The sequence below is a fragment of the Tympanuchus pallidicinctus genome, unplaced genomic scaffold (genome assembly GCF_026119805.1).
Source record: "Tympanuchus pallidicinctus isolate F22 unplaced genomic scaffold, pur_lepc_1.0 scaffold1, whole genome shotgun sequence".
Lineage (NCBI taxonomy): Eukaryota > Metazoa > Chordata > Aves > Galliformes > Phasianidae > Tympanuchus > Tympanuchus pallidicinctus.
In genome coordinates, this window is record NW_026294618.1 from 69,860,844 (window position 1) to 69,964,942 (window position 104,099).

The 104,099-nt window shown below is 45.7% G+C and overlaps 3 protein-coding genes and 3 long non-coding RNA genes across 11 annotated transcripts; 5 read left to right on the plus strand and 1 right to left on the minus strand.

Annotated features, from left to right (window-relative positions):
* Positions 1–3,205: 3,205 nt before the first annotated feature.
* Positions 3,206–21,544, minus strand: URB2 (URB2 ribosome biogenesis homolog). Of its 2 annotated transcripts, XM_052684445.1 has the most exons (9): positions 21,269–21,542; positions 20,275–20,451; positions 15,013–18,388; positions 13,775–13,935; positions 10,622–10,732; positions 9,453–9,695; positions 8,709–8,799; positions 7,199–7,338; positions 3,206–3,819 (listed from the first exon to the last, which is right to left on the minus strand). In XM_052684445.1, exons 1-9 carry the CDS (start codon positions 21,392–21,394, stop codon positions 3,622–3,624), a joined length of 4,623 nt encoding a protein of 1,540 aa, XP_052540405.1. In that variant the 5' UTR covers positions 21,395–21,542; the 3' UTR covers positions 3,206–3,621. The 2 variants fall into 2 exon arrangements, with proteins under 2 accessions (XP_052540405.1, XP_052540413.1); XM_052684453.1 differs by lacking the exons at positions 3,206–3,819; positions 7,199–7,338; positions 8,709–8,799; positions 9,453–9,695; positions 10,622–10,732 and adding an exon at positions 10,749–12,517 and having other exon boundaries at positions 21,269–21,544.
* A 192-nt stretch (positions 21,545–21,736) lies between these two features.
* On the plus strand, positions 21,737–39,799 carry TAF5L (TATA-box binding protein associated factor 5 like). Its single transcript, XM_052684505.1, has 5 exons — positions 21,737–21,853; positions 24,978–25,122; positions 29,748–29,852; positions 31,538–32,262; positions 37,805–39,799. Exons 2-5 carry the CDS (start codon positions 24,981–24,983, stop codon positions 38,600–38,602), a joined length of 1,770 nt encoding a protein of 589 aa, XP_052540465.1. The 5' UTR covers positions 21,737–21,853; positions 24,978–24,980; the 3' UTR covers positions 38,603–39,799.
* Positions 39,800–45,953: 6,154 nt separating this feature from the next.
* Positions 45,954–72,697, plus strand: ABCB10 (ATP binding cassette subfamily B member 10). Its single transcript, XM_052684492.1, has 13 exons — positions 45,954–46,311; positions 56,699–56,899; positions 57,234–57,436; positions 59,213–59,347; positions 60,988–61,134; positions 61,856–61,991; positions 64,560–64,655; positions 68,897–69,106; positions 69,404–69,483; positions 70,752–70,932; positions 71,157–71,200; positions 71,700–71,734; positions 72,092–72,697. The coding sequence occupies exons 1-13, from the start codon at positions 45,969–45,971 to the stop codon at positions 72,381–72,383; spliced, it is 2,103 nt and encodes a 700-aa protein (XP_052540452.1). The 5' UTR covers positions 45,954–45,968; the 3' UTR covers positions 72,384–72,697.
* A 3,107-nt stretch (positions 72,698–75,804) lies between these two features.
* Positions 75,805–78,715, plus strand: LOC128081432 (uncharacterized). The gene is made up of 2 exons (XR_008207184.1): positions 75,805–76,939; positions 77,920–78,715. It is a non-coding gene; the product is annotated as an uncharacterized LOC128081432 (long non-coding RNA).
* Positions 78,716–79,401: 686 nt separating this feature from the next.
* Positions 79,402–87,703, plus strand: LOC128081421 (uncharacterized). 5 transcript variants are annotated; one of them, XR_008207183.1, is made up of 3 exons: positions 79,402–79,836; positions 85,316–86,725; positions 86,912–87,703. It is a non-coding gene; the product is annotated as an uncharacterized LOC128081421 (long non-coding RNA). The 5 variants fall into 5 exon arrangements; XR_008207182.1 differs by lacking the exon at positions 79,402–79,836 and adding an exon at positions 80,816–81,433; XR_008207180.1 differs by lacking the exon at positions 79,402–79,836 and adding an exon at positions 82,409–83,031.
* Positions 87,704–99,559: 11,856 nt separating this feature from the next.
* LOC128081442 (uncharacterized) lies at positions 99,560–100,737 on the plus strand. The gene is made up of 2 exons (XR_008207189.1): positions 99,560–99,665; positions 99,766–100,737. It is a non-coding gene; the product is annotated as an uncharacterized LOC128081442 (long non-coding RNA).
* The last annotated feature ends 3,362 nt before the right edge of the window (positions 100,738–104,099 follow it).

Below are 104,099 nucleotides of genomic sequence, written 5' to 3' on the forward strand. Positions count from 1 at the left end.
CCCTTGCCTTCACCCTTGGATTAGAAGTTACCTACAAAAGACAATGTGTATTTTGACATCTTCTCTCCTTACTGTCTTTAGAAATAGGTAGACAAAGTCAGCATCCTTCTTCAAGAATAAAGGGATGGAAGTTTAAGCACTTGGGGTGCTTAATTTATTCTTCCAAATTCTCATGAAGAACTGTTGAAGGGTTTGCTCGAGGGCTCTCCTAGACTAAAAGCTCTGAAACGGTCACAAGGACATGCTCTCTTTCACAAATTTTCCAGGCTTTAAAACTGCCAGCACTCCTCATCCTCCGTACTTTAAAAAGTGAATATAAAATCAGTGTTACTCCTTAGCAAGTCAGGTTTCACTTCTATTCACAGCTGATGAATCTTACAGTGTAGATACATTAACACAAGCATCTTTCTTTTCTGAAGTGTTAACCATTTGCAGAACAAATCACTAATTATCCTGCAGTGGTAAAACAGGCAATAAGCAATACAATGGCACACTTATGTTTACTATTGAAAAAAGAAAATCAAGCAGTTGTTTTGCTGAAAATCATTTTTTTTTAAAATGCCATGGTTGCAAATACTGCTTAACACAAAAATGCAGTTCTCCATCCGAACGGTTAGAATCTATTTCAAGCAAAAAAGCAATTACTGTACCTCAAGGCAAGAGCCCTTATAATCAGTCCAACACAAAAGACTGTACAGCCCCAGTATAGCAATTACCACTGCAGGCATCCAGTGGTTCAATAATAATGACATGAGAATCGCTCAAAGTAGTCCTTTACTTGCACTATTACGTTTTAGCCAAAAAGGAAGCTTTGGGAGGAGCCCTCTGTTTGCCAAACCACAGAGTCATGTTAAGGAGATAAATAAATCAAAGTTACTGATCCGTTTCAAACTCAAAGGAAAGTGCTCAGGACATTGTCTCCTCTCGAAAGGTAAGAAAGAAGTCATTTTTTTCTGAACCAGCAGAATAATTTCTGCCCTCCTGCACCATTTTTTGTCATTTCTATCCTACATAGCAAGATAAATTAAGCATCAAGCACTACCCTCTGATAAGCAGAAAAATCTGCTGATTTTCACAGCAGCTACATAAAAACATGGGATACATAAAACCAGCATAATCTTTGACAGTCATAGCTGTTTTTCTTGTCCGTTGTGTCTCTTATTTCACATTTGAGTTAGTTTTGGCATAGCAGAACCATGCTCAAGTACAGATGACAAACCCAGGCCAAAATGACCGCCACCACAACCAAGGCACACACTGTGCATGTGGCACAGCCACTGGGACCTGATGTACCAGCCTGCCTACAGGAAGGATTCCTGTTAGCAAAGCAGCACTGAGAGAAGCCCTTGGAAAAGATGCACTGCATCAACAGTTAGAAATCTGTCCACGGTAACTGCAAAGACCATGCAATTAATGCTTGGCTGGAAGGAAGGATGATATCCAGTCCTTTAGTTTGCTTCTTGCAAGTCCTCCAGCTGCCTGGTGCTCAGAGCTAGCAGTCTAGAAGAAAGATGACTTTGAAACTATAGGATTTCCTGTGGTATCTTTGTATCTCTGCAGGATGGCTCCATCGTGTGACAAAAGAGGAACACTGCACCCCAACGGCAGCGTACTGTGCAACAAAGCCTGCTTTCTCAGCACGTGGTCCTATGCCAATTATTTAATTTATGCCAGCTAAAAAACCCAGAGCAGCTCTTGGACAAAGAGATGGGATTGGCAAATGAAATACTGTCTTATTTTTAACCCCTTTGTAACTCCTACACTGCAATACTGCTTTGTGTTTGAGAATTTTGATGGTCAGGCTGGAGACGGAAGAAGACTGTGGGATAAGCTGTGATCACATAGCACACTTGAAATAAAGGTTTAATTGTGGCAGGGTTTTCATTTTGCATTCATTCAAGCCCTGTGTCCTTTTGATAGCAAGACTGCTATTTTCGTCACCAGTGCCCACATAAGGCAGTTACACATTTTCATTTCCAAGCCAAGATAGAATTTAGAATAAATGAAGAGTTAATATTGCTGAAATAAAACTGATAACAAGTAGTTTACCTCCTGTACAGTGATGAGTAAGATGTTATTTACTCTGTGGTCTGCACTCAGGAGCTTTTAAGTTGCATGCGTGGCTTGCAACCATATGGCTACATCAAGGGAGCCCTGACACTTGCAAACCAGAGCTGCTACCTCACTTCCTTCCTCCCCCGCTTGAAACATAGTTCTCCTTTTTTTCACCACTCTTTCCAGATCCTCTCCCACTGTCCATAACCACCCCCTTTTTACTAGCAGCCCTCCTCCCTCAGAGCCCGTTCAGCTCAGCCCAGCTCAAACACATTTCCCTTCTGAAACCACTTTACTGTCCCACAGCCCCAGGAGTTTAATGCAGCAGTAACCGCCCTTCCAACTCCTTCAGCTGCCCCTCAGCCCTGCTCACGTTCTCCATTTTCACCACACAGACCCTCCTGTGCCAGCTAAATGTCATCCTCTGCACCAGAGACAGTGCTCCTTGCATTCCCAGTAAGAAGCCTGGAGAGAAAGCCTTGAATGCTTGCAAGCACCATTCAATAACATCCAAAACAGCAGCACGTTACCAACACTTCTAAACAAAAATGGGAAGCCCAACACCAGAGGAGCTGCTATGAAGAACATTACCAGCCTAGCCAAGTACATTCCATTCCTCCCCTGTCCACCCTATAATCTAAGGGAGATTATCATTTCTGAGTAATGAGTTCTTGCTGTATACATATGTGAAGCCTGTTTTAAGAAAAAGTTCAGATTTTAGTCTGCACCATTTTCAACGTAATAAAATTCTGTAGTTTGGCTAATGAAATTTATTTGATAAATCTTCCTACAAGCTCGATTATGATTAATTTACCACAGCTTATTAGCGTCAGCTGAATTGCAATAAGGGCTTGCTTTTATCATTGAGTGAAAGCAAAGCAACAGGGCTCAGCTTAGACCAAAGAGGTCTCAGATAGGTCTTGATATGTAGTTTGTCACAAGATAATAATGCACAGTGAGGGCCACCACAGCTCAGATAGCTGTTAACTGCTTTATGATAGTAAATTGACCAAAGCCCTAAGTTGTCAGTCTTTCTGATTATCAAGAGGATCACAAGGTGATCCTGATGGGAAGGAATCTCAGTAGGTCAGACAAGGCTGCTCAGGGCTGGACTCAATGCAAAACCAACCAAGTAAGAAGATACAGTAAAGAATTTTGAAAACATGTATTTCTACAGTATTTCAACAGCTATATAGCATTCACACAGTTCTTCAGTAAAAAAAATGTAAAGTTACAGCATATAAAAATATGTATTCTAACTGCTTTAATTCTGCTTACCATATTTGTCAATTATAGCCCTCGTGGGCTTTTACACCAAACTATTGCTTCCACAGAAAAGTTACATGATGTGTCAAAGCCTGAAACCTGAGATCTGCAGCCAGTCTGCAGCATTCTCCCAGCACGTTCACATGGGGCCTGCACAGGTGCAGCAGTTCTGCTACTCATGCAGAGTGGGGCTATTTTCCCTCCCCATGCCCCCTTACAAACGTTGGTCACAAAAAACAGGATTTTCTGCACATTGCAAGATCACTTCATAACTGATTATGCGGCACTGGACAGAATTTATCATGCGGTGAACTTTTCCTCCCCCTGTTTTTTTGCTTTGTGGTAGTGGTTGTAATCATTGTACAGATCCTTAAAGACCTCCCTTACACCTGCTGGCAGCGACGCATTTAAGAATTTGATGTCCTGATCAATGCAAAGGTCAAGGATGTGATATATCCCCTCTGTGAGATGTTTCTTCACAGCCGGGTGCAAAGTTACCTACAAGAGGAAAAAAATGCATGAGACTTAAGGACAAAAAGGCAAGAAAACACCCTTCCCATTGTGGGTGTACATTAAGTGCTGACAACATCTTATTCAATGCATCTGACCATCTGGAATAGTCCATTAAATACAATCTGAAGGGTCATCTTATTCAATATTTTCCTGATTTTTGCAAATATGTTTTGCAGAACAAGCATGCCCTTTGCAGTAAAATGCATACCACTGCTACTATATGCATTGCTGCAGCGGCAAAGACATCGATCATCTCTGGAATCATATGAAAACTCCTCAGCAGAAAAAGTGTGATGAGAAAACCCTAAAATATTTGCTCTGGATTACATATTTCAATAGGTTCTGTACATCTTATTGGCTGTATGCTAGTATATTCCAGTATCAAACAAGCACCAACTTGAGGCTACTCTATGATTCATGTTGGGTAGCCATAACTTACCAACTGGATATACTCTAGCAATTTGTATCTGAGGATTTCAAGATATAAGCTTTAATAAAAGGAGTCCTCCAAAAGCTCGTGACACATGAATTTCCTTGATCTAATATTGGAAATCAAACCTCATCATGCAGGAAGCTGAAGGGAGAACTGGAAATACAAGCAAGGATTCAGTGCCCTGCTTTTGACATTCCTTCTGCTTAACGCCACAGCCAGCAGAACAACGCACTACGAAGAGGACAACTCCAGAGCCCTCTGGTGCTTCAGGCAAACTGGAATTTGTCCTGTGCTCACAAATCACTTGCTAAATGCCTCGCTGCCTTCTGCAGTGCTGGCCTCTGGCATAACCACATTATTTTTGCCACAGAATTGTATCTTATCTTTGCTGAATCCTAAAATTAGCTTTATGCCTCCAGACCTAAGCCTGTGCACTCCAGGCCTAATGAAAATTACATAAAGGCTGTCATTAAAATTCAGACTTCTTTCTTCCTGAGGCAACTAATAAACTTTCCACTAATGAAGTGCACTCCTAATCACTGTGACAGGATCCTGCTCTTTCTGCCCTAAACACAAAACAGCTAATACATTTTATTAGAGCTGCCAACATAGCTGGGAAAAAACATACAGTGGGCATTAAAGCACATATGTCTTTCTTTTGATCTATGACCCTGAAGAGTTTGCACATCCAAAAGTTTGACAGCTGATCTACTAGGAGGTTTGTAAAGGATGTTACTTCAGTGTATGATAAAGAGAAATAACAGAACAGTTGTGCACTGCAGCTCCCAGTGAATGCATTGGATTTATCTTTTCCTTCCTAGAGCTGAGGAGGACAGGGAAACCCACAGATACTGGCACTGTAGATGAGACGTGCCTCTTGGGACAAGCAGGTACCCCAGAGTTTACATCCTTCACATCATCAGGCTGTACCCCTGGCTTATTTGGACCATTCTTGCTTTGCAGTGCAGTTTCCTATAAACACCCTCCAATGACGCTGTGGGAAGCAGAAGCAAAGATTTAAACAGATGCCACTACTAACTGGCAGTTAATTACGCTTGTAAGTGTTTTATGGTCTATATAGTTAGCACAAGCAATTTGTCAAGCATTACAGAGCACCTGATGTGAGACATTAAGAGCGTGAAGAGGCTTTTCACTGTTGCTGACTCAAGCAAGAGTTTATACACAAAAAGGGAAAAGCATGGTCAACAGTGTGTAAGTGGCTATTGATGCCAACCACTCTAGCAAGGAAACATTTTAGGTTATAGCAAAACAATTCACTAGGGTATTTATTTCCTAGTATAAAGGAAGCACTGAGGGAACTACTACACAACTATATTGGGAAAAAGTGTTTGGGCCAGTAGCTATTGTAGTTTTAGCTTGCACATTTTTAAAAGGGTTCAAGTCAGTGTGCAGATACCCACATAAGAACTTAAATTTAATATGTTTTTCTCATTTACCTTTCATAGACCACTCAAGGTCTTCAGACATAGGCTAAAAGCCACTCAAATAGACTTTGATGAGATAAACAGTTAAAGTATTTTTTTCTCTCCCTCTGCAGAGCAACATAAAATATATCTATGCATTTCTTCTAGACTAGCATGCTGAGTCCTCCCTTTCCTCTGATATCCATCAATTCTCACCTGTTTAATGGTGAAACAAATCATCACCTACTTGTTCTGTCAGAGACTGAAAAGACTCCTTTGTCACAGCTTCCTGTAGTTCACTACACAAATTCACTTTTCCACATCCATAGGTTCCATGCATATATTCCAATCTGCAGCTTCAACTATCATCCACCACTTCTCAATCATCAGTGAAAGGATTTACACAAAACTTTCCTAGAAGTCTCACAAGACTGTACTCAAGCTTCTAACTTGAAAGGTCATTTGATAGTTCAAGCTAGGCTTCACTCTGAGTAAAGGCTCTACATCCAGTGGTGAACAAAATTCAGTGAAGCTCAGAGCTAGTTCAATAGAACAAAACTAGTCTCAATTCATCCCTAGTTTCTTCACAGAGTGTCTTAGGTTGGAAGGGAATTTAAAGATTATCTGGTTCCAGTCCCCCCAAATCTTCTAATAGATCAGGCTGTCCAGGACCCAATACAATCTAACCTTGAATGCCCCCAGGAATGGGGCATCCACAGCTTCTCTGGGCAGCCTGTGCCCATGCCTCAGCACCCTATAAGTGAAAAATTTACCCCAACATCTAATCTAAACCTCCCCTTTTATTTAAAGCCATTCTCCCTTCTCCTACGACTACCCACCCACATAAAAAGTTGGTTGCCCTCCTGTTTATAAGCTCCCCGTTGAGGGACTGTGCACAAAAACAGCATCTCTTGTGCAGGTCCTCTGACCATAAATTTTTTTATGGCAAAACTGGCTTTCAAAAGAATGTGAGGTTCAGATGAGGCATCAGGTTTTAGAGGAGGTTCAGATCAGCTACTGGGAAAAAGTTCTTTATCATGGTAGGGGGAGGGGGGTAAAACACTGGAACAGCTTTCCTAACGAAATGGTTGATGCCCCATGCCTGTCAGTGTTCAAATGGCATTTGGATAATGCCCTTAGTAATATGCTTTGTTTTTTTTATGAGTCCTGAAGTGGTCATAGCATCAGATAGTCTTCTTACCACAGAAAAAAATGTAATAAAATTAATCTGTGTATTTTTCTCCATGTCCAGACTAGAGCCACAAATAATTAGCAGGTACTGACAATGCATGCAGCATTCAAATCCTGGTGAAATTCATTACGTTGGAGAGAATAGCAATCTGAATGTAGGTCTTGTGAGAAGCTAGACCCCACCCTTTTATAAAGCTGTTAGGAGTTGAGTAAGAAAGATTCTCAGGAACTCTTGCTCAAAATAAGTCTGGATCAGAACTGCTTCGGTACAAGGCATATGCCAATACCATGGCACTTTCAAAACAGAACATATTACCTTCTGCAATTCTGTCACATACTGAGCCACAATGAAAGCAGAAAACAAAGTGAATTCCTCTGTTTTTGCAGCAATGTGACTATACATCCGTTCCACAAGGTGTGCACATTTCAGTATAACTTCAAATTCATCTGTGTTGCCTGAAAAAGAAAGCAAGTTGCAATCTGTTATTCAAGTGTAAAAAATGCCTTTAAAAAAACAAACTCACGCACAAAGCCAACGCCAGCTTATTCATTTTATCTTTTTTTGAAAAGCCACAGCTCAGAGGTCCCCCCACATCCGCACAACACACCACATACATCTCTTACAATGGCAGATTTGTAAGAGCACACTAATCCTAGATCCACACACAGTGCAATATAAGAGGTATCTGTCAGATATGCCGAAGAGTTGAAAGCAGCAGCTATCGTCCCTGCCATGATTCAAACCCAGTGAACACCAGGGAAAATAAGGAGATTAGGAAGCGATATTCTCTACCTGGTAGAAAATCAGAAGACATCTCTTAGAAATAGCACAGTAAGAAAGCTCTCTGATGACATTTATTAGGTGAAATATAAGAGCAGAAGCCACAGCACTGGAGATATTAAAGTGAGACTGGAGAGATCACCTGAGAGTTCACTCTTTCAGTAGGCAATGAATGAGAAGAACCAATACAAACAAGGAAGAAGGGAAATCTACACATCATGCATATATATGAGTATTAACATACAGACACAAATAGTTGTGGGCAACACACATCAGCTGAGATAAAACCGAACATGGAACAACTTATAGGGCATCAGTAGAGAGCTGTGACATGGTAAGTTGCCAGCCATCGAGTCAGTTTGCTTCAAAGCATTACCATGATTAATGACAGGGTATTTGTGTTCTGGCCAGCACAAAAATACAGGACTGTGAACATCCTTCACTAAGTTACTTTGACACTCATGCTTTATGGTCAATGTGAATTCTTCAACAGTTTCCAGTAAAGTGTCTATATTTTACTTAATTTTAAGATACTCAGCCCCAGTAACTTGAATGTCTTGGCTGCACGCTTAACATAAACCACTAAATATTCAGGTCCATAGTAAACAGTTTCAGCCTCAAGAAGCTACATTCAGCAGGACCAGTTCAGGACTCTTATTCAAGTGTGCTAGTATGTATCAGCTGAGTTCACAGCCGCCTTCCTATAAAGTGTTTGTATCACTTAATAGGAAGAGCAGAAATTGGGTAAAGCAAGTCTTATTGCATGCTGATCACCTGCCAGACAGCAAGGAACACCTTATTCCCCCAAAAGTACTGCCTGGATGCAGCTTCACAGGAGCTCCGTTTATCTTTACGTGTGCAGTGCACTATAAAACTAATCCTCAAATTTACGTCCAGGACAGACAGGGCTAATGGTTTCAATGCCATGAGTAGGTGTAGAGGACTTTTCATCTGTTGCCAGCCTGCCCTGTCCTGCATCTCCTCTCGCAGCATATACACAATTATAGTGCACATATACAGTATGAAAGTAGAAGAGATATGACACCTCTGTCCCCTCTCTGACGTCCTTCAACCATGACAGAAGCAACCAGACGATGAAAACTGTTCAGAAACGATGGTGCAGCTTTCAACATCACCTGCAAAGACATGAAGTAAAAACACCTGTGATTATGTGGTAAAGCGTGTGGCAAGGACAGATATGTATAGCATTCCATAGTAAGAGGGAAATTAACTCCTGAGAAGGAAACTATGTGGCTTATACAGATATCAGGAGCAAAGACTATCTTCACATTCTTCATCAGTAGACTCCAGCAGATGAGAATCCTAGAGCAGGTCTACACTCATGAGCATATTCAAATATAAATAATGAGCAAACATCACATTAGAGTTACTCCATCTCCCGTAAAGCAACATTTGAATTTGTACTCCCATGCGTAGGGAATTTGCACTTGCTGGTGGAGAAGCTGTGTAGTCATACTCAGAGAATGCAGGGTTCAGGAACACTAAAAAGAGTCTGGATAGGCAGTTTTTACCACAGGCTTTTAGCAAAGGCACATCACCTTGCTGGAAAAGCAGTCTGCTGCTGACAGCTCACAAAGCAAGCATAAGACAGCAGAGTAGTAATTGAAGTGATGTGATTTTGAGGTTCTTAGATGAAAAGTGGTACAAAGCACTTTCACTCAAGCAGGACAAATAATATCAAGACAACTCTTCAAAGTTTCTGATCATCAGCTTCTGTCTTAGTTCTTTCTGCTTTTTCCTTCCTTCTCCCACCACTTCAGAGATATACCTTTGGGTGACACTGCACAATAGAAAACAGCACTTCATGGACTCCCAGAAAGACATTCTCATAGTCCTCTATCTTCAGATGATCCAGAGGGGCTGTTAGGAGGATGCTGAATGCCAACGCCACATGGTGCGGATTCAAGAGAACTCTTTCTCCTTGCCTTAGTAGAGCTGCTGCAGTCTTTAGAATAGGTACAACTATGTTGGAAGTCAATGACTGGTCCTGACAGGCCTCTTTGGTTTGCAGCTACACAAGAAACAGAGAAAGTATGTGTCAGCCACCTTTCATAAGCATTCAAAAAACAGAGAACCACAGTACTTTGACTTGAGTCATTAGAACTAAACTGGTGCAAGCTAGATTGCAGAGAGACTCCTTCACTTTCAGCAATTTCGCTGTAACTGCATCCTGAACAGAGGATGCATGTGATACCTTTCAGGTGAGCACTGCTATAATGTGGAATTGTAACTATTTCCCAGCCTCCTTATAAAGTGGACTACTCTACACTACAGTAGCCAGCATTTCTTTACACTTCCTCACATGAGTGCGTTGATCCAGTTCTCTCTTCTGCAAGCATGCAGAGGAAGCGCAGAAATTGCAAGTTCTGTTTCCCAGCACTGTAGAGCCAGCATCTGACAAATAGTGGTCCAGATAGAGACACATAATCACCATAGAAGAAAAAATACCTATATAACTAGGTTTGGATGCTGCACAGTCAAGGACATAAAGCCTGAATTTTATTACTGTCAGTTAAGTTTCCTATTCTAAAATCAGTGAATTTTTTAATATAAGCATATTCATTCTTTTGTCTGTTTGTTTTGCTGCTGTTAGCTTTTTCTGTGACATACAGCTGATGGTTTCCTCCTCCTTTATACAGGAAGGAGGAGGACAGGAGATCCAGAGTCTCTCTCTGCAGCCTAACAAGCATCTTCCAAGCTCCAGATTACACACTGCAGTCCCAGGAAAATTATTAAACATAAGAAGTGGATGACTTACACACAGGAGGAGGTTTACCAGACAGCAGTGAGAAAAGATTTACACAAGACAGTACCAGCGAATGTGGTATGAATACCTTTTTGTTCCAGTATTCCTTTGTGCATGTTACAGATGCAATTACTAGGGACTCCAACAAATAAAAGGGATAGGTAATGAAGTTACAATAAATAGATACTTACGGCTAAAGCTGTGATTATCTGTGGGCTGGCAAACCAGAAAGCTTTCTCTTTGTCTCCACTTAATGGGCAGCTCAGCAACAATTTGATTAGCGTAATAGCTGACAATACTTCCTGCAGAAAGCAGATTGACAATCAGTCATGGTACAAGGTGCACTGGTTCCTTTCAAGCACAAAAGAGCTCTTTCAAGGGCTGTGACAGTTTTGAGCATCACCAGAGCCTTGACACATGAAAGTCCTTCCACCAGCACAGCCCTCTGGAAATAGCAAAATAATTACCAGCTCAATGAAATTCAGTGTGCTGAGCAGCACAAGCCCAAATGTACAGCCTACTACATTCAGAATCAACTTACTGTATGAAAAGGTTGAAGTGATTTTTAAGAAAGGAAAGTCTTTCTTAGCAGCCACTACATAGCAGAAGGAAGCCAGAGGAGTATAGGGACAATAGTATACTAAGATATACCAAGAATGCTGCATTTCACAGCAAGACTTTTATTTGTGTAAAAAAAAGAAATCTGGTTTTGACAAACTGAATAAAGAAACACACTACAAACCAAAATGGTCTTATCACTGTATATCAACCTTGGAGCACTTACATATGTATTCCAGTGCTTATATGCACTCAGGTGGGTAGACTCACATGCATATACAGGAATTCCAGATGTACTTTCAAACAGCCATCAAGAATTGAAGTGGCATATTCATGTCTACTTCTGAGAAAAAAGACAATCAGATAACTCCTAAGTTTAATTCAAGTCTTCCTCTCAAATCACTGAGCTTTCTATGGAGGGTGCAGCTGGCTTTTTAGCCTGAAGTATTCCATGTGTTACCACTGCTGCTTAAGCTTTTGTGGAGAAAGGCACAGTAAAAAGCTACTGAGTAGTATTTTTTGAGTAGTAATATTACTATTACAAAGTAAAAGTCATTTTAGAGACAAATACCAAAGGCATGAGTGCAGCCTTTGTTTTATTTAAAACTACTATCATTTCAAAAAATAATGTCTTTAAACCTGTTAAGGAGAATCACAGACAAGCAGTAGTTAACCTCACGGACTGCTAAATGCCTGTTCTAGAAGAGCTCTAATCAGCAAGTAAAAGAAAAGATTCAGCATGGCAGAAATCTTCAGCATCACAACGTGATTTCTGTTGACAATACATGGAATTAAGGCTACTGAGTCGTTAAAGTGGAACCACACTTAGCAAGGAAAAAAAATAACAAGTAGGGATTCTACAGGTACACTGATCAGAAGAGTCAGTCCAAGGAGAGTGTGCCCTCTCTGATAAATGACAAGGGAGAATTTGTTACAACAGACAAGGAGAAGGCTGAGGGACTCAATGAGTTCTTTGCCTCTGTCACTTCTGGCAGTCAGGCCACCCAAATTTCTTGTGTCCCTGAACTTCTAGGCAGCAGCTGGAGGAGAAAAATCCTTCCTAATGTAAGCAAAGAGCAAGTTCAAGACCACCTGTTGAGGCTGAACGTGAACAAGTCCATATGAGTCTGGATGACATGTATCCCAAAGTCCTGAAGGAGTTGGCAGATCTGGACACCAAATCACTCTCCGTCATATTTGGGAATCACGGTTGCCAGGTGAAGTCCCCAGTGACTGGAAAAAAGGAAATAACACTCCCATTTTTAAGAAAGGGAGAAAAGAAGACCCAGGAAACTACTGGCTGGTGAACCTCATGTCTGTGTCTGGGAAAATCATGGAGCAGATCCTCCTAGAAGAGAGATAATGGCATACACAAGATGAAGAGGTGATCCAAGACAGCCAGCACAGCTTCACAAAGGGAGATCATACCTGATCAATCTAGTAGTCTCCTTTAATGAAATTATGGTAGTAGCAGACAAAGGAAGGGCACCTGATATCATCTGCCTTTGACGTCATCCCGCACCTTCTCTCTAAATTGTAGAGATATAGATTTGAAGGCTGTACCACTCAGTGGATAAAGATTGGATTGTTGCAGCCAGAAGATTGTGGTCAACAACTCTATGTTTAGCTGGAGGCCAGTCACAAGTGGTGCCCTGCATAAGTCCATCTTGGGACAAGTGTTCTTCAACACACAAGTGTTCTTTATCAATGATAGAGACAGTGGGATTGAGTGTACTCTCGACACCAAGCTGAGTGGTGCAGTTGACACAACAGAACTCCAGAGGGACCTGGACAAACCTGAGAAGCAGGCCTATGTGAATCTAATGAGATTCAACAGGGTGAAGTGCAAGGTATTGCACTTGGGTTGAAGCAATCCCAGATACGTGTACAGACTGGGAAAAGAATTCATAGACAGCAGCCCTGCAGAGAAGAACTTGGTGGATGGAAAGTTTGTCATAAGCCAACAGTGTGCAGTCCAGAAAAGCAACAGTATCCTGGGCTGCATCCAGAGTGGCCAGAAGAGAGAGGGAGGGGATTATCCCCTTCTACTCTGCCCTCATGAGGCCCCATCAGGAGTACAGGGCCCCGGATACAAGAAACATATGAGTTGTAGGAAGGTTCAGAGAAGGGCCATGAAGATTATCAGAGGGCTGGAACACCCCTCCTATGTAGAAAGGTTGAGAAAGCTGAGCTTGTTCAGTTTAGAGAAAAGAAGGCTCTGGGGAGACCACATTGCAATCTTCCAGTACTTCAGGGGAGCTTATAAACAGGAGAAACACCAACTTTTTACATGGACGGATAATGACAGGACAAGGGGAATGGTTTTAAACTAAAAGAGATTTAGGTAAGATGATAGGGAGGAAATGTGAAGTACTAGAACAGGATGCCCAGAGAAGTTGTGGATGCCCCATCCCTAGAGGCATTCAAGGCCAGGTTGGATGGGGCTTTGGGCAGCCTGAGCTGGTGGGTGGCAGCCCTGCCCATGAAGTGGGTTGGAACTAGAAGATCTTTAAAGACCCTTCCAATCCAAAGTATTCTATAGTTCTATGAAAATGGTCAGAAAGTTTTTCCAGTAAGTTTCCATGAACACTCCACCTCTCTCAGTTCACATCCATAACATACCTCAACGCAGTTACCAAATTCTTTAACCACACAAATTAATTTGACCAAACCATAAAGCAGAAAGAGGAAAAAATATTTAAGCAGATGCCATCCAGTTAACTCATTTTTTCAAGTTATAGAAAACTGAAGAAAGAACTTGACAATAAACTGAGCTCATTCCTTACTTTAGCCTTCTGTTGCCAAGTGTTCCTCATTTCAAGTCCCTGCAGCAAAAGCCTCATTATGGCATAAAATTCTTCAGCAGAGCAGTTTCCCAGTAGCTGTAAAACCACCTCTGTCAGCTCCACCTCTATACTTTGAATCACCTGAATTGTGATCACAGGACCTGCACATTGAACAAGCAAGTTTCAGTTTCTAAGACAGAGACTTCCACAGGGAGAAACAAGGTGAATCAAAACTTCAAACAGCAATGTGGGTACTTTTTCAACCCATTTATAATGGGCCCCAAGTATTCCCTTTATCCCCACCACCACCACTATTGCAATGAATTGCTGTTCTCAAGTATTCACTACCCTAGAGTTTACAGAGCAGTCACCATACTGATAAAAAGCTCTCAGAAACATGGAAATGCTACAATAAAGCTTGTGCAGAAGCCAAGAAAATGGGCTACACAAGCTGTCAGGCTGTACTACAAGTGTTGGGCAAAGAGCCATCATAAGTCAAGGGCGTTAAGCTGCGAAAGCTCAGATCTCTACTGATCACCAGTCATACTCTTCACTTGCTCAATTATTACTACATAGACAGTCCTGAGTTTACATCTTAGACTACTGTGAAGGCTTGCTTCTCAGTTCCACAAGCATCCACTGGATTTGTGTCAATGACAAAAAAAGTCTTCCTTAACAGGAATCTATATTTCAATTTATGTAATACCTTATCTATTCATTAAAAAAATGAGAGAAAAAAAGCTTTTTACAGTGATTAATCATCTCCTCAGGTTAAAGCACTTCAGCAATCTAACACTAGGAAAGCTAGGCACAGATTGAGGAGAAGTCAGCAAAAAAGTTATAATGATAGACAAGACATCTCCTGATAGTTCCTAGTCCTAACATGAAATCCCCGCCCTCACAGTGCCCTGCATTCAACTCCACAACATTTTCAAATAAGCTATACTCCCTTTCGGTGCAATATGCAATAAAGAACTAAAAGATGAATAAGCCATAGGTGTTTACAATTTCCACAAGATCCTTATCAGATCAGATGGCTGTTGTGGGCCAGGTTCTACAACATGGCCTTCCTGATAATTTTTCTATTAGGCATTTTTAAAAAAGGATAGCCTACTGCTTTAACTCACGTAAACAGGTACAGAATTTTTTTAAAAGCTGTGTATTTTACACAAGCAGCTTTAAACTTGCTTCTGCCATGCAAAATTAGAGAGGGAAGCAAAGAAAGGGAGATTTCATACCAGTGAGAAGCTTTTGGATAGCAAAAACAACAGTGACTGCATTTTCTTTTCCAGGATACAGCTCTGGCACTGAGCAGAAGACTGCTAAAAACCGCAAGGCAGACTGAAGGAACTGCAGATGACCTCCTGCAGAGGGCAGCTCTCTCAGTATCTGAGAGTAAAACTTTTGGTACAGTTTAACACGAGATTGCTCCAAAAATGCACAGGACTCCTCAGGATTCTTTTGCCAGCCCTTTCTGACAGCGTGGCTCAAATCTGCCTTGAGAAGAGTCATGACAGATGGTATGAACGCTACAGGCAAATGGTGGTTTGGGGTGTTACTCTGAAGACCATGCTCAATAGCTTTCCCCATCTGCTGAACTACTGGCTCCAACAAAGCAGACAGTATGTCTGTAGACTGCAGCTTCTTTTCTGGTTGCTGCTGAAGATAGAGCGTGAGGACGTGACACAGTGTGGTGAATGACAAGAGCAGTAATTGCTCAGCTGCGGGATTCCAGTTTTTCCTGCATTTGCTTTTCACTGCACCGACATCTGGCTTGCAGCTTGAGAGGAAAGAGACAAACTTTTCCAAGTTAAGCCTCACACTTTGCCTTCTTTCAACAATCATCTGAAGAAAGTGTTCCAAAGAGGCTTGGACTTCCTGGAGATATTCTGTCCAAACAGGAACAGTCAAAGTATCAGTAAAGGATTTGCTAGCTGTAAGTTGGGACGTTAAGATGGCCTCAAGAATATCACTGGCATGAAAAACTTTAAAAACAGAGCTGGCATTCCTGCCAGCTTGCAGACATCTGAGGAGATGGAAGCAAGTACTTAAAAACTTCAGTGATAACAGCTTGCTGCAGGAGGCACTAGTCCTGGTATTTGCTATCAGGGACAGCAACAATAAAAAACACCGGATACAGTCAGAGGGAAGAAGACTGTCTAATTTCAGAAGAGAAGTAATTTCCAGCAAAGTCAGACAGCCTTCTACTTGACTTTCCTTCAGGATGACAGGAGAACTATTTTTTGCTAACAGTAATATACACTGGGCAACCTTCTCCAGAGTTTTCCAAGATAAACTGGGCTCATCTTTCGGTTGTTTGTTTTCTGATAGTGCGTCAGTCGTTTTGCAAGGACCCAGGATTTCTTCATGCCAAGAGATATCATTTGCAGACAGCTGCAGAAGCGGCAGATCTACCGAATCCCGAGCAGCAGAGGGCAGCACCTTCGCGAACTGATGAATAAGGCTGGTCAGAAAAGCACAATGTAGAACCTTCATCTCAGGGAGAAAGGAACTGCGCATCAAACTGAGACAGATCTTTCCAATGCTGATGGGAGGCTCCTGGTCTGTGGCAGTTTCCTGTGATCTGGTCAATACTAACGTCTCCAAAAGCACATCTGCAATGTCCTGTACATTTTTCAGGGAAATATATGGCAACAGGATAGTCAGGTTAGAGATGACGAGGTGACAGTGTGCTGTGGGGTAGGTGAGATCATTTATTGTGCAGATATCTCCATCCCATGGTTCAGATTCTCCTCTGCTCATGCTAGCTCTCCCAGACCCTATGATGAAAGCTGCAGCTTGCTGCAGGGCCTGTACGTCAGCCTGAGTCTGCATTAGAATCATTTTCATTTTCTGAAGTGCAAGCAGTTCTAAGCAGTATTTACTAGTGGAGGTAAAACTACTTGCAAGTTCCATGACTCTCTCCCAACATTGCTCCTCCATACCAGGAATGAAAGTCGAAATGTCCCAGGGCTTTGCAGCAGAGGCAGTAGTAGCACCACCAGTTTCAGCTGATGGAGACACATATTTACAGCAGCTAATTTTAAACAAAGTGTCTACCTCAATCCAAGTGTAAACAAGGAGGAGAGCAGAGTCACTGGCCTTTCTTAGCCAAAGGTCTGACTTTTCTTCCTCTCTCCTAGGAGCCTTCAGCAGCTCTATCAGTGGACAAATTACTTCTTGTTGCATCTTGGCCAGCAGATTCTGCATACGAAGAACCACAGGGGAAGGAGTGACATCATCTAAACTCCTCATGTTGAACAGAAAAGCGTGCAGCACTGAGCTCAATGACATCAGTTTCAAGGCCATGTCAACAGACCTTTCAACTGCAGGAATAAGGAGCTGGCATTTCTCCACTAAGAGACACACAATGTCCAGAATCTGGTTGGGTGGCAGCTCAAGGAGGCACTCGCGAAGTTTCACTGTCAATCCAGCAGACAAGACAGGCAGCCTCAGCTCATCAACAGCTGGCCAGCAAATGACTGTCAGAACCTTCTCAAAAAGCCGTGGGAACTGCCGCAGCTTGGAGTATGTCTGAAACATGGTGTTGATCAGAGCCTCCTGGGGCTTCTTTGCACGTTGCTCAGACACCTTTGCATCAACCCAAGCAGAGGCCACTAAATCAAGCAGGTCGGGCTCTATTATAAGGTGGTTTAATGACAGTAAAACTTTGAGGCACCTGAACCAAGCTGGGATGGAAGCCTGGGAGTGACTCAACAACATCTGCGCCAGCTTGCAGTAAAACCCAAACTGTACCTCCTTGTGCCGTATGCGGTCACTGGCAATGTTATAGATATCATTGTTAAGCACCAAGTTCAGAAGCTGTTCCAAAGCAAGGAGCTCTGTGCTCCAGTCTGCAGGGGAAAGCGTGTCCTGTCCCACGCTCTGCTGTAGGCCAGAGAGCCTGAGACAGTCAAAAAGCCTGGTAAGCATGTGGAAACACACAAGGTGGTTTTCTGCCTTGCAGTATGAGTCCAGAAAGAGTTTATATAGCAGGGACACTGCACTAGCCACAACTGGTCCATGAATGGCAGGTTCACAAAAGCCACTCCTCAACTTGGTCTGCACAGTGTTTACTGGAAGCAAGAGATTTTTCAAAGCTCCTTTCTTCTTCTCCTGAGGTTCCCGTTCTGGCAGCAACTCCTCTTTGTAGGAGGAGAAGAGCTCAGGCTGGAATAATCCAGCCTGCAACAATGTCTCTACTTGATTTCGGATTTCCCTGCTCAAATACTGACGCACGTGGTTGTCATCTGACTGTGTCCAGCTCCGTGTGGTCAGTAAGTGCCTCAGTAGCAGACATGGCTGGAACAAGTGGCTTGTCACCTGCCCAAACACACGGTTTGGGTTGGTTTGCTGCCTCTGGATCAGGAGGTACTGTACAAAGGTAAGGTGGAGGATGCTGAACAACTGGGAGCCAACAGCATCTTCCGAAGCCAGCTGCTGACATGCCAGCTCAGAGAGCTTGCTGAGGAGGTCAACTAAGAGCTCACTCTTTGCTGTGTAAATGATGGAGAGTGAAGGAGTAGAAAGGATGCCGCTGGAGCAACTCAGCACCGAGCCAAGGTTTTGCTGGTTTTTTTGAGAGCAGGCCTCCGATAATCTTTCATTTATGACCTGAATGTTCAAAGAAAAAGAAAAAAAAAACAATCAATTTTGTACACAAAGACAAAGCTCATCATAATAAACCAACAACTTCTTCTGTGAGCTCTGGAAGCAAGAAAAAAGGAACAGGGACTTGCCAACAGCTGCTGCTGGGCCTCTCATAGAGGTCTCAGACTAGAAGCTCATCTGGCCAGAACTGTGAGCTTTGTTTGCAACACAGGAACCCCTCATTTAGTACAGATGTTACCAGAAACAGTATACACTATGCTATACACTATTTCATCCTAATAGTAATCCTGCAGAAAGAGAGGGGAGAGAAAATTTCCTCTCTTCTTGCTAAGTCCCCCAAATCATGTTCCAAACAAACAAACAAAAAAGCATACATAACACACTTCCTTTGGTTCAAGAAGTCTACCACAAGCAAAAATGTCTATGACTAAATACCATCATTGCATTGCAATAGAAGCCAAAGCTTCCAGTGCTAATACCTGGAAACTAAAGCAGTGTCTTCTCTTTTCTTTAAGAGGTATGCAGTTCCAAATAACTTTACTTAAGTTTACTTAAACAAGTTTAACTTGAACTTCCATTTCCCTTTCTTTTCTTAAACTTTGTGTTGATCTCCCCGTTTTCTCCTTTGTTCCCCTTTATATCTGCTCACTTTTGTGACCTCCAAATAGTTTTAATAGCATTCTGGCCTACAGTTCTTAACCAATCTTCAGTCAGACATCTTCACACTCAGTACACGGTTAAATCAGTACACTTTCTCCACTCCCCCTCTCATTCAAACAATTTTCTGTACTTCACAACTCAATTCCAGCAGGTAACGACTGCTTTCCCATGCTTCCTTCCAACTAGTGTACAACTGAAGAGGTCATTTTTTCAGCCACTTTGACTGTCTCCAACAGCTGTCCATGAGTTCTATCATTTTTGTAATCAGGATGCTGAAATAATAAGTTAGACTTTCTGGTTCAGTTCTGAACTTAGTTAAATTGTAACTGAAGTCTCCTCCATAGATTTCCATCTGAGGCTAAAATAACAAAGTGATTAAGTTCAATAATGATTTGATGCCACCACTAATTTGGTTTAATGCAATTCACAGTGAGCAAACTAAAAATTAATTTGGGAAAACTGTGAGACAAACAGCACGGCACAATAATCTGCATCCAGATTCACATATCTAGCAGGCAAGGTTCCTCCAGTGAAGAGAAACTGGGGAGAACTGGGCCAGAAACACAACACAGGTGAGACAGACACCAAAGAATGCTGGTTAAAGCTCCTGCAGGCATACATAGATCTCCCAGAGATGCACAGACAGGGACATGACAGCACTGCAAGCTGGTCTACTGGGGTGAGAGAGGGCCCTAAGCTCCCAGTGGAAGGGGAAATCGTAAGGACAACTCATTCAGATTCATCATGAAAAGCTGCAAGATCTGAGACTGGGTCCGCTGAACAGCACAGAGCAGTGCATGAGTACTCATGCCAATTGCACAGAGGAGCCCCTCATTTAGGGGAAAATCACTCCTAAGACTCCTAGGCAAAATGGTAATATAAACATTAAATAACATACAAGAAAACCAAACACAAACAAACCTTTACTTACCTGAATTAAATACTTAATTCAGTTCCCACTCAGACAGTTTGAAGACGTGAAAGACAGAGAAGCAGATTAACTTGGAGGTTATTATTAGAATCCCCTGCCTTTTTCAGTCTTAGTTCCACACAAATACAAACCATATTGCAGAACAGAAATAGAAGAGTTTTTAATAAAGGTCCTAAAAAACATCAGGTTAATTATTATTTATTTCATGTAACACTCTATCCCGTGAGGAAAGGTCACATATTGTAGAAGACAGGCATTGCTATTCAGTACATTACAAAATACCCATCATTTTCATTACCTGTGCAATTGAAAAGCTGAGAGTGATCGTCTTCCCACTCTTCAAAAGATTCTGTAGCCTTCTACTATGGATAACATTGTCTAGATATGCCCAAAGCTTCTCAACAACTTCATCCTCCAATTCAAGTTTCTTATTGTAGTATGAAACCAATGTATGGCTTACCCAATCAAGTAATACCTGTTAACAAATGGAGAAAAAAAAAATCACAAATGTGAAAATATGACAAAACTAGTATCTAATCACAATTACAGCATTCAGTCCCTGAGAAGAGCTCTATATCCAAGCAGAAAGAGTTTGAATGGGCAGAAAAGTCTATTTTTGAAGGTTTCAGACATCACCTAAATCCTAGGACATTTAATTCTAAATCCAGTGCTGGCCCTGTGCTCACGGGACAGTTAACACTCTGAAGTCCTTTCATCAGCTTCTTCAACTGAGACAACAATGCTAACAGGTGACACTAAGGAACAAAGGTAATCTTTTAAATCACAGACTTGCAAAGACAGATAATACATGGGGTAACTTTGATATCCTCTTCCTGGCAGGTTTAAATTTACTACATCAAAACTGAAGCCTAGGAATTTGGATCTACAAATTGGAAGAGGCTGAAGACTACTGACTTAAAATGCTGATTTCAAAATGTGGTGTAGGGCTACACCATAATTTATAAGGAATCGAAATAAAAAGAATTCAAGCTGCTCTCAGGTGGTGCAAAGCGCAGTTCCCACCGAGCTTCTGCGCTGGAGGGGCAGCATGAGGCAGCCCTCACACAGGGAAACCAGAACTTCAGCCCAAGGGGAAAAAAAATTAAGGAGAGGGCAAGTCTCTGCACATGGGACACGTAGAGCTCAAGAGCACTCTAAGCAGCGAGCTCTGGGTTTAGTGACTCATACAACCACAGAATCACCGAAGTTGTAAAGACCTTCAAGATCAGCTCCGTCCCCATCACCGCTGGGGACGCTGATTCTGCCCGCTTTTGCTACCAAACCACGCTTACTTGCTCCTTGTTGGGGAGAAAGCACTGGTGGGAAACCCACGCGAAGCGAGCGAGCTTCAGCTTGTCCTCCCATGGGGTCCTGGCGCTCTTCAGCTTCAGGTGAACCCCGGAGTAGATGGCCGCCATGAGGACACCTCACGGGCCCCGAGGCTGAACGGAGAAGAAACACGGCCGGGCGAAACGTCCGGCGGAGATAAGAGCCCCCCAACCTCCGCCCGGCACTCGCCACACCGCACGCCGCTGGCCGGCGGACCCACGCCGCTTCCGGCCCTCCAGGCCCCTCTAGCCGAGCGCCGAGCGCGGGGAGGCGGCACGGGGCGGTCGGCTCCCATTGGCGGCCGGAGGGCGCCTGCGCGCGGGCCTCTCCGGCCCCGCTCGCCCCCGCCCCGCCGCGGCGTGTGTCAGGCAGCCATGGAGAGGCCGCCGCCGGCCGCCGGCCCGCAGGCAACCCCGGCCGCTGCGCCCGCGGCGCACAGCGGAGGCGGCAGCGGCGGCGCCCCCGCCCAGTGCGGCTGGGCGCACTGACAGCGCTCCCGGCCCCGCCGGCCGGCTCCCGCCTCCCGCCGCCTCCGCCTGCGATGCTCAGTAAGTGGCGGCCCGCGCCGCGCCGGGGGGGGGGAGCGAGCGAGAGAGCGGGCGGGCGGGCCGGGAGCGGAGCGGAGCGGCGCCGCCCGGCGGCGGGAGCGAGCGTGGGGAGGCCGCCTCGTGGCGGAGGCCCCGCAGGCCCCGGGGAGGCCGCGGGGTGACCCTCGGGCGCGGACGGGGCTGCGGCGGGAGAGCGCCGGGGGCCGGCACAAGAGGAGGGGCGGGCGCCAGGGGTGAGTGTGGGGACTGGGGATCGTGCCGTGGGGGCGGGGAGGGGAGTGAAAGCAGCTCTGTGGGGCTGGCGGTGTGAGCCCGCGGGCAGGGAGGGAGCCGGACCTGCACCCCGCGCGGGGGGCGCGCTTCGCATCCCGGCTGTCTGCTTTCTGCCCGCAGCGCTCTGCCCACGGCCACCTGGGGCCGCGGTTTTCCTACCCCAAGAGGGCCTTTATCTTGTTTCTTTTGAAACTTTTGTGAATCTTGGATGAGTTGAATACTTCAGAGTTTGTGGGAGGTGTTTTGGATCCTTGGTGCCTCATCCCCGGGCAGGACGGAGGGCAGAGCAGCAGCAGTCCTCCAGCTTCTCCCCGTCCATGCTGTGATACTAAAGGGCTGCGGAATCTGCCTAAACCTGCACCTGGGTGGGAGGAAGTGAATTCTCCCGACCCAGTGCTCAACACACAGCCAACTTCCAGCTCTTCTAAGAAAGAGGAACCTACGATGTATTCTCTGGGTTTCTGTGTTCTGGTTCCTCAAAGAGCGGCAGCTCAGTGTCTCTTTTGCGTCCTCGCACTGGTGACTGTGCAAAAGAGGCTGCACTGTAGCTGTGTAGGCTCCTGAGGTGATGGTTCTCTTTCCTTGTGTATTTTGCTTATCAGTCAAAATAATTAATGGCACTAGTATTTATCATTCTTGGGGTGTTTGGGTGGAGCAAGGCAGCTGAGACTAATGAAAGAGTGCTCCAGGCTTCCTGCAGGCACAGAAGCAACATAGGGTTGATGTGTGCATGTCCTGAAGATCCTCGTCAGCTCTGAGAGCCAGGCGAGGACATGATGCGAAGGTCCAGGGGGGACAAATGTGTCCTTTTTGCCCTTCAGTTCTGCATCATTGACCTGTTGTGAATGTGCTCAATTTGAGCCCAGCTCAAGGCATTTTGGCAGCCCTTTCTTACGTTTGTTTTATGATAAACCCTGTTTTTTAGGGCTTGGAGAAGAATATTTATAGGAATGTTGTTTTTCTTTTCTTGCATTGTCAATCCATTTTTCACTATCAAACTTTCCCTGCTTGTGGCATTGCTTTTTCTGGTGCTAAGGGTGAGGGATGATGGCAAAGTAAGAGGCCTGAGCTTGGTGCCCAAAGGGGTTTCCTGGGGAAGACTTCTGTCCTGCTGCACTGTCACTTGAAAGTAAGAAAGACCCAGTCTTTGTTGAACTGAGGAGCCTCACCAGGCAGAGCAGTGGGGGAGGATCATCTCCCTCAACTTGCATCCCAGGATCCCATTGGCCTTCTTGGCCATAAGGGCTCTCTGCTGGCTCATGGCCAACCTGCTGTCCACCGGCAGATCCTTCCCTGCAGAGCAGATCTCCAGCAGCTCAGCCCCTAACTATGCTGATGAGTGTGATTATTCCTCTTGAGGTGCAAGACTTTGCACTTGCCCTTGTTTAACCTCATCAGGTTCTTCCCTTCCCATATCTCCAACCTGTCTGGATCTCATTGAACGGCAGTACAGCATTCTGGTGCGTCAGCCACTCCTCCCAGCTTCATATCATCAGTGGACTTGCTGAGGGTGCATTTGTAGCAACGTAAATCAAGGTGATTTATTTAATTGAAGTTTTAAAAGGAAATTTGTTTTTGACACGGAATAAGTTGTAGTTGATTTTAATAGATCTATCTGAGAATGCTTTCAAAACTTACAGGTGTCAGTGCCCCTTCCCCACCATCAGCCGTTACTTCATCTTTGAGAGCAAATGGAAATCCCTTTAAAGTTTTCTCCCTGTCATTAGGGCTTGCAGTTCCACTTTGTGTTTGAAGTGACTTATGCTAAAACCTTGCATCTCTGTCTACTTGGGACTTCTCAGATAGCTCATTGCTCTGACAGCTGGGATAAGCACAGACGTGTGTGGATACTGAGAAGGCTGGGCTATGGCCTGCTTTTTGAGTTGGCATTTTGTTAGGAGCACAGTTCTTGGAACAGGGAAGAAAGGTCGTATGTGCCTGACTCTCTGCAAAGCTGCGTTTCATCAGATTTAGCTGCTCCGTGGCTATTGTCTAAAGGCAGCTGGTAACTACTCAGATAGAAGTGAGCTGTTCCATTCCCCTTCTTGAGGCTTTTGTGAAAAGCCAGAGGTTGAAAGTGAGCATCAGTCTCCTTTTGGGTTCGAGATACAACCAGGTAGTGCTTGTGAGGATGGCTTTCAAAATTTACTTAGGGGAAACTTCGGAGGATCTTTTTTTAATTTGTGTGGTAAGTCTACGTGGATGGGGGCAGGTGTAAAAGGCTTTGGCTTTTTCTTTTTTTCTTTTTTCTTTTTTTTTTTTTTTCTGGGAACGTACCTGACTGAGGCACCAGAACGCTGGGCCTGACCTGTAAATTCAGGCTATAAGCTGTTGCTTCTTTGATTCCCCAAATAAGTGAAACAAGTAGGCTATTTAAAGCATGACTATTCTGAAATTCCCACCTTTTTATATTAATTTCTTATTCGCCTGGCTCTTCTGGTGTCATTTTGTTGGTTGTTTAAGCAGAAGAATCAGCACACAGCTGAAGTTACTGTAAAAAGCAAGGAGGAGAAACTTTTCCTTTTTGTGAGTTACTTTAACAAAATCAAATACTTTGACTGATCACTGCAGCTTCAGTGTGCACTCCTCAACGGTATTGTGGATTTCCTAGTGAAATCAGTAGAATTAAGCAGCAAAATATCTTCAGGGAGCTGATTCAAAGCATGAAGGTTATGCCTTGGTACTGTGACAGGTGCCCACAAGCTTTATTTCATGCTTCAGTAATGGAGCTGTTTAACTTCAGCAATGAAAATGCCATTTGTTCCCTATCACTTGCAGTACAGCTATGGTGCGTGTTGGTCTCAGCAGATGCCTCCCCAGTAGCAGTCCATCATCTTTCTTTTCTTTCCAGGTCATGAAACGCGTACGCACAGAACAGATTCAGATGGCAGTGTCCTGCTACCTCAAGCGCCGTCAGTATGTGGACTCAGAAGGTCCCCTAAAACAAGGGCTGAGGCTGTGTCAGACTGCTGAAGAGATGGCAGCTAATCTCACAGGTAATCCTGCTATTTTCTGTGAGTGCTTCTTGCCAGCACGCATGATCGTGCATCTTGGTAAAGCTAAATGAATTCACCTGTATGTATGGAGAGCTTCCCTTTTGAAGGAAATTTGCCAGTATGAAGCTGGAGTGAGTTAAGTGATTTCAGAGAATGAAACTATAGTTAGAAGCATAAAAAATTGAGATGCATGGGCTGTGGAGCATTGGGCTTGGATAGTGGTAAATACATGCACTGTATCTTAGAAAACATGAAGTGTGGTGAGCAGTGGTACTTTGATACCAAAATTAGAAGAGCCTGCAGAAGGGATTAAGTAGGAGTAGGAAAATCTATTGTACCTTTGTGCTCCAGGAGGGCTATGTCATGTAAAATGGAAGTGATACAGGCTGGTTTTTTCTCTCTGGCCTTGTCGTATTTCAAATTGTGACAGCTCCTATGTGTCACTTGGGGGGGGGGGTGTGTGGAGAGGGGAAAGAAACTCTTCAGTTGATGAGGCACAGAAATAAACTGTGTCCTTTTTCTTAAAGGCTTTTGGATTCTGTTATGCTATTTGCTGTTCCCAGTCTTTTCTGTGACCAGGCAGACTATTTGTGTTTTTATCTTTTTTTAATGTTATCTTTTTTTGTGTTAAAATAAACTGGCTAGTATTTGTGCAGGTACAAATGTTGAAAAGATGCAAGTGATATGGAGGTTGTAAACACTTTATTTACATTTAAAAGTAATGAAAAACACAAGGTTGAACTTGGGGTTGAACAAGGGTGAAAGCACAAGTAGAAGAGTGGGTCTTTTTTAGTTGATCTGTTTAGGATGTAATGGTATTCCCAGCTGAGAGTGGCAAGGGTATAATTTACTTGTGATACAGCTTAATTCGACAAAACATTGGTTGTTGTATAACTCTGTGCTTGTACCTGGGTAAAGATGAATGCCAAAATGGCTCTTTCCACCTCTCGACTATTTTGCTGTATTTATTTTAGTCCTAAGATGAGCGATGTATGGGTAAATGTGTAGGCTGACTCTTGTAGCAGCCTGAAGGAAATTGGGTAATGCTTTGTTATTAAAATGGACTTGCACCTTCTCAGTATTTTTCATTTCCTTGCTGTTTTTAAAGTTGGCAGATGCTTGCTGTAACTCTCTGAAGTAATACTGGAAGGATGGGGAAGAAATGAAACCAAAGTGCGATGCAAATTGGTTTGGGTTGGTTTTGATGAGATGTTTTAGGGAAAAGAAGAGTAGAAAGGTCGGTTGGGATGGGATTAGAAGTTGGAACTAATTGATACTGGGAGGGTGCAGAGTATCTGAAGGACAAACAGAGCTGAATTGGACTGCAAGTCCTTGCATTCCCACATGGCATCATGCAAAAAGACCTCAGTAAAGCATGACTGTGATTGATCTTTTTTTTGTCTCTTTACTAATCTTCCACCAAATATTATTACTAAGTTTCTTATTAGTTTGTATCTTCTTGCCAGCGCAAGGGTTTTGTGGCTAATGATTCAGAACTTAGTCATCAATTTTCGTTAGAACTGAAAATGGTCTGCTGTCGTGTATTCTGCTGCTTACTATTTCTCCATGTCAAACATGCTGGTAGTAAGCTATCAGTGAATATGCTGCAGTTCTGCAAATGACTGTTGAAAGAGAAAATCCTAGCATGTATTTATCCTGACAAAACAAGCTCAAAATACTTCTGCTACAGTCATTTTAGTTTTGTAAGCTGAATAAAAGCTGGCCAGGTTCTGAAGCTAACACAGCTTTATTTCAGAGAAAGCAATAAAATATTTTTTTCTGGAGATGATTTTGTTTTGTCCTTAACAAAACTCACCTTACTTTTTCTGTTCAACTCTTTCCTTTGTTTGCATTGTAAATTAGCTGGTCTCTAGAAATGGGAGAGTTGCCTACTGCTGTCTTCAATTCTGATTTCTCCTTTCTGAGTGAAGTGTCCACTGGTTTTGGTTTTAAATAGTTTTGTTTCTCTGTTTTGCCTTGACGTTTCTTTTTGTCATCCTCCAGAGCCTCTTCAGCCTTTCTCCATACTTGCTATAGTTACACAGTTCTGGTTTTTGCACTAAAATACAGCTCAGAGCTTCCTTTTGACTGTTTCATATTTCTTAATAAACTAGAAGAGTGTTTGAGGGATAGAAAAAACAACTGAAGAACAGGTTTCTCCAATATTGTCCACAGTATCCTATCAATACTTAAGACTGTCAGAATTAATGTAAAATTGTACTTAATTGCACTTTCATCGAAGGAGAACCAGCTGCTATGAAACGGCCCTGCATTTGTTCCTTCTTAGCAGAAAACAGGAGACCAGAAGGGTGCTGTTGGTGTCCCTGAAACAGGAATGGGTTCCTTGGAATTTGCTGGCGGGTTGCTGAACTGGCTGCAATTACAGGAAGTGAAGGCAGGGAGCAGATGTTTCCAATAGCTGCACTTACGGCCACTAGGGAAAGTGGAGAAGAAAATAGTGTAGATCTCTTAATGTGTTTTTCTTCCACCGGGAGAAAAAAATACCTGAATATCTGCTTTTTTGTTTTGGGAGCTGTTGAGCTCTTGATGCCTTTTAGCAGTGTTAACTGGGCAAGAGTCTGGGGAAGGAAAAAGATTAGAACTTGCTGTCACTGGCTGCTAGGTTAGGGCTTGTTTGCTGTGTGCTTGGTAGGATCAAGCTCTAGCATCTTTATTGAGTGAAGTGCAGAGCCTGATGGTCATCCAGTCAGCCTGCTCTAGAATAGGCAGCTGAAGATCAGTTTCTCCTCTCTAAAGCAGGAAGGGCATCTTAATTTTGGAATTATGTCACTTACAGAAAGAAAGTTAAGTAGGTGACATGGAGGGAGCGCTTGATTAAGCTGAGGACAGACACTGTGCTTTGTGGCACAAGCTGGATGGAAAGTCATGCCCCTTCCTGCTGAAACAAGGCCACTGAAGCTCTGCAGAGCTGACTCTTATGCAGTGCCACAGATTTACATTTGAAAAAAAGGCCCTATTTCTATTTTTCTGGTGTCCTTTGCTTTTGCCACAAGTGGCATGGGTGACACTGAAAACTGTTGCTGATTGTTTCTGAATTGTTAAGTGTGAGTTTATTTCCTCATGATTAATATTGATTATATTAAATTATGAGCCTAAGTAGAAGGTATTTTTTAATTTAGGCTTTAATACCAATAAGTAGTGTTACATAAATGTTTTGCTTTGTTTTTGAAGTTGTTTTCTTTATAAACTGATGCTCTGAGTTTTGATGCAAAGCTCTAAGCCTGGAATTCTTATCAACATGGAGCCTGTGAAGCAACCAGGCTGTAGAAAGTACAGTCAGTGTATGTGTATCTTTTAACAGCTTGTATTTGTTTGTTTTGAGACTGACTTGCTAGAAGATAGGCTATTGGTACTGGAGTCTTTAGTTGTGTTTCCCATGGGGAGAAGACAAGCATTGCTTAACTCTCTGTTGCTGAAGATGAATTCAGCTTTCCCTGCAGTAAATGCATCTTCTGTATTTCTCTAAGAGACAGGGATACAGAGTGAGGGGAGGAATAGTGACAGGCTGTGTGCATACCATGAGCTGATCTCTTTCTAATTAGATGCACTGAGATGAGCTGCAGGCTGGCCTCTCTCTTGAGGACGTGGAAATGTGATGATGTTGTTTATAGATTTCCAAGGCTATCTGTGCCTCTGCGTGAGCCAAATGCTTGAACAAAAAAAGTGATCGATCAAGGACAGGAAGGAAAAGAGACAGGAATGAAAGGGACCGGGAGGTGGAAAGGCCAAAAGAAGTTGAAAGGGAAAATAATAAGTATTATGGAGGGCAAAACAGTTATGAATGTTTATTTAAAAAAAAAATTAAGAGGAAAACAAAGCTCTTTGACTTGTCCTGCTCTTGCAAGAACAGAAGAATTAAATACATCAGTTAAAATTTAGGAATGCAGATTTTGTTTCTAATTACCAGTATTTTTATTTGCCCAGGTTATATAGGCGAATGTCTATAAACCTGCACAAAGCCTCAAGGCAGATTCTAGGGCATTAGCAGAAGAGGAAGGGTTTTGTGCCAGAGAAATAAGTCAGTTCCTTTCTAGATGGAAGAGAACCACGTTTATAAGAGCTGATGCTGATTCCAAAATCAGTTTAATACCCTCTGAGATGACCTTGATGCTCTGTGGTAGGGTTACTGCAGGCCTCGTGTCTTGAAGGGTGCTGGCTTTAGCAGATGGAAAGACTTTGTTTTGGAGAAAGTTAGAAATTGCTTTCCTCTTTCTGAGTGCAAAGTTGTAAAACCATCCAGTGTCTTGTAAACCTCTAAAGGGATCTGTGACAACATTACACTGTTGCTTCTGAACTCAACGTATCTGAAAGCTTAAAAATGTATTTGGGGTGGTGGAGAGCAAGCAGAAGAGTTGCTAAGCTTTTTTTAAATTAAAAAAAATCGGTTTAGTTTTTCATTCATGATCTGTCTCAGTTGTGTAACTCTTTAGATTAGATTTAATAAATGCCTTGTTTTGGTGCTTAAGACAGTGTCCACCCTGGACAGTATGAAGTAAAAAATGTCACCCCGGTGGCTGGATTACCTTGGATCTTATGAGAAGTTTTATTTCCAGGCACACATGCAAAACTCCTTAAATCTTAATTTTATTTATTTTACTTCACAGTCCAATCTGAATCTGGTTGTGCCAACGTTGTGTCTGCAGCTCCCTGCCTGCCGGAGCCACAGCAATATGAAGTACAATTTGGACGACTACGCAATTTTCTCACAGGTAAATATCAGGAAGCGAGGAAGAGGAAGCCAGCTGGATCTGTGCCATTTCAACAAATAAATGACAGTGTAGCAAAATTCAAGATCATGACATACAGTGTGGTTAATTAGTACAGGAATGGGAGAGGCGTGGTGTGGACTAGAGAAAGTCTTAGGACTTCAAGTCATGTTTCTGTCTGAATCTTTTGATTCCAAGCTATGAGATTTCAGTTACTACAACTGAATAAATATATATATATTTTTTTTTTTTTTTTTTTTTTTTTTTTTTTTTTACCTGATGGCTGAGTAGCTTTGTCTATTAGCTGTCTGTTGAACTTATCTTGTTAATATAGATTTGACCTCTATATCTGTAGATCTTCTGAAAAGCATTGTATGTATACAAGGCAAAAAGGAAGATGGCAATGCTTTATATGAATGGCAGATAGCTTAGTAGATTACTGCACTAATTTCTGTCCCCTAGCCTAGGAATTTTGAATTTTGTTCATAACTGATTTCTTTTTCAATTGTCAAGGCTACTGAGAGATAATTTATATCCTTTCATTTACTTGTACGGACTTAGAAACTTCAAATACATGATGGGAAAAATATTTTTATGCTATAGTGGGGTGCATAGGGCATCCATAATTCCAGGTATTCCTGCAATGGTTCATATTTCTCCTAGAGTCCCAAAGGTGGGGAGATTTAAAAGAAAAAAACATCAACAACAACAAAAAGCCAAAAAATGGATAAGGACTTTTATAACAGTGCCTTGAAGATGGAGGTTGCCACTCTCCCCACTTTGTGACATATCTACGTTTCTCCAGTGAGCCTTGATCCCAGTGTGCAGTGTTGGTAGTGATTGAAGGGGAAGTTAGAAAGGGTGGTACACAGTGGGAGATGCATTTGGGCCTCCAGTAAGTCACTGTTGTGCCCTGTGTGGGATTATGATACCCGGTGGCAGTGCTCTGCTCTTCACAGCTCCCTGCAGCTGGTGAGAGGGACACAGCTCCAAGAAGCTGCTGCACAGATCAGTCTCTGCAAGGTACAGCATAGCCTAATCGGGAGCTGTTTGCACAGTGCACATGGAATTACTGCTGGGATTTGCCTTGTCAGGGTGAGAGACAGAAAGCATGCACACGAGCTGGCACAGAAATGGAACAAGCCCAGAATATTGCAGTACATTCTGACAACTGTAGCTTGGGATAAATCAAATCAGTTCCACCCAAAGCATCATGTACAAGTTTTATTGAAGCTAGGGGGAAATAAAAAAAGCCATCTAAGTTCAGGCCAACACAAACTACATAAATATTTTTGACTGAAACTGTATTAAATGTTATTTTAAATGTAACAAGTAAATTTTAAAGTTTATCTCAATGGACAATGTATGTATTTTCTGAAATACAGAGTGAAAAAATCTGACTGTCATGTAGCAAGGTAGTATTTTAATAACTGACCACTCCTAAAAGGAGTTTTGAAATCTGCCTTTTTTTTTTCTGATAATATACTTCATCAACTTGAAATCTCTACTTAAATCTTCAGTAGATGCTCTGTATCCCCTTTAAGTGGCTGAAAAGGTCCACTTAAATGCCAGAAACGAACAGAGTCCTATTCCTGAGGCTTTTTGCAGTAACTGTCCTTGCTCTGCTTTGTTCCGATTAGAAAGTGGATTGAGAAATTGTTCAAAGTTTGTTGCTCTTTTCTCTGTAGATTCAGATTCTCAGCACAGCCATGAAGTGATGCCTCTTCTGTATCCCCTCTTCGTCTACCTCCATCTGAACATGGTCCAGAATGGCCTAAAAAGCACAGTGGACAGTTTTTACAGCCGCTTCCATGGCATGTTCTTGCAGAATGCCAGCCAGAAGGATATCATTGAGCAGTTACAGACTACCATGACTATTCAAGATATCCTGTCCAACTTGAAGCTCCGGGCTTTTCTGGACAACAAGTACGTCATCCGCCTTCAAGAGGACAGCTACAACTACCTTCTTCGCTACCTCCAAAGTGACAACAACAACGCCCTGTGCAAAGTCCTGACCTTGCACATCCACCTGGATGTGCAGCCCTCCAAGAGGACCGACTACCAGCTCTACGCCAGTGGGAGCTCCTCGCGGAATGAGAGCAACGGGCTGGAGCCCAGCGAGGTACCAGCTTCCATCTTGCAGAATGAGGCAGCGCTGGAATTACTGCAGGACAGCATTAAACGCGTCAAGGATGGGCCCCCTTCCTTAACAACCATCTGCTTCTATGCCTTCTATAACACAGAGCAATTGCTGAACACGGCAGAGATTTCACCAAATAGCAAGCTGCTTGCTGCTGGGTTTGATAATTCATGCGTTAAGCTGTGGAGCCTGCGTTCCAAGAAGTTAAAATCTGAGCCCCATCTTGTTGATGTGTCCCGCATCCGCCTGGCTTGTGATATCCTGGATGAGGAGGTTTGAATACCTCTTTTTTTTTTTTTTTTTTTCCCCTCCTCAATACCCTTTCTATTGAGGTATATTCGGGCTTGATGTTGAGTATCTAATAGTGTTATAGGAAACTGTGAGTCTCTTTGCCTCCTGTCTGCCTTGACTCACTTCCTCTTACAGCCTCCTTTTATCCCTTTTCTTTCTTGCCTTGCTTGTAAAATGCTGCACTGAGGTGTAATGACAGTGTGCTCAGGTCACAGTTCATGAGTCCTAGGTGCAGATCTCCCTCTTCTTATTGTCCTTGAAGAGATCACAGTACAGAGGCAGCCCGGTACAGACAGGTCACTGGAGAACTCTCTTTGCTGTGTAGCACGGAGCCTTCTTCTGTGGGTGGGAAGATGAAACAAGGAAATACGGAAAGTAAAAACACATTGTAGTGAAAACTAGAAGTGGTTCAAAATGCAATCAGAAAAGTGGTGAAAGGGAGGCAGAATTGGGAAGAGTAAAGTAAAAAAAAGAACCAGAGAAAGTTGGTCTGAGGCCTCAGATGTGAAAAGTATGTTTAAGTGAAAAACTTAAAAAGTAAAGAGTCACTCTAGCAAGAGGTGAGGAGTTGAAAAATTATACAGCAAGTCTGCATTAAAGAATCAGTAGTGTAGGAGCTTCAGATAATTCTGACTTGTGCTGGAGTGCTAAAGATGAGGACTGGGATATCTGTGCCTTTGCATGCCAGGCTAGATAACGTCTTCCAGTTTTTTTTCTTTTTCTTTTAACTTCTAGTCACACCCTCCCTCCCCTCTCACCACAACTGCCCGTGTAGCATCTTATATCTGGTTAGAGATCAGTTTGTAACTCTTCCTTTGTTTAATCACTCCTCTTGAAGGGGGGGCGGGGAGGGGGAAGCATTCAACTGTTCTTCTGTTGTGCATTTAGCAGAAGCATCCTTTTTTCTTTTCCCCCGCTGTTTTATTTTCTACTCATAAAAAAATACCTGGTGGCAAGGTTCTGTTTATTTTTAAAGAGTGCATAGTTTGGTATATGATGAGGTATATGAGTCAAGATTGCTTTGTTAGTTAGCTTGAGATCTAGAGGCAGGTGTCCAAGTGAAACAGCACAGCAGTGTGTTCACCACTTCTCTGGTTAAGCCCTTCTGCTGAGTGAGCAGGTCACACTAACCCAGGGTGGAGCTGTGGGTTTGTTGTCATGATAAGCTGCAGAAGTTCCTAGGACATTTGGCTATGGATTGCCTTTCAGGAAAAATAAATGAAAATAACCTGTGACGAGGAAAATTTATCTGGTAAATTAGCAGATCACCTTCTTTGACTCCAGGCTTTAGACAAGTGGGATATTGCCAAGCTGTCAGGAGTATATGTTAGCTTTTTGTTGGCATGTATTTGCTTTTTTTTTTTACATATATTATGAAACGGCCACAGAAGCTTAATTACAAACAAATGGCATTGTTTGTTTTAAGATCTTGTGTATCCTGCAGTATTTATGCACAGTCTAAAAAACTGGTCAAAGACCAGCACAAATTAAAGTCATCATTGCCCTGAATCATTTCATCACTGACAAAACAAATAGTGACCTGATCTGGAGTTCAGAGTTGAGGGCAAACAGCCTGAGCAGATCACTGGTTCCATATCTTTGAATGCCAATGGAAGCCTAAGGACTGCAAAGGAAACAAATGCCTGTGTCAGAGAGCAGCAAGTGCATGCCCACAGAAGTACTCACAGGATTAAAGGTAGAAACAGACCACTATCCACATGTGTGCCACTGAGGTGGAAAGCACAGATATCAAGCCAACTTGAATGAGAATACCCTTGCTGGGCTGCAGTCACCAGCATGTAGCTCAGTGAGTGGAAGCTGTGTTTCAGACTGTCATGGCAGTCTGATCAGCAACAGTTCATAGCAATAAATCTGATGGAAACTTTGGCAACAGAAAAGGCTGAAGTGCACTGACATTACTGCATCGAGTTCTGTAACCTGTATAGGATGTGACACTTGGCTGGTTTTTGTAGGGTTTCTTCATTTTGTTCTGTTTGATTTCTGTATAGAGTAATTGGACTGGGATGCACTGCTGTATTTAAGCAGTGCTCAAAATAATCAGCCTTCAGCTTGGTTTCTGGTCTGCTGCAAGCACATTAGTCATGCAGTTTAAGAAGTTATAGAGGTCTGGGGCTGTGATAGCTTCAGTGGATCTCTTTCAGGATGGCACTGAAGTGACACTACTGGTTTATTAACTCCTTTTGCGTGTGTATATGTGTGAAGTTGTGATTTGGCAGAAGAGATCAATAGTTTTTCCAAGTCTCTTACTGACACAAAGGCTTTAAAGTCAGTTTTCTATTAGCTGTAGTTTTAGTGAATTTTGCTCAGTGTGATGCCCGAATACACTTTGCCAGTGTTAGCTTGGTTCTTGGAAACAGGGGAGGCTCAGCATTTAGGGATAAAGAAATTCCATTTTATTTATAGTGTTGTTTCACAGATGCCACTCCGTAGTCCCTGTATAAAATGCAATTTTGCAGCAGTGCGAATGGCCTTACTGTTTGCCATGCTCATCACTGGTGCTACATCAATCATCAGCAGAAAATTATGCTCTTTATTCCAAATAGCCATAAGAGTGACAAACCTTTAAATTCTGTGAAGGCTAAGACTTGACCCTGTTTGACTCTGCTTTTAAGACAGTGAGTGGCAGCGGTCCTTGAGATGGCAGTGAGCAGGGATGGCACTGACACCTTGATGGGTGGCAGGCAGAGGAGGCAGTGCGGGAAGAAGCAGTAAAAATGTCCTGCAAGGAGAGCCTTGGTGTCTACCTCCTTGAGTTCCCCTGCTAGAGATCCCTACTGCAGGCAGATGAGAGATCTTCCATCCTGACAGGATGAGAGAGAAGAATGATACTCAGAGAAACTTGATAGTGCTTAGAGTCAAAGGAAGTCTTTCTGGGGTGGCGGAGGACGGCTTTTTGTTCTGTTTGGTTTTTTGAGGGTCAGACATTCCCTTGATGCTTATACTGCACAGAGGGCTAGGTAAGGTTTGCTGCTCACAAGGTTAAATGCAGTGAAACATTTGCATTTTCTGAATTCAGATGACTGTCCTGTCAAACTCATTTATTGACTTAAGCAATAACTGAAATGTTGGGCAGTCTTATCTACAAGTGTCTCATTTGAAAGGTGTGCAATATAATAAAACATGCCAACACATTAACAAACTGAAAAGAACAAAACAAAGTAGTTTTGGGGTGTCTTGTACTAGCTCAGGATGATTTCTTACTCACTATTGATGAGCAGTTATTTTGTTGTTGTTTTTTTTTTAATGTTCAGTAGTGTCAGTTTTCCAGTTCTGTCCCATTACTGTAAATATTTTGATAGTTATTCTTTTGAAAATGGAGAGTGCAAATAATAAAAGGTAGCTTTTACTGTATCTGTAGGGTATTGTTTAAATTAGATGTAAATAGCTTGTAAATTTAGCCCTCTCTGGCTAGCAGGCTAACTTGCAGGGAGGAAAAGGAAGAATGTAGTGACTCAGAAGCATTACAGGTATCCCATTTTCAGTGAACTGTAACAGAAATGTGCAGTTGTTTCACTGAGTATCAAACAGAAGAGAAAGATAATAATTGCTACCTGTGCTCATACAGAAGTGTGGTTTTTGAATTCTTAGGCAGGCATTTTCAAATCAGCTGCAGCTTTAGTGAAAGAGAAGAAGAGCATGTGCTTGTAATAGCAAAAGTGTACGCTCTTGCAGGTAGCTGAAGTAGCTCTGTATGAATTTGAAAGCATAGAATTAAGTACCTGGACTTGCAGAATTTACCAAAACTGTAATGCAGTATAGGGCACTTGAGCAGACTTCTGTTGGAAATTTGTTAGGGATCTTTTGGTCATAATTAAATAGGATAAAACAGTGTAGGTATCAGCATTGTAGGCCGTTACCATATTAAAAGAGATGCTGTGGATTCCAGCAAGCAGTGCTCTGTCTGAAGTAGAAAAAGCAATTTGAATACGAACAGAGCTTTGCCTGCTAGAGCCTGTAATTTCTTTGTGCCTCACCTTCCATGAGAGATGGGGTTGGCTCCCAGCCACATCATAAAACTCCCATGGGCGCCGACTACTCTGAAGAGAATTAGCATTATTAAACATTGCTTGCCACCTACCACTGAGCACAAAGCCGGGATGGAGGAAGACAGCAAGCCAGCAGTTACAGCGTGCTCACTTTTGTGAGTGGGATTTGAAACTGTTGGATGAGAAGGGCTTTGAGGGCTGTAGGTAAATGCTGCCAAACTGTGGTTCCTGAGGTCCTGCAGCCCTGAGAGGTGACTGTGAGAGCTGAGAGCCGCTTGCTGTGCGCTGGCTTCTGCTGGTCAGCAACAGCCCTGGGGAGCTGAGTTTCCTCTCAGGGCAGGAAGTGCTTGTTCTGCAGGAAACAGAAACCGGTGTGCAGTGATAAAAGTACATGAGGCTGCTCACAAACAAAGGGGCATCGTGTTGAATTGCACATGCAGACTTGTCCATAGGCAAGCGTTACTGAGAAAGCATCTGCAAGAGCATCCCAAGGAAGGATGGTCTCAAGCAGATGCATCCCAAGCCGTGGTTCTCTTCTTGTGCTCTCACTGAGGTGAGAGTGCAACTTGCTGGACAAGGACACTGTTTGGAGTTGAAATTTGTTGCAGCCTGTGCAGTCTGTAGCCTTTAGTTATTGAGGCGCTGCTTGAGAAGACTCCCATAGATGGCCTCTGTTGAGAAGGAGTAAAATGCTCAAATTCCTTTAGCACAGCTCATTGAGGTTTTTAAAATGTAAAAGCCTTTAATTGTTGATGATCTGCTGTGGTGCTTGAATTGGAGAACTGCAGGATAAAAAGGTTTCCACTGCAATCCTTTTTGTGATTACTTATCTTCTCCTACCCCAAAATAGATTATTTGGCCTAAATAAGATGCATTTGCTGGTCTTGAAAGGTGGGGGTGTAAAGCATCCTGATGGTGCTGGCACAGGGAAATAGATACTATGATCTCTGCTGGATCTCTGCTAAAGTGTGGGGCTGAGAAGGAATGTCCAGTACACAGCTTGTCACATTGGCCTTGTCCTTCTGCCTCCTGCCTTTTCTTTAAGACATCTGGCTTCTTTTTCTCTACTGAGAGTTTTACTTCCAAGAATGACCACACCAAAAGAGCAGATGCCAAGATCTGTTTTAACATCTAGCCAAAATTTTAGCAGGGAGTGGAGAGGGAATTAGCAGATGTTTTTAACAAGTATTTTAAAGCAACAGGCATTTGGGAAGCTTTCCTAAAATGCTTATTTTTTCTGTATTTTTCATATGATTCTGGGTTAACTGCCTTCTAGAGCAGGCGTGAGGCTATGCAAAGTAGGGGTGAAACCTCTTACATAAGTCTGATCTCAGCAGCTCTTTTAGCACTGATTCCAAATGCACTAGCAGCATTTGTGTCTTGGGGTTGCGCAGAATGTGCCACATCTGAAATAAATTCTTCTGTGTCAATGCCAGCTTATTTTCCTGTATGTGCTGAACAGATAAACACGCTTTTCTCTGTTTGTTGTTGTTTTTTTTTTTCCTCTTCCCGACCAGGAGGAAGAGGATGACAGCGCAGGCACAGAAATGAAAATCCTGAGAGGACACTGTGGGCCTGTGTATAGCACCAGGTTCCTTTCCGACAGCTCAGGACTTTTGTCTTGTTCTGAGGACATGTCCATCAGATACTGGGACCTCGGAAGTTTCACAAACACTGTGTTGTACCAAGGACATGCCTACCCTGTCTGGGATTTGGACATCAGTCCCTGCAGCCTGTACTTTGCCAGCGCCTCCCATGATCGCACCGCAAGGCTCTGGTCGTTTGATCGGACGTACCCTCTGCGAATATATGCAGGCCATTTACTGGATGTAGACTGTGTCAAGTTCCACCCCAATTCCAACTACTTAGCGACAGGCTCCACAGACAAGACTGTGCGCTTATGGAGCACTCAGCAAGGCAACTCGGTGCGCCTGTTCACCGGGCATCGTGGCCCCGTGCTGGCACTTGCATTTTCTCCCAATGGTAAGTACCTGGCCTCGGCGGGTGAAGACCAGCGGCTAAAGCTGTGGGACTTGGCTTCAGGAACTCTCTACAAAGAACTGAGGGGGCACACGGACAACATAACCAGCCTTACTTTTAGCCCTGACAGTAGTTTAATTGCTTCGGCCTCGATGGACAATTCTGTCCGGGTGTGGGACATCCGTAACACGTACTGCAATGCCCCTGCCGATGGGTCTTCCAGTGAACTGGTTGGTGTATATACCGGACAAATGAATAATGTGCTGAGCATACAGTTTATGGCCTGTAATCTTCTTCTAGTGACTGGAATTGCACAAGAAAATCAGGAACATTAATTTTCTTCTTTTCCTTAGGGAAGTGGGTGGGGGTGTTGAATGCCAGAGTCCATTACAAGTTGAGATTACTGACTGTGAAACACTTTTCTGCCTCTGTCCCCTTGAAAGGCGCGTTCAGAGCGATGCAAATGCTTTAAAATTTCATGCCCATAAAAAGGCCTGTGCTGTTAAATGGAGTAAAGAAAAAGGAGGAGTGATGAAAATACACGTGTGTTCTAATCCTGTATTTGTAGGAGAGGAAAAGGGGAAACCAAAAGTGTGATCCAGACAAGTGAAACTGCCAGCCAGATAAGCTGCTGACCTGCACTTAAATGTCCTGCGTTGATTGATGGGCACATCTTATCTACTGCTAACTGAGGCTTGAGCGTGTGGAGAACTACTGGCCCAGTGTGTTTTGTTTTCTTTTCTTGGTATTGCAGAGTACCAGCATTTTAAGACCCTTATATTAAAAGAACATTATGTATTTTCTACACTCATTGCGGTCCCAAATATTACAGCTCCTTATTGCACTTCTGCAATATTTTGGACTAGCTATGCAGAAAATACCTTCTTTTTAATAAGAGGATCAAAGTCTGACCTTAGTAGAGGCCTGTCTCTGCATTGTTGTTTGAGTTTGATTCCTGGTACTAGCTGTGATATTTGTATTTATGTTCCATGATGAGGGATCTTTCTGAATCTGGTTGCACTGTGTTTTGAGGATGGGAGAACAGTGAGGGCCGTGGCTTAAAGGGTAATACAAGACTTGCTTTGGCTGGAGGAGGGCACGATGGAACTGAAGAGGCTATGTTTGGACTCCTAATTGAAGCAAGACATGTCAGTCTACCACTGCACCTCACAGAAATATTTCCGTAAAAGGAAGTTGGCAATCTAGGAAGAAGGGGACGGGGAGAGAGACATACACACAAAGTGACGTGAGGAAAAAATAGTATTACTAAATTATTGTGCATACGCAGAGGCAGCTTTGCCAGTGTTGGATTTTTCTCCAAATGTTGCAATATCAGTTTCATGAACACTTTGTGAAATAAATCATCAGCATTTAAAACAAGGATCTGCAGAAAAAGCACGTTCTAATTTGTCACTTAGAGAGATTAAATATTTCTGCTTTCTGGAAAGAGTTATTTTGTATTTTGTTTTCTATTAAAAGCATTTAGTTTAAAAAAAAATAAAATAAAATTGGTTTGGTCCCTTTCTGGGAAACTTGCTCTAACTTGCATGGGAAGGAGATGGCAGGAGCATGCTTCTACACTGCTTGAGCCAGGGTCTGCTTGGCACTTGGGGTTTGAATATGGTGGCTTGGTGGCTTGGAGTTCACTGTATTGATACCTTCCTGTTTGCTTTCCACAGAGGTGACCCAGTAGGTCATGGCACAGCATACTGATTTTGTAGGCCGGCTGAAGCGTGAGCGAAGGACTGAGGTACTGCTTAAGGTGCACGCTGTGCACTGGAAGGTCTCACTGTATAGGACTGCATTTTTGGTTCTTGGCTTAATGTTCTGAAATTCCTCTTTAGAGCAGAGGCACATTCCTAATGTCTTCCAGACAGATTGTCAGAATTAAATGATAATTCCCTTTTGGCTTCCCTCAGGCTTTTCTGGACCTGTGTGAGAGAATTCTTTCAAGAACGTCAAAGCAGAGTAAGAGTTGAGATGACAGGACAGCTCGCAACTGCTTTCTTTTCTCCATACCTACTTAGATTGGTAAATGACCATAACCTTCTATCAGAAATATGTTTGACCTTTCTGAGATGAGTAACTGTGTGCTGCAGCTCTGCTCGAAGAGGACCAGAAACAGTTGTGTGTACCACGAGTTGAATGGCATTGCTAATCTTCTAGTTGTGAATCAAGTATGAAGTAGCTCGAGGATCCCAGTCCAGGATCAGGCATTTTGAAAATACAGCTCATGTGCTGTGCAATACAGGTCTTTTAGAAGGGTTTCTTTCAGATTTACTGAGCTGCTCACCAGATGAAATGCATTCTATTCTTGAACCTGCAGAAATCTCAGTAGTGGTTTTGAGCGTTTTTGATAGATTCTGTAGATTCCAGTCCAAACATCTCATTATTAAATGTGTCTTAGGGAAGTGTCAGAGTGCTTGCTGCAATGCTTGCGTGCATACCTAAAAAGCATGAGGCTCATCAGTCTTTACTGGAATTCATTTGCTGTTTGTTGCCGTGTATCCTGGGTTGAGTTTTAAAGCAGTTGGACTGGAGTCCTGAAGTAGGTTGAACAGCAACCAAAAAAAAAAAAAAAAAAAAGCAGGTGAGATGGGCAGTGACCAAAACAAAGCTTCATTTTAACATCTTCTCTAATGGAATTGGGCTTTTGATCAGTTATTCTAAGTATTTTCCCTACAAAAGAGATATGTAGGTAAAGATGCTTAGAAAGATAATCATTGTATATGCAAAAAAAAGCAAAACTGTCTTTCTAAGGTGTTAATAAAATGATACCACTAACAAGGTGCTTCAAAACCATCAACTTTGGGGTACTGTGTGGATAGTGTTTGTTTTGGTGCTCACAAAATGCAAATCTTTGAGGCTAGAAAGCCAGGAAAAAATCTAGACTGTAAGAAATGTTTGCAACTGATTGACAGCATGAATTTCAGAGCAGAACTGGAAGGAAAGTATGAGTGGAAGGAAGAAATACTGGTTAAGTCTGGCAGAATTTGGATAGTAATTTGTTAGCTGTGTATTTCAAGTGCATTTGCAGAGACCCCTTCCTTATTCCATTTTAAATATACGGTAGAGCACTTTAAGACACTTATTTGAGCACTTAACTGTGCTAGCTTGTTAAATAGCAGGGACTGCTGCTGCTTGTGAGCCTGTGTAAGTTTTGTGCCACTCCATTTGTGGCCTGGATGGTGCATGAGGCGCTGTGCAGTATCAGATGGTGGCTCAATTTATTTCCCTGTTTGTTTTTTTTTTACCTCTGATTGATGTTTTCATTCTATTCACTAGCCCTTTGAACTAATAAAGGCTATTGACAGTGGTGTCAGGTAGTCCAGGCCACAATAAATATAGACAAAGCTGAGGTACAAGTCCATGCTTAGTCACTGCTGATGAAGGAAAAGGGTATTTGCTCTGGTAAACGAAGTGCTGTGCCCATTCACAGCTCTGTTAGAGTTGCCCTTCCCATTTTTAACAGTTGCATCTCCTGATTAGCATGCTGGCACGCCGTTCAGAAGTTTTAGCCTCCCTAACAGAGAAATTCATTGCATTTCTCCCCATTCAGCTTCCTTTGTTAATAAGCTGTCTGATAAATGCCTTTTGAGTCTAAGAACATTTTGCCAAAATGATATTTCTATTAACAGATCCTCTGGGTTTGCCAAGAAAAATGAGAGAGGGCTTCAAGCGATTCTGCTAACCTTGTTTTAACTGCTTCTGACTTAGTCCTCCAGGCTCAGTATGTTCTACAGCTAAATCCTGAAATGGCTTTCCTTGTGAGTGGTGTCGAGTTGTTTGCAGTGAGCCAGCCTCTAAAACTGTACTATTACAGGACACTGATGTGACAGTTAAATTAACAGCCTGAATGTCCCTAGCCAAAGACTATCCCATCATGCTGCACGTTAGCTATGATTTATATTATTTTTTTTTAAGTACTGGGTAGGAGCCAAGACTGACTGAAATAACTCAACAATGCGCACCACGCTGCATTTAAGCTGAGAGTTAGACAAGGAAGACTTTCGTTTTCAGCAGCCCTGCTTTCTTGTCTGGTTTAGATCTTCATGGTTCAGTTTGAAGTAAAATTGTCTTTATCTTTGTGTGGGTTTGTAATCTTCTATGAAGTCATTGAGCCTCCATTTATAAGAAGTCTGGTGACAAAACTCCTTTTAGCATGTACAGCTGGGACATCAACTAAGAACAGGGCTTTATGATGCTTGGTGCTGCATAAGCATGTTGGTTACAATGGTTCCCAAGAGCAGAACTCAGCGGGGTGAATGTAGTAGCTCACATTGTCAGTGTGCTTCAGGATTAAATTGGAGAGAAAACAACAAGAAGAAAACAAGAATGGGCTAATTCACACTGTCTTTCAAATAGGCAATACTTTTTCACAGTGCTGTGATGTTTTTGGAATTACTATCAAGGTTTTGCATGTATGAGCAGGGAGACCCAGGCTTTCTTTTCTCTGTGCCCTTTATCTGCTGTAGATCTCAAATTTTATGGGAAGCTGGTCTCTGAGAAACTGCTTTGTGGAGGAGAGCCCAGCATGTCACTACCGACCTCAGCTGGCCTCTTCCCCAGGACTCAACAAGGCCATGGGCAGCACTTTTCTGATGGAAGGGAGGAACCCTGAATTCCTCTATCCCTGTCAAAGGAGAGGAGAGTATACAAGTGTCACTACAGCTCTCAAGAATGGGAAGGAAGGTTCAAACTATGTGAGTTGCAGGGAACAAAACTTGCACCATCATGGTGTCCATTCCTGTTTCTTTACCATCGCTTCTTGTCCCCACCTAGCAGTGGTGCTTCTGTGCCCACTGCACATCATGCAGTGCCAACTCCAGCAGCTTTGGTGTGTAGCAGGGCTGGTCAGGCAGCTTGCTGAAATAATCAAGCCTTGTTCTTTCTTATACATTTGATTAAAGCAATACAGTGTATTTTGTCTTCTTCCAATGGCTTAAAATTGTTTAACACGGATGGGCAGTAACATGCCTGGTTTACAGTTGAGAGAAGCCTTTGATTTGTGGCATTCTTTGGGGTATTCAGGGGATATTCTTAGCCCTCCAAACTTAATTTGGAAGGCTTTACTTCAGACTCTTCCTTTTTTTCTTTGTCACTTTAGCAAGTTGCCTAGACAAGAGCCATAGTGCTTGCTATTTCTGCTCAGTGGCACAGCACTGCTCTCACTGATGCATCCAGAGGTTGGGGTCAACATGTGTCCCAGCAAATTCCTGTAAGTGATGGGTAGAGGGGAAGTAGATAAAAGGCAGCTGATCTTCTAAGCTTCTGAGGAACCAGAGACCAAAGGTTGTTCTTCCTCCTACTGCTCCACCACCACTGTGTGCAGAGGGTGGATTGTTCACCCAAACATGCACCATATCCACAGTCACAGCCTCTGATATCTGCCTTGGGCCAGCCCCAGACCTAGCTTTGGAATAGTCAGTGTTGCTCTGTAGTTAATGGAGAGGGAGCCATGGTACAAGTAAGTGCAGAAACTGAAACTGGAGTCACACCGTAAGAAACTCAGTCAAAAACTGGTGCTGATTGCATGCGGAGAGTGGCCGTTTGTCCAGCATCCAGGAAAGCACAGCTGAAGCCACATGATGATAATTTGTTCCTTAGAACTTACACAAATCCTTCCTGAGCTGCACATAGTTCAGAAGTAGAAATCAACCATCTCAAACTATTAGCTTGGACATCTTGAGATCTGGAGTTGAGTGCACCCAACTTTGTGGTACTTAGGGTTTAAACATCATAACTTCAGTTCCTTGCTGGCATTGAACCAAGGCATATTTGCACAGCTTTTGCTCTTTTTTCTTTTTTTTTTTTTTTTTGTATTGATGAGTAGCTTAGCTGGAGATTTATGTGGTGGACTGCTGTTGCTTTTGCCACTCTTGCTGAAGGTAATAGCAGGGGAATCTGTATGTGATAAACTGGAAAAGAATAACCAAGATTTTAGGCTCTCTTTCCCTCTGTCAATTCCACTCCGCTTGCAAAAGTAAATGTGACTGCTTAGGATGACTGAGTAACCATCTGTGAGCTTGGGGATTGTTGTGCTGTTTTTGTTTTGTTTTGCTTTTGTTAAACACTGTTTCTAGAACTGAAGCCTAAGAAGACTCAAACATAGATGCAGTATAGCTTTAAACTTCCTGTCACCGTTGTCCATCAGCTCTACTTGGTGTGGGTGGCAGAGTGTGCTTTTTTTCAGTTTGATGCTCACTTAGCTGTAACTGATAATTACTTCTCCAAAGTCTCTCGAGAAAGCATCCCAAGTGCTCCAACAGCCTTCATGCTGCAGCTAGCACACAGACGAAGAGAATCCACATATTCGAAGCCCTGCTTCTGTCTACATTGGGAGCAAGCGCATGGTGTTTACCTGCAACAGTATAACAAGAGATCACCTCCCCGTCACCACTGTCTCCTATTTTCCCACCCTAGAGCCCCATGGGGCTGTAAGAAAAGCCCTGGCCCCATATTTCCTCTCTGGCCTGCTGGTGGCCACAGCCTGCCGCACACTTCGCTGGTCAGGTGGCTGTGGTGGGTTCCATCATGCTAACAAGAGCGTGTTATTTAACAGAGCCTTTCCCCCACTGCTATAAGGTGATGTACATTGTTTCACTTTTTGCCCAGGAAGCCCAGTTTTCTCCTCAAGACAAGGGCGTCAGCTGTGCCTTCTCATCATCCAAGGCAATGTGCACAGGGGAGAAGAATTAGAAAGGCCTGGTTCCACTCCAAACTGGTGATTAGGGCAGTTAGGTCAATATTTCCCGCTCACGGAGGCAGCGGGGTTCTGTACAGCAGCAGAATCACAGAATTGCTCAGGTTGTTAAAGATGTTCATGAAACACGAAAGATCATCACTACACAGGCCCCAGGCCGCCCCGGGGGCAGGCAGCACAGCACACGACTGGGGAGCAGGGCAGAATTGCGGCCCGCCTCGGAGAGGTCGGCCGCTGCCCCGCCCCGTCCCGCCCGCCTCTCCTCTCCTCGGGATCGATTAGTCGTGCCTTTCTGTGCGAAGAGACCGCGAGCGCTAGAAACGTCACCCGGGCGCCTGTTGAGAAAAAACGGCGTGAAAAAGCGCCTGTCGCGCCGCGCAGCGCAGGCTCCGGGCCGGGCCCGGACGGGAGCTCTCCCGGGGTCCATCTCCCCGCAGCGGTGCGTGCTGATCGGCGGTACCACGCGGTGCGGCGTCCATAAGCAAAAACAGTAATAAAATAACGATATTGAAGGCTTCGTTGTATGGGTCCCGTAGCTTCCAGTACGGGCATGGGACGCCTGTCCATAGGGATGTTCTAGCGAAGAGGGGCAGCCCTCCTGCCCCGGGCCGCCGTGCCCGAGGTGGGTCCTGGGCGAGCGGAGCAGAACCACTTTCCTTCTTATCCTCTGGCCGCTCTCTCAGGCGGGACCCCGCCGCAGGGCAAGGCAAGGCAAGGCAAGGCAAGGCAAGGCAGGCTCGGCCGCCATTTCACCCGGCCCCAGCTCCCTCCCAGAGCCGGGCGGCGGCAGAAGCTGCTGGCGAAAGGAGGACGCGCCCGCAGCCTTATCGGTGCGCCGCACGCAGTCCGCTGCCCGGGCGGCCGCGGGGCCCTGGGTGTCGGTTCATGGGCGGCGGCAGCGGCAGCTCTGAGGCGCCTCCTCCTGCCGCACAGCCGCGCGGCGCGGACCGGCCGCAGCAGCAGCTCCGCTGCCGCTTGGGCTTCTCCGCGCCGGCCGCATGGCGGGCTACGCGCCGCGCCTGCCCTGGCTGCTGCCGCTGCTGCACCGTGCGGTGCCGCCCCCCTGGGCGCGGGCCGCCTGCGGGCCCGCCGGGCTCCGCTCCTCGCCGCGTCCTTCGGCCGGCAGGTGCGGGGCGCTGCCCCGACCGCCGCCGCCGCCGCCGCGCTGCCGCCTCCTCTTCCAGCCCGGGGCGGCGGGCAGCGCCTCGCGCGCCTTGAGCGTCGCCGCCGGCCCCGAGCCGACACCGCCGCCGGCGCCGCGGGGAGCCGCCGCCGGGCCGCCGCGCTTCGAGGCCAGGAGGCTGCTGGCCCTGGCGCGTCCCGAGCGCTGGAGACTGACAGGTACCGGCCGCGGCTCTCCCGCCCCGAGCCACGGGGCTTCGGCGGAGCGGGGAGGGGGCGGCGGGGCGCGTTGCTGAGCGCAGTCCGGAGCGGGGGCAGCTCCGTGTCCGCGAGCAGCCCGAGATCGGGTGCAGCGACCCGCCCGGAGCGCCGTGGGGAGGCCTTGCTGGGAGCGCCGGGTGCGTGTGAAAAGCTACGGACGGGCTCCCACCCCGCCCTGAGCTTCTGCCTTGTTCTGGAGGGAGGGAAAGCAGAAGTTGGGGAAGTTAGGGAACTCGGCTGGTGCTGGTTCCCGCCTTTGTGCGTGTGCTGGGCTGGCTACTAAAGCAGTTTGCAGTAAACTCGGGTCTGAGACTGCACGGAATTAGGCAGAAAATGGGAATCATGAGGATCGTGTTTTTGTTTGTTTGTTTATTCAATCTTATACATCAGAGTTGTGCCAACCGAGAATTTGTTGCCAAAAACTTTAAAGAAAAAAAAAAAGCTCCTTAAACAATTTGTTTATTTATGTTTAGTTTCCTTAGGATGAAGTAAAGCACCGTGGTCTCTAATACACGCCACTGACAGAGGGCTAGCTGATACAAAGTAGTCTTGATATCGCTTCTCCTGAGGTTAATAGGATTAGTTGCTGCTTAGAAAGGAACATGTCAAATCGTTGTTTGTTTGCTTCCTTTTTCTTGAAACCACCTGAATTGGCAGGCAGCAGGTGTGCTCCTGTCAGCCTCGGGCCTGCAGGACTTGGCACAGACTTCATTTGTGGGTAGATCCCGTCCCTGACTGCAACCCTCCTTGGGGTGTGAGGGAGGGGAGGTGGGGTGGGCAGGCTTGGGTGAGGAGGAGGTGGTGTTGAGAAATGTAAAATACTTCTGTGCAAGTTCTTATTCACAGTTGGATGATCGCAGGACTTTATGCGTTATCATCACGTGACCAAAATAGTTTGGATCCAAATTAAGTTCTGTTAAAAAAGTATTTCTGTGCCATGAACTCCTGCTTTATGCAGCTGTTTGGTGCTTGCAGAGTAAAAGCAGGGAAAGATGAATGGGAAAGGCAGAGGAGAGGGGATAAAGTTGTTGTAATGTTGAATAGAGCTTCAGTCTTACTTGGATTGCTTTCTGCACCGGGTTGTGGGTTACATTTGAAAGCCCCTTGTCTTCCAAGTTTCTATTGAAATTCCTGAAATTGCAGTTGTTTTAAGGAAGGATTTGGTGATCTGGAGGCTGCTATCTAACCAAGATCTTAATTTACATTTAAGTACGGTAGTTTGCAATTATATTATAAAATAGTCCTAAGTACCCTTCACCTTCTGATGTTTTTAAGTAAATTGACTACACAGTCACTAAAAATCAGCTATGTGCAATTTTCTCTTTAAAGATAACAAACTGGTATGTTTGTTTGTGTTTGGTTTTTGTTCTTAATTTTTTTTTTAATTAACTTGATTGCAAATCATGAGAATGGAGAAAAAGCATGCAAATGTAATGATTACTTCTTAACATTGGTCTTAGTTCTGAGAGACAAGTGAATTTATGCAAAATTTTTCATCCTCACTGGCGCTCTGCTTAAGGCAAAACTTATATTAAGTTGTAATTAAATGAGAGGATGGAAAAGCTAACAAGGAAGAGACCTTCGGTTATTATAGAGTGCAGGAATAAAAAATGCAGGTAGACATGCCCTTGTAGGTGATTGTAAGGAAATCACCCTGACCTTGTATCTGAATATGTTTAAATGCTTTCTGTTGTTTCTTTTGCATCTGAAAATCTAGCCCTTACAAACTCAGCATCTGTATGACCTCCATTCTGGAGGAAAGAGGAAGGTTCAAAGTATCACTGTATGAAGCAATGAACTTAGAGGGAACCATTTGATTTCATCTTCAAGCACACTTAACCAGTAAACGCAGTGGGTTCTCTGAAGAGGCTTACTGGTGAGGTTTTGTTCTGCAAGCTAGCTTAGCTTTCCCAGATCTTTGGGGTTTTATATGGGTTTTATAGCTGGCAACATGGGTGTATGGCAGTACCCTATGGAGTGATGTACCTTTTTTGTTACGCCATGTAGCGGGGGTTGTGATGTTTTGAGAATTGTAATTGTGTACTGAAATTCACAATCACTGATGATGGAGTAGTTGATGTCAGGGGAGGCTGAAGAAGCTGAGGATAGATAATGGTCTGTGGGTTTGAATGGCTTGTGCAAGTCATCGTTCATAGAACAGGATATCCCGAGCTGGAAGAAGCCCACAAGGAACATGGAGCCCAGCTCCTGGCTGCTCACAGCACCACCCCAAATCCAAACCCTATGTCTGAGAGCCGTGTCCAAACACAGCTTGTGTAATGTGCTCTTTCATCTTCAGTTACTCCTAGAGCCAGGTACAGCTTCAACAGGACATGTGTGTTTCGTAGTTCTTAGTGCTAAAAAGATGAGCAAATGTTACAGTGGAAATTCACTCTGGTAGTGACCACGTTCTTGTGCAGTGGAACTGTGAGGATTTAAATTCTGTAATACCTCTGAGATTTTAACAAAGCGGGAGAGAATCATTTTAGGAATTCTTTGACAGATGTTGTACAGCCAAGTCAGGTAAACTGGAGTCTTCAATTAAATTTAATTCCCAAGGAATAGGATATAGCCACCACTGAAGTTATTAGATCCCACTATGTGTGGGAGGCCACAAAAATGCCTTTTCAAAATGATCCTTTTTATTTCTTCCCGCTTCCTTGTTTCTCTCTGTGAGAATCTGTCCATTGCGCTTCATCCAAACCACACTCCAAGTAAACAATGGTTCTATTCAATTGCAGGGTAAGCAAAAGCAGCTTTGAAACGTTTAATCCGACAGCAAAGTGTGTCCTTTTCCTGTACAACTCTTACTGCAGGCTGAGTAGAGTAGAGAAAGAAATATTGGTTTGTACTCAGGTCTTCTCTAAGGATGTGCAAGAAATGTTATTCCATCAGTTTTAGTTTAGAACTTTGGGCAACCTTTGCAACAGCATTTTTCCTGTGTTTAGGATTGCCATGAAATTACAAGAATGCTGCCTTGTTCGTCATGCCGTTCTTCTGTACTTTGAAGTCGTGCCAGGTGATGCACTTTCTTGAATCAGAAATCTTTGGGTTGCTGAAGATTTTTCTTTTATAATTTTAATAAGGAATAATTCTCTATAAAAAACAATTCTTATAGAAAGCCAATTTAAGGAAGAAAATCAAGATCAAAGTATTGTACCCAAGACTGACTGAAGTTTTTGGGTGTGTTCATTGAAAAGCAGTTCAGAAACCATCTTAATAATTTACTAGTTCCTTTGGTTGGAGTAGTAAAGAACTTTTTTCTTTGTCCTTTTTTTTTTTTTTTAATGTATAGGGTACACACAGAAATGTAGAATGCATCAGTTTTAAGCATTACTACTGGAAGATCATGCTTTTGGTTCTTTATACTTGTACAAGCTGACATTTTTAATGTCAGGTACTTGAAATGGGAGTGAGTATTTTTGATAACATCAGTTATTCTAGGAGATGAAACCAGGCAAATAATGTTTATTTAGCTTGTAGTAATGCTTACCTGGCTTAATTTTGAAACCTGCTCTTCCAGGCTTTGCTGTTTGAATTGTAACACCAGTAGGCAATCCACATGGTTTTAAATAAATAGTTTTCCCTCTCCATTTAAAAATTAACTAAAAGGCAGATGTGGCTGAAAAAGATCAGTTTTCATGCACTCACTAAAACCTTGACACTGAGTCAAATTAATTCTAAAATGTGCATAATGGGAGGGAAGCTGATGGAAGCCAAGGACTGCAGGCACCAGGATGCCCTTCTCTTCAGAACTTGGATTGAGCCCCGCTCTCATAAATCGTGTTGTTTCTGTGCTGTCGCTCAGTAGCTGGGGTGTTTCTGAGCAACATTTATGTGGACTTGAGAAGTGAACCTGTGTCCACTCTTTTCTGTTAGTGCAACTCAGCTGTCACCTTGATCTTTCTGAAGACAATGCTGGTGGTTTTACAACTGTATCTACTGTGTGTATGACATGTACATGGTTAACTTAGTGGTTGTTTTTCCTTGTGCATTGAGCCTGCTGTTGAAAGAAATCAAACAGGTAAAATACCCCCCTCTCACAGAATCACAGGGATGGAAGGGACCTGAAGAGATCATCGAGTTTAACCCTCCTGCTAAAGCAGGCTGAACAGACCCAGTTCACTCAGCCTTTCCTCGTAGGGGAGATGCTCCAGGCCCTTTATCATCTTTGTGGCCCTGTGCTGGGCTCCTTCTAGGAGATCCCTGTCTTTTTTGAACCGGGGAGCCCAGAAGTGGACACAGTGCTCTGGATGTGGCCTTAGGAGGGCAGAGCAGAGGGGGAGGATCACCTCCCTCGACCTGCTGTCCGTGCTCTTCATAATGCACCCCAAAATCCCATTGGCCTTCTGGGCCACCAGGACGCACTGCTGGCTCATGGCCAATCTGTTGTCCAACCTGTTGTCTCCGACCAACTTTTCTTCTAATTTTGTTGTTAAGCAGCCTTGTAGCTTTATCGCTAAGTAAATAAATGGTTGGGGGCTGGTTGGTTGCATTTCATATTTTAAACTGGTGGTGAACTGTCAGAGAAGTTATTTTGTGAAGATGTTGCAGTAACGGCAACTGTTGACCAATGTGATCACCAGGTGGCTTAGAATTTGATTTCCCTGGAGAATGTTTTCACTGCCACATCTGTTTAAGTAAATAATGACTATCGAAGGAAAACTGCTATAGTGGTCTGACATAAAGACTGAGTCGGTGATTAGGAGCAAGTTGAATGCTTGCATTTTATGTGTTGGGGAAAAAAAAAAAGAAAGGTACTGTACTTCTGCAGCAAACCTGGAGTTATTTGATTATTTTTCAACATTTGATGTTTGGTGTTGGCTGATTTTTATGTCTGAGGGAAATCAATATCATGAGAAAATATAGTGGAAACTTGAAATACTTTGTCATTGGAAGGAAGTCTGGTTTTCAAAAATTGATGAAACACTCTGAGTCCGTGATTGGTGGTTTATGCTATTTGTTTACCATGCAGTGGTAAATGCACAGAATTTAGTAATGCTTTCTGCCTTTTTGGTATAAGGTCTGTATCTCTGCTTATCCATAACTGCAGACTGGTCGATTGTCCTGAATAATCCAGGGGGAAAAATTTTGAGGATTCAGGCCTGGGTATATGAGGCATCCTTTCGTAGTGAGTCTGGATAGAAGAACAAACCTTTCCTATCCCCCACCCCACCCCCAGGCAAACTGCAATTTATGTTTGGTTGTTGAGTTCCAAAGGTTTTCCCACAGTGGCAGAAAGATGTGAAAGAGAATGTTTTCTCTGAGTTCTTAAACAGGCCAGCTTGTGACAGGCTCTTTTTGAGCATCGGAAAAGGACCAGCATGTAGTCCTGTTTGTGTTGATAATAACCAACTGTGAAACAGAGATTCTGTAATTCTTGAGAGAAAGCAAATGTACCTCCTTGCAGTCAGATTGAGCCCAGCTTCCATTGTTGCTGCCAGGCAGGTGTTTTGCACAGCGCTGCACAGGCGTTCAATCAGTCTGTATGCCTTGCTGCCTCTTCCTCCTTTCCTCCCATGCAAAGCAGCAGTCTCCCTTGCTCCTCCTTTGTACAGACTTCCTCAAACCACTCTGTGTGGAAGGTCGCTTCCCTCTGTAAATATCTCCTCTGGAAAACCCTCTGCAGCCCACCCTGCAGAGGCTTCTTCTTGTCCTGGTTGCTGCATAGCGAAGGACTCCTGGTAGGTCAGTCTTTGGTCATTGGAGCCTCAGTGAGGAGCTACTGAGGATAACTTCTGTGAATCCTGAACACCTCATGGTTCAAAAAGCAGCCATTCTTCAAGATTGTAAACTTCCCTAAGTTGCATCATGGAAATGTTCTGAGCACGAGGGATGCCACCAGCTGATGCCCTGGGGTTCAGTTTGTTGCTGCTGTCTCACCGTGCCTCCAGATCTTGGACTCCCATCTTGTTCTTGAGATGCTACCTCAAAGGTTTCACCTGTCTCTTGTTTAATTCTGTCCCACTGCAGTTTTCTCTGACGACTTCTCCATACTGTTGTATGACCCTGGTCAGTCAAATGAGTATGCCAGCTTTTTCATGAGCTGTCTTTGAGATATTTAAAGTTGTGCGATGCTATTGTTGTACCAAAGAAAAAAAAACAAAACAGCTTTTTGTCATTTGGAAACCTGAATTGCTCTTTGGTGCCTTGAAAATAAAAATACAAAAGAAACAAAAAACCACACAGATGCAATAACAGCATGAAACTGTCTATAGAATCTTCCTATTAAAAAAAAAAAAAAAAAAGCAAACTCTAAAAAGCCATGTTAATCACAAAGGGTGTAAGATTCAGTATACTGACTGCCCCTGCAAGTTAACACACCTCCACAAGAAGAGCTAGCAGCTTTCCAGAATGCCCCAGGGATGCAGCTTGCGGCAGTGCTGTCAGGAACACGCTTGTTTTTGTGAGAATAGTATTACACTCCTAAAAGTAATCTAAGGAGATGTCCTCTAAAAGTTGTTCTTGCACATGTAATGATGCATTGCATGATAATACATGATACGTGATGATAGACGCAGCCCTGATGTCATGTATGAATTTAACATGAAAAGAAAAACGCTCCAGTCATACCTAAACCTAGAACTACGCACAAAATCTTTGAGTGCACACCAGAAGAAAATTCCATCTTGAAATAGTTCTTTGCAGAACAGCCTCTTGGTGGTGTTGATAACAGCCATTCAGCATTCCTGTATAATTCACAACAAACTCCTTGTGGGCCAGGACTTGCCAAACAGCAATGGACTTCACTTAAGCAACAAACATGGAATTTATCAGCATGCCTTTGTCCTATAAAATAATAATTGTGTGGCCTTATCCCTGTGCATGTGCATCGCAGTAGGCTGTCACTCCAAATGAGCCTGTGGAAGTTTCTTAAGAAGTAAGCGTGTATTTTACTTAAGCTGCTCAGATAATTGATAAAGGACAAGTGTTCTCAGCTAGCGGTACAAGGCTGCTTCTCACAAACCCAGAGCTCTGATCTGCCAGCCCCAGTGTTCAGATGAAAGCAGGAAGATATGAGAAAGATCCTGGGAGGTAACACCTATAGCCTTTCTGAATGGGAAGTGCTAGCTACTGCGTTCAGTTGCTGTATGCTGCCAATCATCATCGTTACCTCATTTTTCTGTCCTTCATCTCTGATCAGTTTGAATGGTCTTAATTCATCTGAGGTCAAATCTTCATGTATTTGCGCTAAAATTTCTTGTAAGCCTTGAGGGGGAAGGGCTAGTTCTTTATACACTTCTGCATAGTGCATGGGGAGAGCAAAATTAGAAATTTCCATGGTGCTCGTGGTGGTGTTCTTGCCCATGCAAGAACTGTTATTGTAACCCTTTAGAGTCACCTCATTCCTGTTCTCAAGAGAAGCCTCTGATAACTCTGCCTGGTTATTTCTTGTCAGCATGTCCTTTAGCACTTGCTAGCCAATCCTCTATGCCAAGAGTGAGTCTGCTATGAAATGTAGTTGCAGACCCACAGTTAGAAAGCAAGCCCACCCTAGCTTTACTAGAGAGCATGCTGATCTCTATAGCTATTGAAGCAGTGGTCTGGGCTTCTGTGTAGGCAAACAAGCAGAACATTGCTGAGGATTTCTAGCAGGGCTCTCTGCTGCTGCTGGAGTGGGGTTGCCTCGTCTTTGCTTATGTGGTCTGTCTGGTGTAGCCTTGGTTTTGTAACATCCATTGATTTGCTTTGTGTTTCATTTTCATCTTATAGCCTGCAAAACTGGTTTACTCTAATAGATATATGTATATATCTTCCAAAATGCACTCTTTTATTTGACGTAATCTGGGTAACAGAGCAGGCTGTGTCAAATGAATGCTATAAAGTTTACCCTGACCTTTTTTTTTTGTCAGTGACAACACTCAGTGGCACCAAAGTGTTTTCCTATCTGCTTGCTGAGCACCTTGTGCTGCTCCTTTTAGCCACTTATCACAGTGACAGCTCTTCTTTGTGCGTGGAGATAGGAATGGTTGCTGAGTCCTCTTTCTTTAATTAATCAACAGCAGCTCAGCAGCTTGACATCTGTGCTATTTTGTAGTTGTTCTGCTGTTAGAATCAAAGTGAGAGTTTCAGTTGTGGAGCCTCCTTTTGCTTGTGATTTGTGATTAAATTACTGTAGGCGTGTATACTGCTTAAGGGGGAAAATTAGCAGTCTGATTGATATGAGCCTTTATTTTCAGAACTGCATTGTTTGTGTGTATTATTATCACCCACTGACTGATTTCTAAGTAGCTTAGTAGCCTGAAGTTTGCATTACATACTGGCATTGATTTTTAGTCCAGCTAAGGCTGTTGGAGGTAATTACGGTGAAATCCATACTAGTTTAAATGAGGAAGAGAGACTGGTAAATCCAAGACAGGAAAGCTGGACCACTGTACAGAGAGACGGGACTTTTAGCTGTACACTCCCCTTACTTTGCTGAATGTTTGCATTATATAGTTGTCCAGTTCCATCCATAACTGAGAAGGAGACAGCACTAATGGATGCCAAGCTGCAACACTGTGCTGTGCCCACAAAAGCAATGCTTTTGACTATCTCCTGCTGTCTCACAGACCAGCTTTTCCTGATAGGAGATGACCTAGATTTGTTGGATTTTCCCTGCTGCTTCACTGCCTGAATACACCTCTGCAGCCAGCCTGTTAATGAGGTCACTTGCTTGTATGAAGTTCTAGCTACTAAATAATATGCTTGTTAAATCTGGTTGTGCCATGGGTTACCTAGGTTTGCAGTAGGAAATCATGTGCTTTCTACTCTGTAAATTTTCTGTAGCTTCAAATGAAAGCGCTGAGTCCTTCAATGTTCTTGGTAGCCTGAGTGTAAAACAGCTGAATGACCACATGCAGCTCGTGAATAAGGACTCCGTATAATGGGTTGGACACGGTGGCCAAGCTCATTTGGGCAGTGTGCAGAACCCTACCAGGATGTCAGTTAGCGTGTGGAGAAGCACTTGCTTCAGGTGGTGCTGGATATGCTGGATATGCATTTCTTCACACCTGGAATTCTTCATTAGAAATGCACAGCTGTATTTTTGCTTCAAGTAAAACCGAAGCGAAGCTTTCCATATATGTGTGTGGAGGTGATAAAGGACATCGCATCATCTGTGGCAGATGTTGGGTGTTCTGCTCTACAGCACTGCACAGCTGCTCTCACATCATAATAAAAGTGATACAAGAAGCTCAGGATAATTGAAGGAAAACTCAGATGACTCCAGGATTTGCAATAAAGTTCCTTCTTGCCTTGGAAGACATTATCTGCAAGTAGTTTTATGGTAACCGTATGAATGGTTGCTTTCAGTGTGGAGCTGTCTGCTTGAAAATTATGCTGTATAAATGGCATTGTTTGTTGTGGTTCAGTGGTTTTCATATCAGGTTTGTTCAGTTTTTGAACAAGAGGATATTTTTCGAGCTCTCAGCCCTTCAGGCTTGGCTTGCCTTCTCAGGATCAAGTTGCATCCTTGACTCAGGAAATTTATTTGCAGGGGAAAGTTCATAAGGCTCGGTCTTGGTCCAGTGCTGTGTGAAACAGCTTCAAACAGAGCTACCAAAGTGATCTTGCAACAGGAATTCAAGCATTGATAATAGTCATTGCTCCTCAGCAAGCAGACTTCTATTTGTACTTATGCTATTTTACTTTCAGACCAGCAATAGTGAAGAGTTAAACAAAACTAACATATATAATTTTTGCCCATCAAGAGTAAATCATATATGTATTATCTTTTTCTTGCAGGTAGAATTGCTTGTTTTAGATGGTTCTCAAATCAGATCTTTAATTCAGTCCATTTCTATTTCAGAAACCGACAGTTTGAAGTGTTAGTATGGTAACAAACATGAATAATGAAAAACAAACCAAACTAGAGTGAGGGATTGCCAAGCTCCATCCCCCCTGCTACAGGCAGGGCTACCAATCTCCATATCTAATACTAGACCAGGCTGCCCAGGGCCCCATCCAACCTGGGCACCCTTGAACACCTCCAGGGACGGGGCATCCACAGCCTCTCTGGGCAGCCTGTTCCAGCACCTCACCACTCTCTCTGTAAAGAATTTCCCCCCGACATCCAACTTAAATGTTCCCTCCTTCAATTTAAAACCATTTCCTCTTGTCCTGATATTATCTACCCTTTCAAAGAGTTGACTCCTCTCCTGTAATTTTAATGGGTACCTTGCCTAAATTAATTTACACAGGGACTTAAAATATCTCATTCAGCACATGACATAAAAGAATGTTATTTAGTGCTCATGCTCACAAGCTTAATGGAAATTTTAAGTGAAATATTATTTCATATATACTATTAATGATCTTGCAAATTCAGACTTTGTTTCCTTGCCTTCTCCTTGTTAATTTGCAGCTGCCGTTGGCTTTCTGACAGTTTCCAGCGTTATTACCATGTCAGCCCCTTTCTTTCTGGGGAAAGTGATTGATGTCATTTACACAAATCCCAGCAACGACTTCACTGACAGCCTATCCAGCCTGTGTGCCTTGCTGAGTGGAATCTTTCTATGCGGTGCTGCTGCTAATGCTACTCGTGTCTACCTCATGCAGACTGCAGGTAAAAACAAAAAAGTGGACCTGAGAGTCACCTTTTTTTTTTTTCACGGTCAGGATATCTGGTAATCTGAAATAAAGTCTTGGCATTGACTAAGAAAACCTCTAGGAATCAGTAGCTTTCCTTTCCAGATCAAAGGTAAATTAGTAATGCAAAGACAAGCATGCTGAATAATTGTTCATTTTTATTTACTGTAGTGTGATATTTCAGAGCTTATGTGACATAGTAAAACTCTGTAATGTGACTCGTTATGTGCTGTTGAGCGCCGTGATGTTTTGCACTGTAGGTGTGTGTAAAGTATTGTAAGCCATGCTTGACTGCCTTCTGTTTCTGACAGGGCAAAGAATTGTGAAACGTTTGAGGACAGCCATGTTCTCCTCTATTCTGAAGCAAGAAACTGCTTTCTTTGACAAGACCAGAACGGGAGAGCTGATAAACCGCTTATCTTCAGATACAGCACTCTTGGGCCGTTCCTTGACTGAAAACCTTTCTGATGGGCTCCGAGCAGGAGCTCAGGCATCTGTGGGGGTTGGAATGATGGTATGGCAGTCTGTTTCTTGCTTGTTGCTTCCTGTAGCTTCATAATTTTTCATTTCAGAGAATGTAGTTCAGACCAGAAAGTATGTGTCCTTTTGGATTCAAGTGTATTTTACTGGTTATTAACAGCTACAGTATCCTTTATGCACTGGTTGCAATAGATGATGTGTCCGTGGACACTTGATGTTTATTTATTATTTATGTTTTTAATTTATGTTATTTATTTACTTGTTTATTTGTTTGTTTATTACAAGCCATAATAAGGAAAATTAAGATTTGAGAGAAACTGCTCTTGTTTCCCTGGTTTATCAAATGAAATATAGTAGGCAAATAATTTAACTCTATTCTTACTGAATGTAATAAAACTGGTGATAGTGTCCCATTGATTGTTGGTAGAATAAGATGTGGTGGGCCTGATGTAAAAGTCATTAAAGTTCTTTGACTCAGGACAAAGCCTAGGTGAGCAAAGACAGCAAACACTGAACTTAGAGTTGCTGCTCAAGATTTTTACAGGTGTTAGTATTTTTGTTCATAAGGACTATGGAAACACAGGATAGAGTCCTAGAACCATCTAGCTTGGAAAAGACCTTCAAGAGCACTAAGTCCAACCATCAACCTTGTAATTATTAAACCGTGACACTTAGTGCTGTTTTGGGTAGGAATATGTGAGTGAAGGCTTTGGTGCAGTGCATCAGTTAATATTTCCCATTGGTGAGTTAATTTACAAAAAGTCTGACTTCCCTTGGTGGTTTTCATGAATTTTGTTACACTTATTCAAGAGAAGATTCACTGGTGGCAATTACCTTAAATGAAAGATAAAAGTATGGTAAATTCAAGGATTGGGGAAAAAAAAAATCTTCCATGACTGATTTTATTAGAAACTGGTAACAGTTCCCACTATGAAGCTTTCAAGTTTTAATACTTCATCACTGATAACAATTACAGCTTTCTGTCTATAAGCAAAGAGCCTAAGGTTTATTCTGCAGCAGATTAATTGGAATAACCTTATATAAGACATCTTGCCCAAAAATGCTGCCATTATGCAGTTTTAAAAGGTAGACTATCAAAAGACTCTATAGAGACTATTGCAGAATAATTATAAAATGCGTCAATTAAATCAGTTTTTAAATTTTTTTGAGATTTTTCTGTTTTAACTACAGAAATCAAAATGAAGTGAAAACATATAAGATCTAATTTTAAGAAGTAGTATAATAATAATTACCTATGAGTACTAATGATGATGCTATTATGAGTGATACATTTTTCAACACTATATTGTTCTAGGCTGTGACCGTTCTTGAGTGCCAAAGAGTGCAGGTGATTCCATCTGCTCCTCAGATACCCAGAAATACCATATGATATTTCTCTACTCAAAGTTTCTGTATCACACTGTTTATTCAACAGCTGTGACAGCACTTTAGATATTGTGATAGCGTATGTCCTTCAGCATCCCCAGGTAGGCCTGTTGACTGCCAGCTTAAAACACATGGCTAAGTTCACGCAGCAAACCAGTGAGAAAGCTGGAAATGAAATGCAGACTTCTCGACTTATAGTCCTTTGTTGTAACCATGGAACACATTCCCCAAATACTGTCTAGAAGAAATAAAACATCAGAAATGAAAGCATGGCAGCACTAAATTGCAATCTTACTAATTTCAGAAAACTCTGGCAAGGGAAGTTACAATTCAGTATTGCAGTTTTTTTGCAATATTTGCAGTTGTTATTTGCAGTTATTTTCCATTTGAACATAAACCCCTGACACATTCCTTTTTCTTCTAGTTTTTTGTGTCTCCTGGCCTTGCTGCTTTTGTTCTGAGCGTTGTGCCACCCTTGGCTATCGTGGCTGTGATTTATGGAAGATACTTGCGAAAACTTACTAAAATGACCCAAGATTCTCTTGCAGAAGCAACACAGGTAATCTTGCAGCAGACCCTTCTAATTAACTTCAAAGTTACTCTGATGTATTTAGATTACTATTTCTGAAGTTACAGATCTTCTGAAGATAATAGTACTGTTCATTGCCCTAAGCCTTGCTATGCCTTTAGTGTCGCACCTGGACACTACAAAATACAAGTTTTGGTAACACTTATCCATACAATTCAAAAACAACAGTGCTTTGGAAAAGGTTGTCCATACAACGTGTCCTGGACGTACCAGGCCTTGAGAATTAGGAAATGTGCATTGTGGAAAGGATGATGGTAAGCTACAGCTATGAAGGAGTATTAAAGAAAAAAAAAATCTATGAAAAAAGCAATCTGTGTAATTTAGAACCTGGACTTGAAAAACACTTTTCTCAGACCGTGATTATGAATTGTAAGCCATTAGAAGATTAGAAGCACCTGTATATATATCTTCTTTCTTTCTTTTTTTTTTTTAAGAAAACTTAGCGAGTTGACCTCTGAAAGGAATCATTGACTTGTTTCCGTCTTAATGTTTGAGGCTAGAATTTTTTCTACATACGTAAGTTTCTGGGCATCTCAGTATGTACTTAGATCTTTGAGAGGAAAATAGAAGTAATTTTTGTTTCCAAGGAGGATGTTGTAAAAAAGACTTAGTTGTGTTTGCTGAGAGCAATGAAATATTGAAAAGCGCTGGGAGATAAATAGTGATAAGACAATCATTTCCTCTCAGACTAAGGGAAATGTCATTAAAATGCATAGAAATATAATTAGGAAAGGTTGGCTAAGATAGGCATTGTTACCAGCTGTCATAAACTTGGGATATCCTATGTAGGAATTCTGTAAATTGTCTATGCCCAGGAAGGATTAGACATCTTCTGTGTACCTCTCTCATCCTGTATCCAAAGGAAGTTCGTAGTGTGAAAACGAGGTGTGGGAGTTCACTCAGACGAGTAATTTTAGTGTTTCACTCATATTTCCAGATCGAATGCGGTATGGAAAAGACAATTATTGTGTTTTTATCTCCTACTTCTTCACCCAAAAGGGGTCTTGTTTTTTTGTAAGGGTATCACAATGTCTGCTAACAGCTTAGTCTAACTAATTGGAGTTTAGATCATTTTACAATTTTTATTTTGCTCTTCAGAAGTTAAAATACTGAGCTAGAATGGGACACTGGCAGTTGGTCTAAATTAATTCCTGGTGCTGCTTTGTTTAAAGGAGTGGAATTGTTTCACAAAATAACTGCAATATTTCTGTCACATGATACTATAGAGAGCAATATTCTTTATTTTTCCCTTCCCTATGGTGCTATTGCAAGTTACTGTGAATAGCAATTTTCAGATGTTCATTGTTCACATTAAATCAAGATTTTTTGAAACCCTATTTTTATCCTGTTAATTCTCTGTTTGCACTGAAGTCAAGGTAGTCTTGAAGTTCTGTTTTAAAACTGCCTGGGCATGCAAAATAAAATTAGCATAATAAAATTAAAAAAAAAAAAAAGTCAGGAGAAAGACATGAAAAATTTTCAGTGGTATTCAAAGGAATGTACTTGGAGATGAGCATGGTAATATTGGTTTGACTTTCAAATGGTCCATAATAGGAACATTCAAAATGGTGTGACTGTGTGCATTTGTTTTCTTCTTTGCTTTAATCTAGTTAGCTGAAGAGCGTATCGGAAACATAAGAACAGTTCGAGCTTTTGGGCAAGAAATGGCTGAAATGGAGAAATACACGAATAAAGTTGATTATGTGCTACAGTTGGCTAAAAAAGAGGCGCTAGCTCGGGCAGGCTTCTTTGGAGCAGTAAGTAAGCTTTGATGAAAGGAAACCAACCGTGCTATTCCAAGTGTCAATTATTTTGAAATTCATGAGGATACTTGCAGATTTGCAAATAAATGAATTGAGGGTAAAGTGAACCAACATTAAACTGTGGGAAGATTGGACTTTAATCAGTCTAAATTTCTGTGAAACTGCACCTCAAGATGAATTGGTATGATAAAGTCTGTTTAAGCCTCTCTTTCTGTCTCACACCTTCCTTTGTACTATCCATTTAAGCCCATCCCTCCTGTTCAGGGAACTAAACTAGTGGAAATCTTCCCCACATTTGGTGTTTTACATGCTTGGCTTCCTGATGCGACGAGCAGCCATGCGAAGGAAGGATGGACTGGAGTGGGATTGTGTTTGTCCGTAACAGTTTGCACTGAATTGGTTTACCAGCTAAAACTGCAACCTAATCACAGCCTATCAACCCTTCTTGAATTATGCCTATGTTTGTCATTCCATTTTAGGGAATGAGGATTAAAAAAAAAAAGGGGGGGGGGGATTACTTGCTCTTCATACGCTTATTGGATGGCACAGTGCAGGGTCACTGGATGTCTGTACGGCTATTGGCTTAGCTTGGTTTTGCTCAGATTTAACTCAGTCCTCTAAAGTTGTAGATAACTTTCAGTGGAAGGAAAATTCTGAAACAATATTTCCTGTCTGTGACAAGTCTGATTTTCCTTCATTTCTTTTTTTTTCTTAGACTGGCCTTTCTGGAAACTTACTTGTCCTCTCAGTCTTATACAAAGGAGGATTACTGATGGGCAGTGCTTATATGACAGTTGGTGAACTCTCTTCATTCCTAATGTATGCCTTCTGGGTTGGAATAAGCATAGGAGGTATGGAATAAGGAATTAGATTTTATTCACTTGGAAGCATTACAGTCAGTATAGAGGTGTGAAGGAAGAAGTTTAGAAGATCCGGCTTTCTTAAAAAGTCTCCAAATGGTCTTCCTAAGAAATCATACTTTTTTTTCCTCTTTTTCTGAAGAGTTAATTAAAAAAATAATGTATTACTTACTATAAACTTTGTATACTTGAATACTGAGATTATTATTTTTTTCAATGTGGACATGTGACAGATAAGTATTGCTCCAATATTCTTTAGATCTAAATTAAAATACTTGGCATGTTATGCAAAGAAATAGTCTTATGGGCTTGGGTTGTTTTGTTGTTGTTTTTTTTTATTTTTTTAAAACACGTGTTTCTGTCTTTAAATGTAGTCAAGTTAGAAAGTCATGTAGAATTTAGTAGTAAATCAGTATAAAGAGTGTCTTGAGCTGGAAGATTAAATAAAATGCCAGCCGAACAGAACACTCTGGTGCTAACCTTTTGTTTTCCCTTGCTTGACTTCTTGAAGCTCAGACTCAGTAATCTACAGGCCCAGAAACAAACTGTTCATCTTTTTGGGAGAGCAGTCTTCACTGCTGTGTACAGGCAAAAATGAAGATAAGGTACTTAGAAGCTTGATTACTGGTTGGAAGGTTCTTTAAAAATGAGTCTGTTGCTTCTGATAGATTGGCAAGGCAATGCAGCTCATCTGTACTCTTTAAAACAAAGTCTGATACTGTGGAAAGTACAAAGATGTGCCTGAGGACAAAATTCACAGGCCTGCTTCCTCAGCTATCAGAGTCCCAGTGGAACTCATTCCAACCACCAACAGTCTGTCTTCTCTGAATCATTTACACTTGGTCAGTAGAGCCCCTGAGCTTCAGAAACATGGGAAAAAATAATATTAAATAAATGAAAAATAATATTAGAAAGACTGAAAACACATTGTTGAGTCCTATTTCCAATAAAATTATCTTTTAAAATTCTGCTTAAGATTATAGAGGACTATAGTTCTGCACAGAGCTCGTTCTCATGGGGACTCAAAAGTAAAGGTGTATTGCCACAAGGTGCCTGCCTTCCTTGACACCTAAAACCATAGAGGTCTGCTGAACACTTTGCACAGTATATGTTGTCATCAGTGTATACAGGAGTTCAGGCAGTGAGCTGTGAAGCTCATTGTGTAATCTGGAACACTGCCTCTATTTGTTTGCTGTGAGTGTTCTGTTTACAGAAGTTTGCTGCCAGTGTCTTCCACCAAAAATTGAAGAGAGGTTGGGAAAATTAAAAACATGTTCTCATTAGTACTTGCTGTCCATATTGTACAGGCTGGTTTATGAATGGTTATGGATTTGCAAATGTGTGTGTCCCAGTTTCAAGAGGCTGTGTGGGAGTGACACCTTCAGCTTCATGCAGGGCAGTAAGCTACAGAGGGTTTGTTTTTTCTGCCAAGCAGACAGCTTCTTACTGTGGTTTGTGCCTTTACTGCCAGCTTTCAGACAGTCTCCTGCAACAACATGATGAAAAGCCCTATCTACACTTTGTGCTGGGCTTGTTGCTCTGCAAGAATATATCAGTAAGCTTATTTTAGGATACCTTGGGTTTTCTGCCCTCCTGAGATCATTCTTAACATTATATGTGTTTTTAGGCTAACTTTCTTTATTCTGTATGAATTTATTCTGTTGGTCTTCAGGGAATCTGAAATTGTTAACTCTATTTTGAAATACATACAAAAAAATCAACAAGTAAAACATTTTATAGTTACATAAAGTAAGTATAAAATATATACTATCATACTCAGATATACACTTCTCTTTACTAAGATATATACTTATCATACTCAGTTTTGGTTCCAGGTTTGTTTGTCTGCTTCTTTCAACTGGAAAACCTTCCAGTCAAGCTGGTTCCAGTATGGTTCACATAGCTGTGAAGAGCTGTGACCCACTAGTACTTGCATGCTTTGTCCCTAGGTTTTTCTTTGCCCAGTAACTTTTGAAGCATGCAGACTTGGGAGACACATTGCTTTACGTTTTCAGTTCTCTGCATAGGCACAGTCAGCTCAGCCTTTAGTTTTGTGCCCTCCCTCTCCTGTGGCTGACTCAGCAAGCAGAGAATCATAGAATCGTTTGGCATGGAAGGAACCTTTAGGGTCATCCAGTAAAACTGTCTGACAGTGAAGGGCATTCAGAGTGTTCTGTTATGCTGAAAAATGTTGAAAATGTAGCTGCTTGTATGCAAAGCTGTTTCTCTAAAGTTTAATGCTAAAAGGTAAATGGAAAAGACGTGCTTTGATTTTGAAGATACACAAGCTTAGTGTGTAAAAACACTTGTGTTATTTTCAGATTTATTTTATTTTATTTTTTATTTTATTTTTTTTAGATATAAAAGTGGCAAAAAAGAGTCATTGGTAGCTCTCTGCTGAGACTAAATAGGACTCAAACCAGCAGGTCTGATAGTGTGTTGGAGTTAAAGTTCCCCTGCATGTATCTGATGCTTTGATGCTGGTGCAGTGCAAAGTTGATGCCTACTAATGTCTTCCATCTGATGTAGATGCATAACGCTGTTCTTCTTTTTGCTTAGGTCTAAGTTCCTTTTATTCTGAATTAATGAAAGGATTAGGTGCTGGTGGACGTCTGTGGGAACTGATTGAGAGGAAGCCCCAACTTCCATTTAATGGTGGGTCCTTGTTTCGTTATTGTTCATAGATTGATTTTCTCTACACTTCAGAAGTAGGTTGGTACTGCTTACATGTATCTTTTTCAGAAAGCATCTTTTTCAGAAAGAACTTAGATATAGTGCTAACTTTTCAGCCTTCTCCCAACTCTGAACCAGAAATTTCCTTGAACCAGAAATTTTAGATGCTCAAATTTTTTGTTTTGCTTTTTCCTTTTTTTTTTTTTTTTTTCTTCTTAATTAATTCAGGATATTCCTTTAAATATTGTAACTTTGGAAGTGATTTGACTGAAGACATGCTCATTTCTAGCTCCTTGCTTTGATGTCAGCACCACTTTCTCTTGCATTGTGTTTACAGTTAAGAGTAGAAGGGAGAAAAAGTAGAGGGAGGAGCTCTGTATGAGATGGCTGTATTTCATGTTTACACTGAAAGACTTACCATGTACCTCTCTAATGTTTATGAAATCAAGCAGTCTGAAAAAAGAAGCTTTCAAAACCAGGTGTTTTACCTTAAGAATATCTCAAGTTTCTGCAGACAATTCACATTGGTCTAGTGAAATATGGTTCTTTGATAAGGCATCAATTTGAAATCTAAGGTGCAAGCACAAACAGTTTGAGGCGTTTCAGCAGCATGTGTCAAATTTCGTTTTCAGCTCTTGTGATATAAGAGTGGGGCTGAGATATGACAGGAATGAAAGGAAGGAAAAGGTGGAGCAGAAGTGGAGAATCTTTAGGAGTACATAGGATGTGTAGGTACAGCAGGTGTGGCTTTTGGAATGATTTCCACCCTTTTCCTCCCAGTAGCACTGCCCATTTCGAAGGGGCAGGAAGCATTCTGGTATACAGCTTACCTAATTCGCCATGGGTAAGGGAGTTATGGGCCTCTGTGTGTGAGCAGTCTCCTAAACTGGCATGTGTGGTGTTGGCCCTGGTTACAGGCATGTGATATTTTTGATGTTGCTGTAGTGTTTTAAGCTACTGGACAGTGGGGAGAGGAGGGGAAAGGGTTTGAAAGGGAGGTAATGTCTTTGATGAATCAAGTTTGACATTGATGGAAGTGTGAGGAAAACCAGGCAGTTTTTGTGGCAATTCAGTCATTCGCATATGATTTTTCTCGTGGGCTGCTTTAAGCCTAAAGATAGATCTGCTGTGTCTGAAAGCACATCTATTTTATCAGGAGTTTTACAGAAAAAGTTGCTCGCCTTTGAGAGCCGTTAGCTTTTATAAAGGGTACCTTGGTCACGTAGTTGTCAGATCCCTGAAAGAAGATACGCAAACACAATCTATAAATCTGCCTTTTGACCTTGTAACTAAAAATTTTGTCAGCAACTCAATTTGCAGTTGTAGTGTTTGGAAGCCAGACAGTGCCCTCCAGTGTTGAATATATTTTGGATAAAATCAGCATTTGCCTTTCTTAAAGTAGTTCAGTGAGTTGCTTATAGAAGATACTTGGTGTGAATTGCTATTTCTTTTTTTCATCAACTGTATCCCATTAATCAAAAGTCAAATATAAGTTTTGACCAGCTCTGCATGCTGTTAGTAAATGCAATGGGGCAGAATTCAAGAGAGCTGTCTACTTACCCTCCGACCTTTATATGGTTCTCTAGTTAATGAGCTTTGTAAGGGTTACTTTAAGAAGACTAGAAAAGAGCATTCAACAGACATAATAGATTTATTTTTTTTGAGTGAGCTGTGGCATAGAGAATGGAGTTTTATTTTTGAATCGGTTGATTCTGAGGGTTATTTTTTAAATACTCCGCTTAAATTTATTTAGTTATTTATTTATTTGCTCCTGTCTCCTACTGCTGGAATTACCAGGGTTTTTAATCTGGCTAATACTAAGGCACAGTCTGGCTTTTTGTCTCATTTCTCTTTACAGCTGCAAACATGTCTGTAGGACACTTTTCAATATGTATAGACTCTATGTAGACAGGGAAAAGTAATACTGTTTCCAATGGATGGAGATAGGCACTTAGAATCGAAGCCATCTGTCCAAAAGGTAACCACCAGCTGGCTGATGAAGGGAGAGCTGCATGCTTTTGTCTTAATCAGTGAAGTTAGCATAAACTTTACACCATGAGGAACAATCTAGAGCTCACTGCAGTGTGCTGTGTCCTTTGTAGATCCGGTGCGACTGCAGATTTAATCATCATTTGGATGTGATTTATTGTATTTTATTTTTATTTGGATAATTTCAGCAGATGACTACTTTATGGTTGGCATCAGAACAGCATAAGCAGTAGTATTGGCTTTCCCACTGAAAATACTGAGTTGTTTAGTTATACTAATAGTGACATACAGAAAATGATACTTACTGTGTAGGCCAAAAATAAATTGGACGAAGTCTCAGTCATCCACATTGCATAGGCTTACAGAAAGTTTCTTTTAAGTGTTCTTTCATTGTAAACTAATGAAGAAAGCAGACCTTTGTCTCAGTAAACAGTTATTTATGGTGACAACACATATGTCAAGAACTAATGATGATGGGGGTTTTTTTCACCACCTTTTGTGATCCAAACACAAAATGAGCACAACCCTGCACATAGCTTTTAGATATTTTTACAAGCAGTATGTAGAGGAAGAACTTGTGGTAGCAGACTTTGTGTACTGAAGCAGATTTCGGTATTTCAGGTAATGTTATAGACTATGCAATGACTGGAACTGACAATAAAGATAAGCAATTACTTGTTAATTTGATATATTAAGAATTGTACTGCTAGCATACAGTTTCTCTTCCCAAATAGGCATTTACAGGCTGTTGTGCTTTACCTAACAAGTTATGTGTGTGTGTCCATAGATTAAAGTCAAGGAAGGAGCCTGAAATACCATGCTCTTACCTCTACAATTTCTGTGCTACTCCCATTAAAGTGTAAAGCCTGGAGAAGAGGAGGAAAACTGGGAAAAAGAGAAGCAAAATCAGTAGTTTGTTCTATGAACAGCAGAGCTAGTGAATATTGATTGGTGTCTTTGTTCCTTCTCCCAGTTACCTGTTTATCAGGGACGCGTGTTGCCATGTGCTGTAGCTGGGGTTACATCTAAAAAGAATGAATGGTCTGGAGTCACATGGCTTTAGCTGAACGCTACTTGAGTCTGTGGTGCTGTCCATGTTCACAAAACTGGTCAGAAGCTCTTGAGACTATTTGTTGAGAACACTGCACCACTGTCAAATTAGTGTACTTTGTGTGGACATACCTTCATAGAATCATGGAATGACTTGGGTTGGAAGGGACCTGAAGGATCATCAAACTCCAGCCCCCCTGCTGCATGCAGGCCGCCAACCTCCCCATTTAATACCAGACAAGGCTGCCCAGGGCCCCATCCAACCTGGCCTTGAACACCTCCAGAGATGAAGCACCCATAGCTTCTCTGGGTGTTCCAGCACCTCACCACTCTCTTGTTGGGATATAGCAGGGCCTGAAGTAATGATATGTCTTTGTCTTGTCTACTTATAAGCTTTTTCTAGTACTGATATTAAGATAATTATTTGTAACAAATGCTGTGCTCCAGAAAGAAGTTCCTTTAATTTTGACAGTCGTTCATTCATAGTGGCTAGCTGTGGTATTTCACAGTTTGAAACCTTACTTTCTATGGTCTGTTGCCTATGTATTATGCCTTTGATTGATCTTTGAATGCATCCTTCTCCTGAATTTGTTATATTTTCCACTTTTTAAAGTCTTTAAAATGGCCATTTGTTCACAAATCTATTAGCTTTTTCTTAAAAGCTAATGATTTAAATGGCAGTTCTAAGTGATCTACTGTCCTCCAAAGGGAAGGCTGTTTCAGGTGACTTTTGTGGCACAGTGAAAGGGCAATAGTGATTTGCAGCATTTATCTTTTTGCATCGGATCTATAGCAAGAGGACTTTGGCCTTCAGTACTGTGTCATTTTATTTAATTGCTCCAAACTGATAAAATATAAATTGCTTATAATATGTTTAAAAATTCAGATAATCACTTTAGATATAAATACCAGAAGTTGTTACATATTATCCCAGTTGCTATAGTAGCCTAAAGCTTCACTGTTGGTGAGCAAGCTGAAATTGCAGTGAGGAGCGAGCAGTGTACCATACTGACTTAATCATGGCTGAAACATAACCTCTGTCGTCTAATGTTGTGGCTTCCAGCTATCCCTAGGCTTCGTGTGCAGAGATATAACTTCTATTGACTGTCTATAAAGTAGGTTCTGGGAGGTTTGAGCTGGTTTTAACATCTGTTCATATGTTTCTGTTTTATTTCCTCATATAGAGGGAATCACATTAGGCAAAGACACATTCAGAGGTGCTTTAGAATTCAAGGACGTTGAGTTTGCTTATCCAACACGTCCAGAAACATCCATTTTCAAAGATTTCAGCCTCTCCATTCCAGCTGGCTCTGTGATGGCTCTGGTTGGCTCGAGTGGCACAGGGAAATCAACTATTGTATCCCTTCTACTGAGACTGTATGATCCTATCGCAGGTATGTTTTGCACGTTGTTCTGATTTGACAAGTGATGCTTTGTGTCTCTGATACGCCTTATAAACATCTGAGGGTTCCTGCACTGAGGTCCTGATGGGATCATCTCATCGGTGCAAGTGTGCTTCCCTTTGGGCTGTGTGATCGGCGTGTGGTGGTGCCTGCATCGCTTTGCGTCTCTGATCTGCTCTGACAGCATCCTGGGATGTGTGCATCCAGGGGTCCTTGTTCTCAGCTGTTTATTTTGCCTCTTCAGTGCAAGTCAGAACACCCCTGACTTTGCTGTTTCTTTACTTTAAGGTACTATCACTGTTGATGGCTTTGACATTCGTCAGTTAAATCCACTATGGTTCAGGACAAAGATTGGAACAGTGAGTCAGGTAAGGAAGAAAAAAATTCCTAAGTGAATGTAATAGTTTTCTCTAAGCAACTTGCTGGGCCTCACTTCTCTTCTTTGTAGAACTGCGTAATCTTACTTCTCAGTAAAGTTCCTCCATCTCACCTTAACTGCTGATGTGAATGTTTTTCTCTTAGGATGAGCATTCGGAGCTAGCCCCGTTATTCTGTAGTCTGTTCTTACAGAATTACAGTGATACAGTGTGTTTGCTTAAAAGAAAAGTTTGCACATGCAGCCTGGGAAACACTGTTGCAAGTCACATAGATACCAGTACCTCCATGTTTATTGTGATCTGTTGAAGAAAGTAACACAAAGTGTAACAACGTGACCTATTAATGGCAGTTGCCCAGTCACATTTTGCACAGCCATAAGCAAAATGACTTGTGTTCCGTGTTGTTTCCTGGCAAGCACAATTCCATTAGGAAATCATGAAAATACAGCTCTGTTGGTGCTTAGTCATGGAGTGCCCCGTTCCTAGCAACTCCCTCACTTGGGAAGTATGGGGTGATGTTCAGTAACAATCTTAACTGGTCAAACAGATTGTTTTTAAGACTCCTTGCCTTGTCTCTGCAAATGATTCACAGTGCACTTAACTGTTAGATTGATGTTCTGATTAAAAGCCAAAAAGCTTCTGCACAAAAATGAATTTCCTCTGGGCATGCTAGCATCTCTCTGTTTGAATGTATTTCATTTTATCTAGGCTTGTGTTACTAGCACAAGATCTCATTCTAGAGCACGTTTCTTCTTTATGTTCTAGGAAGAGCAGACTTCCCTTCTATTAACACATTTTCCCATTGCACACCATTTGTCCTATCTGACTGTGCTCTGCTCTACTTTAAGCTTTGCACAAAATACTGTTAAAATTTGTAGAGCTAATTAAGAGTAGGTTCATTGTTATTTCAAATGGTGATGCATTAAAGTGTGAAGGGAGGTTCTCTGATGTTTGAATGAATAGTTTCTTCTGAACTCTTATTTAAATACTAGGAATTGAGGCTTATGTTTTATCAGTTAGAAAACAACCTATTTTTGAATGGATTTTGACTGCTCTTTTTGATATTAGGAAAATTTGGATTGCTCTGTGTTTTTTCTTTATATCTATTTCAACTAACTTTAGCATGAATATTCTTTTATAGGGATATGCAATGGATTAGTGCTGGGTCTTATAATTAGAATTCATGTTTTTTGAAATCCAGATGATACGTGCTTGTAATTACAGATGTAACATGTTAGTTATGTTTCTGAATTTGTCAGGAACCAATTCTGTTCTCCTGCTCTATTGCTGAAAATATTGCCTATGGTGCAGAAGATCCATCTACCGTGACTGCAGAGGAGATTCAGAAAGTTGCTGAAATAGCAAATGCTGCTCATTTTATCAGAGATTTTCCAAAAGGGTTTGACACTGTAGTTGGAGAAAAAGGCATTCTACTTTCAGGTACATTTGTTATTTGATTTTAAAATCACGATGCTTCGGAGCGAAGCCAAAATTGTGTTGTTGTTGTTACTCAGCCTTTTTCTCCAAGACATAGCCCAACATCAGTATTAACATCACTTCCATTCCCCTCCTGATGCACGTGCCTAATTCAGCTCAGCCCAAGCCTCTAGTTAAAAGGACTTCATGTCTGTTCTCCTCTTTCAACTTACTGACTTTTTCCCCAGGTGGACAGAAGCAGCGAATTGCAATTGCTCGAGCTCTGCTCAAGGTAAGACTGCACCTGTTAATTAAGAAGTTGCACAGTGTTTGTGAACTCTCATTTATTACATCTGTGGTTGAAATACTGATAGATCTGGTAGATTTTTCTTATTTTTTGTTTCTGGACAGTAAATTAGCAGGCAAACTCCAAGCAGCGGTGAGCTGACACACCATGAAAGATCCCTGTGACAGTAGTAAATAGGAAATTGAACTTCTGACTGCAGCGTTGCCAAGTATACGTTAAAAGTCTTCTCCCACAGCACTGCCGCTAGGTTGTGTCTTTGAAATAGTCCCCAGTTAGTAGTGTTCTCTTTCTTTAGCTTGCAGAATTGGAGATGAAAGTGCTGTTTCCATTTTGCTATCTCGACCTGTGGACTTGCTAAATGTAGTTTTAGAGTGGCACCCTGATCTTTTGAAGAAATAATTGCTGTGCTGTACTAACACTGTATTTTTTATATATTCAGGTCTTGTCCCATTGTAATTGTAACCGATTTTACTTTCTTCTTTAGAATCCCAAAATTCTTCTCTTAGATGAAGCAACAAGGTAAGAAAAAGTAAACAGAAACTTGTGATCTATCTGTAGAACAGAGATTTGGGCGGTGTTCTTTCTTTAGCTGCATGCCCTTGAACAATCTACCTAGCCTCTTATTTTTCTCTGCCCACAAGAAACTGAAATTCCAGAATGCATAAATTGACAGGGAGATCTGTGCTGAAAGCTTTGCTTATGCAAAGTGGAAGGATAGCTGGAATGCTGAATTAATTTTTCCCCAAACTAGCTCTGTAATGTGCAACGTAGCTTTGAAGCAGGTGTTTCAAAAGCTAACCTGCTGTTAAAATAACATATTCCCCTTTCTCTCTACCCCCTTTCCCTCCGCCCCTTCTGCTCTTCATTTCTTTATAGTGCTTTGGATGCTGAAAATGAGTACCTAGTGCAGGAAGCCCTGGACCGGCTGATGGAAGGGAGGACAGTTCTAATCATTGCCCACCGTCTGTCTACCATTCAGAATGCTGATTTTGTGGCCGTCCTCGGTCAGGGCAAAATTCTCGAATGTGGAAAACATGAGGAACTCCTTGCAAATCCAAATGGACTTTTCAGGAAACTAATGCAGAAACAAGCTTTTCTCCAGAACAGCGATACTTTTGCACTAGACATACAATCCAGAGAAAATAATCTATTAAAAGAAAACGTATGAGGGAATGTACGAACGATGGAAGCTTACAAACTATGAAGAATGTAACTTATGTTCCAGTAATGTAAAGTAAATGTTATATTTTTCCAAAATGTACAAAGTATCCTTTTGAAACTTAAATGTGTTTAAACTTTGTATTGAAAGCTTTTTGATAATTATTGTCACTTTTAAAATGTGTGTCGCATTCAGAGAGTGTCAGAGGACAGATGTTTGTGCTTTGTGTCACATGAACCGAGGCCGTTTAGAGCCATGCTTGCTGTAATGCACTGTATGACAATGTGCTATGTTCTCAAGTAAATTCGGTATTTTAAGGGGAATCAAGTGGCAGTCCGATCATTTTCACTTCATTGTCTCTTCCCTTTTCAAGAAACTTTTACGTTTGTGTTTGTTGCTCATCTTAAAAGGCTGGAATTCCAAAAGTGCACGCTTCACTTACCATTTGCTCTGAGATAAGAGAACTTGATTAGGCTCACCATCTACAGTTAACAGAGAGCTACAAATGAAAACTTGTCTATAGTGCATGGGAACAGATGTTGGAGGAAAGCCACTGAAAATAAAAACAACTAACTGACTTTACAAATAAGGACAAACAAAGTATAATTTTTGCAGTGTGTTTTTTCAGCGCAGGAAAAATCTAAGGTTTGCATGCATTTTCTTCCCTTTTCTACTTTCCCTGCTTTAGTTTTGCTTCTATTACAAGATGACATCCAAAAGAAGATGTTTTTACAAATGTGAGTTGTCCCTTTAAGGCACATACACATACATATTAAAGTCTGGTTTATGAAATTTTAGTGTCTTAAAATTACATGTCTTAAAATTTCATAGAAATCTCAGATTTTGCCTAATCACCTCGTGTCACTTGCTCAAGGACAATTATTAAAATATGTTGTGGTAGCATGACATTAATTTACACAACTGCAGGAAGTACGTTTGGCAGTGAAGAGCAGGCTTCACGTTTCTAATTTAAGAACCTCTTTAGTAGAATCTCTCCATGCTTTCTGAAGATACAAAGCACCACAAGAAACGTTTACAAAGCCAAAAGTTTCACAGTGTCTCATCAGAGCTCCCTGTGCTAGGAAATCTGATTGCTGCTGGAAAGCCTTATTGGAAATAGGTGAGGTATCTAACACTGGGTAAGCTTAACATCCTTCTCTAATGTGCCTCTAAAAGCACATTATGGAACACGGTGAAAACACTGAAAAGATCCCTGCGCTACCGAATGAAAATAAGATATCTTCTGCTATAGTCTTAGGAGAAGAAGAGATTTTGTTAAAGATACAACAAAAACACCACTGACCCAATGTTCAATTTCAGTGTTGGCAATTACCCCCTTGATAGTGTATCTAGAGAAGCTTGAACTTTAATCTTTATTCCTAATCTCTCTTTATGTGAGTGCAATCAGCCTTTTGGTTTGTGAGTTTAAACCATGTGATCACGAGAGTTAATTGCAGCTGAATTGAATCACTGTTCTATGTCTGTTGATCATGAATTGTTCTGGAAGGCATTGCAGTCTACCAAAAAGGGAGAAGAGCTCTAGTTCACAGCAAGTTGAATCTATGTTTCAAGAGCTACAGTGAATAGCAGACTGTACTCAAAATGTTCTTTGCACCAAACAAGCCAAGACAGCTTTGCTGGACAACTTCAGTTTTGTAGTTTACGCATTTACACTGCATGTGACCCAGCCTCACTATGCATGTGGAATGCTGTATGTAAGCAGTAGATGTAGTCTACCTTGACTTCAGCTAGGCTTTTCACAGAATCACAGAATTGTAGGGGTTGGAAGGGACCTCCAGAGATCATCGAGTCCAACCCCCCTGCCAAAGCAGGTTCCCTACAGCAGGTCGCACAGGTAGGCGTCCAGGTGAGACTTGAACATCTCCAGAGAAGGAGACTCCACCACCTCCCTGGGCAGCCTGTTCCAGTGCTCCGTCACCCTCACTGTGAAGAAGTTCTTGCGCACTTCGTGTGGAACTTCCTGTGCTGCAGCTTATGTTCGTTTCCCCTTGTCCTGTCTCCACTCACCACTGAAAAGAGACTGGCCTCACCACTATGGCCCCCACACCTCAGATATTTATAGACCTGGATCAGATCCCCTCTCAGTCTTCTTTTCTCAAGGCTAAACAGACCCAGTTCACTCAGCCTTTCTTTATAGGGGAGATGCTCCAGGCCCTTCACCATCTTTGTGGCCCTCCACTGGACTCTTTCCAAGAGATCTCTGTCTTTTCTGGGGAGCCCAGAACTGGACACAATACTCCAGATGAGGCCTTACCACGGCAGAGTAGAAGGGGAGGATCACCTCCCTCGACCTACTGGCCACACTGTTTTTAATGCACCCCAGAATGCCATTGGCCTTTTTAGCCACGATGACATCCTGATAATAAAGCTGAGAGTGTGGGATAGATGAGTGGATAGTGAGGTGGGTTGAGAAGTGGCTGACTGGCTGAGCTCAGAGGGTGGTGATCTTTGATGCAATCTGGTTGGAGATCTGTGTCTAGCAGTGTCCCCCAAGGGTCACTGCTGAGTCTGATCTTGTTCAGTATCTTCGTTGACAACCTTGATAAGGGGGTAGTGATAGTGTCCACCCTCAGTAAGCACGCTGATGGTACAAAGCTGGGAGGAGTGGCTGACACACCTGAAGGCTGTGCTGCCATTCAGCAAGACCTGGAAAGGCTGGAGAGCTGGGCAGTAAGAAACCAGGTGAGGTTAACGAAAGCAAGTATAGAGTCTTGCACCTGGGAAGGAATAACTACATGTATCAGTACAGGCTGTGGGATGAGCTGCTGGAGAGGAGCTCTGCAGAGAAGGACCTGGGTGTCCGGGTGGACAACAGGTTGGTCATGAGCCGGCAGGGTGCTCTGGTGGCCAAGGCCAATGGGATCCTAGGATGCATTAAAAGGAATGTGACCAGCAGGTCAAGGGAGGTGATCCTCCCCCTCTACTCTGTCCTAGTCAGGCCTCACCTGGAGTACTGCTTACAAGAAAAATGCGTAATGCTGCTTAAAAGAAAAGTGCGAATGGAGCCTGGCAAACACTTGCAAATCATATAGATAAGAGTACCTCCATGTTTATTATGGTCTGTTGAAGAAAGTAACACAAAATGTAACAATGTGAATCCCAGGATGCCATTGGCCCTCTTGGCCACCAGAGCGCCCTGCTGGCTCATGACCAAGCTGTCGTCCACCAGGACACCCAGGTCCCTCTCTGCAGAGCTCCTCTCCAGCAGCTTATCCCCCAACCTGTACTGGTGCATGCAATTATTCCTCCCCAGATGCAAGACTCTACACTTGCTTTCATTAAACCTCATCCATTTTTTTTCTGCCCAGCTCTCCAGCCTGTCCAGGTCCTGCTGAATGGCAGTACAGCCTTCAGGTGTGTCAGTCAATCCTCCCAACTTTGTATCATTAGCAAACTTGCTGAGGGTGGCCACTATCCCCTCATCAAGGTCATTGATGAAGATGTTGGACAAGACCGGACCCAGCACCAACCACTGAGGAACACTACTGGTTACAGTGGCCCATGACAATTCCTCTTTACTCAGTGCAGCCCAGGCGAACCAGAAGGTAGGACACTCGCACTGTACACCACGTTCAGTGCAGCTGGTACCCTCAGGTCTAGGCTGCCTTTCTCTGCAGTGGTCCATTTGCCTGGCTTGCATGCCAAGCAAGAGATTCCCTGAAGGGGAAACTTTTCATCCCAGCTGCCAAGAGTTGTTTCTGCTACTGATACATCTTATTTTGGAATCCCCATTTGGTATCCTCCTTTAGCCCTGTTTCACACCACTGTTACAATGAGAAAAAATGTAGCCAAGGACAGAAGGAAATGGGTTCAGCAAACATTCAGCGCAGTGCGAAGCACTGAGGTGAGCATTTCCAACCATGGTGTGTAAATAAATGATAAAATACAAGCAAATCTTAAACACAAGGACGACTTGAGTTTACAAATAAATGGTATCCTTCACCCATCAGGCATCAGCTTTTTCATCCTTATCTCTCTGTAACAAGGTTTCTGAGCTCAGAAGGGATTTTCCATGTAGGGGCAGATATGTGAGGTGTCAATGTGAGAACTTATTAAAAATATACACATTTTTTTAATTGCGTTTGTGAACATCTAATACTCTGGAAGAAACACCTGATGTTTATGTGACTGTTAAAAGAAACACTGAAACTGAAGAAATGAATTCCCCGCTCCCAGCCAGGCTGCCAGGTGAGGTGAGAACACAGCTGAGGCGGTTCTGCCCTGAGAGAACGGACGGCAACGCCTGCGAGCTGCCTGTGACCTTCAGGTGACCCCGGCCGTGGCCTTCAGGTGACCCCGGCTCGGTCACCTTCAGCTGGAAAGAGCGGGAAGGATGAGGTGAGGAAAAAAAGCGGCGGGAAGAGAAAACGGCGGGAAGAGAGAGAGGCGTTCTGAGCTCCTATTGGCTGACGGGCGGCAGGGAAACCTATATAAGGCGCATGGGCGGGAAGGTGAGCGACAGGTATTTACCTCAGAGCACGAGAAGAAGCGGAGCGCTGCGAGGGAAGGACAGCAGGCGGAATCCAAGCAGCGCCGAGACAGAGGTGCGGAGCGGCGGGGTGGAGCAGACGGGCAGCCGGGAGAGATTGAGGCGGGCGTCGGGCAGGATGTGCTGGGAACGACGGATGACTGAACAGTCGAAGAGGGGCAACGAGGGGGAAGAGCAGAGCCAGGGGTTGCGGGGATTGTGGGGTTCCGGCCGGAGCGCGGCTCCGACGGCGCGAGGGTGGGGGGGGAGTCCGGCCGGAGCGCGGCACCGGGGGTGGAGGGGGTCCGGCCGGAGCGCGGCTCCAACGGCGCCGGGGGGTGGGGGAGGAGAGGGGGGTCCGGCCGGAGCGCGGCTCCGACGGCGCCGGGGGTTGGGGGAGGAGAGGGGGGTCCGGCCGGAGCGAGGCTCCGACGGCGCGGGGGTTGGAGGGGGTCCGGCCGGAGCGAGGCTCCGACGGCGCCGGGGGTTGGAGGGGGTCCGGCCGGAGCGCGGCTCCGACGGCGTCGGGGGTGGAGGGCGGAGCCTGGCTGGAGCACTGCCTTGGTGGGAGATGCTACGAGACGGCAGCAAGCAGACTTAATAAAGAATTTTTTCTCGATTGGGTCATGTCCTTCAGGAAGTTTGTATCTTTTTATCACAATGCGTTGGTTGGAATGGGGCGGTAACATGAGTGAGACACTAAGGATAAAAAGGAGGAAGCCCTAGAGTACTGTTGCACTGTTCAGATAAGCGTATGTGATGTGAAAACTATGATAGGAAGGAAAGGTAGGTTGCTCTGAGATCCCAGGCTAACAAGTGATTCTGTATCCTACCTTGACAATGTTCATGGCCTCTAAGTGCTTGCCTCTGGCAATCACCAACTTGAGGATGCACGCCTCAGCAGGATGAGGGCCCGTTTCCTCATTTGCCTACAATTGACCTCGCAGTGGCATAATATGCTCAAATTAACCAGCAGTCACCCCTTCTGCTCAAAGTAATTTTTGCTGGATTGGGCTGGGGAGGAGGGAATGTAATTCAAATACAGCCCTGCCTCAGGTTTCAGGATGTGCTGCCGATGATGGAAGAAGCGGTGTGGAGAACCGGGAGGCAGGAGCGAAGATGAAGAGGCAGCAGAAGCCTGCAGATGCGGGGGGGAAGGAGAGAGGCACCCTGGGCAAAGCATCTCCCTGCTAGCAGGGGCATAGTCGAATTGGAGTTGAGCGTTGCCGGCACCTTGGGTGACCTGGCCGGCTTTGTGCTGGGCGACCTCCCTGTAAGCAGGGCTCCGGTCTTTGCTGTAGCTGTAGTTGGCCTTTTGCAACCTTGCTCCTTTGGCTGCCTGGGGAGCGTGGCCCCCTGTACGGAGGGCGAGAGCCACCTCTCCGCACCCGAGTGGGAAATGGAGCTCGCTGGACCCCAGGGCCACTCTGTAAGCAGGGTAGTGCCTTTCCCTGCCCCTCCTCCTCCTCCGGCCCCGCAGTGCTGTTGCCTGCTGGTGGCCTGTCAATGTGCCGGCCCTGTACTCGGGGTGTGTGTCACGGCGTTTGGCCTTTGTCCTTTCTTGAGTAGCCCCTTGGCACGTTGAGGTCTGTGGCCTCCATGCAGCCCGGGATGGGTCCCAGGCTCTTGTCTGTTGCTCGTAGGTGTGGGTTTATTCCCAGGGATTGGCTGTGCTGCGTTGTCCTTCCCTTCTGGAAAGTTGCATCTGTGTGTGTGTTGCCCTTCCTTTCCTTGTTTGTGTTTGTGGAGTGACTGAGCACCTGTGCTTTCCCTTTAGGCCTCCTCAAAGATTGCTGCAGCTTAGCTGTGACTTCCCAGGGGGGAATGGAGGACTTTGGTGCATGCCGCATGAGGGGTGTTCCCTCACCTCAGTCCTGCGAGCGCAGCGGATGTCCTGTGTGTCCTGTCTCCTTTTTGCTTAGTAGAGATCTGCGCCACATGGTAGCTGTGTGGCCAAGGCCACCCTGTATCCAGGGCTTGGGCCTGTCCTTGTGTGGCCGCCTGTTCTGCTGGCGGCGTGACAGCCCTGAACTCGGGGTGCATGTCACAAGCCCTCTGTCCCCCGAGCAGCCCGTCCCCTGTACCCCCCCTGTAATCAGGGCTGGGGAGGCTGCAGCGCTGCAGCCGGCTGCTTTAGCCATCCAGCTGGCGGGAGTGACCCCTCCCTGTCCCGTCAGAGGGTGCAGGTTGAGGTGCTGACTGTGTGTTGGGTGACCTCCTCGCTCGGTGGGTTGAGGTTGCTCTCTGGGCTCCCAAAGATGTGCTGATGTTGTGCTGCCGGGCGGGCCAGCCTGTAGCTCAGGCGTTGGCGGGAGCCACGTGCTCCGTGGGGCTTCTTGGAGATAGATGGTGAGGCGTGGGGCGCCGGCCTGTAGGCAGGGCCGTGCGTGCCCCCTGTGCTTGGTGAGCTGTGTTCTGAGAGACAGACCCCCTGTACTCAGGCGGGAATGTGGCCCCGGCCTTTCAGAGGCACGGGGCTGCGAGATGTGGGGCTGGGCTTGCACCCTCCCTGGATTTGGGGCTGGCATCTGACCGCGGCCTTTGGCCGTGCCGCCCCGCTGCCTGGCGGCTCAGAGTTGCTCCTGCTGCTGGGGGGGAAACCGAGCTCTGTGGCTCCAGGGGTGTTGTCGGCCCGCCTGTAATCAGGGTCTGGGCGTGCGAGCCTCTATGCTCTGCTGGCAGCCCGTGTGGGGTGACCGCCCTGTTAGCGGGCTGCGGGTCAAATCGCCCCCGACTGGGAGAGAAGGAGCCTCCCGCGGCCTTAGGGATGGGGGCTGCCCTGTAACTCAGGGAGCAGCTGTGCCCCGCAGTCCCAGGCCCTTTGCCATGGAGACAGTGGCGGGGGGTCCCCTGTAAGCAGGGAAGCAGACTCCTTCGCCACTGCTTTTAGTGTGCCCAGCTCCATTTGCCCAGTCTGCCCGCCTCTGCGATCCCCTGCAACGCTGGCTGGAGCCTGCGCCGTGCGCCTCTGAGGTGAGAAAAGCTGCTCTGCGTAGACTTTGCTGCAATGGACGGGGAGGAGGGGGGCATGCAGGATCTTCCTCGGTGGCTGCACGGCTGTGTGCCGCATTCCTTTGGGACGCTGGGCTTCCCGCCTCCTTCAGGTGGAGGCTTAGCTGCTGCTGCTGCGGTCTAATGGTGTCGTGCCTCGTGTTTCAGGATGTGCTGCCGATGATGGAAGAAGCGGTGTGGAGAACCGGGAGGCAGGAGCGAAGAAGATGAAGAGGAAGCAGAAGCCTGCAGATGCGGGGGGGAAGGAGAGAGGCACCCTGGGCAAAGCATCTCCCTGCTAGCAGGGGCATAGTCGAATTGGAGTTGAGCGTTGCCGGCACCTTGGGTGACCTGGCCGGCTTTGTGCTGGGCGACCTCCCTGTAAGCAGGGCTCCGGTCTTTGCTGTAGCTGTAGTTGGCCTTTTGCAACCTTGCTCCTTTGGCTGCCTGGGGAGCGTGGCCCCCTGTACGGAGGGCGAGAGCCACCTCTCCGCACCCGAGTGGGAAATGGAGCTCGCTGGACCCCAGGGCCACCCTGTAAGCAGGGTAGTGCCTTTCCCTGCCCCTCCTCCTCCTCCGGCCCCGCAGTGCTGTTGCCTGCTGGTGGCCTGTCAATGTGCCGGCCCTGTACTTGTACTTCTGTCAAATGGCGTGGAGCCCTCTGTCCCCCGAGCGGCCTACTGCCCCTATGCTCCCTGTAATCAGGGCTGGGGAGGCTGCAGCGCTGCAGCCGGCTGCTTTAGCCATCCAGCTGGTGGGAGTGACCCCTCCCTGTCCCATCAGAGGGTGCAGGTTGAGGTGCTGACTGTGTGTGGGGTGACCTCCTCGCTCGGTGGGTTGAGGTTGCTCTCTGGGCTCCCAAAGATGTGCTGATGTTGTGCTGCCGGGCGGGCCAGCCTGTAGCTCAGGCGTTGGCGGGAGCCACGTGCTCCGTGGGGCTTCTTGGAGATAGATGGTGAGGCGTGGGGCGCCGGCCTGTAGGCAGGGCCGTGCGTGCCCCCTGTGCTTGGTGAGCTGTGTTCTGAGAGACAGACCCCCTGTACTCAGGCGGGAATGTGGCCCCGGCCTTTCAGAGGCACGGGGCTGCGAGATGTGGGGCTGGGCTTGCACCCTCCCTGGATTTGGGGCTGGCATCTGACCGCGGCCTTTGGCCGTGTCGCCCCGCTGCCTGGCGGCTCAGAGTTGCTCCTGCTGCTGGGGGGGAAACCGAGCTCTGTGGCTCCAGGGGTGTTGTCGGCCCGCCTGTAATCAGGGTCTGGGCGTGCGAGCCTCTATGCTCTGCTGGCAGCCCGTGTGGGGTGACCGCCCTGTTAGCGGGCTGCGGGTCAAATCGCCCCCGACTGGGAGAGAAGGAGCCTCCCGCGGCCTTAGGGATGGGGGCTGCCCTGTAACTCAGGGAGCGGCTGTGCCCCGCAGTCCCAGGCCCTTTGCCATGGAGACAGTGGCGGGGGGTCCCCTGTAAGCAGGGAAGCAGACTCCTTCGCCACTGCTTTTAGTGTGCCCAGCTCCATTTGCCCAGTCTGCCCGCCTCTGCGATCCCCTGCAACGCTGGCTGGAGCCTGCGCCGTGCGCCTCTGAGGTGAGAAAAGCTGCTCTGCGTAGACTTTGCTGCAATGGACGGGGAGGAGGGGGGCATGCAGGATCTTCCTCGGTGGCTGCACGGCTGTGTGCCGCATTCCTTTGGGACGCTGGGCTTCCCGCCTCCTTCAGGTGGAGGCTTAGCTGCTGCTGCTGCGGTCTAATGGTGTCGTGCCTCGTGTTTCAGGATGTGCTGCCGATGATGGAAGAAGCGGTGTGGAGAACCGGGAGGCAGGAGCGAAGAAGATGAAGAGGAAGCAGAAGCCTGCAGATGCGGGGGGGAAGGAGAGAGGCACCCTGGGCAAAGCATCTCCCTGCTAGCAGGGGCATAGTCGAATTGGAGTTGAGCGTTGCCGGCACCTTGGGTGACCTGGCCGGCTTTGTGCTGGGCGACCTCCCTGTAAGCAGGGCTCCGGTCTTTGCTGTAGCTGTAGTTGGCCTTTTGCAACCTTGCTCCTTTGGCTGCCTGGGGAGCGTGGCCCCCTGTACGGAGGGCGAGAGCCACCTCTCCGGACCCGAGTGGGAAATGGAGCTCGCTGGACCCCAGGGCCACCCTGTAAGCAGGGTAGTGCCTTTCCCTGCCCCTCCTCCTCCTCCGGCCCCTCAGTGCTGTTGCCTGCTGGTGGCCTGTCAATGTGCCAGCCCTGTACTTGTACTTCTGTCAAATGGCGTGGAGCCCTCTGTCCCCCGAGCGGCCTACTGCCCCTATGCTCCCTGTAATCAGGGCTGGGGAGGCTGCAGCGCTGCAGCCGGCTGCTTTAGCCATCCAGCTGGTGGGAGTGACCCCTCCCTGTCCCATCAGAGGGTGCAGGTTGAGGTGCTGACTGTGTGTGGGGTGACCTCCTCGCTCGGTGGGTTGAGGTTGCTCTCTGGGCTCCCAAAGATGTGCTGATGTTGTGCTGCCGGGCGGGCCAGCCTGTAGCTCAGGCGTTGGCGGGAGCCACGTGCTCCGTGGGGCTTCTTGGAGATAGATGGTGAGGCGTGGGGCGCCGGCCTGTAGGCAGGGCCGTGCGTGCCCCCTGTGCTTGGTGAGCTGTGTTCTGAGAGACAGACCCCCTGTACTCAGGCGGGAATGTGGCCCCGGCCTTTCAGAGGCACGGGGCTGCGAGATGTGGGGCTGGGCTTGCACCCTCCCTGGATTTGGGGCTGGCATCTGACCGCGGCCTTTGGCCGTGTCGCCCCGCTGCCTGGCGGCTCAGAGTTGCTCCTGCTGCTGGGGGGGAAACCGAGCTCTGTGGCTCCAGGGGTGTTGTCGGCCCGCCTGTAATCAGGGTCTGGGCGTGCGAGCCTCTATGCTCTGCTGGCAGCCCGTGTGGGGTGACCGCCCTGTTAGCGGGCTGCGGGTCAAATCGCCCCCGACTGGGAGAGAAGGAGCCTCCCGCGGCCTTAGGGATGGGGGCTGCCCTGTAACTCAGGGAGCAGCTGTGCCCCGCAGTCCCAGGCCCTTTGCCATGGAGACAGTGGCGGGGGGGTCCCCTGTAAGCAGGGAAGCAGACTCCTTCGCCACTGCTTTTAGTGTGCCCAGCTCCATTTGCCCAGTCTGCCCGCCTCTGCGATCCCCTGCAACGCTGGCTGGAGCCTGCGCCGTGCGCCTCTGAGGTGAGAAAAGCTGCTCTGCGTAGACTTTGCTGCAATGGACGGGGAGGAGGGGGGCATGCAGGATCTTCCTCGGTGGCTGCACGGCTGTGTGCCGCATTCCTTTGGGACGCTGGGCTTCCCGCCTCCTTCAGGTGGAGGCTTAGCTGCTGCTGCTGCGGTCTAATGGTGTCGTGCCTCGTGTTTCAGGATGTGCTGCCGATGATGGAAGAAGCGGTGTGGAGAACCGGGAGGCAGGAGCGAAGAAGATGAAGAGGAAGCAGAAGCCTGCAGATGCGGGGGGGAAGGAGAGAGGCACCCTGGGCAAAGCATCTCCCTGCTAGCAGGGGCATAGTCAAATTGGAGTTGAGCGTTGCCGGCACCTTGGGTGACCTGGCCGGCTTTGTGCTGGGCGACCTCCCTGTAAGCAGGGCTCCGGTCTTTGCTGTAGCTGTAGTTGGCCTTTTGCAACCTTGCTCCTTTGGCTGCCTGGGGAGCGTGGCCCCCTGTACGGAGGGCGAGAGCCACCTCTCCGCACCCGAGTGGGAAATGGAGCTCGCTGGACCCCAGGGCCACCCTGTAAGCAGGGTAGTGCCTTTCCCTGCCCCTCCTCCTCCTCCGGCCCCGCAGTGCTGTTGCCTGCTGGTGGCCTGTCAATGTGCCGGCCCTGTACTCGGGGTGTGTGTCACGGCGTTTGGCCTTTGTCCTTTCTTGAGTAGCCCCTTGGCACGTTGAGATCTGTGGCCTCCGTGCAGCCCGGGATGGGTCCCAGGCTCTTGTCTGTTGCTCGTAGGTGTGGGTTTATTCCCAGGGATTGGCTGTGCTGCGTTGTCCTTCCCTTCTGGAAAGTTGCATCTGTGTGTGTGTTGCCCTTCCTTTCCTTGTTTGTGTTTGTGGAGTGACTGAGCACCTGTGCTTTCCCTTTAGGCCTCCTCAAAGATTGCTGCAGCTTAGCTGTGACTTCCCAGGGGGGAATGGAGGACTTTGGTGCATGCCGCATGAGGGGTGTTCCCTCACCTCAGTCCTGCGAGCGCAGCGGATGTCCTGTGTGTCCTGTCTCCTTTTTGCTTAGTAGAGATCTGCGCCACATGGTAGCTGTGTGGCCAAGGCCACCCTGTATCCAGGGCTTGGGCCTGTCCTTGTGTGGCCGCCTGTTCTGCTGGCGGCGTGACAGCCCTGTACTCGGGGTGCATGTCACAAGCCCTCTGTCCCCCGAGCAGCCCGTCCCCTGTACCCCCCCTGTAATCAGGGCTGGGGAGGCTGCAGCGCTGCAGCCGGCTGCTTTAGCCATCCAGCTGGCGGGAGTGACCCCTCCCTGTCCCGTCAGAGGGTGCAGGTTGAGGTGCTGACTGTGTGTGGGGTGACCTCCCCGCTCGGTGGGTTGAGGTTGCTCTCTGGGCTCCCAAAGATGTGCTGATGTTGTGCTGCCGGGCGGGCCAGCCTGTAGCTCAGGCGTTGGCGGGAGCCACGTGCTCCGTGGGGCTTCTTGGAGATAGATGGTGAGGCGTGGGGCGCCGGCCTGTAGGCAGGGCCGTGCGTGCCCCCTGTGCTTGGTGAGCTGTGTTCTGAGAGACAGACCCCCTGTACTCAGGCGGGAATGTGGCCCCGGCCTTTCAGAGGCACGGGGCTGCGAGATGTGGGGCTGGGCTTGCACCCTCCCTGGATTTGGGGCTGGCATCTGACCGCGGCCTTTGGCCGTGTCGCCCCGCTGCCTGGCGGCTCAGAGTTGCTCCTGCTGCTGGGGGGGAAACCGAGCTCTGTGGCTCCAGGGGTGTTGTCGGCCCGCCTGTAATCAGGGTCTGGGCGTGCGAGCCTCTATGCTCTGCTGGCAGCCCGTGTGGGGTGACCGCCCTGTTAGCGGGCTGCGGGTCAAATCGCCCCCGACTGGGAGAGAAGGAGCCTCCCGCGGCCTTAGGGATGGGGGCTGCCCTGTAACTCAGGGAGCGGCTGTGCCCCGCAGTCCCAGGCCCTTTGCCATGGAGACAGTGGCGGGGGGTCCCTGTAAGCAGGGAAGCAGACTCCTTCGCCACTGCTTTTAGTGTGCCCAGCTCCATTTGCCCAGTCTGCCCGCCTCTGCGATCCCCTGCAACGCTGGCTGGAGCCTGCGCCGTGCGCCTCTGAGGTGAGAAAAGCTGCTCTGTGTAGACTTTGCTGCAATGGACGGGGAGGAGGGGCGCATGCAGGATCTTCCTCGGTGGCTGCACGGCTGTGTGCCGCATTCCTTTGGGACGCTGGGCTTCCCGCCTCCTTCAGGTGGAGGCTTAGCTGCTGCTGCTGCGGTCTAATGGTGTCGTGCCTCGTGTTTCAGGATGTGCTGCCGATGATGGAAGAAGCGGTGTGGAGAACCGGGAGGCAGGAGCGAAGAAGATGAAGAGGAAGCAGAAGCCTGCAGATGCGGGGGGGAAGGAGAGAGGCACCCTGGGCAAAGCATCTCCCTGCTAGCAGGGGCATAGTCGAATTGGAGTTGAGCGTTGCCGGCACCTTGGGTGACCTGGCCGGCTTTGTGCTGGGCGACCTCCCTGTAAGCAGGGCTCCGGTCTTTGCTGTAGCTGTAGTTGGCCTTTTGCAACCTTGCTCCTTTGGCTGCCTGGGGAGCGTGGCCCCCTGTACGGAGGGCGAGAGCCACCTCTCCGGACCCGAGTGGGAAATGGAGCTCGCTGGACCCCAGGGCCACCCTGTAAGCAGGGTAGTGCCTTTCCCTGCCCCTCCTCCTCCTCCGGCCCCTCAGTGCTGTTGCCTGCTGGTGGCCTGTCAATGTGCCAGCCCTGTACTTGTACTTCTGTCAAATGGCGTGGAGCCCTCTGTCCCCCGAGCGGCCTACTGCCCCTATGCTCCCTGTAATCAGGGCTGGGGAGGCTGCAGCGCTGCAGCCGGCTGCTTTAGCCATCCAGCTGGTGGGAGTGACCCCTCCCTGTCCCATCAGAGGGTGCAGGTTGAGGTGCTGACTGTGTGTGGGGTGACCTCCTCGCTCGGTGGGTTGAGGTTGCTCTCTGGGCTCCCAAAGATGTGCTGATGTTGTGCTGCCGGGCGGGCCAGCCTGTAGCTCAGGCGTTGGCGGGAGCCACGTGCTCCGTGGGGCTTCTTGGAGATAGATGGTGAGGCGTGGGGCGCCGGCCTGTAGGCAGGGCCGTGCGTGCCCCCTGTGCTTGGTGAGCTGTGTTCTGAGAGACAGACCCCCTGTACTCAGGCGGGAATGTGGCCCCGGCCTTTCAGAGGCACGGGGCTGCGAGATGTGGGGCTGGGCTTGCACCCTCCCTGGATTTGGGGCTGGCATCTGACCGCGGCCTTTGGCCGTGTCGCCCCGCTGCCTGGCGGCTCAGAGTTGCTCCTGCTGCTGGGGGGGAAACCGAGCTCTGTGGCTCCAGGGGTGTTGTCGGCCCGCCTGTAATCAGGGTCTGGGCGTGCGAGCCTCTATGCTCTGCTGGCAGCCCGTGTGGGGTGACCGCCCTGTTAGCGGGCTGCGGGTCAAATCGCCCCCGACTGGGAGAGAAGGAGCCTCCCGCGGCCTTAGGGATGGGGGCTGCCCTGTAACTCAGGGAGCGGCTGTGCCCCGCAGTCCCAGGCCCTTTGCCATGGAGACAGTGGCGGGGGGTCCCTGTAAGCAGGGAAGCAGACTCCTTCGCCACTGCTTTTAGCGTGCCCAGCTCCATTTGCCCAGTCTGCCCGCCTCTGCGATCCCCTGCAACGCTGGCTGGAGCCTGCGCCGTGCGCCTCTGAGGTGAGAAAAGCTGCTCTGTGTAGACTTTGCTGCAATGGACGGGGAGGAGGGGGGCATGCAGGATCTTCCTCGGTGGCTGCACGGCTGTGTGCCGCATTCCTTTGGGACGCTGGGCTTCCCGCCTCCTTCAGGTGGAGGCTTAGCTGCTGCTGCTGCGGTCTAATGGTGTCGTGCCTCGTGTTTCAGGATGTGCTGCCGATGATGGAAGAAGCGGTGTGGAGAACCGGGAGGCAGGAGCGAAGAAGATGAAGAGGAAGCAGAAGCCTGCAGATGCGGGGGGGAAGGAGAGAGGCACCCTGGGCAAAGCATCTCCCTGCTAGCAGGGGCATAGTCGAATTGGAGTTGAGCGTTGCCGGCACCTTGGGTGACCTGGCCGGCTTTGTGCTGGGCGACCTCCCTGTAAGCAGGGCTCCGGTCTTTGCTGTAGCTGTAGTTGGCCTTTTGCAACCTTGCTCCTTTGGCTGCCTGGGGAGCGTGGCCCCCTGTACGGAGGGCGAGAGCCACCTCTCCGCACCCGAGTGGGAAATGGAGCTCGCTGGACCCCAGGGCCACCCTGTAAGCAGGGTAGTGCCTTTCCCTGCCCCTCCTCCTCCTCCGGCCCCGCAGTGCTGTTGCCTGCTGGTGGCCTGTCAATGTGCCGGCCCTGTACTCGGGGTGTGTGTCACGGCGTTTGGCCTTTGTCCTTTCTTGAGTAGCCCCTTGGCACGTTGAGATCTGTGGCCTCCGTGCAGCCCGGGATGGGTCCCAGGCTCTTGTCTGTTGCTCGTAGGTGTGGGTTTATTCCCAGGGATTGGCTGTGCTGCGTTGTCCTTCCCTTCTGGAAAGTTGCATCTGTGTGTGTGTTGCCCTTCCTTTCCTTGTTTGTGTTTGTGGAGTGACTGAGCACCTGTGCTTTCCCTTTAGGCCTCCTCAAAGATTGCTGCAGCTTAGCTGTGACTTCCCAGGGGGGAATGGAGGACTTTGGTGCATGCCGCATGAGGGGTGTTCCCTCACCTCAGTCCTGCGAGCGCAGCGGATGTCCTGTGTGTCCTGTCTCCTTTTTGCTTAGTAGAGATCTGCGCCACATGGTAGCTGTGTGGCCAAGGCCACCCTGTATCCAGGGCTTGGGCCTGTCCTTGTGTGGCCGCCTGTTCTGCTGGCGGCGTGACAGCCCTGTACTCGGGGTGCATGTCACAAGCCCTCTGTCCCCCGTGCAGCCCGTCCCCTGTACCCCCCCTGTAATCAGGGCTGGGGAGGCTGCAGCGCTGCAGCCGGCTGCTTTAGCCATCCAGCTGGCGGGAGTGACCCCTCCCTGTCCCGTCAGAGGGTGCAGGTTGAGGTGCTGACTGTGTGTTGGGTGACCTCCTCGCTCGGTGGGTTGAGGTTGCTCTCTGGGCTCCCAAAGATGTGCTGATGTTGTGCTGCCGGGCGGGCCAGCCTGTAGCTCAGGCGTTGGCGGGAGCCACGTGCTCCGTGGGGCTTCTTGGTGATAGATGGTGAGGCGTGGGGCGCCGGCCTGTAGGCAGGGCCGTGCGTGCCCCCTGTGCTTGGTGAGCTGTGTTCTGAGAGACAGACCCCCTGTACTCAGGCGGGAATGTGGCCCCGGCCTTTCAGAGGCACGGGGCTGCGAGATGTGGGGCTGGGCTTGCACCCTCCCTGGATTTGGGGCTGGCATCTGACCGCGGCCTTTGGCCGTGTCGCCCCGCTGCCTGGCGGCTCAGAGTTGCTCCTGCTGCTGGGGGGGAAACCGAGCTCTGTGGCTCCAGGGGTGTTGTCGGCCCGCCTGTAATCAGGGTCTGGGCGTGCGAGCCTCTATGCTCTGCTGGCAGCCCGTGTGGGGTGACCGCCCTGTTAGCGGGCTGCGGGTCAAATCGCCCCCGACTGGGAGAGAAGGAGCCTCCCGCGGCCTTAGGGATGGGGGCTGCCCTGTAACTCAGGGAGCGGCTGTGCCCCGCAGTCCCAGGCCCTTTGCCATGGAGACAGTGGCGGGGGGTCCCTGTAAGCAGGGAAGCAGACTCCTTCGCCACTGCTTTTAGTGTGCCCAGCTCCATTTGCCCAGTCTGCCCGCCTCTGCGATCCCCTGCAACGCTGGCTGGAGCCTGCGCCGTGCGCCTCTGAGGTGAGAAAAGCTGCTCTGCGTAGACTTTGCTGCAATGGACGGGGAGGAGGGGGGCATGCAGGATCTTCCTCGGTGGCTGCACGGCTGTGTGCCGCATTCCTTTGGGACGCTGGGCTTCCCGCCTCCTTCAGGTGGAGGCTTAGCTGCTGCTGCTGCGGTCTAATGGTGTCGTGCCTCGTGTTTCAGGATGTGCTGCCAAAGATGGAAGAAGCGGTGTGGAGAACTAGGAGGCAGGAGTAGGCAAGAAGCGGATGCTTTTTACTGTCTTATTTCATGTGATTCTTTTGTGTTTAGTACCGGTTGCTTACCTATGTATGTATCTATTACTTCATTTCTTCTTATTGCCTCCATTTTCTCTTATGAATAAATTTTTTGTGCTTGTTCAAGTAGTTTCTTGTTCTCATCTTTGAATCTTTTAAGCAATCACCGGCGTTGTCGTCGTCTTTATTTGAGGTACCGACCCTATCCAACAAGATCTCTAATTGGAGTGTTTAGCTCACCTCTCTCATCTGTGGTTAAAGGGTGAACTGAGTTCTATAGCCTTCTTCAGTTCAATCTCTGCCTCATTAGGATGTTGGGGCAGGGGCTTCCTTTGGTGCTTTCTGATTCCGCCCCATCCTGCAAGTGCTGCTGTGCTATTGACTATAGAAGGGCAGATCTTGGCTCCCCTCTTCCAGGCACTCGCATGCTCACCTACTTTTTCAGGCTTTGACCTGGCAAATCCCCTGCTGGCCTATATTGAATTGTAGGGTTCAATTAAGTAGCATGAAGCCATTTGTTTCTTACTGGTTTAATTGTGTTTACCGTTGGTTTCTTTCATCCACCCCAATGGGAAATCCTTCAAGCAGAACTGGGTGTTTTGCTGTCCTTTATTTGAGGTGTAGTGCTGACTGATATAGCAGAGCTCTTCCCTTAATCTTACCTATGTCCAGTGTCAAGCCAGCTCAGTGCTTTTGCATATAGATGCACGTCATAACAATACAGTGGTGGCAAATAGGGAAGGGCCATGCATGTGGTTACATCCTGTAACAGAATCATAGAATGGCTTGGGTTGGGAGGGACCTCAAGGATCATCAAGTTCCAACCCCTTGCTACTGGCAGGGCCACCAACCTCCAGATCTGGTACTAGACCAGGCTGCCCAGGGCCCCATCCAACCTGGCCTTGAACAACTTCAGGGATGGGGCATCCACAACCTCTGGGCAGCTGTGTCAGCACCTCACTACTCTCTCTGTGAAGAACTTCCCCCCAGCAGCTAGTCTAAACCTTCCCTCTTGAGCCTAAAACCATTCCCCCTTGTCCTATCACTTTTCTGTAAGGTCTGCACAACTCCAGAAAATAGAATCAGAATTGCTCATCTTGAAGGAAAAGACCTTCAAGATCGTGAAGTCCAACCGCAATCTAACCATACTACCCTAACAATGCACTGCTGAATGTGATTATAATGTTTTTATGTGTCTCAAGAAATTGAATAACTGGATAGAGATTAAATGCCACAAATTAATGTTCTTCTCTAGACAGGATGATTTCAGCGTGGCCGCTGAGCCAGCAGCTGTCTGCTCATAGGGCCTAATGGCGTGTGCTGTTACTCGTTGGGCTGTGTACTGATGGTTCCCTTGTGTGTCTGAGAGCAGTGTAAGGGAATAAATCAAGGGTCACTCTTGTGGAAACGGAGCACAGCTCTGAATAATGACGAAGGGCAGGACAAGGGAGCATAAGCTTGTTGGAAATCGCTCCACTGATTGTTTTGCTGCTTAAATAGACTAAGGTTCCTCTTAAGACTTGTGCAGTGTTTCTAAGTAACAACAGACATTGGAGTGAGTGCAATCTTCTGTTGAACAAGGTGTGTTCATAGTTTTTCCTGAAATCCTTTAAGGCAGCTGCCTTGCAGCCGCCACCAAGCAAATCTTCAGAAAGCGTTTTTTTATTTTGCTTTTCACATTCACTGGAGATATTCATCAATCTATTTTTCTCGTAATACAAAGTCATCTGTCAGCATGTAATGGTGACTGCTTTGTTGATCTGAACTTCAGCTTTGTAGTTTACACGCCTACAGTGCATGCGACACAGCCTCACCACACGTGTGGAATGCTGTGTACCTGTCACGGGGTTATCCCTAGATATAAGTCTGTGACAGGGGGGCACAGGCCCCAGGAAAAAAGAGAAAAAAAGAAGGGGTACTAATGGTCTGCCATGACCTAGCCGGCCCCGGGCTCCAGGGAGAAGGGAAAGGGCAGAGAGCGAGCAGATAGTTTTAACAAAAAGAAAATACAGTGGCAACAATCTGAGGAGGAATTCCAATTTACTGAATTTAACTAAATCAAACAAAATGAGAGACAAGAGTATCCAAAATGTGATTCAAACCACAATAGCGCAAGGGAAGCACCTGCTTTTCTCCGTGGCAAGCTGAGATGGCTGAGCCGGGGCCAGAGGGAGAGAGGCAGATGCTCAAGTCCTGTCCAGTGCTCCACACCACGTCCTCTTCCCACCAGGTCCTCTGGGGATGCTGTCCCCTCCCATCAGGATACTCAAGGTGCTCATAAAAGGCAGTAAACGGTACCAGAACATTAACTCGTTAACTCCCATTGGTCCACGTGAGGTTCTGATGTGGAATACTGACAACAAAAATCACAAAACCACAACAATAACCTATCCTCTGTGTATGAGGACATGCCTGTCCTCGTGGGAGGGATATAGGAGTGTTGTCAGGGTCTGCGGGGATGCGGTGAGGAAAGCTAAAGCCTACCTGGAGTTGAATCTGGCAAAGGAGATAAAGTGTAATAAGGATTTTTTAAGTAAATCAACAGTAAAAGGAAGATTGGGGATAATGTGGGTCCCCTGCAGAACGAGGGGAATGTCCTGGTAACGGGGAAGGTGGAGAAGCTGAATGCTTTCTTTGCTTTGGTCTCCACTTCAAAGACTCCCACTTGGGACTTCAGGACCCTGGAGCAAAGAGAAAGAATCTGGGAAATGGAAAGCTTCCCTCTGGTTGAGGAGGGAATGGTCTGGGAGCATCTGGGTGGGATCAAATCCACGGGCCCTCATGGGATGCATGCACGTGTGCTGAGGGAGCTGGTAGATGTGAGGGCTGGATCACTTTGTGACCTCTATCATCTTTGACAGGTTTTGGAGAAGAGGAGAGGTGCTTGAAGACTGGAGGATAGCCAGTGTCACACTGGTCTTCAAAAAGGGCAAGAAGGAGGATCTGGGAAACTGCAGGCCAATCAGTCTCACCTCTGTCTCTAGAAAGGTGATGGAGCACCTTGTCCTGGCGGACAACAGGTTGGCCGTGAGCCGGCAGGGTGTCCTGGTGGCCAAGAAGGCCAGTGGGATCCTGGGATGCATTAAGAGGAATGTGGCCAGCAGGCCAAGGGAGGTGATCCCATGAGGGAGAGCCCCCTATGCTCTGCCCTGGTCAGGCCTCACCTGCAGTAATGTGTGCTGTTCTGGGCTCCCAGGTGCAGAAAGGACCAGCATCTCCCAGGAAGAGTACAATGGAGGGGCATAAAGATGGTAAAGGGCCTGGAGCACCTCTCTTATAAGGGAAGGTTGAATGATCTGGGACTCAGAGGGGATCTTATCAATGTTTTTTGATCGCCGAGGTTTGCTGCTTCGGAGCTGCCCCAGGCAGAGCTGAGGCGGCTGATCGCGGGGCGCACAGCGGACTCGCACGGTCCTCCCTCATCCAGGGACTCCCGCGGCATCGGAGCAGCCCCGCACCTCTCGCGAGAGCGGCTCACGTGGCGGAGGCGCTGCCAGGGTAGCGGCTCTCCGTCCCCGCCTGCCTCCCCCGCCTCTAATGAGAGCGTTGAAGAGCTCTCCTCCACACAAACGAGGACGAGGAGTTTTGTCATTGTGAAGATGGTGGTAGGCGTGGTTGCACCCGTCAATGACCTGGTAAAAGAGCGAGGGCAGATCCAGCGCTGTCAGCAACGGGGCGGAGCTGTTTAGTCACACCTTGGTAAAGCTACTCTGATTGTGCTAGTGGGTCTGCTGCATTGCCATGGCTGCGTCCCGGCGGAAGGCTGCTGCCAGGAGACATGTGGAGACCCAGACAGAGGTCCTCTGCACGTGTAAGAGGAAGGCTGCAGCCAAGAAGAGTGTGGAGACCCAGACTGAGGTCCCAGAACAGCACACTAGCATTCAGGTTGCTGGCTGCAACGAGTGCCAGAGTCTGGCCCTTGAAGTGCCAGGCGATAGAGGTAGCACCTGTGTGAGGTGTGACCACGTAAATGACCTTCTCAGTCTGGTGGCCTGCCTGAGGGAAGAGGTGGAGAGGTTGAGGACCATCAGGGACTGTGAAAAGGAAATTGGCTGGTGGTGCCAGGCCCTATCGGCACCGAGGTCCCGGCATGCACCTGAGGCTCCCAATGGAGCATGTCGCCCCTGGTCGCCTTGCAAACAGGTGACAGAGAGGAATCAGCAGACAGACTGTGCTCCTCTTACAGTGAGCCCTCAGTCCTCTCCTACCCCTCGCAATACTAATGAAGAACTAGGGGGTGTGGGACTGGGTCAAAACCACTGTAACTCTCTCCCAAAAGGGTGAGGTGATATCCACTGCACAGTGGTGGAGCCTCTGCCCTGTTGTTGCTGAGCAGAGCAAAGCAGTTTGAGAGAGAAGGATGGGTGGAAACAGATACTGACTTGGCGATGTGGGCGTCGTCGTCCCCCCCCCCCCCGACCATGCTCCAGTGTTTGGGCCAGTAAGAGCTCCAGAAGCCTCACCTGGAAGCAAAGTGAGGACTTTGCCAAAGTGTCAACAGCCTTTCTGGTCTTGCTGCATGAACATCAGCACCGTAGCAGGACTGACATGTGTAAAGGTAATTGTCTGCAGCACACCTTGATGTTACATCGCAGGTGCCATTCCAAACTATATTCATGTTACGCACTGATGAGCTGGGCAGAACTAACGGAGCTAGAATGGAACTGTTTGTTCTGTGAGTAATGTGCCTACAGCAGCATGGACATGAGCCAGCAATGTACACTTGCAGCACGGAAGTTCAACTGTGTTCTGGGCTTCATTTAAAAAGAGACAGCCAGCAGGGAGGGGCAGGTGACTGTCCCCCTCTACTCAGCTCTTGTGAGACCCCATCTAGAGTACTGAGTTCAGCCCTGGGGCCCTCAGCACAGGAAGGACGTGAAGCTCTTGGAGCAGGTCTAGCGGAGGGCCACCAGGATGATCAGAGGGCCATTTCCCTATCCCGTTCCTAGCAGGTCACCGATGTGTCCTGGGAAGTGGAAAGCACATGAGCATGCTGGAAGGGAGCAGAGTCTATGGAGTCAAAAGGATGTACGCATGCCTGGAAGAAAAGAAGGGACTCCAATCATCCCAAAAAGGGAAAGGGAGGAAACTGGAATGCTGTGGAAAGGACTGAAGGGGATGTGTGTGTGAAGCAAGGGGACCAGGGCAACTCAGTGCTTGCAGTGACCGTAACAAAGAAGATATGAAGATACAACCAGAGGGAATGGAGAAGCTCTGAGTGAAAGCTACACAGGAGATATGGAGCAGCAAACTTGGGCATCCTGTACTCCTGCAAGTGTGCAAGGGGTTGCTTCCTTTGCCCATGTTGCCCTGGTAAACGCATATAATTTTTGGTACACATGAGATCCTCCCTCTGCCCCAAGGGCCTTACAAAGGGAACACTGGTACTGGTAGCCCTGGCAACTGACACCACGTGTCACCAAACCCTTTGTGATGTCACAAAGCCTTAGCAGAACTGGGGCCCCACAACAGACACAAGCACAGTGTCTGCAGGTGCAGGTGCTAGTGCTGGTGCTGGTATTGGTACTGGCAGCGTTGGTGGTGGTGCTGGTGGTGCTGGTGGTAGTGCCCAGTCCCAACGGATCATGGAGAAGATCCAGAAGTTTTTCTGGAGATTGAGAATGACACGGAGAAGGTCTGTGCCTCTTAGTTTCTGTTCTCGAGGGCATATAGGGTGCGTAAAAGCCTGGCAAAATCAGCACATGTCCTGATGACGGCAGCTCAACCCACAGGCAGATTTGGCCTCCCTGCACATAGCCCGTCCTGTGCATATATACCTTCCAGAATAACGGGACACCCATTCTAGACATTTCTTCCCCTCTGGTCACCCCCTCCATCTCCTGCCTCCATTGGCCAGTATCAACTGGAAGCAGGAAGAAAGGCTGCCTGGGCTACTGTGGGCTGTCAGCACCCCTGGGAGTAAAGCGCGCTGTGTCTTTCACAGCAGTCTTGCTTTGAGGAAGACCTTGCCGATATACCGTAGCATACAGGAAAACAACATTTAAGTGTGTACTAGCAAGTGTGTGCTGCTCTCTCCCAGTTTGCTGTCAGTCTGGAACGGGTGGCCAAGAAAGGGCCGTGAGGAGTGCGACAGGCAGTGTGCGCAACTGAACGTGCCTTCTGTCTTTTCTAGGCGCAGTGCTCGCGTGCACCCCAGGGACTGCACAGAGCAGGAAAGCCAGGGAGAAGGCCCTTTGGAATATGAAGTCAAACAGGTGACAGTCTTCTTCTGGTTTTATAAAATGCTTGCCATGGCATCCTCTTTTGAGCTGATTTCCTTAAATGTTGACAATTTCTATTCTTTAACTTTGAACAGGCAGAGGGCAGCGCAGGTGGAGTTGCAGCGGCAAAATCTGCCCCACTCAATCCCTCCAACATAGATGGAGTGGCAGCGGCAACTTCTGCCGCATTCATTCTCTCCAACAAAGATGGAGTAGAAGTGGAAATTTCTGCCCTGCTCAGTCTCACTGAGACTTCTGGAAGTCACTCAAGCTTAGCAGATGATAAAAAGCAGCGATTTAAGACACAACTTGAGCTCTCCTGCGTGGAAAACCTCTCTGGGAACATCCCTGAGTTGCAAAAGAGCAACAGGACCTTAAATCAGCAGCAGAAGAAATCCAATAGGAGAGCTCACAGGCAAAAGACAACACTGGAGCAATGGGAAGAAATGCTCAAGAAAGAGGCATTGCTTTTAGAAGCAACAGAAAGAGCACTTTCCCAGGCCCAGAGGCAGGCAAAGGAATGTTGTGCTTCACGCCTTGCAAAAGGTGAACCAAGAAAAGAAACTGCAGAGTGGGAAGTTCTGCAGGAACAAGTGGCCCGGCTCCAGCATGAAAACCTTTCACTGCGTCAGCAGCTGGAAGATGTGCGGAACACCAACCAGGTAAGAGCAGTGTGATGTCTTTAAACGTGAAACAAAGTACAAGAAAAAGGTCAGGTGGACACTGAAGTAGAGCAGCTCCCATAGGCATCTGGCGCTTCTAGAATTTACCAGCTATGAGCTACCTGCCTGGAAGGCCATTCCTTGAGTTGCCTCTGTTTTGTTCCCTTTCTGCTGCCATTTGGAAAGTGGCAAATCCCAGCTCTGCACCCCAGTGATCGTTGGGCAATTGTCCTCTACCACTTTTCTTCCCTTTGTGGTTCACTTAAGGATATGATCTAAGTATAGGAACTGGTAAGCAGAAGTAAAAATGCAGGCTTTAGTTTTTTACCTTTTGTTTCACACATTTCTCTAGAGAATAGTTGGACAGCTGCAACAAGAACTTGCTACGGCTGTTAGAAAGCAGCAGATTGCAGAAGCATTCCGGAAAACTTCTGCTGAGTTAAGTGACTCACTGAAGAAAGAAAACTTGAAATTGCAAGAGGATCTGGATAAGGCTAATGCCAAGGTATGCAACATCTGTGAACACGCCTTAATAGGGGCAAAGCTGTTCATTTCCTCCAACAAGTCAAAGAGAAGAAATAAGATGAGAACAAACGTAAGACACTGTTGTTTTTCCACTGCGTACAGGTGCGTGACCTTTATGCACAGCTGGAGTTGGAGCACTCAAAGTTGCTGCTGCAAAAAAGGGCAAATGAGGAGCTGCGAGTAAAGGAGGCTGTTCTCCAGCAGCGCCTTGAGGCTGCGGAAGCAGATTATAAAATATCACTGCAGCTTGAAAAGAGGCGAGAAGAAAAAATGCAGAAGAAACTTGCCAACAGTTTCAGAAAGCAGTCGGCTTCAGAAACATCTCTGAAGCATTCTGAAGATTACTGCCGTTACCTGGAGAACGACATCTTGATGCTGAACGAAGGCTTGGACAAGGCTAATGCCAAGGTATGCAATGCCTGTTGGCGCAGGTTAAGCTGCACTATTTAGGAGAAATGAACAAGAGAAGAAATAATCTGAAAACAAGTGCAGGACGCGTTTACCTGAAAGCAGTAAAAGACACATCATTGTTAGCAATGGCTTTCCTGATCAGAGCATGATCTGATCTGAAACATCAACAAAGCCATCTGCTTTCAGCCACAAGTAAGAGGCAATCCCTTGCTGCAGAGGGGCAGTGGAAGCTCTTACTCGGTCCATAGAGTACATTACTCTCCTTGCCTCCTCCCCTGTCACTTCACAGAACACAAGCAGCTTCTCGGGGAGCTCATTTTCAGGCTGAGGGGCAAAGCAGTGGCTTGGGAGCAGCATCCAGGGAAGGAAGAGTGCAGCAGCTTGTCCTCCTTCCAGACTCGCTGCTGTTCTGATGCCTTTCCTGATGTTGTGGCAGTACTGTGACACCACAAGGCATGCCCTCACAAAGCGTCTCTGAGTTCAGCAGCTCTGTTTGCAAGTTCTCAACAGCAAAATGAGATCTTTGTTCCCTGTTAGTAGAGTTGGTGACAAACAAAAGTACTCTCTCGCGTTTTCCCTCCACGCTGAGAGGACATTAGCACAGGTGAGTGCAAATGAAAAGGAAAGGAGCCAGCCTGGTTTGCGGTGAAAGCGCCGGCAGAGAACAGGACCGCTCTTCTTGTCCACTGCCCGCTGGTGCCGCCGTAATTCAGGATGAAAATATCAGCACCTGCTGCTTTCCTCCCCTATAAACAATTTCAGCTCAGGAGATGGGTGTTGTGCAAACCATTTGCACTGACTGCTACTGGGACGCATCCCGTTCTCCACCTCTCCTACTAGCTGTCTCCAGGGAGGTCTGTGGCGGGAGCATTACTTCACAGGCATGGGAGTTGCATAATTCCATTGGAGTCAAGTGCCTTTCCTTTGGAGCCATTCTGGAAAGAAGGGTCAAGACTGCAGCAGTCTTCTCAGCAAAGATTAGAAAGTCGTGCTTGCTTTACAAAAAACCCACCTCTTTTCCTTGGCAAAAGTTACAGCCTTAGTGCATTACGCTAGGGGCTCCATCAACACACACATGTGAATGAGTTCCCCAGGTTGTGGGGATTTTAGAGCTCTCTGATTAAGGGAGATTGTTTTTTTCCACTGCATGCAGGTGTTTGAACTTTCCGTACAGCTGGAGATGGAACGGCAGAACTCGCTGCAGCTAGAAATGACAAATCGGGCGCTGCAGGACCTGGCTCACCAATATCGCCCACAGGCCACTGCAGCGGGCTGTATCCCATTGTCACAGAGTGGAAGGTGGCACGAAGAAAGTGCTCCAAAAGAAATGGGGCTGAAGCAAGAGCCCAGCCTCTTTTCTCTGGTAAACTGATGTGCCATGCCTATCTGTATCCACACCGCGTTGAGTTGTCGCTGCGCTCATTGCTTTTGGGAGTTTTCTGTTACACGTTTAGTTCTTACAGTTAGTTCTGTTAGTGCAGAGCCTCTGGCTTCCTTGTAAGGAAGCTGGAGAGCTGAAGAGAGATGTGTGAAAGTGTCTCTGTGTGTGTCGTGTGATCTTGGTGCATAAGAAATAGGCAGCCTTTTCCTCATCCCCTTCCTTATAGAGTTGGAGGTGGCTCAATATCAGCTTTCATGTAAAAACAGCAGAAGAGCAGGTATGTTTCTTTCTGAGGTAAAAATAATGGAAAGACATTTAGTCATTTCTGACTTCTTCCCTGAGTGTTGATGGCAGGGATGAAGCACGGCTCCTTCACTGAGCAGGGCTATCTTGTTTCCATTGGGTATGGGAACTGGCTGCAAGGACACATGGATGTGGCACTGTCTGCCTCTCCCTGTTCCTTCAAGTTGCACTGTCTTCTTCCGATGCAGGCAGCTTCTCAAAGCAAGCTAGAGGAGATCAATGCCAGAGAAGCAATCTTTAGAAAGGAACAGAGGCAGAGAATTGCAGCTCTGACATCAGAAATGGAGAGAGACCAAAGCATGCATCAGGAGAGCTTGCGGCAAATAGCACACTGGCAACAGAGCTAGACTTGTCAGAAAAACTGTTCCGGGTGGGTGAGGACATTAGAAGAAGCCTTGCAAATAAATAAGACAAGTAAGTGAAAACATTTTCTCCTTTTCTTGGTGGTGGTGGTGGTTGTTGTCAGTTGTTTGGTTGGTTAATTTTACAATAATACATTATTATTCGCAATAACACATTATTCCTCCTCTTGTCATGGCTGTTCTACCCAACATCCGTGGCAAAATCAGCACATGTCCTGATGATGGTAGCCCACAGGTGAATTTGGCCTCCCTGCACATAGCCCATCCTGCCCATATATGCCTCCCAGAATAACTGGACACCTGTTCTAGATGTCATTTCTTCCCCTCTGGTCATCCTCATTATCCCCTGCCTCCATTGGCCAGTATTAGCTGGAAGCAGGAAGAAAGGCTGCCTGGAGCTACTGTGGGCTGTCAGCATCTCTGGGAATAAAGTTCGCTGTGTCTTTCATAGCAGCCTTGATTCGGGGAAGAACTTGCTAGTAAACCAAGCATGCCGGAAAACAACGTTTAAGTACCTATTAGCAAGTCTGTGCTGCTCTCTCCCAGTTTGCTGGTCTGGAACACGTGGCCAAGAAAGGGCCCATAGGAGTGCAATAGGAAGTGCACGCAACTGAACGTGCCTTCTGTCCCTCTAGCTGCAGTGCTTGCGTGCACTGCATGGATTGCACAGATCAGGAAAATCAAGGACAAGTCCCTTTGGAATCTAAAGTCATGCACGTCCTCTGGATGGTCCTCTGGATTGATAAAATGCCATTACACCCTCTTCTGAGATGATTTGCTGAAGTGTTGACAATTTGTATTTATTTATTTTGAACAGGCAGAGGACAGCACAGATGAAGTATCAGCAGCAACATCTGCCTCTTTCAGTCTCCCCAACACAGACGAAATAGCAGGGGCAACTCTGCTCTACTCAGTCTCTCCAAAAGCTGATGGAGCAGCAGTGGCAATTTCAGCCCTGATCAATCACTTCAACATGGGTGGAGTAGCAGGGGCAACTTCTGCCCTGCTTGATCTCTCTCACACAGATGAACTGGAAGTGGAAGTTTATGCCTCATTCGATGACACCTACATGGATGGAGCAGCAGCGGCATCTTCTGCACAAACCAATCTCTCCAATAGAGATGGAGGAGTAGCGGCAACTTCTGCCCTGCTTGATCTCTCCAACACAGATGGAGAAGCAGTGGCAACTTCTGCACTGATCAATCTCTCCAACACAGATGGAACAACAACAACAATTACTGTCCTACTCCATCTTTCCAACACGGAGTAATAGGGGCAACTTTTGCCACACGCGATCTCTCCAACACAGATGGAGTAGCAGGGACAACTTCTGCCCTGCTCAGTCACTCCAACACAGATGGAGTAGCAGCAGCAACTTCTACCCTGCTCAATCTCTCCAACATGGATGGAGAAGCAGTGGCAACTTCTGCACCGATCCACCTCTCAAACAGAGATGGAGTAGCAGGAGCAAATCCTGCCCGCTCAATCTCTCCTACGCAGATGGACTAGAAGCAGTACTGTGTGCCCCATTCAATGACTCTTACATAGATGGAGTAGCAGCAGCAGTTTCTGCCCTGTTTCAGTCTCTGCAACACAGATGGAGAAGCAGTGGCAATATCTGCCCCATGACCAAAACCTTTGAAAGTCACTCAAGCTCAGCAAATGATGTGCAGGGATTTGAGACAACTTGAGCAACCGTCTTCCTGGGTAGAAAACCCCTTCTGTGCCACACTTCTCTTTGTAGAACTGCGTAATCTTTGCTTCTCAATAAAGTTCCTCCATCTCACCATTGCTGTGAATGTTTTCTTCTAAGGCTAAGCACTCTGAGCTAGTCCCATTATTCTGTAGCCTGTTTTTACAGAATTACAGTGATACAGAGTATTTGCTTAAAAGAAAAATGTGCATATGGAGCTTGGGAAGCACTGTTGCACATTATATAGATACCAATACCTTGATGTTTACTGTGATTTGTTGAAGAAAGTAACACAAAAAGTAACAATGATGTTATGTACTAATGGCAGTTGCACAATCACATTTTATATAACCATATGCAAAAACACTCTCTCTCTCTCTCTCTCTGTTTTGCAGCAGAGAAGCACATGGTTCCCTCTGCAGCCTACAGCATAAGGCCTCAGCTTTGGACATACTCTCTCATTTTGATTTTGTTGGATTTAGTAAATTAACATTCCTCTTCAGATCATTGCCATTGCTCTGGGTTTTTTTTAGACCCATCCACTACCTCTCTACCCTTCCCAACCCCCCCCCCCAACTGCTTTCCTTTCTGGCACCGCAAGGTGCCAGCCTGGGAGTGCCCTGCCTCATTAGTCAGGAGGCTGAGCTGGATTGGCCATAAGTAGTTAACACTTTTTTTTTTTTTTTTCTCCTTTGTCTGCTGGAGAGGAGCTCTGCAGAGAAGGACCTGGGGATCCTGGTGGACAACACGTTGGCCGTGAGCCAGCAGGGTGCCCTGGTAGCCAAGAAGGCCTGTAACCTCATTACTGCTGGCCTGAACTATTAATAAAGGGTAGTAATAAGAGGGGCAGATCAGACTTGGGAGTCTTCAAGAAATATCCCTAACCAGGGCCCCACGGAGGCATCACACTTCCCTGTGGGTAGGGTCAGGCTGACATATAGAGCCCTCCATTCCTCTCAGAAGAGAGTTGCCTATGCCAGCCACCCTTTTGTCTTTCCTTTGTATGAGGATGGCCCTTTGTATTTTTCTGCAGGGACATTTCCCTTCCCCGATGTAAATGTATGCATTTATTCTGTCAGCAGCTGGAAGATGCGCAGAAGACCAACCAGGTAAGAGCAGTGTGATGTCTTTAAACGTGAAACAGACGAAGCAGAAGAAAAGGTCAGGTGGACACTGAAGTAGAGCAGCTCCCAAAGGCATCTGGCGCTTCTAGAATTTACCAGCTATGAGCTACCTGCCTGGAAGGCCATCCCTCGAGTTGCCTCTGTTTTGTTCCCTTTCTGCTGCCATTTGGAAAGTGGCAAATCCCAGCTCTTAAGTCACTTCAGTGACTCACTGAAAAAAAAAAAAAATACATGCAAGAGGATTTGGACAAGGCTAATTCCAAGGCATGCAAATCTATGAACACATCAATATGTTCATTTCCTCAAACTAGTGCAAGAGAATAAATAAGCTGAAAACAAATACAGGACAGCATTGTTTTTCCATTGCATACAGTGTGTGACCTTTCTGCACAGCTGGAGGTGGAACACCCAAAGTCACTGCTGCAAAAAAAGTGCAAATGAGGAGCTGCGAGTGAAAGAGGGTGCTCTCAAGCAGTGCTTAGAGGCTGTGGCAGATTATAAAATATTAGCACAGAATCAAAAGGAGTGTGAAGAAAAAATGCAAGAGAAACTTGCCAATAGTTCCAGAAAGCAGTTGATTTCAGAAACATCTTTGAAGCTTTCTGAAGATTACTGCCATTACCTGGAGAACGACATCTTGGTACTGAAAGAAGGTACACTGAAAACAAACTTAATGCCAAGGTATGCAATGCCTGTAAGCATGCTGACATAGGTTAAGCTGTTCTTTTCCCCTAAATAGTGCAAGAGAATAAATAATCTGTAAACAAGTGCAGGACAGATTTGCCTGAAGATATGAAAAGTTACATCATCATTAATCACACTACATCTAGACTACAGATGATTTGAGCACGCCTCTGTTTTCCCTAAAAACAATTTCAGTTCAGGAGATGGGTATCATCTGATGAAACCACTTGCACTGACTGCTGCTGGGACACAACCTATTCTCTACCTTTTCTACTAGCTGTCTCCAGGGAGGTCTGTGGCGGAAGCAGGTATTGTTTAGGCTGGAGCAGACTCTGGAGTGACCTTATTCTTCTCTACAACAACAGAGGTAGTAGTGAGGTGTAGGCAGGCCTTTTTTTTTCCCAGGTAAATAGCAATAGAACAAGCCGTAACAGCTTTAAGATGCACCATGGGAGATTTAGGCCAGAACTTTCTTGCAATTAGTAGTTTTTAAAGTGCCTTTGCAGTACATTATATAAGACCACCTCTCTTCTATGCTGCATGCACTGGTGTGCTACTTTGGCCTCAACATATCCTCTTTGTATTGGAAAGAAGTGAAAATGATCCCCAAACATTTAAAAATAATTAACTTCACATGCACACAGATAAATATGCAACACAAATACTTTTTTCAGAATCTACTACTAATTAATGCATTTTATTCTGATCACCTTAGTGGTCTTCCTCTTGACCCTCTCTAAGAGCTCCCTGTCTTTCTCGTACTGGGGGCCCCAGATCTGGCCACAGTACTCCAGATGGGGCTTCAAAAGGTCAGAGTAGAGAGGGACAAATTAGTTTTACTAATTAATTTAATCTTTTTACATTACTTACATTAATCTTATTAGAATCAGAGAATCAGAGAATCACCAAGGTTGGAAAAGACGTAAAAGATCATCCAGTCCAACAGTTCACCTACTACCAACAGCTCCCACTAAACCATGTCCCTCAACACAACATCCAGCCTTTCCTTGAACACCCCCAGGCTCGGTGACTCCACCACCTCCCTGGGCATCCATTCCAGTGCCTGACCACCCTTTCTGAAAAGTAATACTTCCTTATGTCCAGCCTGAATCTCCCCTGCTGTAACTTAAGCTACTTGTTAAGCTATTTATCTTAAATGCAGTGAATGACTGGCAACTCTGAAGTTCTTTTAACTTGGGTTGCAAGCAGTTAATTCTTTTTTTTTTAAAATCTTCTGATACCAAGATACTGGTTATCTTTGAAAAGGGAGTGGTGGATTCCTATTAGTGGAGTAATAGAATATCCAGTTTTTGCAAAGGTATGGAGTGAACTGGTTGAGACCACATTGCTCGATGTTTCCAACTATTTGAGTTGGGAGAATTGCTGCCCATTGCTTAAGAAATCTTGAACTCATGATGCTACGAGACAAATCAGTTTAATACTGTGACCTGCTGGGTAACTCACGACATTTCTCATGAAGATGTTGCAGACCCTCTACGCACACCTTTCTTTGAACAGTGCCCAAGGGCACACTCAGTTAAGTTTGCTTCCTATAAACTGCTCACAGTAAATAACCAATCAATGAGAATTTTGTCTGCAGATGATGGAATCTGAGCTGCCGCTATCTTTCCAGACTAATTTCATTCCGAA

Excerpts from the sequence above, each read along its gene's own strand:
- URB2 (XM_052684445.1), bottom strand. The coding sequence starts at position 21,394 with ATGGCGGCCATCTACTCCGGGGTTCACCTGAAGCTGAAGAGCGCCAGG. Across the intron at positions 18,389-20,274 it reads TCAGCTTTTCAATTGCACAG|GTCATAAATGAAAGATTATC; the intron begins GTAATGAAAATG and ends TTGAACATTCAG. Across the intron at positions 7,339-8,708 it reads ACGTCAGAGAGGGGACAGAG|GCAACACAGATGAATTTGAA; the intron begins GTGTCATATCTC and ends TTTCTTTTTCAG.
- TAF5L (XM_052684505.1), top strand. The coding sequence starts at position 24,981 with ATGAAACGCGTACGCACAGAACAGATTCAGATGGCAGTGTCCTGCTAC. Across the intron at positions 25,123-29,747 it reads GATGGCAGCTAATCTCACAG|TCCAATCTGAATCTGGTTGT; the intron begins GTAATCCTGCTA and ends TTTACTTCACAG. Across the intron at positions 32,263-37,804 it reads GTGATATCCTGGATGAGGAG|GAGGAAGAGGATGACAGCGC; the intron begins GTTTGAATACCT and ends CTTCCCGACCAG.
- ABCB10 (XM_052684492.1), top strand. The coding sequence starts at position 45,969 with ATGGCGGGCTACGCGCCGCGCCTGCCCTGGCTGCTGCCGCTGCTGCAC. Across the intron at positions 56,900-57,233 it reads CTACCTCATGCAGACTGCAG|GGCAAAGAATTGTGAAACGT; the intron begins GTAAAAACAAAA and ends TGTTTCTGACAG. Across the intron at positions 70,933-71,156 it reads AAAAGGCATTCTACTTTCAG|GTGGACAGAAGCAGCGAATT; the intron begins GTACATTTGTTA and ends CTTTTTCCCCAG.